This window comes from Zalophus californianus, chromosome 2 (assembly GCF_009762305.2).
Source record: "Zalophus californianus isolate mZalCal1 chromosome 2, mZalCal1.pri.v2, whole genome shotgun sequence".
In the NCBI taxonomy this organism is placed as follows: domain Eukaryota; kingdom Metazoa; phylum Chordata; class Mammalia; order Carnivora; family Otariidae; genus Zalophus; species Zalophus californianus.
In genome coordinates, this window is record NC_045596.1 from 82,329,520 (window position 1) to 82,473,698 (window position 144,179).

Genomic DNA, 144,179 nt, shown 5'->3' on the forward strand with positions numbered 1-144,179 from the left:
CTAGTTTGTAGCCATTAAACACAGCGGTTGTCTAGCATTTGAAATGTGGTGAATCTGAACTGAGATAGCTTGTAAGTGTAAAATGCACACGAAATTTCAAAGACTTCCTTTGAAACAAAAGAATGTATTTCTTTTGTAGTTTTTAAAAACTATATTTTGTGTATATATATGTTAAAATAATTAATTTTTCTGTTTCCTTCTAGTTTTTGATGTGACTACCAGGAAAATTTAAATTACATACGTGGCTCACATATTTCTATTGAATAGCTTGGCTTAGACTTTAGAAAAATTGTCATAGGATTGTGCGTCTAGTGACATTACTTGCTTAGGTGTCAGTGAATATGTAAGCTTTAATAATTTTATTAGCCCAAAACATTCTAATCATGTGTCTCCAAATATGTACCTATTAAATTCTTTTTTAAAAAATTTTTCTCATGAAGCTAAGATGTTGAAAAAAATAGCTTGCTCTTAAGTTTTTGGTGACTGAATGACTTCTTGTTAACATAATGACAATTTTTGGTAATTCCAGGCGAGGTTGGTAGGCCATCTAATTTTTCAAGTCTAGGGAAAGCAGCTTCCCTCATGGAAATGGCTTTGAACTAACGTCAGAAGACCTGGGTTAAAGCCAAAGCTTTCTTGTCCACTTACAAAGGGTCTGCATGTTCTCCAGTAATAAATTATCTTGCTGGGAGCCAACAATGTGTTTCCATATCTATAAGAAGGGGAAAATTAGCAATAGGGGTCCAACTTATCCACAAGGTTGTTGTGGAAAATGGAATCATAATTTCAGTAAAATCTTTTGTAAACTGTTATTACATATATAAGGTGTGATTTTGTTACCTTTTAATATATGGGCAGGAGAAGTATATGTATATTTGTTTTGTTTGGTAAAGCTCTTACAGAGCCTAAACTGAGATTAACATTTACTCTCTGCCCCAGCTTCCAGCTAGAGATAATGACCTTCACTACTTCTGTTTTCAGCTCTTCTGGGGCTCATCGCTACAATTGTAAATAATAAACTTACATCCTTTTCTGTAAGTAGTGGCTAATTGACCCTGTGCTATTGAGTAAAAGAGAATTTAGTTCAGGAACACTACCTCCCAAGTTAAATAACCTGTATCACTCTTCAATGCTTTTATTGCTTTCCTTTTTAACCTTAAATAATATAATTAAACCTCTTCTTTTTTTCCATTAACTTCGACAGTGTCTCCTTCTCCTTGTGTGAAATACAGGCATTATTGTCCCTCCTGCATCTCTCACCTCTCCACCTTCCCTTATCCCGTAACTTCTTTCAACTCCGCCATTATTTTGGATCTTTTAAGTTCGGGTTCAACCTTAAATTCTGTCTACTGAATAATTCCAAAATTGAGAACCTATGAACATATCTTACATTATTATGATTAGATAAAGTGTATTCACAGCAGAATCCAGGAGTGAGGCTTGCTTTACCTCAAAGGTTCTTTGTGCCATTTTGTGGAGGCTTCCTCCTTGTGGACTTAAAAGTCATACTTGGAGAGAGCAAGCAGTATGCTCTTCTATTCCAACAGGCAGTTTATGTAGCAGGTGATCATTAAGTACAAGATCCACTTAAGTCAATGGAGCTTGCACTTTCATGGGAATTTTTGCCTACGTGACACTTCGCAATGTCTTCTAGAGAATAGTGGAAACCTGCCTCCCAATGTCCATAATAGGAAAGTACAGATTATAATTGGTTATTATTGTTGTCCGTCACCTTGGGATAAAAGAAGCAGGCAGATTACTTCTAAGGACAGATTCAGTGACCTGTAGACCTTGACCCTGAATTAATTAATTTTTAAAAATCTAACCTTCTTAAAACAGAGTAGAGGGAGTTATCAAAAATTGTGTGCCTTTGAAACAATTAAAGAGAGAGACGCAGGTGAGTGGAGTTTGAGAATCCAGTGGGGGTGATAGTTGATTATTAATTGAGTAGCAAATAAAGGGATTTTTTAAGAAATATTTAGACTAATGTTTGTATACTATGGGTGTGAATCTTTTATTGCTTTAGTAAAATACCTTATTCATTAATTGGGCTCAGCAGGGAGGGGACTCCTTCTTGATCTTTCGCCAAAACTACCCCCTAAAATAGACCAACACACTAAGAGTAGGAAATATAATTCTGTGTCATTAAATTGTTTCTCTTGAAGGTTGCTATTCTAAACATCCAAATCGCATATATTCTTTTGGGAATAATCTTGACTGTGTGTTTTCCCTTCCTGCACTAAGAAAAAAAGTCAAAAAGCAAAATTAAAAAAAAAAAAAAGAAATCACTGGTTTCATCTTCCCTTAACTGTTTCTTCCCTATAACATACTATTTGGCTGAAATACTTTTAGAGTTTCCTCAATACCTATAGAAAAAGAGGCAAAACTTTTCCAGGGTACGGCTTCTGTTTATGCTCCAACCTTGTATAACTACTTACTTGTCTGTATTAGTTCTCTGTTACATTTAATTTTTGTTGTTGATGTTTTGAGGTTGTTGTTCATGTTCGGTTTATAGGGTAGGTATTGTGTTAAATGATTTGCACCCATTCTTTTACTAAATCCTCTCAAAACCTTAATATCTCCATTTTAGAATTGAGAGACTAACCCGTGGAAGCTAGACTTGTGCTCACGTCTAACTCAGAGCTCATCATTCATTCAGCCCCTGCGCGCCGCACCCACCATACGCCGCTTGGAGAACAAAGCAGTGTCACGTACCACTACATGTTATGCTCCTGTCCTCACTTCACCTGGCCCGCCCGTAGTAGCAGCAGGTCAGGAAAAGCCCTCCCCTTCAAGCTTCAAATCTTCTCTTGGCCAGACAATACATCCTTAGAGGGAATTATCACCTAGAATATCTTTTCATCACTCCTGTGCCTAAAATAATACTTTGGACTGGTAGGTGGTAAATGAAACAAAACAAAACACTTTATTGATGATAATAATAATAATAACTATTAGCATTTGGTATTAATAGCAGATTTCAATTTCTGTTCCCTTCCCACACACATTCCTTAAAGCTTCAACCTTTGAAATCTTCCCACACTTCTCTATCCAGACAGTTTGACTTCAGAGCCATACTTCACACTCTGAACCTCCTCAGAGTGGGAAGCACAGCTATCAGAACTGTTCTTCTTTTGAAATAAAAATTCACACCAATTCTAGGGAGTGGGCCAGATCCCAATAACAAGATGGAGCTGAGACTGAGCACATTTTCTTGGATGCCAGAGTTTCATCTGATACTTTACTGAACCGTAAGTCTTAGGTAATAGAGGCGTTAATTAAAAACCGCCTCTTGTAGCACATGAATGACAAACAATCGTACAGCCCTCGGCAAGTAAGTGGGCTTTACTGCAAAGTCAGAGAAAACCTCAGCTGGGCCTCCTCTAATCTATCAGATCATCTAAGCTCTTTGAGATAACTAAATGGCATTGCAACGGGAGCAGCAGGGTTGTGGCTGACAGTTTTTATTTTAAGTGCTTTCATTTGCTTTAGTTTTAGTTCCAAGCAAAATACTCTAAATCCTGCACAGTGCTTACACTTAAAATTTAAATGCAGCGTTATTATATGGCACTGCAACACTGGCAAAAGATAGCCCTTACTCTGCCAATATATTGCCAGCACACCAAAAAAGCTCCTCCCTTATCAGAGCGTATGTGCGTGCTCTCTCTCTCTCTCTTTCTTTCTCTGTCTCTCTCTGTCTCTCTCTCTCACTCACACACACACACACACACACCTGATCCTAGAGGAGGTTAATAAAGACCTGACCCTAAATTTGTGTGTACAAGTAAGGTTTTGTACCTTAAAGCATTGCAAGCATTATCTTGTTTAAGTGTGCTTGAATTGACATGGTCCAGACCTACATTTGGTCAACAAAATAAACGTGTTCCAGAAATCAAACAAATCCGTATTTAAAAAAAAAAAAATTCTCAAATTACTCATCCTTTTTGCCATTTTCCTCATTATCAAAACACAGCCCTAAAACAAGTGATAGTCAAAATATCTAATCATAGATGTGGCATGGGGCACTGACTTATAAGAACAGATGGCCTCACTTTTGCCAGACATTATCCTATCGGGAGCTGGATCCTAGAGAGATCTGAGGTCCCAGGGGAGGGACCAGAGCTGCTGTGGGGGCTCTTGGGGGGAGAGTAAGCTTAGGATAGCAGCTATTAATCAATGATACTGAAACATTTCAATATTTTAACAGCTTATCAGATAAATGTTAACATTGCTAAAAGCTCATTTATATTAATAGGTAATCCTAGACTCATGATGCTTAGAAATAGAGAAGGTTCTAATCTAGTGGTAGACTAGAAGGGTTTAGAAATTCTCACGGGTGTTGGAAAGGGATCTCGGTCTTGCCAATTAACTTTGAATATAAATATGAGTAGTTCTAACCCTGGTTGTCACTAGAAAAATCAAGGAGGGAAAAAGTTATTATATCTTGCATCCCCGTGCATCATAATCTCATTTAATTATCTCAGTAGCCCTGTAGGACTATATTATTTTACTAGGACTACTGTAATAGAGTACCACAGACTGAGTGGCTTCAGTGAGAGAAATTTACTTCTTCACAATTCTGGAGGGAAGAAATGCAAAATTAAGGTGTCAACAGGGCTGGTTTCATTCTGATACTTCTTTCCTTGGCTTATAAAAGGCTGTCTTCTCCCTGTGTCTTCACACGGTTTTCCCTGTATGTGTGTTGTCCCCTAATTCCCTCTTCTTAAGGACACCGGTCATATTGGACTAGGGTCCTTCTTAATGACATCATCACTGTGTCACTTTAAAGACCCTATCCCTAAACACAGGCACAATCTGAGGTTATTGGGTTAGGACTTCAACATATAAATTTGGGGAGCACAATTCAGTGCATAACAGAAATTTAATAATATAACCCCTCCTTGTAGAAAAATATTTATATAGTCAGTACATTACTTACCTCAACTCATCTTGTCAGGGACGGTAACTGAGACCTGGTGTCTGCTCCTGTCGCCTGTACCTGCTAACCTGTAGCTATGATGCACAAGTGCTTCTCTCTCTATGTTGTTGGCCAGACTGGTGTCCATATCAACAATGCCTGCTGGAAGCTCCATTGCCTGGAACATGGCATCCCGCCCGATGGCCACATGCCAAGTGAGAAGACCACTGGGGGAGGAGATGACTCCTTCAACACCTGCTTCAGTGAGATGGGTCCTGGCAGGCATGTGCCCAGGACAGTGTTTGTAGACCTGGACCCCACGGTCATGGATGAAGTTCGCACTGGAACCTACTGCCAGCTATTCCACCCTGAGCAGCTCGTCACAGGCCAGGAAGATGCTGCCAACAATTATGTCCAAGGGCATGACACCATTGGCAAGATTGATCACATCTTGGACTAAATTCAGAAACTGGCCAGCCAGTTCACAGGTGTTCAGGGCATCTTGGTTTTCCACAGCTTTGGAGGGTGAACTGGTTCTGGGTTCACCTCCCTGCTGATGGAACTCTCTATTGATTATGGCAAGAAGTCCAAGCTGGAGTTCTCCATTTACCCAAGGTCCCCCCTCCCCTCCAGGTCTCTACAGCTGTAGCTGAGCCCTGTGGCTCCTCCCCACCAGTCACATCACCCTGGAGCACTCTGATGGTCACTTCATGATAGACAAAAGCCTGTCTATGACATCTGTTGTAGAAACCTTGATACTGAGTGCCCCAACTACACTAATCTGCTACATTAGCCAGATTGTGTCTTCCATCAGTGCTTTCCTCAGATTTGCCGGAGCCCTGAATTTGATCTGACAGAATCCCAGACCCACCTGCCCTCCTAGCCCCACATCCACTTCCCTCTGGCCACCTATGCCCTGGTCATCTCTGCTGAGAAAGCCTACCATCAACAGTTCTCTGTAGCAGAGATCACAATATGTGCTTTGAGCCAGACAACCAGATGGTGAAATGTGGCCAGGGTAAATACATGGCTTGCTACCTGTTGTACCGTGGCTACGTGGGTCCTGAAGATGTTAATGCTGCCATTGCCACCATTAAGACCAAGCATCCCTTTATGGACTGGTACCCCACTGACTTCAAAGTTGGTATTAATTACCAGCCTCCCACTGTAGTACCTGGTGGAGACCTGACCAAACTACAATGAGCTGTGTGCATGCTGAGCAGTACCACAGCCATTGCTGAGTCTTGGGCTCACCTGGACCACAAATTTGACCTGATGTATGTATGCGAAGTGTGTTTTCACACGTACACCCACGTGTACGTGGGTGAGAGCATAGAGGAAGGAGTTTTCTTTTTTCTTTTTTAGAAGGGGGAGGAGCAGAGGGAGAAGGAGAGAAGGTTAAATAGGCTCCCCAATGAGCGTGGAGCCTGACGTGGGGCTTGATCTCATGACCCTAAGAACGTGACCTGAGCTGAAATCAAAAAGTTGGATGTTTAACCGACTGAGCCACCCAGATGCCCTGGAAGGTGAGTTTTCTGAGGCCTGTGAGGACAAAGCTGCCCTGCAGAAGGGTTGTGAGGAGGTTGGTGTGGATTCTGTTGAGGAATACGGTGAAGAAGAGAGAGAGGAACACTAATTAACATTCCTTTCAGCCCTGGATCATGTTAGACTTAAAACTTTAGCTTCAACAGTAGCTGACAGGCGTTAAAGCTTTCTGGTTAGATTGTCTTCACTTTTAACTGTGATCATGTCTTATTTTTCCATGTGTACTCATAGAATTTTTTCAACATGTCTCAAAGTAAAGGTTTAAGAAAGAAAAAAATATTAAAAAGTTTATAAAATCTTTTTAGAAGTCAATTTTATTAAGCCTTATTTTATACCTAAAATAATTCCTATTTTAAGTGTACAGCTTGAGTTTGGGCAAATAGGTACACCTTCTAACCCACGCCATGATCAAACTACAGAAATTTCTATCATCTCAAAAAAATTGCCTGTGCTTATTCCCTGGCACACCACTCCCCTTTATCCCTGGCTCAAGACAGACGCTGGTCTGATTTCCTTTCTAGTGTTTCACAGAAATGGAGTCATAAAGTATGAACACCACTATCCCTGGCTTCTTTTTTACCACATGATGCATAATGTTTTTGAGATTCATCCATTTTTTGGGTGTATCAGCAGTCTGTTCCATTTGACTGCTGCATGGTAATCCATTGTATGACTCTACCACAATTTGTTTATTGTCTATAGTTTTGGCTATTATGAAAAGAGCTAAAATGAACCTTTGGTTATAGGTCTTTGTATAGCCAGGACATGTGTTTTCATTTCTCTTGGGTAAATACATAAAAGTGGAATAGTGTGTCATATGAGAAGTATGCATTTAACTTTTGAAACTTTTTTTTTTTCAAGAAGAATCTGCTACATTGTTTTCCAAATGGTGTATTATTTTACATTCCCACTAGCAGTATATGAGAGTTCTAGTTCTTCCATATTCCCTCCAATACCTGGTATTATTGGCCTTAATAATTTTAGCCTTTCCTGTGGCTATGTAGTGGTATCTCATTGGAATTTTAAATTTGCGTTTTCTTGGTGACTAAATGATATTGAGTTTCTTTCCATGTGCTTATTGGAAAATCGTATATCTTCTTTTGTGAATTGTCTTTTTAAATATTTTTCCTGCTTTTAGTGGATTGACTTATTTTTAAGTTTTTTGAGTTCCTTACATATTCTAGATATAAGCCATTTATCAGACGTGTAATTCCAATATTTTCTTCTATTCTTTAGCTTGCATTTTCAGTTTATTAGTGCTTATTTCAAGAGCAGAATTTTTAGTTTTGATAAAGTTCAACTTATTTTGCTTTGAGTTTTGCCCTTTGGTGTCCTATTTAGGGAATCTTTACCGACTCTATAGAAAGCAAAAGTTATAGATGTGGATTTAATGTTTAAATTTATGAGACATTTTAAGTTGGTATGTGTGTAGTATGAGGTAAGTGTTGACCTTAGTTTTTTATGCACATGAGTAAACTATTGTTCCAGAACCATTCCTTTCTCCATTGAATTAATATGGCACCCTTGTCAAAAATCATTTGATATATATGCGTGTGTCTATAGGGAAATATCACATATTTACTTATTTCTGCAATATCTATTTTGTTCTTTTAATTAAATTCTATTCTTAGGTCAGTACAAACTGTTTTGATTACCGTGGCTTTACAGTAAGCCTTCCAATCCAGGAGTATAAGTAGCCCAAGTTTATTCTTAAAAAAAAAAAAAAAAAAGATTTAGCAATTCTAAGTTCATTTTATTTTCATATGAACTTTTGAATTACCATCAATTTCTATAAAAAATGAAAACTGGATTTCGAATGGAATTTTGATAAATTCGTCGATCAATTTAAATAGAGATGACATCTTAATATTGAATAGTTTAATCTATGATCTGGTGTTCTTTAATTTCTCTCAGAAGTTTAACAGTTTTAAATGTATAAGGAGTGCACATATTTTGTAAAATTTATCCCTAAGAACTTTATATTTGTTGTAAAGGGTATATTTTTTCAACTTTCTTTTTTTTGTTACTAAATAAATCAGTTGATTCTGTTTATTAATCTTACATTCCATAAGCATCACAAATCCATTTATTAATCCTAGGAGTTTTTTTGTGGGTTTCATAGGATTTATGCAGATTTTGTCATCTCTCTTTCCAGTCTATATATGTTTTTATTTCTAGCATTATTACATTGGCTAAGACCTAACCCCCACACCCCTCCTGCCCAGAACAATGTTGAATAGAAGTGATAAGAGAGAATATGTTTAGTTTCTAATGTTAGAGAAAAGCATTTATTTTCACCACTTGTATGAGTTAGCTGTAGGTTTTCATAAATGTGCTTTATCAGATTAAATTCTCTTTTAATCCTAATTTGATGAGATATTTTATGATAAGTGAACACTGAATTTTATCAAATGCTTTTTCTGTATCTATTGAGGTAAGCATATGGGTTTTTTTTCCTTTATTCTGCTAATATGTTGAATTACAATGACTGATTTTCAAATGTCAGATAACCTTGGATTCCCAGGATAAATTTCACTTAATATTTTTTATATTGCTGAATTTTGGTTGCTAATATTTAGTTAATAGTTTGGGTTATTTTTGGTATTTATATTCATGAGGGCTATTGACCCGTAGGATTTTGTTTTGTTTTGTTTTTTTTCCTTATTGTAATGTCTTTGGCTGGTTTTGTTATCAGGATAATACTAGCCTGTTGGAATTAGCTGTGAAGTATCCATTCTTTTTATCATTTATGAATCCCTCTTTATCAAGTGATTTTTCTCATGATTATAGTTCACAGTTTACTTCTTTGGGGGCATCTATATCATTTTATTTTTTAAATTTTATTAATTTTATTTATTTATTTATATTATATTCAGTTAGCCAGTGTATAGTACATCCTTAGTTTTTGATGTAGTGTTCAGTGATTCATTAGTTACATATAACACCTAGTGCTCATCTCAACCGTTGCCTTCCTTAATACCCATCACCCTGTTACCCCCTCCCCCCATCCCTCTGAAACCCTCCGTTTTTTTCCCGGGGTCCATAGTCTCTCATGGTTCGTCTCCCTCTCTGATTTCTCCTCCTTCAGATTTCCCTCCCTTCCCCTATGGTCCTCCGTGCTATTGTTTATGTTCCACATATGAGTGAAACCGTATGATAATTGTTTTTCTCTGCTTGGCTTAATTCACTTAGCATAATGCCCTCCAGTTCCATCCATGTCGATGCAAATGGTGGGTATTCATCCTTTCTGATAGCTGAATAATATTCCATTGTATATATGGACCACATCTTCTTTATCCGTTCATCTGTTGAAGGGTATCTCGGCTCCTTCCACAGTTTGGCTATTGTGGATATTGCTGCTATGAACATTGGGGTGCATGTGCCCCTTCTTTTCACTACATCTGTATCTTTGGGGCAAATACCTAGTAGAGCAATTGCTGGGTCATAGGGGAGCTCTATTTTTAACATCTTGAGGAAATTTCATATTGTTTTCCAGAGTGGCTGTACCAGCCTGCATTCCCACCAACAGTGTAAGAGGGTTCCCCTTTCTCCACATCCTCACCAACATTTGTTGTTTCCTGATTTGTTAATTTTTGCCATTCTAATTGGTGTAAGGTGGTATTTTATTGTGGTTTTGATTTGTATTTCCCTGATGGCTAGTGATGTTGAGCATCCTTTCATGTGTCTGTTGGCCATTTGTATGTCTTCTTTGGAGAAGTGTCTGTTCATGTCTTCTGACCATTTTTTTTGACCAGGTTACTTGTTTTTCGAGTGTTGAGTTTGGGAAGTTCTTTATAGATCTTGGATATCAGCCCTTTATCTGTAACGTCATTTGCAAACATCTTCTCCCATTCTGTGGGCATCTATATCATTTTAGATTGGATGATGACTATTTGGAACTTTATGTTGTTGATGTGTTGCTTTGCTGTATTCTGTTGTCTTTATCAAAGATTGTCAGACCTTGTCCTGGGAGGCCTTTAAATATGTTGGGATTTTTCATTTTTTCAGGGTTTGTTTTTAGGCTGTGCTAGGGTTTATCTAGAGTCACCTTTACTCTATGGGTATTTTAGCACGACTCCTAAAGTGTGACTCTTATGGGATCATCAATCAAGGTGATCAATGAGGATTTTCCAATATAGCTTGTCAGACCCTGAATGTCTTTCTGCCCTGTATGATGTCTAGGAATTTTCAGCATACAGCTCTTTTTTTGCCTGGTTTCATGAAGTTTTACCCTAAGTGTATGCACAGTTTAATATCCCATTATCAACAGATAGAAAGTCACCTATATGCAGATTTTTGGAAGTCTTTATTGTAGCTCCTTCCTGTCTGGTACGCTGCTCCACGAGTTCCAGCTATCGTAGTCCCCTTGCTCCAATCTATGTCTCCTCAACCCAGTGTGATTCTCAGGTTCTACTTAGTGGTCCTCCTTTATGCAACTGGTCTGAAATGTGTCAAAATCAGGACTTCATACGGCTCACAATTTTGTTTCTCTCTTCTCACAGATCATGGTCCAGTTCTGCCTTTTGTTCATTGTCTGAAACAGTTGTTTAGTTTTTTAATTGTTTATAGGGGGATGCTAAATCTGGTCCCTGTTTTTAACTATGGCCAGGAGTATAATGCTTTCACCCCTTTTTTTAGATAAATAAACTTAGATTAGAAAGACTAAGTAGTATAGTGATGAGGAACAAGGATTTGGGATTTAGGTTGGAATCTAAATTTTTACTGTTTAAGTAGTTGTACAACCTGGGTAAGTTATGTAACTTTCTGTCTTGGCTTCCTATCTTTAAAATGGATATGCTTATGTTTATGCTTATGATGATAACAACAATAAGAAAAAAGTAATATAATATTAGAAATTATTTCTTACCATTATTGTGACAATTAACTGAGATGATGAATATGAAGTGTTTAACATAATGCCTGGCATGTAGTGAATGTTGGATATGGTGTTAGGCAACTAATGATATTGTCCATGATCACTTCAGTAGAATTCTGACTTCAAGTTCAGGAATGTAATATTGGTGGACATGATAGATGTTTTTGCGTTATTTATCAAAACTGTTTTTCTTTTAAAAAGTACCCAGACAGGAAAATATATTCAGGTCCACCCACAGGACAAATCGCCTTGAAGCAAGGACAAAGTATACTCGTTTAATGAAACATGAGAAATCTAGTTTGTGTTGGTGGGGAAATTTTTAAGGAAAGATCTGTGGATAATCCATCATAAATTTTTAGCTCAGGATAACTATTATTTAATTAACCACAATGATGGATAACTTGAATATAGGTAATAATTAACAGTTTCATAGTTTTGAGACTAGTGTCATCCAAAACATAACTTTTAAAGGACATATCCAGTTTTCTTTTTAGAACCCCACAAAATCTTGAATAATCACGAGTAAGGCTCAACAGAGAAAAATCAGGGAAAGCTAGCACGTTCATCGTTGAAGGTTCGTCCATGTCCTAAGTTGATCCTCATGATGGCAGGTAGACAAGAAATAAGACACAGATTTGTCAGATGTGTAATGGAATATTTCAGCTCAGCAAGGGGAATTTAGAAGTCTTTCTCTGCTGGCTGATCACAGCCACTGTGTCGGCCAACAACATCTGCTTATTCTCAGAAGACAACAGTGCCAGTTAATTAGCTCTTGTTTATGTTTTGACTATTGATAGACTTAAATTATATTCATATTGCCATGCAGAATAAATACATAAAAAGGTTTAGCTTTGGTCTAAATACAGCCTTTCTATTGCTACAGTGACATTTGAACTGAATATCAGAATAAAGATATTAGAATAAGTCAGGCATAAAAATACATCACCTAAATCAGATAATTAAGAAAAATCTGATTAATGATAATTTTGGATTGAAAACAAAATACCCTACTTCAACAGAAGTTTTAAGCTGATTTATAAAAATGTAGACATTATCTACGAAAGAGATTGGTGCTACAAAACGCCACTAATATCTCCGCCAAGTCTTCAATCCTCTTTTCACTTTGACTGTTTTAAAGATTTAATGCGATATTTGTTAGTATAAAGCATATTCTTTATGGAAAATTCTTGAACTAGAACGAATTTCATTCTTTTATGACCATTAAAGAGCTTTCCCTCTTCTGATCCTTTTAAACTCTCCTCGAATAATACTTATGAAAAGTCATGTAAATGTTTTTTCTACAAGCCAGAATAACATATCACTTGTAGTAATTTGAACTGCAGAAAAGTTTGTTTCTTTGCAATACATTCTGTGTAACAAGGCTTCTGTTGAGGAGCTCAGTACAGCATTCTAGGGGTATTGGAATATTTTCCTTCTGGAGACAAATGCTCCATGGTTGGCCTCCTCCAGCCTTTGCTATTCCCATTTAAAGACTTGTAGGTCGGAGTTGATCATAGGCAAAGCATCTTTCAAGGGAAGTGTATGTATTGGATATCCTTGCTTTTTTCTCTGCCTTCTTGCTTGCTTTTTTTCTGTCCCCATATCCCCCATCTCTTTTCTCAAAAAAACACAGAGACACCATTCAGTAATATAGATATGCTTGCTTGGGTGTCCTTGATTAGAAATAGTCCAGATATCAGGAAGCTAAAACCAAGATGATTATTTATATAATTCTTAAAGCTGGAAGTTTTGAAATACACTGCAAAAAAAGACATTTTAAAAAGCAGTTTTAAATATGCCATTCTGTCTTCACTACACTCCACTCACATCACTAAGATAATTCAGCATTGAAAGCAGTTTAAGCAATATAGGTAATCATGAAGTTAAAGAGCTGTCTGCCACTGAGGCTTTAGTTCCAAGGCCTTCCATAGAACTTTAACCAACATGACATTTTGATCCATTGTGTCCAAGAAGTGGTCAAAGTTGATCAGTCAGCTTTCAACAGAAGAATTTGCTCCTGATGGAGTGGCAGCTATAATCGTACGGCATTTTTAGGAAAGTGATACACTGAGAAGTAATATCATAATTATGTATTTATGAAGTGTTGGTTTCTACAAACTGGAGATTTGATGATGATTGCTAGAACAAATCATTGCATTTCTAAAAAAATGCACAGACGCTGTCAACCAAATGGATTATGAAAAATCTCAATCCTGTTATCATCTTAATGAATGCAGTAGAGAGTGTCATAAATGCCCTTACATCCTTGTCACATAGTGTGAATTACAAATAGAAAGACCAGAGAAATGGTAAACTGACTTCCCTTTCATGGAGTCTGATTTGTGAATCCTTTGTTCCTTTCTCACTTATTACAGATGCCTTTCATTAGTGAGCTCTCATATTCAGATAATCAGCCCCCAAATATTCATAATTATGGGAAGACAATACCATTGCCATTTTCACAGTCACATTATGATATTTTTAGTGAGTGGGATATAGTAATTATTTATTAAAAGTAACACATGAAAATATGAATAAAATATCTTTATGTACAAAGAGGCATGGCATGATTTCTAATTCACCTAATATTTAATAATACACTTGCAAATTGTCCCTGCATTAACATAGTACAAAACAATAAATACAAACATCAGGTCATATAAGAATACCAAGAAAATAGGAAAGTCTCCATGGACAGGAACTGTTGGCTCTGGAAACTTTAAACTCAAAGGAACATCATGTCGTCATGAACCCACCTGCCTGGGCTGTCAGGTTAACTGCTCACAAATGTCCTTCCTAAAACTCGATCTCCTAAGGATGTTCTTAAAAAATGTAGTAATGTGCTTTTTCACGTCCCAAATGATAGGAGAGGCCCAGGCTTCTTTTGGATTCTGTGGAATTATTGCATGTCATCTGAACATCACTTTATTGGGACAGGCGACTGGCACAGACTGGAGAGCAGGACTGGGAGTCGGGACTGAGTCCACAAATCGGATCTCCCTTCCTATCCCTGGAGCATAGAAGCTGAAGATTAAGCCTGTGGGGGGGGAAAAAAAGTTCAGATTCTAAGAAAGTGAAGAAGTAGAGATGCTGGAGGGGCCATTTTTGTTCAGAAATGTTAGTAACCTGCTGATTTTTTCCACCCAGTAGAATCACTTGGCCATTTCACAAGCACTTCAAACTCAACACGTCCGAAAGGAAAACACACTACAGCGGCCCCACCCCACCCCCATCCGTGGTTTTGTTTCTCCTGATTTCAGCTACTTGCAGTCAACCTTGGACCGGAAGCAGATGATCCTCATTCTGACCTATTGATCAGAAGGTCAGTAGTAGTCCAAGGCTATGTCACGACACCTACCTCAGTCACCTTCATCTCATCAAGCAGGCATTTTATCACCTCACATCATCATAAGAAAGGTGACTACAGTACAATAACATATTTGGAGAGGGAGAAAAACCGCATTCACGTAACTTTTATTATAGTTTATTTTTATAACTGTTCTATTTTGGTATTAGTTATTGTTGTTAATCTCTTACTGTGCCTTATTTGTAAATTAAACCTTATCATAGGTATGTATGTACTGGAAAAATCATAGTATGTACAGGGTTTAGTACTATCCATGGTTTCAGGCATCCACTGGGGGTCTTGGAACATGGGTACTGCCTGCCAAACCTGTTCCTTCTCATCGCACAATTCTAATCGTTGCTGTAACCTCCATGGTCCACCCAGGCGCTCATGCTGGAAATGTGGACATAGCTATACTCCTAATCTTCCTCATTCCCCAATGCCCACATTCAATCAGTCGTGACCTCTGGAGAAGTTTACCTTCCAGACATTTCTCTCTTCCATTCTGCCTCTTCATCTCCACCCCCACTGTACCTGTAGAAGTGGTGAAGCACTTGTGCTTTGCTTAGGGAATATCGCAACAATTTTTTTTTAACTTCTCCGTTCTTACTCTTCTTGAATTAATCTTTATTAAACACTCAGTGATGTGTTTTCAGCACAAATCTTATCATATTCCTCTTCTGATTAAAGTCCTTAACTCTACCCTATCATTAATGGGACACAGTTCAAGGTCTGTTGATTGGGGTGATAATGTGAATAATGAAGACATTTATTGGCAACTTTTATGCTTTGTTGCTGTGTGCTTATCAGGGGGAAGTACGAACAGACAACTCTCTACTTCTCCTTCACAAGAAGGAGAGAAGGAGAGCCAGGGCTTTGTTTTATGACTTTGGGGTTTTCTTCTTTGCAGTGCAGAAACAACTTTCTCTGTTGGCCCCACAAGAAGCAGGAGATGGAGGCTTCTGTGCCTAAGTGGAAAAGGGGAAGTGGCCTGACCTGACAGGGTTAGATGTTGTCCTGCTGTTGATGGCAGGACTGGCGGTTCCCAAGAATCTGGGTGGGGTGGGCTCTGGTACCAGGGGTGGAGACCTGCACCCTGCTCTTTTATGGAATGGTTGGTGGAGGCGGGAACTTTGGTAAGGATGGTTAGTCATACTTCTGCTTCACGAGGGGGAAAGCCGGACCCTGGCTGCCATGGTGGGGAGTGGTCTGGAGAGCAGGGAGTGGCCACAGGATCCATGTCAAGTTTAGTCTATGGAAAGGATCATAGAACAGAGTATTTCTGATGTCCTCCCAGAGTATCTGCAACTGACAGATGGTCCGGTTTATGCTAGGGCATGGCGTAGCTCTAGAGGGAGCACAATGATCATGCAGAACAGACCCTCTCTCAAATTTGGAACTGATTTCCTGGATATTTTACATCCAAGGTTGCAGGACCGGGTGTCTCCCAAAATGAGTAAATGTCTGCATGACATTAATGAAGGAGGACAGAATCTCATTTTATTCTACTTAGAAAAAGTATTTTATTCTCGTTTTCTGCAGTCCTTGATGATTTACCGTGGAAAACAAGACCTCCCATGATCTTGTGCCCTCTACTGCTTCAGTCCCATTTTCTAGCCTTTCTGACATTGAACTATATCGTCTAGGCCAGTGCATCTCAAACTATGAATGGTGAGGACTAGATTTTTTTAAATTTCTCATCAGCTGCAAAATGATATTTAAAAAAATACAATAACGTGAATAGAATGTTGCAACAATATCAGATTGCTATGATTTTTAAAGGCTTATATTCAGTTTCTATACCTAATCTCACCGTAGAACAGTATTAACAGTTCACTGACCTAGCAGCAGATGTGCATAGCACAGCCCTAGGCCAACCAGTTGTTTCTGATTTCTTTCATATACATGCAGTTTCTTATCCTATAAGTCTCAGCTCAAATGCCATCTTTTCTAAGCAATTAGCCATTAAATTCAAGGTACCATGTCTAACTTTACATACCACTATCTTATTATTTACCATATTAAAGTAAAATTATCTTCCTTATGTGTATTTCTCTTCACTTCTATAAGCCCTTTGAGGACAGCAACATGTCATGTCCCTTTTTATACCTGGTCTCATACTTGGCAAAGAGCAGGACCTCTGTCACTTTTTGTTCAACTGACCCAGACTCTTTTGTAGGTGAGTTCCCAGGTGAAGTCAAGAGTTTGTAGCACCATCTAGGTAAACACCTGGATTTAGGTGAGTAGGCTAATGCTCATGATTAATACTATATTAATACTATATTGATTATTTTTTTCAAGGATCAGCAAGTGATATGGGAACGTTTTCATCAGAGTATACTCCACGTTGATCATCTTTTATCAAGAGATGGAATTTGCTTCTTTAATGACTTTTTTCATTAGTTGGAAGTTTCAATTTGAATGTACCAATATCAGTATTTGCTTCCCTTCCAATGTTATAATCTCTCTAAATTTAGTGTGTTGTCTTCAATAATGACAATGCATGACTTTATGGTTACCGAATGTCTCACAACCCTAAAATTTTATAAATTTATGATGTTTATAAAGAATAAATGATCATTTTTGTAATAAAGTATCATAATAGATTCTTTAACACTGACAACACTTTATAAGCAAAGAAGCAAAATGGTCTTGAAAGAAAAGATCTTTCTGTCGTAAGTTTTACAGATGTGGAGCCCAGTGCAAAGCATTATTAAGAATTTAGTTTAGGGCCATAACTAGGATGAGAAAATAGATCTCTTCCATGATGTTTTCTTTTTTTAGCCCCTGCTATTTTGTCTTAAAATGTAAGAAAAATAATTGAAAAACATGTTAAACTCTTCTGGAAGTTCACAAAAATGCTTTTATCATGGTACCATTGAGAAATGACAGAAGTTGAGCAAATTGTATCTGGGAGAAAACTGAAAATGGGTAACATTCCATACTTCTGAGGGTCTGTGGCATGAGATTTTCATATAAGCCACTGGTCTGTTCAGACTGTTGGTTCTTGATCTGAAACTCCCTTTGCTTTTTTTTTTTTAAGCTTTTATTTAATTATTTCAGAGAGAGAGAGAGAAAGGGAGAGAGAGAGAGAGAGAGAGAGAAAGCACAAGCAGGATGAAGCAAAAGAGGTAGCAGCAGGCTCCCTGCAGAGCAGGGAGCCCGATGCGATGCGGGACTCGAGCCCAGGACCCTGGGATCATGACCTGAGCCAAAGGCAGATGCTTAACTGACTGAGCCACCCAAGCACCCCCTCCCTTTGCTTCTTCAACTGTCAGGAGGCTTGGAACAGAATGGAGAGAGAGCCTGGTGGTGAGGGAGCAAGCAGGTTACAGTAGCTCTCTCCTTTCCTATAGCACAGAATGGGTTGTGGAACAATCAAATGCTTTCTGTTCAGTTTTAAAATTGTCCCCTCCCCCATTTAACATATACCTTGGATGTGTTTGCATGTAATTAAAAATTGTCTTGAGAATTACTTTTGCTAAGTTATATAATGTCAGTGATAGGATGAAGCATAATTTACTTGAAATTTCCATACCATTAGACATGTAAATTGTTTCTAAATGTTAGCTAGTATTCTTTGTATATTAACCTTTAATCACACTTCAAATAATGTCCTTATGAAAGTTTCCTAAAAGTGAAGTTACTAGGTGACAAATGTGAATATTTTAAGTCCTTTGGTGAAAATACTACCAAACTGTTCTTCAGAAAGATTAATCTAATTTATACTTTAAAATGCAGCATAGGATATTATTTGCTTCACCAGTATGACTTAAAAATTAGGAAAAAAATGTTTAAGTAAATTGAAGGTTGATAATTTTTTTGGTCTTAATTCACATTTTTTTGTTATTATAGTAACTCTTCTGTAATTTTATATTACCATTTCTATTTCCTCCTCTATGAATTGCCTGTTTCTGGCCTTTGTTCATTTTTCTGCTTCCTAATATGTATAAATGTCTTTGATATATTTAAGATATTAGTGAAGTGGTCTCATATTTATGCCAAACATTTTCTCAATTTGTTTTTTGTTTCATAATTTTCTTTATGATAATTTTTTTATATTTGGACATTTTAAGTCATGACATAATAGAATTCCTATCTTTTCCACTGAATTTCCTTACATTGTTTACATTTAAAAAAATTTTTAATCAGTTACTTAATAAAACATACATATTTTTCTTTTACTCTTTCTTTTTTTTTGTACTTAGTTCTTTATGCATCTTTCCCCATATAGACATTATTAGCTAATGTCCCCACCTCCACACTCATTATGGACCAATTTGTTCATTTATTGGCATCAATAAAAAAAATGTACTTTGCCTGCTCCACACTTTAGCATAGAAAGTCTGTCTTTGTGACAGCAAATCAATTCCTTTAGCTATGTTATCCTTACCACCCCTTGTCATAAGAGAATTAATCTCAGAAGAAAATAACAGCACATTTACATGATAAATGAGCACAAATATATATAGAAATGCATATCACTAATATATTTCTAATCTTTGATTCTGGTGGCCTTCAAAACTTAACATGAATTATTTTCGCATTAATAGCTATTTTGAAGGTGATACCAGCTAATAGTTGGGACCAAGGTGAATTATACAGGGAAAGTTTAAGCTAAAATAATCCTTTTCTTATTCTTAAAAATTATGATCCTTAAATGGAGCAATGCATCTGCAGTGAAAGGATAATATTTTTTGAAACCCTTATCAATCTTCCTCTTGTTGGTATAAAAGTCTCAGAGATTTTAGAATCTGTTTGAATTGATGCATCAGTACCAATCATGTTTACATAACTTTTAATTTTTTCTCTAATTATTATCTTATTTCTTATATGTGATTTCATGTTTCCACTAGGCAAAGCTTTGCAGAGGGCAAGGATCATAGATTATAAGTATTTTGGAAGTCTTGTCTGCCCTACCAAATCACATTAAATATAATGCTCTGCACAAAATAGAGGATCAATATATGAAGCACCAAGCATTAAACTATTCTGGAATTGGATTTTGAGATGAAAATTTTTAACACTGTGAACTTTCCATATTAGTGTTCGCTGTTGCATACAGCTCCAGACTTCTCAACTTCTCTTCCCAAATCTTCTAGTTCTGATGACTATATTCCTATTTATTCTGAATCTCTGAGTTGATATCTGATTTCTCATTAATAACCTAGAAAGTCTACTCATTGCTTACTACTTTCAAAGTATAATGATTGCCAAGGGAAATATACTGAAAAAAGTACATTGTTACGTAATTCCAAAATTACACAGAAGAGCAACAAAAACTACTTATTTGTGCAAATTAAAAGACATGAAATTAAAGGCTAGGCATATTTTTTAAAGTACAAAAAATGGAAAGGAATGGGAACTGGACAGTAATGATCTCTGTATATTTTTTCTTTCTGACTGAAAAGAAGACTTTGTCTTCCTCCAAACTGGATGATTAGTCACTAAGAGTTAAGCATTTTGATAATTTAGAAAGCATCTTTTGACTAGCCACAAGGTTGCCGAGAAACTATAGCGGGTATGCAAGAAAGCTTTCCATGTCCTAGGTAGGTTTGGACCACCTGTCTCAACAAACTTGTTAAATTTCTCAACTTCTCAAACTTTGCATCTAAAAGTGTCCATAGCAAAAGGATAGGCAGACTCTCAGATTCCTCTCATTCTAATCCACCCCTGATGGCTAGAAAGGGCTAGGGTTGTGATCCTGGTGCTCACGTCTGGATGCCACTGCTCCATCTCCATCTCCGTCTCCTGCTACTGGCCAGAGAAGCATGGCGGGCATCATTTACTCAACAAGCACTCTCTACGCATCTGTAACAACACTGTATTAGTGGTTGGGTAGTAGGCATAGGGAGTGGACAAAACAATAATGTTCCTCCCTCTGGATACTACCCAGAGTGCCTACCAGTGTGGTCAGGTCAATTCTGGGCACATACATATTGATTTGGTTTTTTGCTTTTTTTTTTTTTTTACTCTTAGTTGCCAAAGGGTAAGTTCTTCTGCAGGTTCTAAAAAGCATCAAACACTAATTGTGAGGGCACTTAATCAATGCTTCTTGAGAAAACTACATTAAAATCAGAAGAAGACCTCCTTACCCAATTCTAGGAAAGCAAAAGACAATCCCATGCTAAACCGAGAGGGTTAATTCCACAACGCAAGATCCTGGCTTGAGCTGTTTTACTGAAGTAAAAAAAAAATATATCTGCATTGCACTGACTCCTGGTCAAAGCAGAGGACATGCAGAATAACAGTGTTGCTCGTAACGATAGTTTTGGGAGATTTCAATTATTTATTGATTCATAATTGCTGTAATGAGATTGTTCATTTGCATCTGTTCTCATAGAGACACTGGCCGCCTCTGTCCCTCAGCTAGTTATACAGCAACATTATGGCCCTGTGACCCGCTGGGTATAAGAAACCCTAGCTGAGACTACCTTTTTGGATCACCTTGTTTGAGGTGCTGTGTGTACACTCCACGGTTCCTGCATCCACAGAGAAAGTATATCCTGGTATAGTCTTTACAGAGGGAGGACAGATGGCCCTGCTACCCGCCTTCTCAGAACCCCTTGCCCTGAACCAGCCTTTGGCTGTGATGCACATCCTTACTTCAGTGCAGCTGCTGTATCATATCTTTTTCCTGCAGTGAACTGAAAATTTGCAAGCATTGTCATTCTGGGTCCTCCGTTAGCAATAGAACCCTGTCTAGCCACCACGGTTAGTGTGTATATACTGACCGAGGTAAAGGCAAACTGCATTTATATGAAAACGTTACCAATAGGCAGAGTAAACTGTGTCATTTCTGAGGTGGGCAAGGCAACTGGAAGAATCTTCTACAGCCCCCAACATACGCATTTCTCTGGCAAGTCTTCTTAGAGTTTGTTTTTAGACAAATAGACAATGATGGCTTCCCTGACAAACTTTTCAGCTTATAAAAGTCTGTTGAAATAATCTAAGCTGCAGCACTCTAACAAAGCAGATACTAATGAGCATCTCAGTGAATGAAATTAAAAAAAAAAAACTTACATATTTATTGCCCAGGTGTGGGGAGGATTCATCAAGCTGTCAGTTCTTAGATTTTCCTTGTGCAGAGTGCTCACCTACAAACAGAAGATACGTTTTGATCTATAAGCTCAGAGAGTAAATAAGGATGAAAATAAAGTTTCTTGGCTTGTTTTTTATTTTTCCAGGGAAGTCCAATTTCCCTGCAAGAATGTCATTAGAGCCACAACTTGTCTCTTGGTATTGCTTGGAAATTGTTCAGCAAGATTTATGAGCTTTTTTCCACCATCATCTGTTTTCACCCTAAAGGAGCAATGCTAACTAACTCCCTGAGAGTGGGGTGTGTGTGTGTGTGTGTGTGTGTGTGTGTGTATGTGTGTGTGTGTGTGTTAACAAGAGAGGCACCCTAGGGAATGAGGTATAGATTTTTGCTTTTTCCCAGAACCTAAGCAAAACTGTATGTTTAAACTGCCATTTTATCAGGAAGCCATTCTAAGTTCCTCTGTTTAAATAATTGAGTGAGCGCTTTGTGAAAGTGAATTTAGAGGCCAACATGAACATTTTGGTGATATACAGAGCAGCACAAGGGATATTACTCAAAATAACATGTTATTCCATCAGCCAATACAAATATTGCCCTAGGCTGATGGGAAGCTGAAGATCCCAAGTGTTTTTATAAGCCCCTGAATCCATGATCAACACATTTCACACTACCTGTGTCTTTCAGGTAGATTCAAATATCAACATCAGTCATATTATCCTAAAGCAGTATGGGGCAAAGTTTCTGGCTTTGAGAATAAATGTCACTGTTTTGCTCCAGCTTTTATCTGTGATTTAGAAACCTGTTTCTGGGAACTCTGTTGATGTCACCTGTCACCAGGACTATCATGGGTGATAATAAATAGTGCCAGAGACCAATGAGGAGAACAAATCTGGGACGCCCTAAAGAACCCCTTAGCACTGTGCTCTGAGAGATGCCAGGGACAGAGTGACAGTCCTCCCAGCCGCCTTCCAGAACAACTTTTTGCTCACTATCATTATTTTGCAGAAAGCACAGCACTTCCTGGAATCCACGGCTATGAAGTATAGGAATGAGAAGTGAAAAAAAATAGACACTTATTGAACCCCTACTGTTTGTCGGAGTCCTCTAAAGCAAATCATACGAAAATCATTCCGATTCTTAGTATCTCCTTCCAAGTGCTGTCTAATTGGGAATAGAAAATATGAGAAAGATTCAATCACAATATGAATCCAATAAGTTATAATAATGACGCCTATATTAAAAGCAAATGAAACTCATACCTAGAAAAAAACAACTGGAAAGAAATACACCAATGCCAATAATGATCGCATTGTGTTGGATTTCATGAGTAATTTTTAATTCTTTTTTATTCTCTAGTTTTCCCTATTCTTTATTATGCATAGTGTGGTCTAATATTAAAATGGCAGTACAAGCTATGAAGAGATATTACAGGACAGGGATACATGTTGATTTGCCAAATGAAAAAATAAGTTCAGAAAAGGGAAAGACCATGTACACCGAAGACAGTCAGGGAAGCTTTGGTGGAAATGTAGGGAATGGCCAAACATTGAAGGGCTGAGAAGACAGAGGCTGATCTGTGTATAACTTTCTAAATCTTTTGATCTTTTTGTTCATCTTCACACTGCACATTTCTTTTGTTATTTGTGAAAATAAATAAGCAAAAAAGTGACTTTACACTTAATAATTACCATAACATACTAATTAGTATTGGCATACTAATAATATACTAATAATGTATAATTACCATAATGGTGAAGTGGTGGAGGGGAAGAAGAGACAAAAGGGACAAAGGCACCATCTCCTCCTTCAAAAGAGCTTGAGTTCAGCAAGGAAGACAGGGGTCAGAGATGAATGTTGTCTGGAGAATATGAGTTAGTAAGTGGTTCACAGACTGAACAAGGGAAAAGGCCTTTGTAGACATGCTAAAGTGTTTGAACTTCATCTTAGGTAATACAAACTTACCAGTTTTCTAAGCAGAGGAATATTATAATGAATTCAGATCTGCTTTTTCTTCTTCCAAATGGTTCAAAATCAAGTAGTGCTTTAAAACTAAATTCAAAGATACTATGCTTTGTTTCTTCTGTGAAGTTATGTATTATTTAATTAATTTAAGCAATTTTTCTTCATAATTCTTATAGTCTTTGATATTAAAAATAAGGCAACGTATATTCACTTTCTGAGATGTGCGTTAAGTGGGAATCGTGTTTAAAATGCAACATTGTCACATATATGTTTTTCAGTCAATCATGGTGATGTTCAACTGAGCAAGATTTCTTACTAAAGTTGAGTGGGATCTTGTATGTTCTCATAAAGGACTCCTCGATCTACCATGTTTGGTGCTTATTTGTTTCTGAAAGCAGATTCCTATTGTACTCCAACAACCTTTTTCCTTTACATTAAAGAAAACTCCTAATTTAAATAATCAAATTTTAAACATTTATGGGTTACATTTTCAGCAGAAGAACCCACTTGAGAGAGAACATACATGAAGAAAGCAAGGAATGTGCATGGATAAATACCATGGCCTAATCAGAGGAAACTTTGGAGTAAGGAACTGTCTTATTAGGAGAAAATGATCAGAACAATAACCATGGCTCTTGGAGGCTTCTGGAAACCCAGACACTTTAGCATCCACTGGCATTTCCCCTGAAGGTGGATTGCTGCAGAGCTCTGTTTCCTTGGAAACATGATTTATTGACCTCCAAAATGGCACAATTTATTCTGAGATACAATACCAGAGCTTATAAATTAAAATACTGACCAATCCAATCAGTTCTTATGGCCACTGAATCTCAAATTTCATTTTGTTACCACTTAGGCACATTAACACTGCATTTCTTAGGCCATAAGCAAGTAACATAAAATGTAACAGTCATCAATTCTGAGTGATGGGTAGTCTGATATTTGTTCTATCAAATTCTTTTCTGTATTGCTAAAAATTTTTATGGAGGAGATAGTGGAAAATTGAGCTAAGCCTGTGTTTTTATATCAAACTTACTCATTTCAGATTTTATTCTCGTTATATTTTAGGAAAAATGTCATGGTTGTGCAAAATATGCTTAGGTAGAATAATTGTAACAATGTAACTTCTGTTGAGTGTAGTAGCACAGTTTTATTTAAAAAAGCATATTTGAATACATTTAAAAGGAAGTGAGAGAGATTTGTTGATGAGAGTTTCAGGAAACAGACTTTAGTAAAAATTGTAGTATAAACAACATTTGGAGATCATTATGTTTTAGATTATTAATTCTAAGCTATTGAAAACTACTCTGAATGAGCAATTTCAGTTTTGCCCTATCACCAAATATCTTCCATAGTGATCAGCTAGGTTGACCATTGAGAGATTATCTCATTAAAAGAGGTATGATTCCTAAGTTGAGGTTGGTAGAAATAAAAAGAACAGAGAATAGATTTTATTATTTTCCTGATGGTATTTCCTCCTTAGCCCTGTGACCTGAAAATGTACTTATGATGAAAAGGAATCTTGGAGAATTAAGGGTCTTCTTAACTATCCCCCATAGTCTACTTCACTTGTTACCCCAGTGACTACGGGAGTGGGAGAAACCAGTTTATGTAGAATTTTCCCTGGGCCTTAAAGAAGACTCAGATATTAAATTTGCAACCAGGAAGCAAGGTTCTCTGGAAATTTCCCACTCCGAGTGTCAAATCAGGTGTCAGTTGTCATTTCCCTGGTAGACATGGGGAGTAGGGCAGGTGGTCTTAATCCCAGGCCTCTCCTCACAAGGATAACCAGGGGCTCATACACGGAGCCGGGGGCTCCCATAGCTCAGAGAGCCTGGGGGCTGCAGAGTGTTTTGTTAAATCCCCACCAGAGTAAGGAGAATGCATGAAATTATTGTGACGCTGACTTGCAAGCCACAGGCAGATTCTGAGAACTTTTCTTGGCAAATAGTATGGTCACATTCAGGATCCTTATTTAACACTAGTTCACATGTAGGCTGCTCTTCCCTGACCCCGTAAAATAGGCTTGACAATTTAGTCAAGACTGATGAATAATCGGGGGAATCCTGTGAGTGGTTTACAATTATCCTAATGAATGAATTTTACTCCTTTGCCCATTCAGATAGTTACCTCCAAGAGAACTGTGTGGGAATAAAGGGAATGTGTGCATCAAAGAGAAGAAGAGATACAAGAATGAAGAAGGTCTCTTCATAAGGGAAAATGACTCTCATGAGGGGCCTGGGCACATCTCTGCAGATTCTGGGTACCCTCAGCTTTCAAGGCTTCTGCCTGCATGTTGTAGTTTGTTCTCGTTAGAATTTCCCACCTGAAGTTGGGACCACATTCAGCCTTTGATAGCTTGCTCTTGAATTGGGACAATATTGATTGCTTTTTGTTTGACAGAAGTGTTTTTTGCTACATATGTACAGTGGAGCTTATTATTCAAGAGCTCTCACCTGACATACTGTCTGTATTCTGTGACTATTTTGTATAGGTAAAATGGGGGGCTGAATATCGTAAATGTATTCATGTAACTTGGTATTTAAATTAGATCCACATGGATTGTTTTGTAGAGCGAATTATTTTTTATGTATCTGTTTTGTAATATTGAGGTTTTAAAGAAACTTTGGTCTACTCAAAACAAGAAAAAATCTGTGCTTTTTCATTTTTAAAAGCTGCTTAGCATCTCATTTTTCATTACTCTTGATGCAGATATAATTCATACAAATCACACCTATGTTTTGAAAAACTTATACATTTCAAATCCAATTTAAAAACATAAGAAATTGGAAAAAAGAAATGTAAATTTTATCAAGGGGAGATTGTGTTTTCTCCTCATTGGGAAGCTCAATTAAAATTATATGAAATGATACAAAGTAGGATTTGCATTTTACCTGATGAATCCTGGTTCCAGTTGACTATAGATAGCCGTTACCAAAAATGAAACAAAGCAACAGCAATAATAAAAACCATGTAGTACATTTAGTGTTCTTTCTGCTACTACCACAGAGTAGAACATGTCTTGAGTTACCACCCCTTCTTTGGAACATATTCATATTATAAAAAGCAACCTCTAGAAATACAATAGTCCAATGATCTTACCAAAAATAATATTTCTAGGACTCATCTTTTCCGTATAGGAGAATTTTGCATTGTGGGGGAGTTACTAATTGTCTTTTTCTAAAGAAATTATGCTTTTTGGTTGTGTTTCACCTGGACAAAATCCAAGTTAGAATTTGAAATAACCATTTTCAGCTAATCCACAATCTGGGAGCTTACCAGACTCGTGAGAAATTGTCTTAACAGTGAGAAGCTTCACACTCTCTTTATCGGACTGAGGTCTGTTTGGAACAGAAAACATAAGTCAATACCACCGTAATTAGCATTGTCTGTCTGTGAAAGAAATTATACATGAAATAAACAGAAGATACGCAAGCATATATATATTTTTATGTGTGTCTATGGCAAAACCTGTGTCTCTTTACATGCAGATATGTATATACTTTCATAGCACTTTCTACTTCTAGAATCCAGCCAATAAATCCCTGTCACACTGTTAAGCAATGATAGATAAATCAAACACAAAAATGGGTCATGTGAAACACTGCTTACAAGGTTCATATCGCACAGGTCTCCAGTCCTGAATTATGAAAGGGAAGACAGAGGGATGTTTCCAAGCCTTCCGGGCTAATGTTGAGTTCTGGGGATATCCTTTTTCATGAGGGCCTAGATACTGCAGTAAAGTGTCTGAGCTGTCCATTCGAACCAGGAATTCCCACCTATCCTTTCTCAGATTCTAAACAGTTTCAAACCCAGATTACTTTCCCTGGACACCTCAAGAGACACTATTTCTAACAAAGAAGGACAGATGACCTAAGGATATTATTTTTAAAGTCCACTATTTGATGAACATACAAAAAACAGCTACATAAAGGCAGGCTGCAAATTCGGGTCAACAAAGAAATCTTAACTACAAAACTTGTTTTTGACATGAAAACAATTGTTTCTTTATAGAACCTTGATTGTAACAGCTGGCTGGATTGGTAATAACTGTTTTTTTTTTGTTTTGTTTTAATAAGGTCGAAATAGAATAACCATCTACTGCTAAGATAAAGCCACCTTAGAGCTGTCTCAAGATGCAGGCAAGATTATTCCCTAACTGTGATAAACATACTGAAAATTTCACTGGGAAAACTGTTTTAAAACTCTAGATATGTTTTCTATGAGATTTTTCCTTATAGTCATTTATATTCGTTCTTCTGTCTTTGCATTTCATCTTTATTTTTATTTATTTATTTTAGAGAAAGAGAGAGAGAGAGAGAGAGAGAGAGAGAGAGCACAAGCAAGGGTAGGGGCAGAGGGAGAGGGGGAGAGAGAATCCCAAGCAGACTCCCTGTTGAGCGTGGAGCCCACAGGGCTTATCTCTCAACCCTGACACCATGACCTGAGCTGAAGTCAAGAGTTGGACGCTTAACTGACTGAGCCACCCAGGCACCCCTGCATTTCACCTTTTGATTTCCCATTTTACTACCTTATCCAAGCTTAAGAATAATCTTTCTTTTTAGTTGTTGGAATTTCTCTGTTGATTCAGAGAGTACTGACAAACAGCCAAACCCTGCTTCTTGTGCTTTTTACACAAATTCTTTAAAAAAATAAACCCAAAAAAGTGTAAATAGAAGATTAATTTTTTTCCCCTATATAAATGGGGGTCAGAGCTTCTGGAAAAAAAATGATGAGGCTACTTACTGGTCATTTCCATTTTCCGGTGTGCCTAGGAGAGGAGAGAACAGTTATTAAAGCTGTGAGAAGCTTGGTTATAAAAACAAACAAACAAAACAACCCCAAGACCCCTGCTACTTTCTGTGCAGAGATGTTTATAAACCCATTTTGTAACTTTTTTAGCTCCCCTGCAGCCCCACTGACCTTTTTATCAGATATGGTTCCTATTATTCCTCAGGTATGACTGATACACTCATGGGATAGTCCTAAGTAGGCCAACTCTGCTGAATTTAGTTCTGGACTAATTTTAATCTTATAGTTTCATATCACTATGTGAAACTACTATCCATTATCACACATCCCACAGACACCACAAAATGTCTCAGTTTATTTCAGTATCTCTGAAAAAAATTTTCCTCAAAGTATCGAATTACCTTTTTATACCAGCGAATTGAATTTTTGGCTCTCCTTTATACACTGCTCTTTCTGGAGACACAAATCACTGTATTTGTGGTGAACAACAATGTAGACATTATTTCTAATTGCATTTGGAGCCCACTGATTCGGCCTCTCAAAAGTGCTCTGCAAAATGTCACTGAGGCTACTAACTGTAACTAACGTTTTGTTCGTTTTGCTGGGCTGCTCCACCAGGGTCTGGTAGAAGACATTTGGGGTGTAGAGGGAGAATTCAGAATGTTTCATTTCGCACAAACCCTTGGACCTTAGGGAGGATATGTTGGTGGTCAAACCTTGCATCATTAATCTGTGGCACATCAGGCAAACTAATGTAATTGCTTGGGGTCCCCCTGTTTTGTTCCCAATTTTGCTGTGGTTTTTCTTCCATTGCTACTCAACTTTTGTCTCTTGGATTGCCTTTCACCTTTAATGTAGCCCTTGTCATTGGGATGTGCCCTTGAAATATAATTACCTGGCGGTGATCATCGTTGTTTTATAAAGAGTTTGATTTCCACTAATATTTTGGCTACTTCTATTTCCGTCACCTTGGCAAAGACAAGCCATCATGACTCTTAATCCCTAGGACTTAACTCATGGCGCCATATGTTGCTCACCAACTCGATCTAACTTTGTCTTCCCAACATCAGTAGGATTTTAGCAGCATTTTTTATTCTTATTTTAAGTGTTATGTGTGATATCACTCGTGATGCTCATAACCCTGTTTCAGAATGAGTTGATACTTTTTTGCGTGCTTGTTTTAATATTTTTCCTTAGAATACTGCAATACGGGTTCATTAGCAAATAGACGCATGCCAACAGACAATCTTCTGCATATATGCTGCTCGTCCTTGGGTTAAAGCTCAGACCACGGTCAACATTATCTAGATAAGCTTAATTTCATACCAAAATCTCTGATTCATGTTGTCTTCCACAAAGCAGAGAGGGTTTACAAGTTTTCTGAACTTGATGAAGTCTCACCCACATACTTGAAGAGAGATTAACTGTGGGTGTCTAATGGTGCTAATTTAATAACAATTCTGTAAAATTCTGCTTGGAAAGCAAAGTTAACAATAGCCACATAGATTTGGCTAATTGTATAATTGCTGAACTTTGTTATAAAGTATTATATGCCTCCACAATAACTCTCCATAGCAGTAGGGATTTTATATATTTTTCCCTGAATGATCGAATTCATCCAATTCATCTTCTTTAATAGAAAATGTCAACTTTTCAAATAACTTATTTGCAAATCTTCTTATGCAAAGCAGTCTTTCAGTACAGGATATTTTTAAAAATGGATTTAGCTCATTAATTTTTTTTAACCTATCCTACATACTCAACACCCACAGGCTTCACCTTGGAATGGTCGATTTCCCATAAAAGATAGTATTGGTGGTTTAGAAACTTAGAGAAATTAAACTGATTTATAAAATTGCTATTTCCCCTCTGGAAATTGACTAAGGAAACATATTTCAGACATTATTAAGAAGTTTATTCACTAACTCCCAAAGGGAAAGGCATTTATTTGTTTTCTGCTTATTTTCCAATAAGAGCTAAAATGAACACTACTGGTTTTTTGTGTAACTTTGCCTTGTACTGTCACGCTCCTGCCCTGAACTTTGTGCCATGAATGGTCAGGGATTGGCCATAGGAACAGCATCCCTTAGTATCTTGGGGGCGCACTGTTCATGGGGTAAAGAAGAGTGTGGCTTGCATATCTTCTAAAATTAATCAATTTTGGGGCATCTGGGTGGTGCAGTCTGTTAAGCGTCCAACTCTTGATTTAGGCTCAAGTCGTGACCTTAGGGTCGTGAGAACAAGCCCTATGACAGGCTCCACACACACGCAGAGTCTGCTTGAGATTCTCTCTCCCTCTGCCCCTCCCGCTCATGCTCTCTCTCTCTCTCAAATAAATAAATAAATATATAAAAAATAAAGATAAAAATAATCAATTTTTACTTCTTAATAGGATATGAGACTTAGGTGGTATTCTTGTTAGTGAAATATTTAGAATTGAAGTGAGGAAAGGGAAGGTTCTATTTTATTGGAAATTTAAAAATTTATTTTGACAAGCATCTAGTAAGGTTCTGCTATATATTATGCACAATGCAATGCGAACACTATGTGGTTTGTGAGTTGGAGGGCTTGCCTGATGTTATGGACTGTTTCTGTCCTCCTAAAATTCATCTGTTAAATCTTAATGCCCAATAGGATGATATTAGGAGATGGAACATTTGGAAGGTCATTAAGTCATGAGAGTGGAGTCCTCACGAATGGGATTCGTGCCCTTATAAAAGGGACCCCAGGGAGCTCTCCTGTCCCCTTTGCCACGTGAAGACACGGTGAGAGCGTGGCTGTGTAGAAAGCAGGAAGAGTGCCCTCGTCCGACATCAGATGTGAGGCCGCCTTGATTGGACTTCTCAGCCTCCAGAACCATGAGAAATGTTTGTCGTTGAAGCCACCCTGTCCGTGGAATTTTTGGTGATAGCAACCCCAATAGAACAAAGACCCATCTTGCGGGGACAGCGGGCACATAGAGAAGTAACTCTACGATCATGTGATGAATAATATCACAAAATTCTGTGCAATTAGAAGAAAAAACTCTATTCTTCTTAAGGAGATGGTGTGTTATAGAGAGATACTCTCAGTTGCTGTGTGAGCTAGATCTTTCATGGATAGATTGGAGATTGGGTATGTTATAAAAGTTAAGTGGTGAGCAAGGTGTTCTAGGCGAGGGAATAGCACCGATGAAGGCATGGGGCCGTGACACTACGGTACACAACCAGGGCTCAGGTCTGGAATAGAAAGATAGGTCAATGTTTAAGACAAGGGAGGGGAATGCCGAGCTACGGAAACTGAAGGTGGTTCGAGAGGAGCTCAAGTATCTGGGATGGAAAAAAGACTGAATGAAGACTTTAGGAAATCTGAATAAGGTAGGGATTTAACTAATAACAACGCATCCATATGGCTAATTAATTGTGACAGATAGAGCAATACTACTCTAAGATATTAATAATAAGGGAAACAGGGTGGTGTATGGGAACTCTCTAACTAGCCTTGTCACTTTTCTGTAAATCTCAGTCTATTTTAAAATAAAAAAAATTTAAAAAAGAATAAAAATATAATGCCATTATGGAAACCATAAATACTTAAGAGGAGGGAGAAGATGAAACCGCAAAAAGAAAAAAAAAGAAAAACAGAGTGAGGATGTAAAAGAGAGCAGTGCGATTAATTAATTAAGTTAATTAATTAATTAATTTTAGTTTCAGGAGTAGAATTTAGAGAGTCGTCACTTCCATACATCATCCGATGCTCATCACAAGCATGCCCTCCTTCATCCCTGTCACCCATTTCACCCATCCCCCCTCCAGCATCTCTCAGTTTGTTCTCTATAGTTGAGAGCAGCAGTGCTATTTTAAAGAAAAGAGGAAAGACTTCAAACGCCACTGGAGAGATTAAGGAGGATAAGAAAGAACGGTCAAGCTAAAAGCCCACCAAAAATCGCACTCCTGTTCAATCCTGAGGAGCTGAATCAATTAGCGGAACACACAGCCACGGAAGACACCTTCCTTGGAAGGAAGCTGTACCTCCCAGGAGGGCTGACGTCATAGAATGCTCTTCCTGAGATTGTGGGCCCCTCAACTAAAGTCTTAGCAACGCTTTTGTCTATTCTCTGTCACATGGAAGTGGAAAAATTCTTCACTGCAGTTAAGGTGTGTCGTTTTATGCCTCCGTTATACCATAGTCCCCTGACCACTCACAGAACGGGGGTTATTTCATTAAAAAGAATCTGTCCATATTTGATAGTATCTGCCACTAGCAGGTAATCCTCACCCCTTACATTCATCAGCATTCAGTGGGTTTCTTTGCCCCTTCTCCTCTATTTCTGTGATCAAGCAATAGGGCATTTTATTTCCTTCTGTAATCCTCCTTTCCCCTTGAGTTTAAATTCAAGTTTAGATTGAACATATGTTCACCTTTCAGAAAACAAAATGAAACAAAACCCTGTTACCTACCTGGGTCTGTCTTCCAGCACATTCGATACAAACCCACAAGAACAAATGCAGAAAGTGTCACTACAATCAAAGCAATCACCACTGGCAAAATAATACCTAAAAAGTATTGAAGACACTGTCAATTAGAGTGGCTATTGACTTTAACTGTAAAGAGTTTACAGAGCAAAGGCACGCATGCATCCTCCCTTCTTCAAACATCACTCTATTAAACAGACTATATTTTCAGCAAAGAAGATTTATCTGATTCAGAGGTTTTACTCTAGTTGTCATTTCTGACGTATCCACTTGATGTCAGTCTTGCAGCCTTTTGAAATAAAGTTCCAAATGTAAGGGAGCCGATTTTCTCACCTTCTTAGAGACTGGAAAAGTGGGGAGATGGAAGACTGGAGAATCAGAAGATGTCCTCTAGACTATGGTCTGACCCACATTCACACATTATATCCCTTACTACTTCATAAAAAGGTTACTGGAATATCTATCTATCTATCATCTATCCCATACTGGAACTGCTCTAGTCGTGATATTGGCTTCCTAAAAAACTCAGAAATTCTCAATTTCTAAGGAAATGAATGGATTTTTTCTATTCAGTCGTAGAATACACACATATGGTATATGGTATATGATATATATGTTTTTGCTAAAATGGAGCGTTTCTTTCAAGGCCATTTTTAACATAAAGTTCTGTGAAGGTGAATAATTCGTTTTTAAGGAGCTCTCTGCCTGTGCACTTATGGCTTATCTTTCCATAATAATATCTTAAAACTAGAAAAGGTATAAAATAGCATAAGTGGACATAAATGGATATCAGAGTGGATACGATTTTTTAAAAATGAGCACACGGTTCAAGAAAGACGTATGTGTGTTCGTGCACATACATTTAAAGGAGTGGAGTTGTGACAGTAAATCGGGGTGAGTTTTTATTCAGAGGAGGGTCTTGCTGTTTTGGTTTGGTTTTAACATCTGTCTTCTTTTGTGACAATCACTGTCCAGGTTAAAGCAACAGTGATGAAAAGACGAAGCTGTCATGGCCGTACGAGCGGAGATGTGGGGGCCGTAGTTATTATTTAGCGCTGTCTTCTCATCTGCTTGCATATGTCCACCTCGTATTTATCCAATTTTCTATAGGATGGTTTATACTTCCAAAGTTATAGTTAAATATTTGTTTCATATTAGACCTTGAGCGAGATGATGAATGCCTCCCAAAATGAAGATGCCATGAATTAACAGGTCAATAAATGCAATGTTGACTTGTTGAATGGAATGGCTTTACCTAAACCGAGATAATCTTTTATCATTGACTTCATATACATTCACCTTATTCTTCATTTCTAGGAAAATGAGTGGAGTTTTTTCTATTCAGACCTAGAACACACATATATGTTACATGATATATACATGTTTTTGCTAAAATGGAGTATTTCTTTAAAGGCCATTTTTAACATAAGGTAAAGTTCTGTGTAGGTGAACAATTCATTTTTACGGAGCTCTCTGCATGCTCTTTGGCTTATCTGGGACTAGTCTTATCAATTCACCCTGACCCTTGGTGGTAGTTGCTTAGGACTAGGGTAAGAAAAAAATCCCAAAGGTGTGCCCGTTAAAATCAGATGCAATAGCAGGAAATTCTCAAAGCAGACGAAAATTAGGTAGGATTATAATGAAACCGCAGGTTTAGTAAAGTTGATAAAAGGCTGTCAATAATCGAATCCTCTCTGTTATCAGGCACATTCAAACATTTTGCGTATTTGTTGCCACGAATGAAGATACATCTGTTACTCACTGGAGTAAGAGGGGCTGGCTGAAGAAGAGCTTGCATTTTTTGCATCCTCAGTACCTATTATTTTAAGAAAGAAAAACAGTAAGTCACCTTTGGTTAATGTGTGCCAATCCTCACAATCCTCTCCCCCACCCCCATTTAAGCAAGCCTTTGTGATCTCTAGGTATGATGCTTCAAGTGGAAAAAAAGCTCTCTCATTCTGAGAGAACTCTGTTTTGTAAATCAAGACTGGTAGGGAGTTAATGTATACAGTTTGAGGAATTTGGACAAACGCCTATACCTGTGAAACTATCACCACAATCAAGGTAATAGACATATCTATCACTTTCAAAGTTTCCTTGTGTCCCTATTTTACCACAGATGTGCAGTTTTGTTTTGTATTTCAATTATAGCTCAATAAAGCTGTTAAAAAAAAAAGATTTGTAGGGTTTTCTTGGTGAGAAGGGGTCAAGGAAAGCACATGTCCATTCATGCACACAGAAGTCATACCTTGAAACTGGGAGCTGTTTCCTGGCGTTGTAACTGAGATTGAGGGTAATGTACTGGGGTTAGAAGGTGACGCCTCTGGATGTAGAGGGTTAACTGTAGGGAAATCACAGATCCAGTCAGACGAGGGTGTTAATTCTTACTGAATCTCTTTGCAGATTTTAATAGTTTGCATTTCTGAGGACCTGTGAAACTGTTTATTGTGGAATCATAGGATACACACAATCGTACACTAAATCATAAGTTCCTTTATTTCTCCGGTAGAGATGATTAAATTTGGAATCACAAAACCTGGGTAATCAGTATCACATCTTGAAATACTGGCCAAGAAAGCTGAAGTTACGTCTCTTATCCTAGGCTGCAGTCTGTATCACCCGCTGCATGACATTCTTGTGGGACGCAAATCTATTCAACAGCAGTAGTCACATTTCAGATATTACAACTTCGGGGGATAGAGATTTTTTTTTTTTCCAACACACAACTTAAAATAGATATAAATGCGCAGGACTTCAGATTTTATCCTGTTTCTTAGAAAAGATTGCAACTGAGGTTTTGGTTAAAAGGACTGGGGAAGATATCAAGGAAGATTCCTTCATTTTCACCCTTAAACCTCAGTCGTTGTTTACATGTATGTGCCTTCTCTATAATAACTGCATTTCCACCACTGTTTCATGCTCTTCTTCCAAAGAAATTGTTAATTTTAAGTTATTATGATTATTATTTTTTATTATTATTAGTTTACTTAAGTCAACATCTGCCATCTTCCACCAGAAGGCCTGAAACAAAAGTCATAAATAAAAATGCATTATTCAACATCCACTAATCTCAACAAGTTGCAAGGAAATACCAATATGTAAATGCTTTATAAGCTTGGAGTATTTATTCTTGTGAATTTGGGACAAAACACCGTTTGTATTTAGAATGATTTTGAAAAAGAATTATTTTTCAAAGGATGTAGTTTAAAGTGATCTCCTTTGATCACACCTGTTTGCCTTGTCTCACCGCTGAAGTTTAAGTTCCTGCGGTGTGAAGGCCGTAACTCCACATGGAGCTCTACCTGTAGTGGGTGTGCAGTGAAATGGAGCTAGCTGCTTGGCTGAAGCAAGAGGCATCTTTCATACTTATGGCCCCCTGTGGAGTATTGAGGATGTATATAATTGCATCAGAGAAATTGATATTGCCTATGATTGCCTTGGATCTTTCCCTCTGCCACCCACAGCCCAGCACGCAGTGCATGATCATGCCTTTTTGACATCTGTGGGGGAAGAATAACGTTTAGAGTCTGTACCGTTCTTGCCATGCAAGAAATCTGTGGGATGCCCATAAGAACAAAGAAAAATGTCAGCCTAGTGCACTAAATGGGCAAAAAAAAGAAATATTAAATGAAAGAGTGGGAACTAGCTGAAACCTTGGTACTTTCAGCTGCTTTTTCCTGCATCAAGTGTTTTAGTGAGAACATTGCTCTTTTGATTGTGTTGGTAGAGAACAAGATGGCTGATTAAATTACCTGGGATTTCCCAAGGGTTAATTTTAAAGACTCCATATCCGATCTTACTACCATCTCATAGAAAAGCTAAGTGGTTACAATTCTGAATATAACATATGTGGTTTAGATAAAACTCCAAACTTTCCTACTTAACACATGTTGATTGTCCAGTGCCAACTGTTATTACTAATGATCCATGGGGGTTGGCAATAGAGTTAACCCTTCTTGAAAGAAGAATTTATTGGCTCCTTGGACAAAGCCTTTAAAAGTTTTGTTTTTCTTTTAACTGCAACCTTCAATTAATAAGTCATTTCTGGGGGTGCCTGGGTGGCTCAGTTGGTTGAGCATCTGACTCTTGATTTCGGCTCAGATTGTGATCTTATGGGTCGTGGGATCAAGCCCCGAGTTGGGCTCAGCGCTCAGCAGTGAGTCTGCTTCAGATTCTCTCTCCCTCTCTCTTTGCCGTTCCCCCACTCATGCTCTTATTCTCTCTCTCTCTCAAATAAATAAATATTTTAAAAAAAAATTTTTTTAAAGATTTTATTTATTTATTTGAGAGAGACAATGAGAGAGAGAGAGAGCACGAGAGGGAAGAGGGTCAGAGGGAGAAGCAGACACCCTGCCGAGCAGGGAGCCCGATGCGGGACTCCATCCCATGACTCCAGGATCATGACCTGAGCTGAAGGCAGTCGCTTAACCAACTGAGCCACCCTGGCGCCCCTAAAAAATCATTTCTGAATCTGTCACACCTACACACACACACACACACACACACACACACACACGCATACACACTCACACACTTTACCTCTATTATGTGTGATGCCTTCTGGTATTTTGTTTTCTATTATCTTTTATTTAATTTTTCCAATATTGGCCATGACCCACTTTTGGAAATTAACTCACAATTTGAGAAACCCTATTAGTATGCTCATATCAGTGAAATTATTATTCTTGGCTTAATTCATAAATTGTGGCCCTAATGGAATTCTTTCTGTGACGAAGACAGAAGGATCCATGATGTGTTCAGAGCTGATGATCTCTGTGGATTTTGTTGAGACTCTATTATGCTACATTACTACTAAAACAGCATTGGCAGAGGAGGTACAGGAGAAGTATAGTGGAGTAGTTAACAGCATGATTCTGAAGTCAGAGTAAGCGGGTTCAAATCAGACTATAGAACTTGTTTCCTATAAAATGCTGGGCAAGTCACTTAACCTCTTTGTGCTTGAGTTTCCACATGTACAAGTGGTGATTTTAATAGTTCTGTATCATAGTGTTGTAAAGTCAAATGGATAAAATTAAATTTAAATGGCTTAGAAAAGTACTTGATACTAATATATTTATATTACATTATTTTATATTTTATTATTATATTATTTTATAATCTTTTTATTATATTGTGATTAGGCCTCTAAAGAGTTGTACTTTTCAACTAAAGTCAACTTGTCCCATTTTTTTCCAAAAATTCTTAACGTAAAAATAAATGCAATAGACTATTCTGACACCTCCGTGTTTTTGGATGCTCCTTTTCTCTAACCAGGAATTGGAATAACTGGAGTATATAGCACTCTTACATGACATAGATTTACTGTGGGACCCTGACTTTTGGTGATTATAGTGATTATTTAATTGCAGATATGTTGTGTCATTTTTTAAAGATTTTATTTATTTATTTATTTGTCAGAGAGAGAGAGAGAGAGAGAGAGAGCACAAGCAGGGGGAGCAGCAGAGGGAGAGGCAGAAGCAGGCTTCCCGGTGAACAAGGAGCCCAACATGGGCCTTGATCCCAGGAACCCGGGATCATGACCTGAGCTGAAAGCAGACATTTAACCAACTAAGCCATCCAGGCTCCCCTGTTGTGTCATAATTTAAACCCAGTTTGCAAGCCAGGAAACTCCAACTACGGCAGTGTAACTGACCAAGCTTTCTCACCTGCTTTCTGAAATTCATCATTGTGTTCTTGCTGATGCCATGCCTCCCCCAGGCTTCCCCCAGCCAATGACTGAGCCTAACAAAGATATGAAAGCAGGTTTATTCTTGGAGCCAGAAACTCGTCTGAGGAGATACTCAGGCTAGAGGAGTCCCTGTTGCCCTCTTAGAAGAGGGTATATAAGATACATAGATATTAATGGGAGAAAAGTGTGATTGGCAGTAGAGAATAAGACATTCTATATGAAAAAGAAAATAAAACTATATATTCTATTTTTATTTCTTGTATGTTGCCTACACTTCTTTCTAATATTTGGACACTTAAAGTTAAGTACCTGAGGGGCTAAACTCAATTGAATTGAAAGATTTTTCCCATCACTGGGACTTGTGTTTAATTGCAATTTGATGGATTCATGTCTCATTTTTAAAAATGACTTTTCAGCATTTGACACAATAAATCATTCACTCTTCCTTAACACCTTTTCTTCACATGGCTACCAGTAGGAGCACAGCTTATGGCTTATTCTTCTTGGTCTCTGGCTGGTTCCCCTTTCTTTCTCTGACTCACAATCTTAGAGGGTCCTGAGGCTTACTACTTTGTCTTCATCTCTAACTACACTAATTTCTTTGATGATCTCATTCACTTTCAAGGCTTAAATACAACATCAATCTCAATGATCCCCGAATTTATATTTCCAGCCCAGATCTCATTCTTAAACTCCAGATGCATAAAGCCACATACTTACTCAGCAAATAATAAACATCTTAAATTCAACATGTCCAAACTTGAACTTCTGCTTTATCTGCAGGTTTTCCATCTGGCAATCATTCCTTCCAATCTTTTAGGCCAAAGACCTCATAGCTATTTTGCCTCATCTTTTACATCCTACCCCACATGCAGGATCAGCAGGAATATCTATTGGCTTCACCTCCGAAATATATAGAGATTTCATGCAACCTACCCTGTGACTACCCTGGTCCAAGCTAATATCATCTCTCTCCTGGAAAATTTCCAAAGTATTTTTGCTTCATCTGACAGGCTCTCCTTAGCTCTCAGATTTATATTTATAAAATATGACTCAGATCATGTCACTGCTTTGCTCAAGACACACAATATTTCCCCATTCCACTTATGGAAAAAGCCAAAGTCCTTGCGATAACCCTCCAAAGCCTAGGCAATCTGCCTGGCAAATATCCTGCCCTGCTTACTCAGTGCAGGCACTGAAACACACAGGATCTCTCCTCAAGCCTGGGTGCTCTTCTTTCACAGATTGGTTTGCTCACTTCCTCGTACTTACTCAAATCATTTTAGGAAAGCTTACCTTGACCACTTTTTCCAGTCCTGCAAACTGGTCGCCACCTTTCTTCCCCTCCTAAGCCCTTCTTCCTACACTGCTGTGCATTCTTTCTTTCTCATCACATTGACCATCTTCTAACTAAGACCCTTGAGGGCAAGGATAATATTTTCCTCACTGATGTTTCCCAAATGTTAGAACAGTGTCTGGAAGTAGGGTCTGTAAATCTTTGCTCTATGGATAAACAAACTTTTTGGCAGAAGTGACTACTGTTAAAGATGAAATGAATTAATGGGCACACCTTTTGTATCTTCATATTTGGACTGGTACAGGTTTAAGATCATTGTAACATTAATATTTTCATTCATTCTACAATAAGAAAAAAGTGAACACCTACTCCGGTTCAACAGGAGATATTGAAAGAAATAGAGTGGAATACAAAAGGTAGTTATTGCATTTAAGGAGCTTATATCCTTGCAGGGGAGGTGAGAAGCACAGCCCAAAGTGGATAGATGTAAAACAAGAAATAAAGAATAAGACAAAACAATATGTCAGGGGTCAAACTAAGAGAGCCTCTGTTATTGCCCATTAAATTTTACTTATGAGCTAACTCTTAATAAAAAGGATCCGAGTAGCTGAAGCAATGACATATACCATAAGATGAATACAATAGAAATAGGAAATCAGAACCAATGCAAATGGATGAAATAAACAGGTTCCTTCTAAGAATTAATACCAAACATTAATACAGTTTCTGGTGTTCCTGTAAGAATTGACTCTGAGCATCCTGACACTCAGAAAAAGAAGCACAGTGTACTCTAGGTTTTCATTATCAGAGAAAAAGTGGTTTCTTCTATAAGTAAGTGGCATATAAGTGGTGGGGACAATAAATGCTAGGAGTATGGTTGGTACCATTCTCTGTTTTGGGAGGGGAATATGCCGATACGATCCCTGAAGTCTGTTCTAGCATTAACATTTTGGATTCTTCTCAAGGTTCTTTTCAGTCCAGATTTTGTCATAGTTAGAATGTATTTTCACCTATAATGGTATTCCCTGTCTACTTAATGGGCAAAATATCAAAAGGGAAGTTCTCTGTTCTCATAAGACCTTACCTTTCTGACCTTGGTGTACTATTTTTTTTAAAGATTTTATTTATTTATTTGAGAGAGAGAGAGTAAGCGCACAAGTGGGGCGTGGGGACAGAGGGAGAGAGATAAGCCGAATCTCCACCGATGCAGGGCTCCATTCCAGGACCCTGAGATCATGACTTGAGCCAAAGGCAGACGTTTCACTGACTAAGCTACCCAAGGTGCCCCAATCTCGGTGTACTCTTAAAGCAATGCAAAAAAAAAAAAAAGTTTTACCTCAAATTTCTTTCACTTTGCACCATCAATGTGACTAACCTTGGGTAACAGAATCTTCTAACTCATTGATAACTGTGAATGGAGATTTATTTACTTTACATAACTTTGTAGAATTATATGTTGAAGAAGGATATATTTTTTGTTAGTTGAATATAAATAGTTATTAATTTCCAGAAAGTTGTATACAATATAAAAAGAATGAATGAGGCACTGTGTTAATCATCTTATTCTGAAATATTTTTAATCTTGTGCTTTAAACATGAGAGATACTATGGCTTGGAACTAAGACATAAACCAAGTAGGACTCAAAAGTCCTTCTTTTCCCTTTTTATCACACCAGGTAACCAACAGGTTTTAAGTGAGTTAAGTTCATCTTACTTGTTAACGGCATCATTATCAATGAAATCAATGAAATTTTTCCTCAGCATTCTAAAGGTTTAGGATGTTCTTACCCTTCCCCTAACATAGAAAAGTCATCTTACCTTAAATTCACAATTTGAAAAATATGACCTGAAAACACTGAAAAGCTTTATAATATGTAACTGTGTTATGCTTTCTGAGAATATGAAGGTAAGCATTTCAAAATATGGACATTAAAATATTGAATAGGATTTTCTTTTCAAACCCTTTTGGGATCCCATGTGTTGGGCACTGTTCTAAGTGTTTTACAAATATTAATTCATTCAATTATTGCATTGTAAATATTTGCATTTTACAAAGTGGAAACTGAAGCCCAGGGAGATGAAGTGATTTGCCCAAAGTCACACAGCACGTAGATGGCAGAGTCAGGATTTGCATGCAGGCTCTCGAGTCTGTGTTGTCAAACATGACTCTGTGCTGCCTGCTGCTGCACTTCGGCAGGAATGAGTTACAAGTTCATGCCTCTTATTCTGTTACATAAAATATAGTCTATTTCAATTTAGACCCCAATCAAGACAAACTTCTTTCCATCGAGACAAACTAAACACCTCCTTCCTTCAACAGGCCAAATCGGACCATGCAGATACATACAAGAAGACAGAGAGAATTATTCCTAATAGCTAATCAGTTGAGACTGTGAGTTCTTGTGACCTTCCCTGTAGACTAGAGAAACACAAGAACTTCTTGGAGACTCCACAGATTTCTGAACTAGAGGAGAAACCACTTAGCTATTCGCAGATTTATATAATTTCTTAAGTGGAAGTTTATGGTAGACCCTATCACATCAGTATTGACATCTTCCATTAGTGAGTCCTTTTATTCTCAACTAATCTTTAAAACATTATAAAATTTCCAAGTTAAAAAAATAATAAGCCTCTAGATACTGCTTTGCTATAGGTATATTTCTAGCTTGAGTGGATTCTACCTGAACAGTTGTGTCAAGATTCTGTTATTCAAAGTTAGAAAACTCAGATAAGTAACCTTCTGCATAGAAGGATTGATGATTCACATTATATAAATTCCTAGAGGTCAGCAACCAATTTTCAAGCATTACACAGAGTGTTGAGCACAGTGAATATGCCCAGGTGGAGCATTCTCCTTTCCAAAGGCCAGTGGTCAGGTTTGGTAGGACTTGTAATGTCTGTTCCGGCTTCTAATTTTCCATCAAAATTAATGTCTACAATGCAATTGAGGTTGTGAAACACAGTTAAAAAAGTAAAGGAGATGGGTACAAGAAGACCGTTCTCAAGTTGTGCTGATCACTGTGGGAATGTGGTTGCAGTGATTAATTGTATGCGTCAACTTGACTTGGCCTTAGGGTTCCCAGATATTTGGCCGAGCATTAGTCCAGATATGTCTATGAGTGTATTTTTTGGATGATATTAACATGTGAATCAATAGACTGAATAAAGCAGATTGCCCTCCAATGCAGATGGCTCTATCCAGTCAATGGAAGACCTGAATAGAATTAACAGGCTGAATCCCCCTCAGTAGGAAATAAGAAGTAAAGAATGAACTCTCCTGCCTCACTGCTTTGAGCTAGGACATTGGTCTCTCCTTGCATTTGGACTCAAACTGAAATACTGGCCTCTTTCTGGGTCTCGAGGCTGCTGGCTGTCAGTCTGGAACATACACCATTGGCTCTCTTGGTTCTCGGGCCTTGGACTGGAACTACACAATTCGCTCTCCTGGGTCTCTAGGCTTCCAGCCTCCTGGCTGCAGATCTTGGGACTTCTCAGCTTTCAAAATGCATGAGCTAATTCCTTACAATAAATCTTTATACATAGATATATATAGTTTCTCTGGAGAACCCTGAGTAATATAGTTGTATTTTCCAGAAAATTGAAGGCAAATGGTTTATTTCTTTCCCAATACACTGAGGCATGTTGGTCCCCTTCTCTTCAAATCTAAGGTCTCTTTTCAAAGAAATCGAGAGTTTCATTTTCAAGGACACATTATTAGCTCTGCTTGTCTGTGGAAAAAATGATAAGGCTAAAGAAAAGTGAATTCCATCGTTGCTTAAAATTGTTGTGATGGCCATATGATTCCTGCATCTATCTCTAGGGGATAAATAGCCCTGCATGACTTTTTCTTTCAAGTTCCTCATTAGCTCTGAACTCAGAGCTAGAAAAATGAGTAGGCAGAATAATCTGGAAGCTACAAAGTCACTTTTTTCATGAACATTTTCCTCATTTTCCTTAAACTGCTTTTCTAAATCTGATGTATAACACAGCCACAGCTAAATGGAGAAAAAAAAAAAAATCTCTCCTTTCTCCAGTCTTAACCTAAGGTTAAGAGGTTTGAAGTTTGTCTATGACACATCATTGTGGACCTGTATGGCTACAAGAGGTATTACAGTTTTTTTGTTTGTTTGTTTCTTTGTTTTACCATGCTGACTAGTCTTCTTGGTAACCCTTAATGGCAGGCTCCAGGTATCACTCATAACTCTCAGCTAGTGTTAGACATATGGAACAGAAGAACTATTTCTTAAATGCCTGGGTTAGTGGTGGTTGGTTGAATATACGGTTCTGTGAATTTAGTATAGTATCATACAAAATTTCTGGTCTTACCATATATGTTACAGTCGGTAGGTGAGGTTTGACTTTCCCACATACTTCAAACACTGAGCATGAACTCTTCATGCTTGGCGTTGTTAAACACAATGCTCCCCCTCATACTACCTTTCCTCTATTGAATGGACTGAATGGCCATGTCTTCAGACTTGGATCGATCATTTCCCTATTACTATGACTATCTTTCTTCATTATATCTATGTACAATTTCTTATAATTGATGCTTTATGTACTGTTGCCTTACTTATTTTGAATTCCCAAAAAAGTTTTATGTAAAAACGACCATCAATTTCTATACCCTTAATAATACTTTCTGAAGTCAGTGGTAAAACATACTTTTTCCAAGAAAATGAAAGCTGGGTGCATAATATGAAAGAAAATGCCAAATGTGAGAATGACATATGATCTAATCAAAGGCTAAATGCATATTAGCTTATATTTATAAAAAGGAAGCAGTAATAGTAATAATTTTGCAGGCTAGAATTCTACCTCAACTTCCACCTAAAAAAAAAAAATGTTGATTATTTCAAGATGCCTATTCTTGATCATATGGGAGACTTTCACAAATTTGATATTTGAACATCTTTGATAACAAACAAATGACTGAACAAACAAATGATTACAATTGTCAACAGATGTGTAATGAATACCTTGTCGTTACACTTTTTTTTTTTTTTTTTTGAGTGAGTCTGGATTTAGTCTTTACACATAACATATATCCCTGAAGTTAAGACTGACTTTTCTCATAGTTTATAAAATAAGTCTCACTTCTTTTTAATCCACTGTTCAAATCAATGATGTGTTTATTGTCTGTTTTAGGGGAACTAGTTTCTATAACTCAAAATTTAAATAGCATAAATGGGCTTTTTATTGTAGTTAAAAATCAACTATAATTAAAGCTGGCATTTTGTAAATTCATTTCTTAAAGGATGCTTCAATCCCTCCTTTTAAGGAGCTGATGATTTTGGCAGCTTCTCAATTCTCTTCCATCTGTAACTTCTCCTGGATGACCAGTCCATGAAGCAGAAGGTAAGGACTTCTCCAGAACAGTGCAAACCATCAGCCAATGCAAAGCTGTCCTGTTTGCTTGGATGCATTGTTTTTATGTTTTATTTTGCTGTGTTTTTCCCAGTGCTTTTTCTAGTGCATTTCTAGACTATGTAAATGGAAATAAGAATGAAAAAAATACAGTGATGAGGTGAAATAAAGAGGATTAATATCAAAATAACTTTTTATTCATGAGATATATTGTATAGAAGATAAATAATTAAAAGTTAACAGAATAATCATTTCAGTTTTGAGTTCCTTGAACACCTGATGGGGAAGGTAGACTGTGATGATCATTTAGTACATTTGCTGTGAAAACCGAGTCGGTCATAATCTTCATGGCTTTATTTTTCTGACTTTTTAAAGTTATGTGATCTTCTAAGTTTATTTCACATGTTTCTCATTCTTATATATACCAAAAGTGACCAAGATTGAGAACCTAAGAGATTTGTCATTTATAAAAGTAAGAGGTAAGATGTAGGAAGATAAAAGTCTCCCAAGTAATTAACGATTTCAAAACAACAGAAAGATTCAATGGTACCATCTTACCCCGCCCGACAATCTTTTGCAATTCCTATCGTGCCACCTATCACCCTCAATTTATTCAGTTTAAAATTTAGGATAACAAAACACAAGCAATTCCTCGAGTGATAATATTTTAGGCCGTTAACTGTGGCTTACAACAACAACTCTCGGGCTGCCAGGATCAGGCTGCGTTGGGAAACACAGAAAAGACAGTCACGGACACGGACACACTACACTTTTGGGAGAGGGTAGGCCAACCGCAGAAACAGACCAAGAACAGTGGGTTCTGGGCAGAGGACACTTCCACAGGCTTCATGAATTTACCAGGGCTGGTTCCACTCACTCTCACCACAGAGCATTCAGGCACATCTTATCTTCTGGTCTGTATTTTTTTTTTAATGCAAGTTCTCCTAAACATTTTAGTTGCCATGTAATGTTTTCCCTTGTACTATTTTCCCCTGCTCTCACACTGATCTCCTTTATCTCATTTTGGGGATTTTACTCATGAATATTCTCAGAGAGAAGAAAATTAACTTACCTGGTGCTTCGGTTGTTTTGATTGAGCTCTGATTCTCAGCTTTAGAGGAAAGAAAACAAAAGAAAATCACTAAAAGTAAATATTGAATATAAGATCTAATTTCACAATTGGTACGGGTGGTAAATGGATATAGATTCTACTTCATTTCTAATTCACTTTTCTTCAAATCATAAAATCATACGGGCTTCATGGTTAGAAAAACTTTAGAGCATAGGTCAGCCAATTTTTTTCTTAAAGGGCCAAATAATAAATAATTTAGGCTTTGTGGGTCTTAAGTCTCTCTTGTAACTATTCAGTTTTGCCATTGTACTGTGAATGCAGCCATACACATAATACCTAAAGAGTCAGTATAGCTCTATTCCAAAGAAACTTTACTTAGAAAAATAGGTGGGATGCTAGACTGGGCCTGTGGGCCATAGTTTGTTGAATCCTGGTTTAGAGCATCTGGTCCAAATTTATATCCTCAATAAACCAGGATATCGCAGACAACTACAGATCTTTTGGAAGGGGCTTCATGAGTGGCACCGCCATGTGTTGTATTCCCACTAAGATATGACACATCTCTTGACTTGAGAAAGTTTCAGGAAGGTTCAGACAGATATCTCTCAAACTTAGGGAATTCCTTTAAAGTAAATATAGTTCAGATGACCTTTCTACAATAAAATTACTTGAGAAAATTATAATCAAACATCACTTTAACAACTTTGCGTATATGCACCATGAACAAAATCTGTCATGTGAAAAACACAGAAAATGATTTTAAAACAAAGAGAAACCCATTAATGATAGTTTAAAATACTCATTTGCTGGTGCACCTGAGTGGTTCAGTTAGGGTTAAGCATCCAGCTCTTGTTTTGGCTCAGGTCATGATCTCAGAGTAGTGAGATAGAGCGCCGGGTTGGGTTCCACGCTGCTTAAGAGTCTCTCTCTCCCTTTGCCCCTCTGTCCCTGCACTCTCTCTCTCTCTCAAAAAAAGAAAAAAAAAAAAAATCCATGCATCCTTTGTGTGTTCACTTGACTGTCTATCAGCATCTGAAATTTAACATGCTTAAAACAGAACTCCTGACTGGTATCCTTAAATCTGCTTCTTCCCGTGCTTTCTTGGTTCAATGCATGGTACCATTGTCCCCCAACTGCACAAGCCAAAAAATAGTGGCCTTTCTTGATGCTCCTTTTTTTCCCACCCCTATGAGCTCTAGCTTCAAAATATATTCCAAATATACTCACTATTTAATTGGCTACTGTTCATCCAGCATCCCTCTCTTTCCCTGCAGTAGCCACCTAGAAAAATCTATTTAAATTTAAACTTTGCTGCTCTAATGGCTCCCTATTCCTCTTACTATGGCTGGTAAGTCTTTCCACCACATGGCCCCTGCCTTGCTCCTCAATTTGTTTCCAGCCATTCAGCCCCATTTCACCCTGATCGGTAGGTAACATCATGGGGCTCTTCCTGTCTCAGGCTTCTCTGCCTGCTCTTCCCAATGTCTTGGTGGTCTCTCAGGCTACACTCTGGCTTCCTTCTACCTTTTGTGACTCTGCTCAGATTCACCACTTAGAGAGGTTTCTCCAACCACCTCACCTAAAGTGGTCTCCTTATTTGTCTCTTCAAACTAGGCTACCATGTGGTTTCATTTGCTCAACAGTACTTTTATTACTACAGTGACATTTATTTAAAATTTTTTAACTGTGATTATTGTCAGTGGAATGTAACTCCATGAGGGCAGAGATTTGTTTTATTCAGAGCCGTGATTCCTACCACCCGGTCTCTAGTAAAAAGGTGGAAAGAATGAGTGAGAATAGAAAATAAAAGTAATAATAAGATAAATTATGCTTACCTGAATTCAATTTTTAAGGAAAGAGAATGATTTATTTAAAATTGCTAGCTGGATAATGACAGCTACCATTTTTAAAGGGAACTCTATAATCAGTTCCATATATTATTTGCTGATGTCTGCAAGGGAGACACCATTCCCATTCTGCAGATCTACAAATATTACCTGAGAAAAGTGAAACTCCTTTCTCAAGATGGGGACAATGACTATAAATCAGGTCTGGCCACTCTAATGTCCATCTTCTTCTCCTAAAAAAGACAGCTTTTCTGTCCAATAAACTACTCTGCATGGAAAGCCTATGTAATTAATTTCTATTTTGATAACTAGTTAAAATACTTTTGAACATGGCATAATGCTGGATTTGGAAGATGCACTTAAAATATTTATCAGCTGCTAGAGTATTAGGATACAAAGAAAATCAAAACCCTTTGTTCCTCTTGCTATTAATATCAGGTCATAAACTTTCTTGCTGATAGACCTCATTAAGAGTGAAAAAATTTTAAACTTATATCAGACAAAATCTTCTGACTATTCTTTATTTGAGTTTTTTTAATCAGCCTTCAGAAATGCATAATAATTTTATTTATTTTATTTTTTATTGTTATGTTAATCACCATACATTACATCATTAGTTTTTGATGTAGTGTTCCATGATTCATTGTTTGTGCATAACACCCAGTGCTCCACGCAGAACATGCCCTCTTTAATACCCATCACCAGGCTAGCCCATCCCCCCACCCCCTCCCCTCTAGAACCCTCAGTTTGTTTTTCAGAGTCCATCATCTCTCACGGTTCGTCTCCCCCTCCGATTTACTCCCCTTCATTCTTCCCCTCCTGCTATCTTTTTCTTTTTTTTTTTCTTAACAGATATTGTATGATTTGTTTCAGAGGTATGCATAATAATTTTAGAGGGACATGTCACTTAAAGAAAAATAACTATGCCTAAGGCTGAATCTTAAAAAAAAAATTTTTTTTCAAAACCCTTGTATTGAGTGTACTAAGAAATCCGGACTTCTATATGTTAATGTATATATTGTTATTCTGAGGGCAAAATTCTGCTCAAATCTTAAATATTTAATCGAAACTAGAATATATGCCTTTTTTTTGGGTCTGAAATCAAAGAGATACTATTTTGAAGACAATAAAATGTTTTCATATGGCACTTCAAATTTAAACTCAATTCTGTCAGTATAAAAGCTTAATAAAGATGAATGCTATGGAACATGGTTTAAGTGTGAATTAATGAAATGTGAAGACAATTGCAATTATTCCTGAGTTTTACTTGTAACTTTCATAATGCACAGGTTTTGAGAAAAGTCCAAGCTCTGATCTATAGCAAAGTGAGGAAAGTCAGATGGCAAATGAGTGTAGTGCATTCTGTTAAGCTATTCTCAGACTTAGATATTTAGTAAAGACCAAAACCTTAGTCACGGTGGTTGGCAACTTAAAATCTGTGTGTCCAGTTTGATTCTGTAATATGAGATGGAAGTCTTATGAAATGCAAATGAACTTCTGAATTTCTAAACTTTCATCCACACTAATCCAAAGCTAAACTTCACTCAATTAGTTTTTAAAACAGAAAGCTTAAACAGCAATACAACAAATAACTTTGACAAATAGGGTTTATTTAAAGGATCTTACAGAGGATATTGTGCTTATAGCTATGTATGCTTATATAACTGTAAATAGTTATCTGTAGAACATATTAACAGGCAACGAGAAAGAATATATATGGCCATCCCCATATATATTCCATATATAATTCTTTACTGATTTGCCTAAAAAGAATTTCCTATGACCAGTTCATGTTTTCCTTATTATTCACTTATACACGGCATTGGCCCTCGTTATAACTGCTATAAAACAGTTGACCCTTGAACCACACAGGTTTGAAATGTGTGGTTCCACTTACACATAGATTTTTTTCAATACAGTATAGTACTATGAAGGTATTTTCTCTTCCTTATGATTTCCTTAATAATATTTTCTTTTCTCTAGCTTACTTTATTGTAAGGATACAGTATGTGATGCATATGACACACAAAGCAAATTAATTAACTGTTTAAATTACTTGTAAGGTCAACAGAAGCCTATTAGTAATTAACTTTTTGGGAAATCAAAAGTTCTACGTGGATTTTCTACTGCTCAGGGGGTCAGCACCACTAACATCCATGTTGGTCAAGGGTCAACTTGTATTTCTGGTTTGGCTAAACCTTGACTTGTGTGTGGCTAAGACTGCGTTAACCTGAGAATTCCTCTTGTATCTGCCAACATGAAATGATACAAATGAATTAAATATCATGTAAGAAATGTTCTAAGTTCCCAAATAAGTGGCATAGGTAAATGGTGCAATTTACAAAAGAAATAACGAGGCTGAGCGATCTGGTAATTTACTGTTTTCCAAAGGCTGAGATGCATAACATTTTTATGAGAGCTTCCATATGGCAGTACTGGAAAGTGACTTGAAATAAGATTGAAACATTCAATGAGAACGTTACTTGCTTTTCAGCCTTCTTTCAGTTTATTTGGTTATTTCAATGAGGAACTTTCAAAATTACAATCTAATGCAAATGTGTCGTTAATATCTAACGTGCTTATCTTGATTTATTTTTTAAACAAGAATGAGCAAGCCTCAAACTAAGTGCCTTTGGCAAGCAACAAAATCTAGCTGCAATTTAAATATATTTTGTTTCTATTGGTGATTTTATAGCTCCTGTTGATGCCTAGTGAAACAGATTTTTCATTTATGATGGTTGTCTTTTCAAGCAAATTTAAGAATAGCAAGTGCATCAGTTTTAAAAAAAAAAGCACTAAATAAATAATAGTGCCAATGGTTTACGTATCTCGTGACACTCATTAACTTGTGGGAAATACTGAGGCAAAATCTTGTAGAGGCCCTTTATGGATGCGTAGAATTGGAAGAAGCAGTTGGAGGAAAGAAGATGGGAAGCAAGAATAGGATCGTGCAAACGAGGGGGGCAGGATGAGAGAAGCCAGAGTCGTGAATAAGTCTGGCCTGCTGGGCGACAGCAAGAGAATCACCTTTCTTAGAATCACAGGCTTATGCTCAGGGAGACAGCCAGCCAGCCAATTTGCGTTATAATTATTGAACACTTAACTTGTCAAGCATATGATACATCCAATTAAAAGCAAGTTGTTTTCTACTACCTTTAGATACTTTATGTAAAAGAGTTGTAATGAGAAGTGTGGTGTAGTGAAGAGTTTATACGGGGCTCGGGGCAGGAAAAACAGTGTTTGAATAACATCCTTTTAGTTTAACCCTAGTCAAGTCCTTTAGTCTTTCTGAACCTGTTTCCTTGTTTGTGAAACTGCTGTCATAGATACCAACTTTGCCTGGCTTGTGTAAGGATTGTTATTAATAAAATAATAGCTAACATTTGTTGTGTTTACTTGCCAGATACTGTTCTAAGCTTTATATTTTATCTCTTTTGCTCCTCGCAAGAATCCCATGAGGTTGTAATCTTATAGCTATTTTACAGATGAAGAAACTGAGGCACAGAGAAGTTAAGTAGCTTACCAAAGGCCACAGTACAAATGAATGGTTGTGCAATTATTTCAACCTAAGCAATCTCGCTTCAGAATCATGCTTCATAGTCAATAAGCCAACTTCCTCTTGGCGTGATTGAAGTACCTAATTTTTATTTTAAGAAAAGTGTGTGCCTTAAAAAGTAAGGCTTAGGCATAAGCTGTTCTCATGTTCAGCCACCAGTATATCTAAAATGTCTATTTAGGGGCGCTTGAGTGGTTCAGTCAGGTAAGTATCTGCCTTCGGCTCAGGTCATGATCCCAGGGTCCTGGGATCGAGTCCCGCGGTATGCTCCCTGCTTCTCCCTCTGCCTGTCCCTCCCCGTGCTTGTGCTCTCTCTCTCTCTCTGACAAATAAATAAATAAAATCTTTAAAAAATAAAAAAAATTAAAATAAAATGTCTATTTGGTTATTGTACAATTATCTATGTTTTTCATATAAAAATACATTCCATATTGAACTAGAATAAATTATACAAGAAGGATATATGTTTGGTAAACTAGTTACTATATACAAGTGTTATTAACTCTTACCTAATGACCTACTGATGAACTTACACGTGTTATTCATTTCCACTTGACAAAAGCCAGACTTTCCCTTCAGATTTTAAGTCAGTAACATTGTATATGCTGAGGTAGCAAAAAAATCTGTCTGGGCAAAATCCTTAGAAGTATTTCTACCAAGTCCTTCTTCAGTCGAGTAATGTATTGGCATAGTGCCCATCTCAATGTGCCTTCTACCTATCATCTTATTCCACTTTCTTTCCTGGTGAGGAGTTCACCAGAGAGAGAAAGAGCCGTCGTCCTCCCTTTCTGCCCATCTCTTAGCACGTGCAGCACACCAGCTTTGAAATCTGGTTACAGATACCTGAATCACTAAATTACTAGAAGAAAAGCACCCATTTTGCTTTCTCCTCTCCATCTTTCTATTCCTTTTTTCTTCTCTCCTCAGAAACCAACAGGATGTGCCAGCGTGGGAAATGAACAGAAAGAGTCAGAGAGGACACCACATTTTCAAGCCCTCAGCAAAGATAGGGAACTCAGGAAGAGGGCAAGTTTTGTACTTGTACAACAGCGCTTTACACGTGATCCCTCCACAGGGTAGCTGTTGGAGAGCAGGGACTCCTGTGACTGACATTTCCTTCAAATCCCTGCTCTGTACAGACAGAAGAAGAGACGCAGAAGGGAAGTCCATGTGAGGACACAGAGAAAAAGACCATGTAAAGACAGGGTCTGAGATTAAGGGGGTGCATCTACAAGCCAAGGAATGCAGAGGATTGCTGGCCATTCCCAGAAGTGAAGAGGTATGCCAGGCACACAGATCCCCTCCAAAAGACTTGTAGTGAATAAACTAATTTATGAATTCATTCAATAGGCCCTCATTTATTTAACTATAAAGTTAGAGCACTAAATTAGTGACAATTTCTATCTTAAAAGTTCTAGAATTCTAAGAATGTGTCTTCTCCTGGAAGAATAAAATAGTTAAATAGGAGAAATACTCAGAAATTTAAGAGAATGGGAAATGAGGGGCACCTGGGTGGCATAGTCAGTTAGGTGTCGGCTCTTGGTTTTGGCTCAGGTCATGATCTCAGGGTCCTGGGATTGAGCCCCAAGTCAGGCTCCATGCTTAGCTCAGAGTCTACTTGAGATTCTCTCTCTCTCCCTCTCCTTCTAATCCTCCCACTCATACTCTCTCTCTAAAATAAATAAATAAATAAATAGATCTCTAAAAAAAAAAAAAGAGAGAGAATTGGAAATGATTAGAGAGAAATGCTTTGAGGACCTGCTTCTTTTTGATCTATACCCTTCCTTTCTAGGGAGTAAAGCAATAAACATCACTAAATCTTCTCTACTCTAAATCAGATCTGCCCTTGAGATGATGTACCCACAATGCTTTTATTTGATAGTCACTATCCATTGCCATGTGTTTAAGGGAGAGATGAAACTTCGGCTGTTCAACCTTTCCCAAGATCGCTTTGTTCTCTTTCCATCTCTCTGTCTTGGCTTCGCTAATTCTGAATGTTTATGTGTGTGATGGGTAGATATGGAAGAGGAACATTGCTCTGCTAACCAGGAATCTGGGCTAGCTTCTGGTTTCACCAGGCCTAAATGGAAATGTGTACCAAGTCATTGTATCAAGTGGATTCCATACTAAGCAGGATGCTCCTTGAGGAACCAGAGAGATCTGGGGAGGAATGGCTACCCAAAAATAGCAGTTTTATAACAAAATATCTAAAGGACTTAGTATAGAACTGGTTAATCAAATGGCAAGGACAAAGGGTAGCAGGAAATACCCTTATTTTATTATCTTGTTTTCCGGGGTGCCTTAATTTTCAAGAAATGGCTTTGTGGGCGTATTTAAAAAAAAACTACTTAGAAGAAAGCCACTTCAAACCGTGTTTAGAAGCTAAATAAATACAATAGTCCCCAGAACAGAGATGTAGCACGCATTTTACTACATAAAGTAAAATTACGAGTCTTAATTGATTCATGGGTATGACCACACACTTCTGTAAAAGTGCTAATTTTAATAAACCACGGTCACTGAATGACATTCCTAATCAGTCACTTAGTGAGTGGGTATTCGTGCAGAATTCAAATTATTTGAGTTTAACCTTCAACTGCTATGCATTTTGCAGATGCCTATTTACTTTTACTTTGTTTATATGAGGGACAATCATGGTATGAAATGGATGGGGTTTTGGTCTGCTAAAGGTGCCTTTCAGACATATTTTGCCTACAAAATATTCTACTTATCAGAAGCCAAAACATTCCCACAGGGAAATGTCCTACATCTGAAGGGGAAATGACCCTGCTCTTCAAAGTCCTCTATTTGGTGATCTTCTCATTAAATAAAATCAATATTTTACAGTTATGGAATGAAATTAGTCTCCTTCTATGTAACCTTCTCTAGGTTTTGCTAAAGAGAATTACAATAGGGGCACCTGGGTGGCTCAGTCAGTTGAGCGACTGCCTTCGGCTCAGGTCATGATCCTGGAGTCCCGGGATTGAGTCCCGCATCGGGCTCCCTGCTCAGCGGGGAGTCTGCTTCTCCCTCTGACCCTCCCCCCCTCTCATGCTCGCTCTCTCTCTCTCATTCTCTCAAATAAATAAATAAAATCTTTAAAAAAAAGAGAGAATTACAATAAAATATGGGAAAATGGATGTTCCATGAGTGTCTCTAGACAAAAGTAGGCCTGGCACATCCACAGTTCCCACCTGCCATCTCCTTCTACCTTAAAGGTCTCCCAAGAAGAGACTTGGGGACTGTAAGTCATCTATAGCTTCTTCTTATTAAGGACTATGGATATGCCAAGAATGCCTCTATTGTTTATAATGGATGGTATATGATAAGGCTGTTACGGCAGATGACTAGCCTTTCTAGTCAGGATATATTTTGACTAAAAGTACTGATTAGTTCATATCCCTGAGACCAGGATTTAGGAAGTGCTTGTAGTGATGATTTGGTTGGAGCTAGAAAGTTGTCTGAGCTCAGGGGAGCTCTAGGTCCCACTACTCTCTCTGTCTCTCATCAATAACGTCATTTCTCGCATGGGTTCTCTTCATCTCCCCACATTTTTTCTCCCCATTCTTCCCATCAATTTTACTTCCTCATAACATCTGCTTGCTCGTGCCACAGGTATGCCCAGGAGTCACCATGGCTATCTCAGACTCACTCTACTGAAACCTTGCTGCTTCAAGATTCACAGCTAATCACCCTTTTGTTTGTTTGGGTTTCCTAGTTCAGATTACACAGAAAGGAAATTTGATTGGTCTAGCTTAATATTCTCTTTCCTTTTGTTTTTAAACCAAGCTTTATAAAGAAATTCACAACAAAATTTACTCATTTTAAGTATACAAGTCAATAATTTTCAGTAAATTTATGGAGTTGTGCAACCATCACTATAAGCCAGTTTCAGAACATTTTCAACACAAAAAACTCCAGTGGGACTTTCTGCCTCCAGCTTTAGACAACTACTTATGTGGTTTCTGTCCCTATTAGAATGTTCATTCTGGATATTTCATATAAATGGAATGATAGAATATGTCATGTTTTGTCAAAGGCTTCTTTCACTGAGCATAATGGTTTTGGGGTTCATAGTGTTATAACCCGTATCACTAATTTGTTCCTTTAAATTGCTGAGTAGTAGTCCATTGTATGGATATCCTATGTTTTAGAATATTCCAAATCCATTTCAAATGGAAAATCCAATGGAATATTCCATCTCACCAGTTCATGGGCATTTGGATTGTTCCCAGTGTGACTATTATGAATAATGTTACTTTGAATATTATTTCAAAAACCCCTGTCTTGATTACTATAGCTTTAGAGTAAGTTTTGAAGTTGACTTATGCAAGTCCTCCAGCTTTGTTCTCCCTTGACAAAACTGCTTTGGCTATTCTAGGTCTTTTTCATTCCCATGTATTATTTAAGATAAGCTTATCAATTTCTAATGATTTGCTGTGATTCTGTGATTCTGATACAGATTGAGTTTAATATATTAATCAATTATTTATCAACTTGGGGAGAATTGCTATCTTAAAATATTGAGTCTTTCAATCCATGAATATGTAGTGTCTCTCCATTTATTGAGATATTTAATGTCTCACAGAAATATTATTTAGTTCAGTTTGCAAATCTTTACTTCCACTGTTAATATATTCCTAAATATTTTATTCTTTCTGATACTTTTGTAATCATCACTATTTCCTTAATTTTATTTTTAGATTGTCATTGTTAACATACAGAAATATGATTTATTTTTGTATATCTTATAGCTTGTGATAGGAAATACTCTATTAGTTCTAGTAGTTTTATTGTGGATTTTTTGATTTTCCACATAAAGATGTAGTTTGCTAGGAAAAACTGTTCTGTTTTTTTCCTTTCCAATCTGCATGAATGGATCTATCTACCTACCTACCTCTCATCACCTTATTGTACTATCTTGTTATAATTTTGAAGAGAAGTGGTGAGAATGGACATCTTTGCTGTGTTCAAGATCTTAAGAGGAGGAAAGCATGAAATATTTAACTATCTAGTATGATGTTTGCCATAAGTTTTTCATAGATGTCCTTTTCAATTTGAGTAAGTTACATTTTCTTTCTAGTTTATTGAGATTTCTAATTAAAAGTGGGTGTTAAATTTTGTCAAATGCTTTTTCTGCATCTACTGATTCTACTAATATAGGGCATTGCTGTCCTTGATTTTCATTTATTAAAGCAGTCATACATTCCTGGATAAATTTCACTAATTTATTTTTTCTATCCCTTCTTATATGTTGCCAAAGTTAGTTTGGTAAAGATAGTTGCATCAGTGTTCATGAAGGATATTGGTCTATGGTTATCTTTACTTGCTTTTTCTTTTCATTCTTTTCTAGCTTTGGTACCAGGATAATGCTGGTCTCAAATAATGACTTGTGCAGTGTTCCCTCCTCCTCTTCCTGAAAGGGTTTGAGAAGAATTGGGGTATCATTTGTTTTGAAAATATATAGAAAATACATAGAATTCACAATTGAAGCTATCCTGCTGGAAATTTTCTTCATGGGACCATTTAAAATTTCAAATGCAATGTAATATCTTTAAATGTTTTTGTATCTTTTCAGATTACCTATCTTCCTGAGTCAGTTTTAGCAATTTGTTTCTCTCTCAGAATTTTCCCATTTCATCAAAGTTTTCTAATTTGTCACCAGGCTCACTTTTTGTGTCAGGTGATATCACAGATTACTGCTTGGCCCTAATCTCTCCTGGCACCCACCTATTTGTGGTTATGGAGGAATAAAGTTTCATGGTACAAAGCTATGTTGCCAAATGGTTGTCCCATTTGGTAGTGACTAGAGAGGACACGTTGGGCACAGTTCTTCGGTAGCTATGGGCTAGAAAACATTCCGAGTTTAATGCTATCCACCACACAAGTTAAATATTTCAGCATAAATTTTTATACTTACTTTTATGTTGGGAACTTTGTAATGTTGAAGAAGCATTTGAAAGTGGAATCTTTGTCACTGTTGTATTTGTGATGGTGAACTCAGTCTTTGTGACATCACTGGTTGTGGTTTCTAATTATGTAAAAACAATAAGCAGCCATCAGGGGTGTAACCAATAAATAGATAGTCTTATTAGTATTAATATTAACATCCAGTTATGACTTGAATATTAGTTACTGAAAGTCTTCTGATCAAGTTTTAGAAATCCAGCATTTTGGTATTTACCTTTTGGTGATCCGGTTAATTATATTGAGAGAACAGAGTCATATTAGACCCTTTTATATGTCTGCTATAGTTTATCTCACTTGAGCAGACAGTAATCTTATTAATTAAGTAATAATTGTGATCATAATTTTATGTATAAGATTCAGAAAAGTTAATTTCCCCATTGTCACATAACTTGTAATAGGAGAGAGCCAGGATCTGAATCCAAGCCTTTCTGATGCAAAAGTTAATCACTCAGCTACTCTAGAAAGGGGGTGGTAAGGAAGTGGTACTGGTTGAAGATGGTACCATGGTTCCCATGCGGTCTGGGAAGGAATTTTCAGGTGGGGAGAATAGACAGCAGGAAAGGGATAATAGGAATTCCATAAAATAAACTTTTAATTATACTTAGTTCATTTTTTGGAGGGGGGGAAGGACAATTAACAACAAAGAAAAGATAACCTGAGATTTCGAAAATAACATTGGAATAAGATTATTTGAAACAATTTATATTTGCACAGATATTATAAAAACAAAATGATTAATGCCTTTCAGTCTTTTCAAAGTCTAATATGGATAATATTGGTTAGTGAAGAAAAGACAGGCATGCTGGTTAGTGCACGCTTAATGTTAGCTACATATGATGCTGGCTGGAGATGGGAGGAAGTCAGTTTAATAGATTTCTGTCACACAGTAGACGGAAAGACTGAATTGCTGGTGTTTTCCAGAAGTGCCAATCAGCTTCCATTCTCTGGCAGCAAGCATCTATACTTTGTAACGCAAATTCTTAGTGCAGTTAAGAGACTGATGTCAGAGAAACTGTTAGTTTGCAAGAAGACCTCAGAGACAGTGGGTAAATATGTTTTTACACAAAAAGCCTTCAGGAATTGGTATGGCAGCAAAATATAAACATAAGTTCAAATATAGGCTATAGCATTAACACCGCATATGAGAAAGAGTTGAAATGGGCAAAACTTTGGAGGCATCTTGAAGTACTAAATTGAGAGAGAAATAATTGAGAAAATAAAGAAATATTTTATTGTAGCAGACGTTGATGTTTGTGATAACATGAAAGTACAAAAGATTACCCAAAAGGCAGAAACTCAACACTTGAGGATGAAGGGACGTGTGGGGGTAAAGATTTTGCTTCTCACCAGATCTCCAACATATTCTTGGAAAACATTAGAATAGGACTTCCTGTTTAGAAATTTTTGGTGGAGAATTCTTCTGCTGAGTTAAAATAGAAAACCATGAAAAAGCTATCCTGATGGCCTAAAGGAGTCCCTAGCATGAGGCAGTCTTGGACTCAACAGTCTTGGACACAGAAAAGAGAATTTATATTTATATTTAAGAAAGATGTGGGAAACTGGCAGATTAGAAAAATACAAAGAAGAGAGCCGAATAGTGGAATAGCTGGGGATATATTGCCAAAGAGTTTGCTTCGAGAATTGTCTATTATTGATGTGGAATATACTTCACAAATGACTGTAGAAGGGGAGCCCACACTCAACTCAGGACAGGTTGTCAATTACAGTGTCCTGGAGGCAATGGAAGGAATCTTGAATGCTTTAAAGGTAACCAAAATATTTTTAAATACACATGCATGGTGGACCTAAAACAAACAAAAGGGAAGATGTGGAGACAAATGCTGCCATAGCCATAAATTTTGAAATTTTACAGAGTATAGTCTTTTCAACAAAAGGTGTTAGGACAACTGGATGATTATACACACACACACAAAATGAAGCTGGACATCTAACTCACACCATATACAAAAATTAAAGACTTAAATAGAAAAGCTAAAACTATAAAATTCTTAGAAGAGACCATTGGCATAAATCTTTGTGACCTTGAGTTGAGCAATGGTTTCTTAGATTTGACCCCACTGACTGAAGGAAACCAGAATACGTCACCCTGAAATATGCCTCTTTGACATAAAAATTATTTTGAAATGCAGCCAATAGAGAGGCAGCCAATACAGAAAAAGCTTTTCTGCTTAAGGGCAGGATATAAATTCTCCTTTTACTGGAGATAGGCTCTTTATCAGCCTGGAGAAGACACTAGGGGAATCTGCAAACAAACCTTATTCCATTAGTTTCCTTCCAGATATTTACCTTCCATTTGTTTGTCACCCTTGGAAGCCTAAACTACTTTCTTTTGTCTGGTCATTTTTCTACAAACTTACTGTTCTTTGTTCTAGATGCTATATAAGGCAAAATTCTAAACCATTGCTTTGAGTTACTCTGTTTCAGGTTTCTCCTATGCTGTGCACTGCCCATGTTAAAGGCTGTTTTTTGTTAATCTGTCTTCCGGTTAATGTCCCATCTGAAAACCTAAAATGAGTAGAGGTAAAGTTCTACCTTCTCTACATGAAAGAAAAAATATAGATAAATTTTCCTTCATCAAAATTAGAGATTATAGTGCTTCAAAAGATACCACCAATAAAATGGAAAGACAGCATACAGAGTGGGAGAAAATATTTACAAATTATCTATCCAATAAGGCTCTAGTCTCCAAAATATATTTAAAAAAAATACTTACAACTCAACAATAACAGACAACCCAATTTTTATAAAAATGGAAAGAATTAAATAGACAGTTTTCCAAAGAAGATATACAATTGTCAACAAGTCCATGAAAAGATGCTTGCCATCATAAGTCATTAGTGAAAAGTAAATCAAAACCACAATGAGATGCTACTTCACATACACTAAAATGGCTATGATGAAAAAGACAGACAGCAACAAGTAGGGATTAGAAAATGGACAATTAATGCCCTCCTACTTTTCTGATAGGAATGTAAAATAATACAGCTGCTCAGGAAATCAGTTCCTCAAAAAGTTAGAGTTTCTATGTGCCTCAGCAATTCCACTTTAAAATACATATCGCAAGAGAAATGAAAAGACATGGCCACATAAAAACTTGTATAAGAAAGTTCATAGCAGCATTATTTATAACAGCTGAAAAGTAGAAACAACTGAAATGTCCATCAACTAATAAATAAATAAATAAATAAATAAATAAATAAATAAATAAAGTGGCATATCCATACCATGAAATACTATTCACTCATAAAAAACAAATGAACTACAGATAAATGCTAGAGCATGGATCAACCTGAGAACATGATGATATGTGAAAGTCAGACACAAAAGATTATATACAATATGATTCTACTTATGTGATTTTTTATATGGAATTTCTAAAATAGGCAAAGGGATAGAGAGTAGGTTAGTTTTCTCTGGCGGGGGGGAAGGAGGAAATAGGAAGTGATTAGTAACAGATATAGGGTTTCTTTTTGGAGTGATGAAAATGTTCCAGAATTAGATAGTGGTGATGGTTGCACAATATTGTAAATATACTGAAAACCACTGAATTGTCCACTTCATAAAAGTGACTATGATGGTATATGAATTATATATATGAAAGAAAAATGATGCAAATGATCATTACTCACCTTCACCTTTAACTGTTGCTGTTAACGAAGAATGCGTTGGCTGCAAAGATGTACTTGAGAGTTTCTTACTGGTTGTTCCTAGTTTGATAAGATAGATGACATTATTATTAATCACAATTTCATCTCATCTGTCAAGGGATAAATAAATGTCAGTCAAATCTGGAGGTAAACTAGAATCCCTCTGCAGTGGTACTGTCAACTTTTGCCTATCTTTAATTTTTTTGTTTCCTATCTCCTTTTGTCTAAAGTAAGGAATGTAAGTACTGAATGCTTGGGTGACCCAGTGAAAACACACACAACACACACACACACACACACACACACACACACACACATTATTTTTCTATGGTAAGCCCCAAAAGCAAATTTTCACTGCAGATTGTTACTTGGATATCTTAAGACATGCAAAAAATATATATTTCAAAACATATGATTTAAAATTATGCTATTTTCCTAGAGAGAAAAATAACTTGGTCAATAAGACCTTTTATACCCCCAGAATTACATTTTATTTTGTTGATTTGATTATGACACTGGAACTTCCAAAATTACATAATTATAAAGGAGCTTGCAAATTCCTGTAATTAATTTGTTCATTTATGAAACATTCATTGAGTTCCTACTCTGTGCAAGACACTTTTCTAGACCCTTGAGGGCAGTATCAAACTTTTAGTCATCTTTTTAATCTGAGTAGTATCAAGGATCATTCTTGGCATATGGTAGGCATGTAACAAATGTTGTTTTAGATAAGCTGGCACTCATACAAGAACATGGGGACCAAGTAAAGGACAAAGATTTGCTTTAGGTAGTGAATACGACTTACCAATTTGATAGCCATACTAGTCAACATTCCCCTCTTAAAACACTTTAGTAGGATATCCTTTTGTGATTAGGGCATAGGTTCTATTTTTACTGTGTGACATATATAAAATCCTGGGTTCTTAAAGGTATGCATACTGTATTGGGGGAGGAACAATTTGGCTCTGCACAGTTTACTGCTTTAAAACCCATCCAGAGGAAAGTTTTCAAGGCTAAGCTGGATGGAGCTGTATATCAGGAAAAACTAAGGAATCACAAGGAAAGCAAGACCTTTGGAGGGTCACTGAAGACAAATGTCTCCAAGCAGGTGGTGGAGGTTTTCTCTTCTGCTCCTCTGTCCTCACTGCTTATTAGAGGACATAGGTTATTACAAAAATGGAAAGAGGCTGTTAACAAGCAGATTATGGGAATTACAATGTGGAGAGTGCTGAAGCACTTAAGACTTTCTCAAACCCAATATGTGATTATATTTTAAAAGAAGGGACCACCAAAGACATGTTATTCCTAAAAGCTAGTTTTGAGATTTTGCATTGCCCACTCACAGGGATGCCATCTTTTTTTCTTTTTCTTTCTTTCTTTCTTTCTTTCTTTCTTTCTTTCTTTCTTTCTTTCTTTCTTTCTTTCTTTCTTTCTTTCTTTCTTTCTTTCTTTCTTTCTTTCTTTCTTTCTTTCTTTCTTTCTTTCTCTTTCTTTCCTTCCTTCCTTCCTTCCTTCCTTCCTTCCTTCCTTCCTTCTTTCTTTCTTTCTTTCTTTTTCTTTCTTTCTTTTTCTTTCTTTCTTTCTTTCTTTCTTTCTTTCTTTCTTTCTTTCTTTCTTTCTTTCTTTCTTTCTTTCTTTCTTTCTTTCTTTCTTTCTTTCTTTCTTTCTTTCTTTTTTTTTAGAGAGAGAGCACACGCAAGCTGGGGGGAAGGCAGAGGGGGAGGAAGAGAGAGAATCCCAATCCCAATCTCCATGCTCAGTGCAGAGCCCAACGTATGCTCAATCTCATGACCCTGAGATCATGACCTGAGCCCACTCAAGAGTTAGATCCTTAACTGACTGAGCCACCCAGAATGCCATCTTAAGGTGAAGATGTAATGATATAAATGAAGTGTCTCTTCCAGCTAGACATGGTGAATTTGTTTTCACTTCAGCACTACCCTTGGCATTCTTGGTACCAATAACAGGCTGAATTGAATTTTTACAACTACCTTGTTTCATATGTTTCACTGGGATATGTCTCCTATTTCACTTGAAAATTCAAGAATAAGGATGACTACAGGAAATAATCAGGACAGATATAACAATAATCATGAATATAAAAAGTATCAAGTGTGTGCAGTTCTTGAGTTTCTGAAGCCCTTGAATATTTTCTTTTATAGCTATCCTGACTTCATGTTTGATAGAAGGAAGATGTGTAACAAATTTGAACTTTGGTCCAAGCATTCAGCCCAAATCTATTTGGCTTCAGTTTCATCCTTGATCTTTGGAAAACTGAAGGGCTAAATGGCTATCCATTTCTGGTATTCCTGAGCTAGTGTGTGAACAGTGATCTTGTAATCATGCCCATGATCATTGTATCTAATCAATGTAACGATATCTATAGCAGAAACAGATTACAATTGATTTTAGATTTATTGTTAATGTATGAATATTCACTCTCAAATATGGATAAGCATTCTACATATAACTTATAATAAAATTCTTATGTGCTAAATATGTTGAAATTCTGAAGTATAAATGCATCCTTATTGCAAAAGTAAAATGTTGCACTAACTAATGAGGATTGTGATTTCTGTTAATTTTATGTGCAAAACAATGATTAAGGACTTATTCTAGTTAATAAAAGAAATAGATTGAATTTAACATGAACAATAAGAGAATGCTATGGCCACATATATTTAGGGATATTATATAATTTTGTGTCAACAGATGTTTATAAAAGATTAAATCATTAAAATATCATAATTGTATTCTGTAAAATTTTTAGTAAACTCTCATCCATAACATTTTCCAAAATAATCTTTTGGAACTGTGTTTAATTCCATTTAGGGCAACAGGGTTTCAAAAAAAATGTCTAATTTATAAACATTTTATATCTCGTGAGTATGAACTAAAAGCAAAATGCCAACTTTATCATTTCAAAATTCCATGAAAAGGAAAAACCAGAGAATCTTGTACAAAGATATCCCAGGTAAGTCATTTTCAATTCAAACTCAATAAGGCATATAAAGACAGTGAAAAAAAAGAAGAAAGATATGGGGGAAAATATGGTACCCAAACCTATTTTCCCACAAATATTATGAGAGAACTTACAAGACTGCCCTTTAAAAGTCCTTTCTTTTCAATTTTGTCTTAGTCAGTTTCTAGAGACGATGTGCATTGTAAACATGACCATAACTGGCACCTTTTACGGAAGAGGTGGCCAAAAACACTGGGCTCCTCTACTGACCTCAGTTGAAACTGAACATCTGGGCGCCTGGGTGGCTCTGTTGGTTAAGCGACTGCCTTCAGCTCAGGTCATGATCCTGGAGTCCCGGGATCAAGTCCCACATCGGGCTCCCTGCTCAGCAGGGAGTCTGCTTCTTCCTCTGACCCTCTTCCCTCTCATGCTCTCTATCTTTCATTCTCTCTCTCTCAAATAAATAAATAAAATCTTTAAAAAAAGAAAAAAGAAACTGAACATCTATTTAGTATCAGAATTGTGAAAGATCAGTGCTGACTAATTCAGCTAATTAAAAAATGTTTGACTATTAAATGCTTTAAAAATCAAGCTGATTAATAATTATGTTTTAAGAATGAAATTTCAGGTTTATTTTTCTTAGAAGTTCATCTCACGATGATGACATGCAGTGTCTGCCAAGTGTTGATGTTAACTCTGGCCTTTGGCCTTTGAACAAAATGGGCAGTGCACTTGATCCGTAGCTAGGAAGATATCAGGTCCCCATCTGTCTAATTGGGTAAACCTCTGAAAGCAAACCCTACTCCAAGCAAAGCTCTCAGTGACCTCTGCCACTGTTGCTACATCACTACAAGAGGAGTTCCCACCTCAGTAGCACATTTTCCACTTTTCTGATGATGGAATTTCTGCCATTGTCAAAAGAAATGCTTTAGAGAGACATAAGCACTATTAACTCAAGTATCTTTTGACCTTTAAACAAGAACATCTGGTTGGAAAGCCTTAAAAGAAAAATAAAGCTGTTTCCCTTCCAAGCTGGGCAGGTAAGATGCATTCTCGGTATCAGAAATGACAATTCTGCCTGAATTCCTTCACTGAACGCTCCATCTCTTCCTTTCATGATCACTTACCATAATGGTTAGAGTCTGCGTTATTTGGACATTGTTATTCACCACAGATCACTGTGGTCAGGGCTAGGAATCATCTCACTGAGAAAGCATAAGTCCCAAGGATTAATGTAAAAATTGCAAAACTTCAACCCTTTGGGTCAACATTCAATATCAGCACCTACCTTCTCTTTATTGGTTCTTTTGGGGTGATGTTTTTGATTACCAAAGTAACATGCTTTTACCAAATGAGTGCAATTTTATGCCGAGAATTCAGATGGTAACTCACAGAGAGAATGACAGAGAGAGAGAGAGACAGAGGGAAGCAGCAAATACTTATACTTTGTAAAAGTGGGAGCATGCCTCTCTGCTTAAACCCTGAAAACATAGGGTTGAAATAATTTTAAAAATAAAATAAAGGGCAGGCAGTCTCCCTTCTGCTGTCCTGCCCGCGGCTCTCTTACAGTGTATTCAATAAACTTCTATCTCTTAAAATAAAATAAAATATAAAAGAAGAGAAAAGAAAAGAAAGGAAAGAAGAGAAAAGAAAAAAATATACAGAGCAGGAGTTGGCTGGAGGCTCTATGGTCCCCAGCTTTTTTGACTGTGTCATTTGGAGTTTCCCTTGATTGGCGATATAGGTCATACCACATTCTGGGAACAAAATCGCCTGTGCTGCCTTCTTTGTGTAAAGCTTTCTCCCAGTTTGGTACAGAAATTCTAGGAGAATTGGTTTGGTTTCATCTTAGAATTGCACATTTCAGAAATAGTGGACTATATTCATCAGACCCTTTTTCTTTGAGAATCACCACCCCGGTTAAGTCTCGTGAACCAGCCCTCATTGGTCCTCTACATTTTACTTGAACTTGGTCTTAGAATGAAAATTCAACGAGGAGTAAGTGGAGAGGCGAGGAAGAGAGCAGGAGGAATTTCAATTATCTTCTCGTTAGGATATATGATTTTCAGGTCTTCCAGTGACCTTAGCATTCTAACCAGAGTCTGCCCATAAGCAACAAACAAGTAATTCTCTATTTCTCTCTCCATTGAGTATAGAACCTGAATGATATGCCTCATTTTATGTGTGTGGCAGGATGGACAATGCCGGATGCATTAGATTGATAACCTCTTGGGTTTTTAATTAAATGACCCCAATGGTTCATTTTACTCTTCATGGATGGTAAGAATACCTAGAACCATGAAACATGATGCAGTTGCCACTCAGTCCAGTAAACAATAATGATGACATTGCTACCGAACCTTACAAATTTAATCTATTATCAGCCCAATATAACTAACAAGATCAGTGTGTTATTAATACAGTGTCACCTTGTTAACAGTGCTGCTTAAGTGGACGATTGGTATATTTAGAAACATATTTTTATGACTAAGGAAATGGTAATTTTTTTATTCTCTAAAAATAAACTTTGTGTTTTTAATGTTCACAATAGGATTATTCTCAAACAGGAAATGATCCAAAGGGATATCATCAAAGGAGCCCACTGTGATCTCAGGGTTCTGTATTCAACCCAAAATAACATATAAGTTTCAAAATAGTGAAATAGCACAGACCTTCATAATAATAGATATAAGATCTCAAATTATTTTTCAGTGATTAAATTATATAGATGCTACTAATTTTATCTGTTAAAGTTAGAGCAAATTTCATTAAGAGTTAATCCTACCTATAGATGTTCCAATTGTCGATTCCATAACAAGATTTGACATTGTGGTTGGTTTCGGTGCAGATGTTTTTGTTGGAGAAATTGTTGCTGTTGGTAATACATGAGTGGTTATACTGTTAACACCTGCAAAAAGGAAACTGTGTTAAAGTAGCTGCATTAAAGTTTACACTTATTTTGCCAAATAACAGACTAGTATACTTAAGCAAAGTAAACTGTATGTATACTTCTGCTATGCCAGTAAGTAAGGCATGGATTTGAAATTATTTTTCTAATTGTAATAAATTCAGCCTTCAGTTCAGTATTCATTCACTAACTCCATCTGCTTCTCACCAATGGCATGGATTTTCAAGATAGCTGGCAGGAGCAGTCTATAGCTCTGAAACAAAATGCTATCTGACAAAACTAGTGAGAAATGCATGTACAAATTTGAAATTTAACAATATTTTTAAGCCAACTTAATGAACATTGTCAGATGAAATAATTAAATGGACGTTCTCTGGGCAGTGTATGTTTTACTAAATATTTTCATAGCACATTGAAATTATTAAGTAGTAAAATGTCAGTATTAGTACATCTCTTCCTGATATAAAGCATTTCTCCCTACTTTCTCTCTCTATTATATATTCCAAAGGAAGACAATAAATTTTATTTTTTTGTTTTTTTAAGAAAGACGATAAATCTTAAAGAAATTCAACATTGCAACATACCTAAATTTTTGGCAATGGAACCATCATAAATCTGCATTTTCAAATGATTTATTTCTCTAAACTGTAACAATCAAAGGCACCAAAATGAAGGTGATACATCGTTATGTACATTACATGTTTATTTTTAATAATACTTCTTTGGCAATAGAAAGTCAATATTTAATAAGAATTCTTAAAATTCCCATTGAAATGTTATTATTTTTTCAAAGTGAAGTATGTAGGACTTAATTCTCAGTGATTTATGGAAATATTTGTTTCACATAATATTACTGAATTTATTAGTGTTTATAGAATCCTTTTAATCCTGCATTTGTTGGTCTTGTCTCTATACACTCGCTGTTGTATTGAAGATCAGAAAATAACAAACAAACGTGTACAAAGGACTTAGACAAAGTATTCCTGTCCATGGAAGGCATTGCTTTCGTGTTGTTACTTCGTCTGTATATAGTATATATAGTATATAGCACATTAGTTAAGGGGATGAACTTTGGGTGACAAAGACTTATGTTTCGATCCCAGTCAAACTGGGTATGTCATTACAGTAAATACATGTCATTAGTACGACTTTTCCAAATTTAAATTTTATCCAAAATTTTCCTCTTTGAATCTGGAAAAACCAATAATCTTGCACATCAGCGAAAAGCAATATTTCAGATGTCAGGAGATAGAGCGTACTTCCTGTTTCAGTTTATAGACTTGAGGTGCTTGGAAGTGTTAGCACTTAGCACTGACTTTGTTTATAGACAGTACACGGAAATCACTTGATGTATTCAGCACATATAGATGTTTCACCACCTTCAGGAATGACAGAAGTGCCTTTTCACAGGCTTTACAGAAATCAAGTCAAAAGCTTTTTTCACCTCTGGATACACTTCACACCCTTGCTCTCACCCCCCCTCCCCACCCCCCTGCAGGGAGAAGGAACACAGCAAGCATGCATGATGTTATCTGTTCTGTATTAGTCACTTTGTTATCCTTATTTTTCTTTGCATCCTAGACTCACTGATTTCTACGATTAAACTGATGTTGAAGAAAGTAATTCAAAGAAGCACATACCACTTTGCCTGGAAAATTCACCTATAAATAACTTAAATGATCCCTATCTGTCGACTTGCTAAATAGTAACAACCTCAATTTCTGGGTATAATCAACATCTCCGGAGACTTTTTTTTTCTTCTTTCCTCCATTTCTCCCTTCCTTTTTTCCTTTTTCTCTTCCACAAATACTTACTGGGCAACTGATGTGAAAGGCATGATTAGATCTAATGAAAGACTCTGTATTGTACTACATGGTATCACCTGTGAGTAACTCTCAATCTGGTAAGGAACATGATGCCTATACACAATAAATGAGGAAGGATATTCTGTATGGGGTGTGTAGATTAGTGTTTTTCAAACTGCAGGTTATGTTACAAATAAAGAGTAATTAAGATCTACTTAGTAGATTGCAGTTAGAACTTTTGCCAAATGAAAAAGAAAAGAAACATTAGAAGGACATTGCAAATAATGAGGGGATGTATTGTTTCATGAAGTTCATGTGCACTTGTATGTGTGTATGTGTTTTTGAATAAAACATGCATCAGTGCAAAATATGTTTCCTATTGTGATTCCAGTTAAAAATTTGAAAGCTACTGGACAAGAAATTGGGCAAGAGTTTACAAGATAAAGGATGACCACCCTGATGGCATGAGCAAGGGCTCCTTTATGAGAGAATTGACATAGGAGCTAGAGTTTGAAGAGTAGGTAGCATGTCCACAAGGCTAGAGGAAGGAGCACAGTCAAAGGTCTGGAGGGGAAGTGAGAGGTAATTGAAAGAATTGCAAACAGTTGTGTTTGGCTGGATTGCTCTATGCTATGAAAGGACACAGTGGGCCTTGTCTGGCACGATACTGGAGGCTAGATCGTAAAGGAGCTTGAACACCAAACGTGGGACTTGGGACTCTACTAACAAGTCAGTGAGGAGCCCTGGAAAGTGACCAACTAGAAATTCTACTGTAGGAAGAACAATGGGGAAATGGGTGGGACGGGACAATGAGAGGACACCAGCTGAACTGAACGGCAAGTCCCCATTTTTATGTTAACCAATGTCTCTGACCTACTGAAGTCATCATGGGTGATCAGTGAGTTTACATCCATAAAATGACTTGCGGCCAACTACAAGTAGGCACATTTTTAATTTTTTTTTTATTTTTTAAAGATTTTATTTATTTATTTGAGAAAGAGAGAATGAGTAAGGGGGAGGAGCAGAGGGAGAGAGAAGCAGACTCCTCACCTAGCAGGGAGGGAGCCCAAGGCAGGGCTTGATCGCAGGACCCTAAGATTATAACATGAGCCGGAAGCAGACGCTTAATCGGCTGAGCCACCCAGGTGAAGTAGGCACATTTTTAACTGCTGTGTGGTAAGATTGAGATGTACTGCAAGGCTTTTCCTCACCAGACTGCAACACATTTGGCCACCGATTTCCCTGAGTAAAATCTCAAGCCAGTAGCGCTCATTAACATCTCCATTATTAGTTCTTCAGATTGTCCAACAGAGAGAATTCCCTCCTTTGGCAAGGACTGACAAACCACCCCTGAAAATACTGAGTATCACTGTGTGCCAGGCTCCATGTAAGCACTTTCTGTGGATTAGCTCCTTTAATCCTAAAAAGACACCATGATGCCCATACTCATATGATCACCATTGTACAGATGAGGACACTGGGGCTCAAAAAAGATAAGCAAATTGCCCACATTATGCAGTGGGAAGGAACACAGTTGGAATTTTAATCCAGGCCCCTTTGAATCCAGAGAAGATACTCTTCACCGCCACAGATCTTGCTGTGGGAAGCTGGTTCCATACAAAGCCACATACTCTTGCTTTGCCTGCTCTCTGTCTTTGACAGGGTATGATACTAAAGGGGTAGAAGTGACTAACTAGATGCACAGATGTTCTGCCCTCACATACCTAGGATGAGGAAACAGACAAAATACCTCACTGAGTTTTTTTCTTAAAAAAATACTATCATTTAGTCATATATATATTATATACATACACATATAAAATGTGTCCAACCGTAAACATCCGTAAAATGTTTAGACTTAAAGCTTTGAAAGCAATTTCCAATCTACTACACCTATTTATAAAAATAGAGATTTACTCAGTTGGAAAACTCTGCAAATAGAAACATTCTCTTACAATACGGTGGGAAAGAATTATTCTAACTACCACTGTTGAAGTTTTTATTGACTGTGATGCAAGTAACCACCAGTTATGTTCTTACAGCATTTTCTATAAATTTCTTTTAGCTCTAATTTGATCTCATAATAAACTATTGAGGAAAATGGCTTATTCTGAAGTAGTTTCTCCTCACAAGACATATGAGGTAGCATCTCACTTTTCTTTATCTCCAAAGTAATTCAAGATAAATTTAACAAGGAGACCTGTGTTTCACATCTTTGCTTATGCCCAACCAGATAGTGCTCTTCTTAGGATGGTGTAAGAAAAACAGATGGTATTTTGTACTGATTCCAACCTATACCCATACACCAGCTGAGAGAGTGCAAGAGATACTACGACACTCAGTTTCCTATGCTTCAAAAGGATGAAGCAGGATTGGGATTAAAAAAAAATAACTATTTTAATTACAGAAATCATGAAAACTTTGAAAATTCAGCTTATGGCCGAAAAACCAACTATCATATTTTCTCCTCTTTTCAAATGATTAGGTCATCTCCTCCAATCTTCTTAGACATGCTTTGTAATTACGTTTCTAAGTAACTCACAAGTGGTCTCTAAAAGTTAGTTTCATCCATCCTCATAATGAGAAGCTATCTCTCCAATTATCTTTTTCCCTACCAAGTCTACGTTTAAGGTCCACTGGAAAACCACTACTAGAGAAGATAGATCTTGGTTTCTCTAGATCAATACAAATATTGAATGGCAGTAACTTAGAATTATAAAACTTGAGACCTCAAAAGAACTTTAAAAAATATCCCACTGTAATAGAATCCCTACATTTTATAGCTTAGAAAAAGTATGAGTTTAAGGTAGTTTCAAAAGATCATAACCCAATTACTAAAAAAGGGGCTTTAATTCCTAAATAAGCACTCTATATTATGTAATATAGAAAAATCTTTTTTTTTCCCCAATTCTATTTGGGCATGTGGAATACACTTCTGACAGAGACAATGAAGTTTCCCTTTGAACGATAGGAATAAATATTTACTTTGTGAGTTTTAACCATAAACAAAATTTCAGAAGAAAGTTTTAAGCTCTTTAGGGAAATAAAAAGAGTGATTTCTTTAGAAATATATAGAGTATATACAAAATGCTAATTACTAAATGGTCTTACAACCCTCAAAGTACCATTATTAGGTAATAACTTCAAAACCTAGATCAACTAATCTATGGACTTAAAGGCAAAGTAGGTAATTTTATATTTCAATAGCTTATAATGTATTATTCTCACTAATTCATGTTGTCTTTATACAACGCCACCTCCTACACATTCCCACTTCCTCAAGCTTTTAAAAACTATATAGATTTTATATTGAAATAAAATAATTGTCAATTGTTCTGTTATCGTTTGAGGATGCTTATATCCTATGCGTCACAGTTTATAATGAACATAGATCCACTTACATTTGCATGTGGTGGTAATGTATAAATTGGGGTGATATAAATGGTGAGAGGGCCTTTTCTTCATAGCAGTTTGTCAGTAATTGCTAGTATTACAATCTTGTTCAACTGATACCCTATTATCTTCTTTGTTAATAAATAATCTTCAGTGAAGTTTAAGTTGAAAATTTCAATTTTTCCTCACTCATCAAAATTATACATATTAAAATATATTGAAAAAATATAAAAATACAATAAACTAAAATTGATATAAAAGTAAAATATATTTATATATGAATATAATGAAACAAACACATAAACAAATACTATACAGTACCACTTGCTATATTCCCATCAAAACAGCACCTTCACAAAAGACAAGACACCAACTCTTTTTGATTACCAGTGTCTCATCAACACGACCTTCCACTAACAGTGATCTTTCTCCTTTAACATAACAAAATTCACTTTGGTTTATTGCCAACCAAATTAAATACAGTTAATTTTTTATCAATTAAAAAAATAGCAATTATTATGTGATGATGTGTCTTTGATGATTTCTTCTATTTGCACTGACCCCAAAATTTCATAATATCTTATTTTAAATGTATAAGTAGCTCACTAACCAATGAACTATTTTACCTCAATAAACATTTATTAAGCATCTATTTCTTTTTTTTAAGATTTTATTTATTTATTTATTTATTTATTTATTTATTTATTTATTTATTTAAGAGAGTGTGCACACATGCAGGGGGGAGCAGCAGGCTGAGCAGAGAGGGAGAAGCAGACTTCCCGCTGAGCCGGGAGACTGACAGGGGGCTTGATCCCAGGACCCTGGGATCATGACCTGAGTTGAAGGCAGACGCTTAACTGACTGAGCCACCCAAGCACCCAAGCATTGGTTTCATTAGGAGCTAAGCAAAAATAGAAAACCGTATTTTCCCCAGAGGAACTTAAAGTTTATTTTGATCCTCAAGCTATGCATATGTGAAACAACCATAAGATAATGCCAAGGGGCCATATAAAAATGGTGCTCATTAATACTGTGCATAGCTGGTTCTATACAATGTTAAGTGAAGTCAAAGTAAGGTGATGTGTCAGGAATAATCAGAATTACTTTCTCAGGGGAAGAGATTTCAAGAGGAATCAGATAACTGAACACATCAAGGAAAAAAGTTTCATGAGAGAAAAGAAAGAAAGGATATTCAGATAGAAGAAGAAAGTCAACAGTGCCAAGTAAAACAGAGGCCATATAACATGAGGCCTGAAAGGGGCATTGATGATACTAGATACTTACAAGCAGAATCTTTTGGGAGAGGAAGATAGGAAAATCCCATTTTCAATGAAAACATTGAGCTGGTGGCAACTCTTAAAAAAAGGATTTTAAATCGGAAGTACATTTTCAATTAAGACTCACAAAATACTGTAGCAAGCACACAAGTTTTGAAAATGCTTACATTTCCTAGGTGGAATGAATTTGGGAGATAAGGAAGAAGAAAATGTCATCTCTCACAGTGAGGAAAATAATCAGATAAGAGGGAGAAAGCTGTGCCTGCAAGAGGAATCTCCTCAGGTTGCCAGCCATCTGTGAGATGGGGAAGGAGTGCCAAGCCTGGCAGGCTCCGAGTGGGGGGGACAGGTGTCTCAGCCACCTGGCCCCTCTGGGGAGAACAGGAAGGCAGGATCACACTGGGGAGTTTCTTAAACAGAAAACAACAATATCTGCAAAATGGACCTGAGAATTCAAGGTTTTTGGCTCACAAGTGGATGGAAGTGTACAAGGCAAATTTCCTCCACTCGCCCAGATATCAGGCTTGAAATGACGGGGCAGTGCAGTCATTTCCTTCACAAAAATAACTGTGATTTTATTTTAAAATCATATTCCATAATAAGGAGATATTTGAGATTGTGGACTCTATTATAAGTGGACTTTGGGTTTTAGGAGCTTCAACTTCTCGAGGCATAAAAAGACAACAATTGTATTTAATATTTATAGGGGTGGGAGTAGGAAGGAAAAGGAACAACGTGGCCATACTCTCGGATTTTAAACCGTTGTCCCACCGTGCCTCCCTCGGGGCCGTGCCCTCCGCCCAGAGAGGAACTGTGGTTTGGCAGCTCACACACATCTTCCAAGGAAACGAGATGCTTAGGCTTCACACATTCTTGTAGGTACCAACAGACTTCACAAGCAAGTCTCTTGGGCTCATCTCATGACTTCAGGAAGGGCATGAATTTGCGGGCCCCTCTCAGTCCCGGGAGGAACAGCACTGCCCTGTTCCTTCTCTGGGCTCCACGGAGGGGCAGTGATTATAAAGGAGAGCGCAGTCCTAGTCTCTCTCTAATGGCACCTCCAGCTTTCCTCTGGACTTGAGATCTTGGGTCTTAACTCTAGGCTCTCCTGAGGGGTTTCTTCAGAAGGGAAGGTCTCACTAGACCCTGTCGACCAGCAGATCACATTCGTTTAGAATTGTAACTTATACCCATGAAATGACATGACAGGAGATGGAAACAAGACCAGACCTGGCCTTTCTGACATTAGCTAACTGCAATGTGGCGTGAGTCACTCTACTACCTCTCTGGGTCTCAGTTTCCTCTCTATAAAAAGTGTCTGTTGAACAACTTCACTTCAACAATAAAATTGTATTACCTCTAAGATGAAGTTACAATGTAAATATCCATTATGGTAAATCATAAAGTATAAGTTGCATTTCTATATACCAGGTGGAAACTTGTACTTTAGCAGTCATACACAATGGCTTTATGGAGTCATTAATTTGCTACCAGGGAGAAATCTGAGCCCAAAAGGGAATTCTGTATTTCACGGGACAACAATGACTACATTCATTTGCAGTCTGATAATGTTACCTGGACTAAATGTACTGCCCTTTAAGGTGTTGGTCTACCCAGAACTAGAGGGAAATGTGAAAGACAAACTTTGAAATAGGTATTGGGAACACTTTGTTTCGGAATTTTCTTTGCAACATAGAAGAGCAAGTGTAAGAAGAAATATTTTGTGTAGGTGAATTAATTCTTACATGAATGGAACCCATAGCAAATAATGTAGTCAACTCCCTCTCACCAATGTGTGTGTGTGTGTGTGCGCGCACGTGTTCATGTCTATATTCAATTAGTGACAAACGTGTTTCTAAAAATAGTCTACAGTATTGCATTTGAAGCCAGAAAATGACATTTGGCTAACTTTGAGATATCTTATTAATCATATCGTCTACTTTAACTTTTGTGTTCTCTAAATGTAAAGAGAAACTCTCTGGCTGATTTAAAATGCTCTTTAGTTAGCTGAAAAGACTGTACTTTTGGTTATAAAGGGGTATAATAAAATGATAAAAGAACTATTTCTCTTTTCTGAAAAGTCCATCTTTTCTTGCCCTGAAGAGAGTTGCTTGAAGGGACAAAAAAACTTCAAAATATTTTTTTAAAGATTTTAATTATTTATTTCAGAGAGAGAGAAAGAAAGAAAGAGAGCACAAGCATGAGCTGGGGGGAGGGGCAGAGGGAGAAGCAGACTCCCCCCTGAGCAGGGAGCCTGATGGGACACTCATCCCAGGACCCTGGGATCATGACCTGAGCCGAAGGCAGATGCCTAACTGACTGAACCACACAAGCATCCGAGGACAAAAGAACTTTAAATGATAGATATCCCAAGGACACAAACTCATATAACAATTACTTCCAATTACATCAGTCGATTTTAACAGTTTTGTGAAACAGTTGAACAGACACAACTGTTATCTACACTTTATAGATGAAGAAACTGAGGTCCTGGTAAGTGATTGTGACTTGTCAAGATGCAGAGTTAGAAGGTGTTAGAGCCTTCTTTAAATTCAGATGTTCTAATCCCTGTTTCACGTTCTTTTCCTCAATATTGGCTAGAGTCTCGGAACTGTAAGATCGTGCTTGCAGTTGCAGTATTGTTATGCCATTACTTTAGTACTTTAATGACTTTAGAGTACCATTTTTTTTCTCATATTATTGCCGATTGTTTTGAAAATAAGTGTAACTAATTAAGGTATGTAAAATATTAGAAGTAAAAAAAAAACTGTGATCATCTGTAGTATTTCATCTTTTTGGCTGACCAACCACTTCATCCATCAGAGATTATTAAATAAATCAAATCAAAACAAAATCTCTTAGCTCAGAGTTTTATCTTACCTTGTCCATGATTAGAACATTAGTGTGAAACAATTTTACTACAAAATTAAAAAGGAAGAAAGTCAACTTTTATTGTAATATCAAATCACACAGAAAATTTATGAATGGCTTTTGAAGGTATGAGTTTTTTAGTGTCTTTTTCACTTTATTTATTACTTGTCCTGGATTTAGGGCAATGTTGTAAAAAGATATGTTTCTTTTCTTGTTTAGAGGTAAAGCCACAGTGTTATGGTAAATATATTACTGTTTGGTCTCAGCAAAAATCACTCATTACCTTGGTCACATCAAAAAACTATTTTGCCCTCTTAATTTTATTTGTATCAAATTATTTTTAACATATATATCCAGTATCCCTTGTGAAAGTAAGAAAAAGACACTAAACAAAGGAAAATAATCTCTTAGCAAGGTTATGAAGCAAGGCACAGTGTAGTACTGGGAGTCACAACAGCAGGGTTCTGGGGCCACGTTGTCCAATCCAGGCCCCACGATTGACCAGCTATGTGACTTTCTGCAAATTGCTTCACCTCTTTAGCCTTGGTTTTCAGTATTTTGGAAGCCTACCCTATATGGTTTCTGTACGGATCAAACCATTGATACACCTCAAAAGGTGAGAGGTGCAGTTAATTACCTGGGTTACACTTGAATTTATCCTGATTAAAAACTCAATGAAATGAAGCACCTTTTAGAGTTCTACCATCAGGTCAAATAAATTATGTTTCTAACTTATACTACCCCTAAATATTTGATTAACTGCTTACAGGGCCATGTCCCACATAGTCAGCAGGTTTGAGCTTAGAAAAGTCTGAAAAACCTAAAGCTCCTCCCTAAATCATAACCGAATTTTCCCAATTATGTCCTAACTTTGACAACCACTTTGCCAAATTTTATAAAATATTTTTTCATTATTCTCATTTTCTATTCTCCTTATACCATTTCTTTCAAGAAAGTGATTATGGTAGCAGAACAGAAAGCTTGCAGGATAGAAAAAAAGAAAACTGGGAAGTTGGTTTCATGTAGTAGAAGAAAGAGGTTTTTCATGCTGTGGTCCTTAGGCACATGGCTGTTGCCAAGCTGTGGGCATGGTGCTGTTGGGATCTGCAGAGTTTCTAGCAGGGATCACTAAGTCTGTATTCACACCTGAGCACTGGGTGACATATGCAAGTGTTGAATCACTATATTGTGTACCCAAAACTTACATAACACTGCATGATAACTACACTGGAATTAAGATAAAATAAAAGTTTTAAAAAATCTGTATTCACACTAATTATTGTCTGTGTATTGAAAAAGATGAATCACACATATATGCTACTATTTTAAAATATATATGGTTTATATTATTAATAAAATACAAATTTTAAATACTTGCTTAGTATATAGCAGCATTCTGTTTCCTCAATTAGCAGGTGCAAATAATATCCTACTGGGAAGGGGTTTGCAACTTTTCCAAGTAAATGAAGTATTTCTCTTCAAAAAGTTTGAGGACCACTTCTTTGTGGATCTAAGTATATCAATAACAGCACAATTTTGTTAATTTGGCTGAAGGCAGCATATAGCATCACAAAACAGCCAGAATTTGACATCTTGTCTTATCCCTTGCAATACAAAGTTAGGGACACTCTTCAAACACCCATGACTCATACTTTTTAATTAGAAACAAAGAAGCAAAGACCAACAGAGCAGGGGATTTAGAGCCTTTTCGGTTCTAGCATATGCCAATTCTGAGTGCTAGGACAAAAACATATCTTTTCTTCCTCTGAATCTGTTTCCCCATAGTTTCTCCACATTAGAGATGGAAAAACTGCTCTGAATCACACGCCCAGTAGGAGCCCATCATGTATTTATACAAGAACAGGAAAGTAGTCAAAATGTCTACTTTCCGATTTCAGAGTCTAGCTTTTATATGGTATATTTTCCAAATTAAAAATATTTTGAACATTCCATTAGGACGTCATCAAAGGAGTCACTTGTGGTGGGTTAATTAAATCTAACACATTTAAAAATAACTCTGCATGTTGTGGGACAGATGCAGCCTTTGGAAAAAGAAGGAGCCTACACTGAACACTGCAACAGATTTTTGTATTTAATAGTAGGCAACAGACACGTTTCCAGAATATGCTCTCAAAGCCTGGTTGGGAAGTTTCTGCTCTGCTGACAGCAGGAGAAAAAAAAAATCCATATATAAAGTAAAGGAGAACAAGAAGTAAATTGTATACTTTTACTTCTCAATTAACTCAAATTTACCTCATTATTTAAAAGTAGTACCCCATTGCATTATGTTGTCTAATTTTAACCAGAATAATGAACTACTCCAAGATCCTTTCTAAAATGCAAAGACAAAAACTAGGATGGACAACTTGCTCTTAGCTAAAAACAAATAGTCAGGTATACCCTCACCAGAGGTAATTTTGGAAATTCAAAAGGATATTCGGAACTATAATAGATATGAGAGAAAGGTTTGGAGAGAACTGAATGGCTCTGCCCCCCAAAATGGACTCAGTATTTCACCCCTAACAGCGAGACAAGGACATAGGGAAAAAGGAGAGAGAAAAGGCCAAGAAAGAAGGTCAAGTGTCCAAAGGACTTTTCAGACCGAGGATACTTAGACTCACTCTCCTAAATTAACATCACTCTTACGTAAAACCTGGCCTTTCAGTAATATCAGCCACTACACACAAAGTCTGCAATTACCCACCAAGACTTTAGTTAAGTGGCTCTTTCAGGGGATTCATGAAAGAAAGGGGAGCGGCTCTTTGGTTGTTGCCGGAGTGGAGTTAAAGAGAAGGTCACAAGAAACCAAATGGAGTACCTGATTTGAGGGACGCAGGAAGGAGGAAAGAAAGGTGAACTTAATCCTCCCCCTGCCATGAAGGATTTGCAGAAGTGTGGGGCTTGGGCTTGTACCCAGAGCAGAGAATAAGTCGAATCTGAACATGGTTTTATGTTAAGGGTGGTGACATCCAGGTGACACCTGAGTTGTAGAAAATGATTTCCTTATTTTATTAAACGCTGTTTACTAGACTGAGAATCAGATTTGCTAAGTCATGATTATGACAATGCATTTACTGAGAAGAGGATAATCATAAATTTGTTCTATAGAAAAATCATTCCAGAGTGGGTTATAAATTGTTTGCTTCACAAATATGGAAGGGGAGATTATCAGAACAAATCGACTCTACAGAACAAGGATATCAATGCAGCATCAATAATTACTTAAATCTGAGATATCAGCAGTGTTGAGAATAGAGTACTTTCTAAGTGTGAAGGCTATCATTAGATCACAGTTGACATTTACCTGTACAGTTTTTTTTTTCTGGTTTTGATGACAAATTCATGCCAGAACAATTAAATTTACTATCCTGACAAAGTAACAGAGATATTAATAAGGGAAACCAATAGACGTAGTCTCATATTATTATCAATATATAATTGGTTTCTTTTATTGAGAATGCCTAAGAAACATGGTGCTCTGTAAGAACATGGTTATTAGTTTAGAATCATTATGTAAAATATATCAGAACGATAAATTTTCAAGTAATTCTAGTAAATAGAATTAACATTTATCTGTGTATCTTCAACTACTAGTACAGTACTTGATAACAGGCCCTTATTAAATGTTAATTAAATGACAAATGTAAGTAAATTTTTCCTGAAGAGCCACAATTTTTCAAAATACTGCAATTATTCTATCATTTTAAATAGAATTACCACTGGCTAAAACTAGAAAGTAAGAAATTTGGGTTGAATTTATAGTGAACATATGACTCATTGTTGAAACTTCATATTGAAATAAATTTTCTCTGTTTAATGGTAAATCATTATTCTTTACACTTTATTACCAGTTATAAACATATCTTTGCTCTTGTGTGACCTCAGTAGTGTTGAATAGTGGATAAATTTGGATTTATGATATTTTTCCTAACATAGGGTCACTTCAAAATCTGGGAATAATTTGTGGGGCATTTTCTGTGTTCTTGGCATTTTTCTTACCTCCAGGGAGACTTCTGTAACATTTGAAAGCATTATTCTTCATATTCTCCTGGTGACAAAGGTTGAGGTAAAATGTATTTGCTAAGTTCTGAAGAGTCACTTACCAACTATCAAAGTGTCCTCAGAATACTTGTTCATTTTAACAACCTACTAGCAAGGAAAAAAGAGCTGGCAAAGAAAATGCCAAAGTTGTCTAGAGCTGCCTCCTGACGTTTAATCTCCAGGAGAGTGTGTCCAAAATTTCATCCGCTCTTGTACCACTTTTGTGAGTTTCTTCATATGCTTACTCTAGCCTTTATGTATCATTTACTCTATTAGGTCCTTACTCTTTTTCTTAAAAGTCAGATCACTTTTAAAAATTTAATTCAGTTTTTAAAAAGAAATATTATAATGATACCACAAAAGAAGAGTAAGATCTCTGGTCATTAAAGTAACCAGAAAAATAAAAATCTATAAAAAATGTCATATTCCATATAGATACCATTAACTATGGTGGTCCCATGCTTGATCCTGCGCAGTCTGTGTTGAAAAGTGAAATTAGTGAGTGTTAGGCCATAACAAGGACATAAGATCACCAAACATACACTGAAATAACCAAAAGTGTAATAGAGATTTGAGTCCAAGTTATTTAATTCCCTGACATTTATCCCCCAAATTATCTCAAGCACTACCAGCTATACTCATTATATGCCCTGGAAATACTGTTTTAGGTGAAAGCCTCTTAAGACCACCTAATTAGTCATTAAGTGCCTTGTAATGCACCAAATTATAGCTTTTCCAAAATATAGCAGAAAGTTAGCTCTAATTATTTTCTGTCCTTCACTTTTCTCATACTAGCAAACATTGTTCCCATCTTCTTTTAAGAACCAAAGTCAAATGAGCTTAAAGCCCAGCATTGTTTTAGGGACTGATAATATAGGTAGAAAGTAAAGGCTGAGTAGGCGATTGATTAATAATCATTTAATGTCTTAAATACCATAAACCTACATAGAGGCCTAGAGCAATCAAGTTAGGCTTGAGGAAAGCTTCTGATTTTTGCCTCATATGACATTGTCATCAAAAACTAGACATACTATAAGGCAGTAAACAATAGAATTAATTTATGAAAAAAATTAGCACAGCATTTCAAATGAATCTGAACTTTACATTAAAAAAAAAATAATCCAAATCAAGTTTTTAAAGGATAGTATGTTGAACTGAATTTTTGACATTTTGGATAATAATAAGGAAATTGACAATATAAAAATAATTAGGTAAGTTATTGTTTATTTATAAGATAAAGTTAAGGTGCAATAAATATAAAGTGAAAAACAAAAGAGTATAAAGATAAGCACATCAGGAAAAGATGTAAAGCCAAAGGAAACTCCAAGTAAAAAAGAATGAATTAATATAATATTTTATCTTAAATTCGTACTTGCAAATGGAACTGTAGTGATAGATGATGTTATATAACTAAGAAGTAACAACTGCTATTTTGCTCAATAGTGGTTAGATTCTTATTACGACATTAATTCAGTTTTAATCTCTGTGTTTTAAACAAGTAGGAGCAAAGTTGTCAAAGAAGAGGAACTAATGTAAGTAAAGATGGAAATTGGATTCCAGTAGGAGAAGAAAAAGGAGTTGGAATGATTTACTGTTTAATCTGAGAAAAAAATTTCTGAAACTATATTTAATCCTTTCCAAATTTGCTTCTGTAATATCATTTGCATCTCCAACCTAATTTCCTAATATGTGAATGAAAGTGAAAAGAATTTCACCTTAAAATTTTTGATGTTTCACTAGATAAAAAAAATTATTAATTATTTTACCAATATTCAGAGATATAAATGGAGAAATATAGTTCATTCACAGAGATTCTCATGTAAGTACATCAAGAAATGTAAATGATAACTAAGCCAAATTCATTAATAAAATATATTTGCAAGGAAAATAACATTATAACTTCCATTAATTACAGTGTATAACTTTTAAATTATTTATGTTGGGGGGCGCCTAGGTGGCTCAGTTGGTTAAGTGTCTGCCTTTGGCTCAGGTCATGATCTTGGGGTCCTGGGATCGAGCCCTGGGTCCAGCTCTCTGCTCAGCGAGAAGTCTGTTTCTCCCTCTCCTTCTGTGTGCTCTCTCTGTCTCTCAATTAAATAAATAAATCTTTTAAAAAATAAATTATCTTTGTTGGACTATAGAAAAAACTATGTTGCTTATAAAATTTATTATTATAATTATTTCAGTATTACAAACAAGGTGATAAAGCACTATTCTTGTTCTATCTGCACCCGTTTTTCAACAGTAAATTAAAGCTCTGAATTTTAAGACTGTAATAGGCAAGACATATAATCCTAAAGATGTTTTCGGCTTTATGGAGCAAGTAAATAATCTATCAATTAAATAAGTTCAGTCAGTATTAATTAAACGTGTCCTGTGGATATAGCTTGAGAGAAAATAATTTAACTTGAAATCTAGAAAAATTCCCTTGATACAAGGTATTCTTTCTGATCTGAATATCAATCAAAGTTGTATCAAAAACTTGAATGTATTACAAGTTTGAATGATGGCACTTATATTAGCCATACATTGCTGTGCAATAAACCATCCCTAAACACATGTCTGACAACAGTTGTTTATTATCTCTCACAATTTTTGCAGGGAAGTAACTTGAGAGCAGCTTTGAGCAATTCTGACTTTGGATCTCTTACAAGATAGCAGTCTTTACAGATTGCAGCTGGGGCAGCAATCAGCTCAGGGTGTGATGGGTCTGGAAGATCCATTTATGAGGTGGCTCATTCATATTGCTGGCAAGTTGGTGCTGGCTGTCAGTTCTACTCCAATGGGCCTCTCCACAGGGTTGCCTGATTGTTCTCACAGTGCGAAGGCTGGCTTCCCCCAGAGAAAGCAATCTGAGAGACTGAGGTAGAAGCCATAATGTCTTTTACTGCCTAGGCCTTGGAAATCACACAACATCCCTTTCACTGTATTCTATGCGTCACATAAGTCAGCTCTAATTAAGTGTGAGAATGTTCCACCCAAATGCTTGAATACCAAGAAGCAAGGTTCACTGGAGGCCATCTTGGAAACTGGCTACCACAATACTTACAATTTGTTGGATTACTTTTGAGCACAGAAATTATTAGATATTAAAAAATGAATTTCTGTATTTTAGGGAAAAAAAAACTTCTAGGTTTTATTTATAAACTGAATCTACCCACTCAACTTTCCCATTGTCTCCCAACAGATAAGCTGGTTTATTTGTATCTCTTAAATATGGTATTTTTATTTCCTACTCTGTAGTTTTGCTCATATTTTTCTCTTTTTTAGAAAATTTAATAAAAATCTTGGAGAACATGGATAATTTTTTTCTTCAAAGTTCAGCTGAAGTTGTACCATCTGCATGAAGCCTTATTTATTAGTTCTGTCTACAATGACTATCTTCTCCTTAGAATTTCTATATATACTATTCTTTTCTTTTTTTTTAAGATTTTATTTATTTATTTGACAGAGAGAGACATAGCGAGAGAGAGAACACAAGCAGGGGGAGTGGGAGAAGGAGAAGCAGGCTTCCCACGGAGCAGGGAGCCCCACGCGGGGCTCGATCCCAGGACCCTGGGATCATAACCTGAGCCGAAGGCAGACGCTTAACGACTGAGCCACCCAGGTGCCCCTAAATACTATTCTTAAACCACACAATTAAATATTTAATGAGTACTTTTCATCACTTAACAGACAATAACTGAATGCCTACTATGTACTAGGACTATACTAAGTAATGGCATAAAATTAATGATTTATTTCCCTTACCAATCCAAAGAATTTACTTATATATCTTATATTCATGATACTAATACTTAATATATTAGCTCTGTAAGTGTATTTTTCAAATTGGTAAATGTAAGTTTTTTTTTAAAGTCCCCAAATATACATTTTGTATGCAGAAAATGTTTTATAGAAGTTAATTTGGTTTGGGAAGTATATATTCAACTATTATCTGATTTATCTACTGATTTATCTACTTATTATAAGCAAATTTAGCAATCATTTTAGAGAAATTTTAACATTTAGTCCTATTTATATATTTGGTTAAATTCCCTTAAATATGTAAAACTCTATTAATAAATTGAAAATATTTAACATATACCAGTTTGCCTGTCTTTTAGGATTTTGTAGAGATCAAGTACATAAAAGTACTTTGTAAACCCTAATTAATGCATAAATATGGCATTATTGTTATTAAATCAGAAGGTCAGATGTGCTTCTGTATTAAAACGATTCAATAGTAAACAAAGCACTTGACTTTGTTCATACGTATTTTTTTATTTGAGAGAGAGGGTGAGCCAGAGCACAAGTGGGGGGAGGGGCATAGGGAGAGGGAGCAGACTCCCTGCTGAGCAAGGAACCCAGTGGGGGTTCTCTATCCCAGGATCCTGGGATCATGACCTGAGCCAAAGGCAGACACTTGCTTAACCAACTGATCCACCCAGACGCCCCTGCTCATAAATACTTTTAATAAATGTTTTATCATTTCTTAGAATGTCTACAAATGTTTTTAAATAGTGCTTTCTTACCCTGAATTAGATGGAGATTGGAGAAAGTTGAATTTAAATGAAGATAAAGACCTCAGGAGGATTAAACATTATTCCAATGCATGAAAGCCTGTCTTGAACACAAGAAGCATAGCAAGCAAGCTTTGATTTGGACTTCACAAGACAGGTTCCAGCCTCAAAGAGGACATGTCTAAGATCAGAGATCTTGAGATGCATTGCTAGGCATGAGTTCTCAGGCCATCGTTTAGTCTAGTAGAGCAAGACTTACAAACCAATGAATGCATATCAAATTAAAGAGGATGAGTGCCTAGGAGTGCTAAAATAATTTTAGGTAGTGACATCTGACAGAAAGCTAGCTCAATACAAGGGGACAAACCTGAGCAGGGGCAAGTCCTACAGGGAAAGCTTCTGACCCTAAATAAGTAAGGGTGAATGACAACCTAAAATTCAAGAGAAAAACAGAATGGGATTGAGAGGAAAATGATAACATCTAAATTAAAGTTTAAAAGTATACAGTGTCCAAAAACAAGCATACAGTGTCTTCCCTATTCTTAAGAGATTTGTACTAGAGATGGGGTGGGGTGGGTGGGGTGGAGAGGGGATGATGGAGAATCCACAAATATTGTATGAATAATGACAATAGAGATTTATTTACTAAAAATAGATTGATCTTGTCATCAAACGCTTCAGAGGGCTGCATTTCTCTCCATAGCTTTTTTTTTCTTGGTATTTTTAAAAGTTTTCTGATTAAATATATTCAGCTTCTGTTATTTACTAATCTCTCTTAAAACCTTAAGGAGTCTTATCATCTACCTAATAAGACAGCTTATTTCCTTTTTAATAGATCCCAGATTTAATATTAAGTTTCTTAAGCTCAAGCTCTATATTTTATTCATTCTTCCCAATTTTTGTTATAATCATAAAAGGGTAACGTAGATGGAAAAGTACAAAAATATAAATATACATATCATGAATACATATTAGCTAGAACCTGGTGTAATTATGACCCAGATTAAGAAATAGAGTATCTCCAGCACTGCAGAAACTTCTAGAGAATATTCTATGAGTCATATCTCTCTCCCACTGTTCTAAAGGTAATTTGTAGCTAACCTGATTTATGGTAATCATTTCTAACCTTTCTTTATAGGTTTGCTGTCTATTTGTACATTTGAATATGATAGAATTTAAATTTGTTCTTAGCTTTACATAAATTTCAATATATTGTGGTATTTTTGTTTTGTTCAATATCATATTTTAAGATTTTTTATTTTATTGATTATAGCTATGGTATGTTCATTGTTGTTGCTGAGTATGGTTTATTGAATGAATAAACCATAATTTACTTATTAATTTTGTAATTCAGACATTTGAGCTGTCACTAATTTTTCTCTATCATAAAAATGTGCTGCTATGAGCATACTTATATTTCTTTTTTCAAAAATGAAGTACCTATTTAAGACTACCAATTGTTTTTGTTTTTGTTTTGGGATTGGGTTGTTTTAATTTTCCTTACTGATTTGTAGTTTTTTCTATATATTCTAGATGCATCTTTTTTTGGTCAGTTATATCCATGTCAAATAACTTGTCTCATTTTGTGGCTGTCTTTTCATTTTTGCTGTTATTTCTTTTGATAAACAGAATAATTTATTCTAATGCAACAGAATGTATGTCTTTCATTTGTCGTTAGTGTTGTGTATTTTCCTAGAATAAAGTTACACAGATATTCTCCTATGTTTTCTTCTTAAAGTTTTAAAGTTTAAATTCTACATTTACATCAGTATGTAATTCATCTGGATTTGGCTTTTGTGTATGGTGTTACATGGGAATGGATTTTAATTTTGCCCCAGTGTCTATCTGATAGTCCCAGCAGCATTAATTAAAAAGGCCAATCCTTTCCCACTGCTCCATTGTACCATCTTTGTTCTGTATCAAAGAGCCATATATTTGTAGGTCTGTTTAAGTCCTCTCAATTTTATCCACTGACTTATGTGGCATCAATGCACCATTGCTTGATACTTCTACCATGCACCAATTTGACAGTTTTAATTACTATATCTTTATGACGAGGGACTTGATAACTGTTGGGACAAGTTCTCCTTTTTTGTTTTTCTTCTTTAAGAATGACTTTCAAGATTTTCTTTTTCTTTAAAGATTTTATTTATTTATCTGAGAGAGAGAGAATGAGAGAGAGAACACGAGAGGAGAGAGGGTCAGAGGCAGAAGCAGACTCCCCGCTGAGCAGGGAGCCCGATGTGGGACTCGATCCTGGGACTCCAGGATCATGACCTGAGCCAAAGGCAGTTGCTTAACCGACTGAGCCACCCAGGCGACCACTTTCAAGATTTTCTTGACTTTATGCATTTCCATATAAAACTTATAATCGGCTTCTTATATTCCACAACAAAATTTATTAGGATTTTAACTGGAATTATATTGAATCTCTAGGTCTATTTGGAGAAAATTAACATCATTTAAAGGGTGGGTGGCCCAATCAATGAACATAGTTTATTTTTCTAACTTTTAAGGTTTTCTTTAATCTTTAATTTCATTCAATACATTTTATTCTTCTTCTTTTAAGAATCATGCCTATCCTAAAAAAAAGAATCATGCATATCTTTTATTAGAATTATTTATAGGTACTTGGTGTTCTTTTTTTGATGTTTTTTAGAAATTGTATTTTGCTAAATTTTCTTTCTCAAAGAGCTGTTGCACAGATAGAAATACAATTAATTTATATAAATTCTATGTCAAGAAATCTTAGGTCTTTAATTCTAATAATTTATCAGTAAATTCTTGCAGATTTTCTACTTACGCAATCATACCGTATCATGTCCAAATACTAAGTTTTTATTTTTTCCTTTTCCAATTATTGTAATATTTATTCTTCTTGTTTTACAGTACTAGGTAGCATATCTGGTACAATGTTTTATAAAAGTACATTACTGGGGGCCCCTGAGTGGCTCATTTGGTTAAGCCTCCGACTCTTAATTTCAGCTCAGGTCATGATCTCAGGGTTGTGAGACAGAGCCCACATCAGGCTTTACATTTAGCACAGAGTCTGCTTGAGATTCTCTCTCTCCATCTGCCCTTCCCCACCACCACTTGCACTCTCTAAATAAATATATAAAATCTTTAAAAAAAAGTAATATTACTGGACAAGGTTGTCTTGTTGTCATTCTCAGAGGGAAAGCTAACAATTCTCCACTATGCATGGTGATTGCTGTAGTTTTTGAAGTTATTCTGTCAGATTAAGAAAATCCCTTATAGTCTTGTTCCCTAAATGTTTTTTATGAAGAATAATATTGAATTGTTACAAGAGATTTTTTTGGCATTTTTCAGATGATTATATGTTGTTCTTATTCTGTCAGTCTAGTGAATTAAGTTGATTGATTTCTAGTTATTGGGGTTTTGTTTTGTTTGTTTTGTTCATGTGTTTTAAGGAACCTCTATGCCTGATGTGGGGCTCAAACTCACAATCACGAGATCAGGAGCCACAAACTCCACTATAGGAGTCAGCCAGGTACACTGATTGATTTCCTGGTTTTAAACCAACTTCACATTGCTAATGTAATCCCAACTTGGATGTTAAGTAACTCTTTAATGTTTTGTTGGATTTTAAATCTTTTTTCATAATGAGGTTGGCCAACAGTATTCCTCTCTTATAATATTCCTCTCAGGTTTTGATTTTAGCCATTTGCTAGCCTCATAAAATAGATTGGGGAGCAAAGTTTCTATTTTTAGTCTCTGGAAGAGTTTGTGTAAAACTAGATTTATTTATTATTTGAATGTTAATGTAATTTTCTGGTGACACCAACTGGGCTAAGATTTTTCTTGGTGAAGGATTATTAAGTGCCAATTCAATCCTTTAATTCATTTAATTCATCCTACCAAATTTTGTATTTCTTCTTTTTTTTAATTATATACTTTATTTTATTTTATTTATTTTTTCTTTTTCTTTTTTCAATTAATTTTATTTTATTATGTTATGTTAATCACCATACAATACATCATTAGTTTTTGATGTAGTGTTCCATGATTCATTGTTTGCGTATAACACCCAGTGCTCCATTCAGTACATGCCCTCTTCAATACCCATCACCAAGCTAACCCATCCCCCCACCCCCTCCACTCTAGAACCCTCAGTTTGTTTCTCAGAATCCATAGCCTCTCATAGTTTGTCTCCCCCTCTGATTTCCCCCCCTTCATTTTTCCCTTCCTACTATCTTCTTCTTCTTCTTTTTTTAAACATATAATGTATTATTTGTTTCAGAGGTGCAGGTCTGTGATTCATCAGTCTTACACAATTCACAGTGCTCACCAGAGCACACACACTCCCCAATGTCCATCACCCAGCCCCCCATCCCTCCCACCCCACTCCATGCCAACAACCCTCAGTTTGTTTCCTGAGATTAAGAGTCTCTTATGGTTTGTCTCCCTCTCTGGTTTCATCTTGTTTCATTTTTTCCTACCTTCCTCTATGATCTTCTCTCTTGTTTCTCAGACTCCTCATATCAGTGAGATCATATGATTCTTGTCTTTCTCTGATTGACTTATTTCGCTTAGCATAATACTCTCTAGTTCTATCCACATCGTTGCAAATTGTAAGATTTCATGTTTTTTGATGGCTGCATTACATCCTATTATATATATATACCAAATCTTCTTTATCCATTCATCTGTTGATGGACATCTTGGCTCTTTCCATAGTTTGGCTTTTGTGGACACTGCTGCTATAAACATTGGAGTGCACCTACCCCTTCAGATCACTACATTTGTATCTTTGGGGTAAATACCCAGTAGTGCAATTGCTGGGGCATAGGGTAGCTCTATTTTCAACTTTTTGAGGAAACTCTATACTGTTTTTCCAGAGTGGCTACACCAGCTCGCATTCCCACCAACAGTGTAGGAGGGTTCCCCTTTCTCCACATCCTCACCAACATCTGTCATTTCCTGACTTGCTAATGTTAGCCATTCTGACTGGTGTGAGGTGGTATCGCATTGGGGTTTTGATTTGTATTTTCCTGATGCTGAGGGATGTTGAGCACTTTTTCATGTGTCTGTTGGTCATTTGGATGTCTTCTTTGCAGAAATGTCTGTTCATGTCTTCTGCCCATTTCTTGATTGGATTATTTGGTTTTGGGTGTTGAGTTTGATAAGTTCTTTATAGATTTTGGATACTAGCCCTTTATCTGATATGTCATTTGCAAATATCTTCTCCCATTCTGTCAGTTGTCTTTTGGTTTTGTTGACTGTTTCCTTTGCTGTGCAAAAGCTTTTTATCTTGATGAAGACCCAATAGTTCATTTTTGCCCTTGCTGCCCTTGCCTTTGGCGATGTGTCTAGGAAGAAGTTGCTGTGGCTGAGGCCAAAGAGGTTGCTGCTTGTGTTCTCCTCAAGGATTTTGATGGATTCCTGTCTCACATTTAGGTCTTTCATCCATTTTGAGTCTATTTTTGTGTGAGGTGTAAGAAAACGGTCCAGTTTCATTCTTCTGCATGTGGATGTTCAATTTTCCCAACACTGTTCGTTGAAGAGACCGTCTTTTTTCCATTGGACATTCTTTCTTGAGTTGTTGAAGATTAGTTGACCATACAGTTGAGGGTCCATTTCTGGGCTCTCTATTCCATTCCATTGATCTATGTGTCTGTTTTTATGCCAGTACCATACTGTCTTGATGTTTACAGCTTTGTAATATGGCTTGAAGTTCGGAATTGTGATGTCACCAGCTTTGCTTTTCTTTTTCAACATTCCTCTGGCTATTTGGGGTCTTTTCTGGTTCCATACAAATTTTAGGATTATTTGTTCCATTTCTTTGAAAAAAGTTGATGGTATTTTGATAGGGACTGCATTAGATGGGTAGATTGCTCTAGGTAGCACTGATATTTTCACAATATTTGTTCTTCCAATCCATGAGAATGGACTGTTTTTCCATTTCTTTGTCTTTGTCGTCCTCAATTTCTTTCAAGAGTATTCTATAGTTTTCTGAGTATAGATTCTTTGCGTCTTTGGTTAGATATATCTAACAAAATATCTAACCAGATATATATAACCTATACCTATATAGGTATCTTATGGTTTTGGGTGCAGTTGTAAATGGCATCAACTCCTTAATTTCTCTTTCTTCTGTCTTGTTGGTGGTGTATAGAAATGCCACTGATTTCTGTGCATTGATTTTATATCCTGCCACTTTACTGAATTCCTGTGTGAGTTCTAGCAGTTTTGGGGTGGAGTCTTTGGGTTTTCCACATAAAGTATCATATCATCTGCAAAGAGTGAGAGTTTGACTTCTTTGCTGATTCGGATGCCTTTTATTTCTTTTTGTTGTCTGATTGTTGAGGTTAGGACTTCTAGTACTATGTTGAATAACAGTGGTGATAGTCGACATCCCTGCTGTGTTCCTGAACTTAGGGGGAAAGCTGTCAGTTTTTCCCCATTGAGAATGATATTCACTGTGGCTTTTATGATATTGAGGTATGTACCCTCTATCCCTACACTCTGAAGGGTTTTAATCAAGAAAGGATGATGTATTTTGTCAAATGCTTTTTCTGCATCTATTGAGAGGATCATATGGTTCTTGTTCTTTCTTTTATTAATGAATCACATTGATTGATTTGTGGATGTTGAACCAACTGTGCAGCCCAGGAATAAATCCAACTTGGTCGTGGTGAATAATCCTTTTAATGTACTGTTGGATCCTATTGGTTAGTATTTTGGTGAGAATTTTTGCATCCATGTTCATCAGGGATATTGGTCCATAGTTCTCCTTTTTGATGGGGTCTTTGTCTGGTTTTGGGATCAAGGTAATGCTGGCCTCATAAAATAAGTTTGGAAGTTTTCCTTCCATTTCTAGTTTTTGGAACAGTTTCAGAAGAATAGGTATTAATTTTTCTTTAAATGTTTGGTAGAATTCCCCTGGGAAGCCATCTGGCCCTGGGCTCTTGTTTGTTGGGAGATTTTTGAATACTGCTTCAATTTCCTTACTGGTTATGGGTTTGTTCAGGTTTTCTATTTCTTCCTGGTTCAGTTTTGGTAGTTTATACATCTCTAGGAATGCATCCGTTTCTTCCAGATTATCCAATTTGCTGGCATATAGTTGCTCATAATATGTTCTTATAATTATTTGCATTTCTTTGGTGTTGGTTGTGATCTCTCCTCTTTCATTCATGATTTTGTTTTGGGTCACTTCTCTTTTCTTTTGATAAGTCTGGCCAGGGATTTATCAATCTTATTAATTCTCTCAAAGAACTAGCTCTTAGTTTCGTTGATCTGTTCTACTGTTCTTTGGGTTTCTATTTCATTGATTTCTGTTCTGATCTTTATTATTTCTCTTCTCCTGCTGGGTTTAGGCTTTATTTGCTGTTCTTTCTCCAGCCCCTTCAGGTGTAGGGTTAGGTTGTGTATCTGAGACTTTTCTTGTTTCTTGAGAAAGGTTTGTATTGTATATACTTTCCTCTTAGGACCACCATTGCTGCATCCCAAAGATTCTGAACTGTTGTGTTTTCATTTTCATTTGTTTCCATGAATTTAATTCTTCTTTAATTTCCTGGTTGACCCATTCATTCTTGAGTAGGATGCTCTTTAGCCTCCATGTATTTGAGTTCTTTCTGACTTTCCTCTTGTAATTGAGTTCTAGTTTCAAAGCATTGTGGTCTGAAAATATGCAGGGAATGATCCCAATCTTTTGGTACCGGTTGAGACCTGATTTGTGACCTAGGGTGTGATCTGTTCTGGAGAATATTCCATGGGCACTACAGAAGAATGTGTATTCTCTTGCTTTGGGATGCAATGTTCTGAATATATCTGTGAAGTCCATTTGGTCCAGTGTTTCATTTAAAGTCTTTATTTCCTTGTTGATCTTTTGCTTAGATGATCTGTCCATTTCAGTGGGGTGAGGGTGTTAAAGTTCCCCACTATTATTGTATTGTTGTTGATATGTTTCTTTGCTTTTGTTATTAATTGGCTTATATAATTGGCTGCTCTCATGTTAGGGGCATAGATATTTAAAATTGTTAGATCTTCTTGTTGGATAGACTCTTTAAGTAGGATACAGTGTCCTTCCTCATCTCTTATTACAGTCTTTTCTTTAAATTCTAATTTGTCTGATATAAGGATTGCCACCCCAGGTTTTTTTGATGTCCATTAGCATGGTGGATGGTTTTCCACCCCTTCACTTTAAATCTGGAGGAGTCTTTGGTTCTAAAAGGAGTCTCTTGCAGGCAGCATATTGATGGGTCTTGTTTTTTTATCCAATATGATAGCCTGTGTCTTTTGATTGGGACATTTAGCCCATTTACATTCAGGGGCACTATTGAAAGATATGAAATTAGTGCCATTGTATTGCCTATAAGGTGACTGTTAGCGTATATTATCTCTATTCCTTTCTGGTCTATGTTACTTTTTGGTTCTCTCTTTACTTAGAGGACCCCTTTCAATATTTCTTGTAAGGCTGGTTTCATGTTTGCAAATTCTTTTAATTTTTGTTTGTCCTGGAAGTTTTTTTTTATCTCTCCTTCTATTTTCAATGACAGTCTAGCTGGATATAGTAGTTTTGGCTGCATATTCTTCTCATTTAGTGCTCTGAATATATCATGCCAGTCCTTTCTGGCCTGCCAGGTCTCGGTGGATAGTCTGCTGCCAATCTAATGTTTCTACCATTGTAGGTTACAGACCTCTTGTTCTGAGCTGCTTTCAGGATTTTCTCTTTGTCTCTGAGTCTTGTAGGTTTTACTATTAGATGTCAGGGGGTTGACCTATTTTTATTGATTTTGAGGGGGGTTCTCTGTGCCTCCTGGATTTTGATGCCTGTTTCCTTCCCCAAATTAGGTAAGTTCTCTGCTATAATTTGCTCCAATATACCTTCTGCCCCTCTCTCTCTTTCTTCTTCTTCTGGGATCCCAATTATTCTAATATTGTTTCATCTTATGGTATCACTTATCTCTCGAATTCTGCCCTTGTGATCCAGTAGTTGTTTATCTCTCTTTTTCTCAGCTTCTTTATTCTCCATCATTTGGTCTTCTATATCCCTAATTCTCTCTTCTGCCTCATTTATCCTAGCAGTTAGAGCCTCCATTTTTAATTGCACCTCATTAATAGCCTTTTTGATTTCAACTTGGTTAGATTTTAGTTCTTTTATTTCTCCAGAAAGGGATTCTCTAGTATCGTTCATGCTTTTATCAAGCCCAGCTATTATCTTTATAACGTCATTCTGAATTCTAGTTCTGACATCTTACTAATGTCTGTATTGATTAGGTTCCTGGCAGTCGGTACTGCCTCTTGTTCTTTTTTTTTGAGGTGAGTTTTTCCATCTGGTTATTTTGTCCAGAGGAGAATAGATGAATGAGAGAACAAAATGCTAACAGGGTAACAATGACCCCAGAAAAATATACACTGAACAAATCAGAAGAGACCCAAAACTGGTGGGAAAAGAAAGGGAAAGAAAAAAAAAGAAAGATTATGATCAGGCTGGTGAATAGATAAGAGCCACACACTAGATTTTGGGCGTATTTTGGTCTGTTAGAAGAAACTGCCTCCCAAAATTTTAAAGAAAGTAAAACTTATATATGTACAAAAATAAGGGTAAAATAAAAATGAAGGGATGGAATATGACTGTAAAGATGAAAATTATATTGATGAATGAAAATTATAAAAGATTTTATAAAAGGAATTGATAGATAAGAAGTTGGTTGAAAAAAGAAAGATGAAAAATTAAAAAAAAAGGGGGGAGAGAATGTGATCAGGCAGGAGACTAGAACTGAGCCATACACTAGAGATTTAGGGTATATTTTGGTCTGTTGGAAGAAACTGTATCCCAAAATTTTAAAAAGAGAAAAACATATATATACAAAAAATAAAGTTAACTAAAATTAAAGGATAGAATATGACTCTAAAAATGAAAATTAAAAAAGATTTTAAAAGGGGATTGATAGATTGATAAGATGTTGGTTGAAAAAGGGAAAAAGAAAAGTTTAAAAAAATAGAAAAAGAAAAAATAAAGAAAATTAAAAAAAATTGACTTTGAAAGACTCAAGAATCATGGGGAAAAGAAGCCATGAATTCTATGTGCTGTACTCTCCTTTCTCTGGAGTTTTGCAGTTCTCATTGATCGGTAAACCTGTTCTTGCTGATCTTCTGGGGGAGGGGCATGTTGCAGTGCCTGAGGCAGAATTGCACCACCCTTGCCAGGGGCCAGGCTAGGTAATCTGCTCAGGAGAAGAGGCCCAAAAGCGTACCTTTGAAGAACCCATGAAAATGCACCACTCTACAGGCTCTGAGCACAACTTATGGTGCCAGGTCAAGTAATAACTCATTCAACTTTCTCACTCCTTCCTCACTCTGTTCCCAACATAGAGTGGTCAGAAAGCAGCTGGAGAGGGGACAGTGAAGCAGAAAAACAGAGACACTATGAAGAACCCACTCTGTAGAATTCCATCCCACACTGACATGTGCTATAGAAGAGAATTTTCAATTATTATTTTGGATTGCATATTCTAATTTTGAATTGATATACACTGCAAACTTAGTTGTCTATAGAAAATTGTTCCCTTCTTAAGAGTGACCAAAAAAGCCGTGGGACTTCAATATTTTCATCATAGGCAGGAAGTTTATGCTCACCAGATAAATTGTAGAGATAGTGGGAAACAAAAATAGAGTAGAATTTTAATCACATTTTATGATTTGTAGCTTCTAAATTCTTTAACTCATTTTCTAAGTTTTATGCTTTTTTAAGACTATGAAATAAGAGTAGTAATCCATGCCAAGTTAATTATTTATAGCTATATTTCAATAAAAGCATTCTTAGCCATGAAAAATGAAAACAAATGGTGACTGGTGTATGTCTTTAAAATTCTGAGATTGAGCTAGAAAGCCTAATCAATTGTAGGAAATTGCCCCAGAACCCTGTCCTTTCAAAATCCATTGCATCAACACAAACATGGTGATATGTTTGCAAATTATACACTTAATGTTTATATGGAATCCTATAAATTCTATGAAATAGATGAAGGAGTTAACCCCAATGCCCAGAGGTTGGACAGAGAGGTGAATGAGAGATTCAAGAACGGTATAAGTGCACAAATATTTGTAGGAGAGAGAACATTGCACAATTTAAAGAGGTATGTATTCCTCAGGTTTAACTGAATAATGCTGTGAGGGAATATGAGGTCCAGAGTTACCAGAAAACCTGAAAATAAGATTGTCAGTTTCCTCCTTTGTTGCTGTTTTGTGAAATTTTGTCATTTTTAAATATTTTCCTGTTGTCATAAAACACTATGTGGCCAAACACACACCTGCACTTGCAGATTATGTCAGAGGATGCTAGTCTGTGAACTCTGGAAGAAAGCCTGTTTGATTCTTCCTGTAACTTATCCCAATTTATTAAGTAATGGCAGGTGATAAATCAGTTGACAAATTTCAACTTGTCATTTTCTAATACTGGACGTTTTCCTGCATATCTAGCACAGATTCATAACATCACAGTTTCTCAATCTCTTTTCAAGCTTACAAGATATTTATTAACATTGGTCATTTAATTATCCATACCTTCTCAAGCTCCTCTGGCTCTAACACTTCTCTAGGAACCGGAAATATTTGTGTTTGGATTATTGAACACATCCTGACACCACTTGAAACTTTGATGGGAATATTATAGCAGTTTCTCTAATCAAACTATTATTCAAGGTGGTTAATATTGAGCAGCAATGGGACAGGCTCATGGTCTTTCAGTGTTAATAAAAACAGGAAGAAGATTAATAGTAGAATGGAAAATAATCAATAGGATTTTATAATGAGTAGGGAATCTCCTTACAATGGGATGGTACCTATATGTCTATGGAGATTTTAGCGCTTCAGCCAATATTTTGTCTTGGCCAAATCTAGTTTCTATTATACTAAGCTAGTACAAGCAAAAAAAAAAAAAAGTTGCACTGAATTAATACCAAAATTCTCTCTGAAAACACTTGACCTTAGCACTTTTCTTTAAAGGTATTTAAAGGTAAACATCTCTGGTCATTTTGTGGGTATGGGGCAATAAAAAGAGTTCAGATGACTAGTCAGGAAATTGGTCTAGTCCAGGATTTCTCAAAATGTATGTCCATGTACCAGTATATAAAAATTATTTGTAGTAATTGCTGGAAGCCTAGCTGTTTGGATTTTACTGGAAGATCACAGCGGTGAGCCCTAGGAAAATCTATTTTTAACAGACACCTTAAGTGATTCTTATGAGTAATAAATGTTAAGACCTACTGATCTCAGTAACAGCGTGTGTGTGTCCTTGGGTTCTTCTCTGACAATGAACCCAGTAACAGCAGTTTGTACAATCCCCTAGGCAGCAGCAAGGATTAAATGAGATAATTGACCAATAAAGTACTTTGAAAAATGTGTAGTATTTTGCAAATGGAATGGATGAACCAGCAAGAGATTTAATGAGAAGAAGAAAGAACCTGGGGCACCTGGGTGGCTCTGTCGGTTAAAGCCTCTGACTCTTGGCTTCGGCTCAGTTCATGATCTCAGGGTCACAGGTTCAAGCCCCGAGTTGGGCTGGGCCCTCAGTACAGAGTCTGCTTGAGATTCTTTCCCTCTGCCCCCGCTTCTCTATCTCTCTCTCAAATAAGTAAATAAAATCTTTTTAAAAAAAGAAGAAGAAAGAACCCTACTGAATACCAGGTTTATAAAAGTACTGGAAGTCCTATGGGGAGCCCTCCTCCTGAATTATTAGAGTTTTGTTACATATCTTTCTCCCTCCCCTTCTCATTCTTGATATTTCTCCATTCCAACCATCTCTGAAAGGCTTCCTCTCTTTCTCCCTGCTTGTGGTACCTTCTCAGACTCCTTTAATCCCATCTTTACTCTCAATCTTTTCCTGGATGTCAGTGAATTTCTCTTTCTCTCTCTCTGTCTTTTTTTTTTAAAATCCCTCCCACCATCACATGTCTCCAAATTATATACAAATAATACCACATGGAAAATGGAAAAAGGTGTCTTTTGTTGATATGTACTCTGAGAAATGTCTCTCATGGCAGAGAACTGACACTTTACATGAGAATCAGATACTTTCTTACAGCCCTATCTGAAAATTCCCAAAGGAAACAAACATTAGGCAATAGAGTTGAGCATCTGGATCCAAAACGAACAAATCTAGGAATAACAGGGTGAAAGTGAAGCAAGATAACTTGAGGCAAAATATACAGAAATTGCTCGTTACAGAGAGATCATACAGCTATAGATCTGGAGGAAAACTTCCATATCATTTAGTCAAACTGCACTCCTATTATTGATGGAGAAATTAAAGACTTGAGAGGTTAAAACATTTGCTTTAAGCAAACTCTTTAAGCAAGCTTGTGGCCCCAGGTAACTAAGACCAAGGGCTTGTGGTCCCTGGTTCCTAAGACCAAGGGCTCTTGGCTTAGCCAACAGTATACTCCACCATTGCACAGGGCTGGCTTATGACACCAGTCAGAGCTCAGTGAAAAAAAAAAGTTGTTAAATTGCCAAATATATGCATATAGCTAAAGTAGACTTTATGTAATATACAAGTAAATGGCGTATACATTGTAGGTGTTTTGTGTCTTTATTTGGCAAAGTAAAAACCTGTTAATTCCCCATCAACTGTCCAAAGGGCATTTGATTATTTACTGATCAATGAAAATTTTAAAACCTGGGAATAACTGAATTATCTAATGCCTTTGCTTCTGGACAGGATTAAAATAAAGTCAATTACCAACATAGTGAATAAAGTGAATGAAGACCTCAGAGTTAGAGCGGTAAAACCTGTAATCAATGCATCTTTACAACTGCATTTTCATAACTGCATTTGGTAGGGATGAGGAATAGTGTGATCTAAGTGTTTCAGAATTACTCAATGAATGATACATAGAATTACAGGATACCATTGTTTTTCTCGTGAGCAAGAAATAGGAATGACTCAACACCTGCATTCTGATAGTCACACCATTCCTATGTGATTTGAACAGTCAGTATAAACCAAATGTGGGCATTTTCTGCTATTTATACAACAATAATGTCAATTTCATAAAGCAAAGCAAATCAGTTCAGCCAACTGAGAGAATATCCCAAAATGACCCTCACAACTTCTCCACTGTACAGGCCAAGGATAAAAATAAATATGGTCCTCAAGTTACTGAAAACAAATCCAGGAATATCTTGTACATTTTCAACTCTGCTGACTTTTGAAGAAATACATACAGTTCTCCAAATTAAAGCAAGAGCTAGTAAGTAAGCATCACCTATGTGTCCAAAGATAGGTCTTGGGGAAAAAAAAAACCCAGATCAATTGGACATTGTCTTCATTCCCAATAGATGTACATTCAGTTAGATTGTAAATGGACTCTAGTAACAGGTTTTTAAATGGTTGGTGGCATTGTCATTTTTCTTTCTTCTACTTGGCAAATCTATAGAGTTGTAAACTTCAATTAATATGAAACTTGTACTCAACAAATGAGGCTGTCGGGAAAAGAAAGAAGAAAAGAAAAATAATAAGAAGCTTATGGATTCACATAATTTCATTATCTTAATCCCCAAATTGCAATTACTATTAATAGATCTTTAATTAGTTAATTCTATGCATTTAAAATGGCGGGTCTCATTTTTTAAAACCGGATTCGCAGGGAGAGAGAGTTGAGGGATGTCTCATTGTAGGAGAGAGGAGTAGTCACAATGGCCATGAGCTGGCAAGTGCAGGAGTGGCCTCTGTGCCCCAGGGACAGTATCTAAGAGCTCAGCATTTATGTCTTCACACTTGCCGAATGCCCTAGGAGGACCATTTCACAATTCATACCACAAAAAAAAAAATTTCTTTTCCCATTTCAGTTAAAAACAAGCTCAATGTGTGATACAAATGGTTTTCTGTATTTTATGTGTGTGGTTTTTTAATAACTCAAGCACTATTTCAACACATGGCTCCTTGAATGTGTAACAGCCATAGAAAAACATATAAAGGTATTATAGCCAAAAGAGCAAGGGTAGAATGGCAGATACAGACCCAGCCAATAAGGAAAAATTCTCAAATTTATGAAATGTCTTCCTACTTATCCCTTGATTCTGTGAGTTAAATGTTAGCTTGCCTATTAATAACTAATATTTAAATAGTAATTTATGACTTACAGAGCACTTAAAATAGGTTTTCTGATTTTCATGTAACTCTAATACTGTGTCAACAAATATCGTTTTTCTCATATTTAGAGAAAGAAAAGGAGGCTAGGAAGTATTTAGTATCTTGGTCATTTTCAGCATACTAAGAAGTTAGACCCAAACTTGGTTCTCAATTGAAGTCAAGGTTCCTTCCACTAACGTATTCCACCTCTCAGATCAAGTGGTGTTTGAAGACAGGTAATAACATGTGAGGATGTTGACAATTCTCAGACTACAAAGTTAGAATCCTCGTTAAAAACAAACATAATTTTATTTATGAATTTCAGTGATTAGTGAGTTAAATAACCTACAAATCTGAAAGACACTTTAGAGAATACAGTCTGTATACATCAAATGGTGCCTGTATATATTGTGATTAAAAATATAACTTGGCAATCACCTTTCTAGTATCTCATACCCATTCTTCCATGAAAAATTTTCATGTGTTGGTTTTTCACTTTGTGAGAATTAACATTATAATTATTTAAATATTTGCTGATTTTGCATTAGAATCAATTTGGAAATAAGGCAGTTTATCTAAGGAATGGGAATTAATAAACTATATGACTCTGATTTCCCAAACTCAGCAAACCTTATGAAGTTCTCACATGCACAACACTGTGTTGGGTGCTTTGTGTACCTCTCTTCACGTGACCTCCCTAACACTCCTACGAGGTAGGCCCTGCACGCATCCTATTTTACAGCTGAGAAAGCTGAAGGTGAAGTAACTTATGCAAGTTCACAAAGAGAGTGAGTGGCAGAGCTGAAATTTGAACCCAGACAGTCCGGCTCCAAAAGAATTATAAATGTGACACTAAGTGATTAATTCACTAATAGTTATTTCCTCAGCTTCTTTTCTCCTCCTCCAAGTCCCATATTAGCTGCACTCACATTTATATTACAGCCAAGCACATTTTTTTTTCAACTAAATTAACAAGGGGTTGGTAGGCAAATGCCTACAACTCCTTTCAATGCATCCTCTACTAATTAACTGAATCAAGCGTATGAAGAGGATCATTATCACTAAGCAGAAACTCATCTGTGGCACTTAAGTTTGTGGTTTAAAGGTGTGGAAGATGTTAAGAGAGGCAGCAGTGGCTTCTGAATTACTCAAGTGACAAGTCTCTATCCTTCCTCTCTTCTATTCGAAAAACTCAACTTGCTACAATTTCACCACGCTGGAAGGCAGCAAACTATAAGGAAGATTTTGAAGAACAATATCCTCTGGTTTGGTTTTAAGCCACATCACTCTAGTATAATTTTATAGCCTCATTTCCTAATGATTAAAATGGGAATCATAAAGTCAGCCTTAAATGTTGTGATGGAAGGAATCTGTGTAAAGGGCCAGGCAAAATGAATGGTAGATGTCAGGAGATGTTGTGATGACACTCACCTGGGTTAACTTGGACCCAATCCAACTGAGTCTGGGTTTTGACACAACTACTTTGGGTTCAAGCCAGAACATGACTGAATAGACAGATGTAAAAGCAGTTCATATTTCAGATGAGCAGCACACCAAGAATAAAATCAATGACTTCAACATTCTGGCTACTAACCTCACAATATAATTCATTACTGACTCTATACAAATAGGCAAATGATTGCCTTAGAAGAGGGCCTGCCTAGAATATTGTTGAACGTATTCAACAAAAGGTTGATAAAACTTTTCATTTCATTTGTTTTGAAGAGGAAGAAAGGAAGTGAATAATAATTGGAATATCAGGGAAATGGTAGCAATCTATATATACCACAATCTTGATATACACTCTCATTCAAACCAAAAAGTTCTTATCAAGAAAAATAATAAATCCTGGATTTCCCCAGAAAGCAGAGCCTGAGACAAAGGCTTGTGTGCAGACAGTTTGTAAAGGAGCGTGAAGTCTGGGAAAGGCATAGAGGACTACAGCAGTGAAATGGAGCAGGAACAGAGGAGGAAAGCACTCATTCACTGGCTCCATCCCCCCTTTCGACAAGAGTGGTCTCAGAGAGGACTACTGCCCCTGCTCTTCCGGCTCAGACATACAACTCTGCCAACTGGCGTTCTGCAGGTGACACATGCCTTGGTATCAGAATAACAGCAGACAGGAAAGCTAAAGATCTATATTCACTCAAGGCAAGGTGCTGTCAGGCTACGCAAGTGCGTAGCAGGTTGCCATAGCAACGGCCGGAGTAAACACTGCCAGCCAGGGTATAGGGAAGGACACAACAGGTGTTTAATACTTGTACAGGGACTGCTTCTATTTAGAGACTAGTTATGGTGATCTCCGCTGATATTTCTACAAGACACAAAACTTCTATTTACGTTTAGAAAACGATTTTTCTTTTCTTTTCTTTTTTTTAAAAACGATTTTTCTTATGGTTGTCCCAAATTTGGGAACCATATAGTGGCCTTTCTAGATGTAACTGTAATTGATATCACTGTTTTTTCACGTCGATGCTGATGTGGTGTCTGCAACAGTATAAAAAGGATCTTGTTTGCTAACTGAAAGAGTTTCTTTTAACACCCAACAGGCATTATTATCCTAGCCTGATAGAGCTATAATGACCCACAGGAATTCAGTAACAGGAAAGGAGGCCCTTACTAACAGGAATTGAATGTCCTTTAGAGTACATTCCTGCTTTGACATTCAGTGTTTAGAAATGTGCATCTCAAATTGTTCTCAAAGATGAAGAGGAAGTTGGAAAGTGATGACTAAAAAAAACCGCATAGAAGTTACTTGAATTAGATAATTATTCACAAGTTAAAATATTTACCTGAAGCTTGAAATATACCTTCATCAATGAAAAGGAAAGGACAGGCAATGATCCAGTAAAATAAAAGCTTTCTGAAACCCTCAAATGTGCATCATCATTTTCCCTCAATTATCTGAATAATTACAATTAGCAAGATAAAATCACCAGAGAACTTACTGGTGACAACTGATATGAGTCTCTTGAAAATAGGAATTCTAGAATGATCACTTCTACTTTTAAGCAGAGACTATTAAAAAAAAATGAGTCGTGGAAAAAAATGAATGTTAAACAAATGGTTTGGGGACTAAATACTTTCCCATTGGATTTGTTTGCATATTGGTTCATTCTTCCCACAACAGATCACTCATTTTAGGTAAGAATTTCTGATAGTGATGAAGCTAAACAGAATAAGTAAAATGATCTGCTCTAGAGCAACTCATATGTGATCAAAAATAACACATGCATTAATGATGTGCGGTATTTATTTAACTTTCTTAAACTTCCCTTTTTGTGAACTTTGTTTTTTAAAAAAGCCGTTTTGTATTTTTAAGAAGTTGGTTGAGAATAAGTTTTCTCCTTGAATATTTCTAACTATAAGAAGATATTACATAAAGTATTTTATACCCCGAAAGGAAAGGTAGAGCCAGTTCTTTTTAGATATTCTTCCTCCCAAGGATTATAGTCAGAGTAGTTTATTTCTCCAGATTTGTTGTCAATTACTGTCACCTGGTACTAGATTGTCCATCTATCCCTATCACCTTCTCTCCTGGCTAGACTTTGGGAATTGGCTTACCTTTGATAAGAAGCCGCTTTGCTTATATTTTGTGCCCATTTTCATAGCCAGGGACCAAAGTAATCCACTTGTATCCATGTTCTATGCTATGAGTCATACATGTTCATAGTCTTTTCACAAGGGCAAGACAGTAAACTGGTAAGTGATTGTCATTGTAAGAAATTAAAAATGAAAAAAATGAAGGCAACTGTATCATTCCTTTAAGTGTTCACTCAGCTATGTGTCCTTATTATAACAGTTTAGAACTGTTACTGGACAGGGGTGCCTGGATGGCTCAGTCAGTTAAACGTCTGCCTTTGGCTCAGATCATGGTCCCAGGGTCCTGGGATCAAGTCCTGCATTGGGTTCCTTGCTCAGTGGGGTGCCTGCTTCTCCCTCTGCCTGCCACTCCCCCTGCTTGTGCTCTCTCTCTGCCAAATAAATAAATATAAATAAAATCTTAAAAAAAAAGAACTGTTACTGGACAAACTACATATGATAATATATATGTCCCCTACTTTCAAGGTGCTTATAGTCTCGTAGAGGAAATAAGATATGCCTACAAATAATTTTGATAGAATCAAAAAAACAAGTGCCACAAGAGAGTTAGAAATACGAGCATCTAGGCGAGAAATAAATTGTTTTTCTATGTTATTAATTCTACAATAAGCAGGACTAAGAACTCCTGGGATTCAAGAGTAAAGAACACTCACCCCCTCATCCAGCTGCAGGGGCATTCCAACTACCCATGGATTTTAATTTACCCTGAACATCTCTATTTAAATATCTTATTAGGATTTCAAACTCACCATGTCCAAAGTCAAATACATCATTTTCTCCTTAAACTGTCTCCACCTATCTCTCCCTCCCTCGGTTCCCAAACCATTTCCCAACTCCTAGTATTCAGATACTCCTTTGTACATCACAGTCACGTTCTCCCTCATTGCCAGTCAAGAATATGTCAAATCACCAACTTTCTACTTCCTTTAAGCACTTCCCCAGATCCTTCTTTTTATTTTATTGATAGACTTTCAGACTTGCAATAGCATTTGCACTATTTTCTTTATCTTGTGTCTCTCTTGACTACAGTAGTCTAATTTATTTCCTGCTGACAGATTAATCTTCCCAATTTGTAGCTCCAATCATAACTCCCACACTCAAACACATTTAGAGGCTCGAAACTAATTAACTATTCAATTTTAACTATTGACTATTAACTAGTCAGTATCTCTCATCCTGGTAGTCAACATATATCTGGAGGCTCTATTTCCAACCTTATTTTCCAAAACTTACCTATGTCTAATCTGTGACCTCCTTACATGTGTACACTAGAATATTCTGATGTTTTCATGTTCCTATGCAAGAAACTCCATTGATCTGAAACCTCCTGTTTTTCAAATTTCAAAGTTTATCATAATTTCCACTTTTATATGAATTTTTTACTGATGCCCCACAGCCAAAACGAAGCTCCGGACCATTCTTTATTTACCACTTAGAACTTACAATACAATCAAAATTAGTTGACTCCTCTTTTCTCCCCCATTTCAAGGGCCATGGTTGAGTCTTACTGATCTCTGTAAATCTATAGCATTTAGCATAATGTCTGTCTTACAGTCTGTTTGATCCATTTTTTTTCCCATGAAACTGAATGTTCAATCACTAACAAAATGAATTTCTCCAAGCAATGATTCTTCAGATACCAATGAAATGATGTTTGCTCCTGTTTGCAAATGCCTAACACAGTTTAATCTTTCCTAAATTAATATCAAGTTCAAAAAGCAAATGGCACTGGAAGAGTACATTGTTTCCTGGCCCTCCTTTCTCTTAGAATCCCTTTTCATTTAACTTCTCTTGGTTCTGACAGTCAAAGGCTCATCCATCTAGGCTTAAAAGCCAAAAGGGGTTTAAAAGCCACAGGAGGGGGCTGTTCAGTTTTAAATACAATTTAGAAAACCTTGGAAAAGAATGACAGTTCTTTTTCAGGAATCTTCCCTAGTATTTCAACAGAACAGCTTCACAAATGGGAAATGGTAAAATATTATACCACCAACCAAGTAATAGAAAGTCACTTGCTGCTGTGTAGAAAGATTCACTTGATTTTCACAAGGAGCACAAAAACTACATTGTATGTAGTTAAATCTGAGACTGACAAAAATGTCAGAAGGAAAAAGAAAAGTATTCCATTTCTCTAAAAGATCATTATTTAGGAATAAATTACTATGCAAAGAAGCATGGATCTTCTTGACAACTTGTGAATTTAAGGCCGATGAAATGCCTCCCTCCTCATCCCTAATAATCCTCTGCTGATGAAATATGGTAAGCATTCTAAGTTTGGGGAACGTACAAAGCTTTGAAATCAATGTGTTTCCGGTACAGGGGATTAAGGAAAGAACTTAATAAATCAGCTTAGGAAATGCTTCATTTCCTGTGCCCTATCTGGGAAGGGAAACATAAAACAGGCAGAACCAGGTACAACAAAATCATACACCTGGATGGACAATCTCTTCCAGTTCCTTCTAGGCACCACTCAGGTGGTCAGTTTATGCTCTTGAGCTAGAGCTTCCTTTTCCAAGGCAAATGGAGTAGTTTTTACAGACACTTTCCTTAAGTTAACAAATAGGGTTGTTGGCAGAGGTTGAAGAAGATAGTCATTATGTAATTATTATCTCTGCTCAAAAGAGAAATTATCCTACTTGGGTTAATAGTTCATTAGAAAGAAGACACCATTAATGGGCTGGGCTCATTTCTGGTTAGGTAAAAGAAGTTGGTATTTTCCCCAAATGATCATAATAGAAAAGCCTGCCAGGTCATCTCTGGGTTGTCCTCCACTTTCCATCTTCCTTATGGCTAGGTCTTGCAGGCTGATTCTATTGATCTTACTCTGTTTTGCTTTCAGAAAGACACATAATCCATTCAGAGTTTAACAATGCTGGGAAAATAGTGTACTCGGTGGTGCTTACAGACCTGGAGTGGTGAGCAGCCTAACCCAGACTTTCAATTTTATATTGACCTGACACCTGTTTGTGAGTAGTGTTCTTCACGGCATCGGGATTTCCCATGCATACTGAAGAGTTACTTATAAGCTTATGCACTGATTTCTGGGGCCCTTCATAACTACTCTTTATTTTAAAAAATCAGATGCTAGGTAACACTTCTAAGTTAGATTTTCTGGCCTTGATACCTGCTGCAACTTAACTCTGGAAATGCCAAGATGCATGATAAGCAATCATATGTGATTTTGGAGTTTTTGGGAATTTGTCCTAAATTTACATATGTATTTTGGGAAATTAATGATAAATATCATTGAAGGAGTGTGCATAATTCTTCCTACACTATTATTCTAAATTAGAATTTTTGTAGGCAGCAAACTTTTGAAAAAAGCACATGCAAAATAAAATTAGGACTGATTGTTTTTCAGGGCTCCTCTGAATCAGTATTTCCCAACTGTGTTCTTTTATGATAGTTTGTACTGTGGTTTTCACACTTATTAAATCTGTCTTGTATTAGAATTACGTATTTGTTTTTCCCAACAGTACATTTACCACTCTTGGTAAGGACAATGTCTTAATCATTTATGTATTCCTTGCACTGTTGAGTACATAGTAGGATCCTCATAAATATTCATTAAATGCAATTGCTTACAGGGAATCCCTCAGAAAAGGGCTAACACAGTCACATGTAATAATTTCTTGCAACTGGTCATTAATATAGCCAGGGCTTATAGTGATTCATATACATCCCTTATCTGAGTTTCTGAAATTGCAGTCAGTGGGTAGGATTCTTATGTCTATAAATTTCCGAAATGTTGTGCAAAATGTTGTGCGTACATGTGTAGATCTGTGCTTATTTCCAGAACAAATATTATTAACATGAATCAAATGACTCTCCTCTTTACCCACCCTGCCCCCTTGAGATATTAATATTCACTTCCCCAGGCAGCTTGGTCCAGCCTCTCAATATATCAGAGCTAAAAGATATTTGGGACAAATATAGGCCAGCATCTGCAATGCAGTATTTCTGATTACAGCCTTTCACCCATGCTTGACAATCTTGTTATTTCTAGACTTAACGCCTGAGAGGAGCACATTTTTGAGAAAGAGTACATTTGTAACCAGCATTTTATCCCCAGATTTTTATTCTCCCAAAATGCTCTCGTGTATTCTGAGTACCTTTATGGTGCCATCAAATACACCGCAAGGCCACTGCGCCAGCAAACATTTCCTTTCAGTGAAAACAACAAACATCTTCTCCATGGAGCCTTCCCCACGGACTCCCTGCCAACACCCACACACTCGACTCAGCAAATGAATTGCTGTATCCAAGTTTCGGGGGAAGGTCCCTGAAGGTAAACTGAGGCTAACAGCTCCCCCCACCACCCAGTGATTTCGGATCCACACCATCAGAGGAATAAGAGAAAATGGTACCTGTGTTGTTTTCACTGCTACAAAGACTGGACAGAAGAAGACAAAGGATGGTCACTTGAAGGAGTTCCATGGTGCTCGTGGACCGTCTCAGTGGTGCTTCTCTCCAGAGTCCCGCAGAGATAACTCCCTCCCAGCCTGGCAGGGCCTTATTAGCAAATGGAAAAGGTGTGCTGAATGTGAGCAGTCACTGCCCATTCCCACTGATTTTGGGGGCTCTGATAAAGAACGGGAGGAAATACACTCACTCCCTTTGGGAGTTCAGCAGAGAGGAGATTTATTGTTTCAGTCCCTTACAGGAACTTTTTTTTCTCTTCCTCTGGCAGCCACTTGTGTTTTTGTTACTACATTATTTTGTTCTTCTTCAACAAAAAGGTCAGGGCGGGTTCTGAACAGAAACAGATCTTTCTTGAGAATGGATCATACAGCTTTCTAACTTTTGTTTTGAAAGTGTGTTTCGGAGTGGTTATAGAAAGGGCCTGATTAACTAGAGGCTTGCTTTGGACAAAGAGGCTTTAATCGCCTGAGGGTTAAAGTTTGGAGCAAAATCCACAAGGAATCAACTCTTCTTCTTTCTTTCCAACTGGAAAGCCAGATTAGCGAAGACCACCTTCTGGAGATAAGTGCAAAACCCTATTAAATAGGTCCTGTTCTGCTCTCGAGTGTGCAAAAGACTACTTAGGGATGTCCAGGGATGTTTTCAGGATATTTCTAACAGAATTAAGCAACGATGTGACCGTTCACTGCTCATTCCTGGTTTTTCTTGGTGGAATTTGATGAAGAGAAAAGAAAAATTTGTTACACAAGTATCCCCCCTTTTGGACGTTTGTATTACAGCGAGTTGTTGTAGAGGCAGCATGCACCCTGAGCAGCCAGAGTGGCCCCGCCAAGCTCTTACCCCTGGACCACACTCAGCACCCCAGCATCAAGCCACTGCAGCTTTGAACTGTATCCTGGGAGCATCAGGGCTTTATCTCCATTGATCTTGTGCATCCATTCGCATGATTGTATCCTAAGGTATGAGGAAAGCCTAAGAAAGGTTATTTTGGGGGAGGGGGTTAGGAATGCTTAAAAATTTCTCCATGTAAATTAATAATTGCTCCTTCACTTTACACCATTTCCACTCAGGGGCATTTTCATAAGAATGCTCCACTTGCAGATAGTGAGGAGGGAAGCCCCCCCCCGCTCCCCGCCACACCACTGCCCTGCAGGGATACTCTTCTCTAAGAAATATGATTGAAATGGCACTGGGGTAGAATGGTCTCCCAACAAGTCAGTGAGGTCGGGAGAGACAGATTTTTCAGACCAGAACTCCAACCAAGAAAGACCTTGGGTAGATTAGGGGTCTCTTTGATGTTCCTAGCAATTAAGACATGGGTGATAGCCCAGCCACCATCTCCATGTGTGCCGAGTAACTTAACACTTTTCCTTAGCCACGTCTAATGTCAGCCAATGATCCTTTTATATACTTTTATCCATGAAGCCTCATGGGCAAACAAGTGTCAGTGGATCAGTATAGATCCATCTGCTTCACCATGAAAACTATTCCAAAAGTATACTTTTCTACCTGGTTACAAGGAAGACACACATTTCACTGCCGCACTGTGCTGAGGAGAACTCATTACAAAAGTGGTTAGAGCAAGTCAACTGATCAAAATATCCCAAACACTAGCTTGCTTCTTCCTAAATTATACCAAGTCTTAGAAGAGCCTCCATGTTTATATTTTGTGCATAAACAAACTGGATTTTACCCTCTCTTCTAATTAATTTTCTAAGACCGTCTTTGGACTTGTTACTTTATTTGGCATATCCTGGATAGTATAAAGATAGTAATGTATGTGACTAGTTGTCACATTCACTTACCAGAAATAAATTGAGGTGTGGCCACAAATTCACAGCGGAGCACTCACATTACCTCACTTCCTGCTCCTTGCTCTGCTCTAACTGTGGAGTTCTCGGCACACAGTGTCATCACTGATTTTGACCATGCTTGTTGCTATGCTGGTTCCAAGAGCATTTTGACTTCTCAGCCCTAACAGCTAGGCATTTCCATGAAAAAGACTAGATACCTATTTCAAAAATGCTTGATAATAGAATATGATGTCTATTTAAAAGACAGGACCTGTAGATGAAAAAAACTAAAACTAAAACATAAACTAAGAAAATTCATTTTTGACAGTATAGAGGTTTGTCAAAAAGTTAAAAATAGAAATACTCTATGATCCAGCAATTGTATTATTAGGGATTTACTCAAAAGATACAAAAATACTGATTTGAAGGGATACATGCACCCCAATGTTTATAGCAGTATTATCTAAAACAGCCAAATTATGGAAAGAGCCCAAATGTCCATGAACTGATGAATGGATAAAGAATAGGTGGTATACACACACACACACACACACACACACACACACACACACACACACACACACACAAGGAATATTACTCAACCATAATAAAGAATGAACTCTTGCCATTTGCATTGACATGTATGGAGCTAGGGTGTATAATGCTAACCAAAATAAGTCAGAGAAAGACAAATACCATATGATTTCACTCATATGTGGAATTTAAGAAACACAACAAATGATCATAGGGGGGAAAAAGAAAGAGGAAAACCACGAGAAAAACTCTTAACTATAAGAGAACAAACTGATGGTTACCAGAGGGGAGGCAGGTGGGGGAATGAGTTAAATAAGTGAGGATTTAAGGAGGGCACTTGTTATAATGAGCACTGGGTGTGTTAAGTAAGTGTTGAATCACTAAATTGTACACCTGAAACTAATATTACACTGTATGTTAATGAACTTGAATTTAAATAAAAACTAAAAAAGAAGAAAGAAAAAATAAAATCGTTTTTTTAAGAGAGAGTTTTAGAGAGAGAGAGAGCATGCACAAGCCAGGGGAAGGGCAGAGGGAGAGAGAGAGAGAGAGGATTTTAAGCAGACACCCTGCTGAGCATACAGCCAAACTCGGGGCTCAATCTCACAACCCTGAGATCATGACCAGAGCTGAAATCAAGAGTTGGACGCTCAACCAACTGAACTACCCAGGTACCTGAAGAAAATCATTTTTAAACGGCTTAGGCAAAAATAGAAAAAAAAAGGGGGGGGGAATAAGAGTAATATGGTGGGTCAGTTTTGTTAACAGATCAGAAGGTATTTTTAAAGTAAAATAATTCAGTAAGATGATGGTGATTGCCAGAAGAGACAGATCATTTTCATAAAATAAGAAGTATATGTATATACATCGATACATTTATATACTTAGATATATATGCAGATATGTATACGTGTAAGAGGGATTAGATACAGGCAAATTGAACATATAGTACATGTGAGGAGTAGGATGTATTACTTAGTAAGTGGTTTTTGACAAGTTGTTAATCATTACAAAAATAAAGTTAGGTCCCTATTTTGCCTCAAACACCAAAATAAAACTTTTCTATGTTAAAAATTAAATGTGCCCAACAAAAGCAAGATTCTAGAAGAGAACATAGGTGATTATTTGCATATAGCTGGGTTGCTGAGGACATTTTATGCATGACATAAAAAGCAGAGCATATAAAAGGAAGACTTGATCTGTTCCTTTCAGGTGAGGAACACGATGGACTGGGATGCCCATTCTCACTGTTGTTCGACGTAGTACTGGAAGTCCTGGCCTCAGCAATCAGACAACAACAAGAAATAAAAGGCATCTGAATTGGCAAAGAAGAAGTCAAACTTTCACTCTTCACAGATGATGTGATACTTTATGTGGAAAACCTAAAAGACTCCACCCCAAAATTGCTAGAACTCATACAGCAATTCAACAACGTGGCAGGATACAAATTCAATACACAGAAATTAGTTGCATTTCTATACACTAATAATGTGATTGTAGAAAGAGAATTTAAGGAATCGATCCCATTTACAATTGCACCAAAAACCGTAAGATACCAGGAATAAACCTACCAAAGAGATATAAGATCTGTACTCTAAAAACTACAGAACACTTATGAAAGAAATTGAGGAAGACACAAAGCGATGGAAAAAAATTCCATGCTCATGGATTGGAAGAATGAACATTGTTAAAATGTCTATCCTGCCCAGAGCAATCTACACATTCAATGCAATCCTTATCAAAATACTATCAACATTTTTCACAGAGTTGTAACAAACAATCCTAAAATTTGTATGGAATCAGAAAAGACCTCAAATAGCCAGGGGAATGTTGAAAAAGAAAACCAAAGCTGGGGGCATCATAATAACTGGCTTCAAGCTATATTACAAAGCTGTGATCATCAAGACAGCATGGTACTGGCACAAAAATAGACACAGATCAATGGAACAGAATAGAGAACCCAGAAATGTACCTCCAAATCTGTGGTCAACTAATCTTCAACAGAGCAGGAAAGCATATCCAATGGAAAAAAGACAGTCTCTTCAATAAATGGTGCTGGGAAAATTGGACAGCCACATACAGAAGAATGAAACTGCACCATTCTCTTATACCATACACAAAGATAAACTCAAAATGGATGAAAGACCTAAATGTGAGACAGGAATCCATCAAAATTCTGGAGGAAAAAAACAGTCAGCAACCTCTTCGACCTCAGCCACAGCAACTTCTTGCTAGACACATCTCCAAAGGCAAGGGAAACAAAAGCAAAAATGAACTATTGGGACTTCATCAAGATAAAAAGCTGCACGGCAAAGGAAATAGTCAACAAAACTAAAAGGCAACCTATGGAGTGGGAGAAGATATTTGCAAATGACATACCAGGTAAAGGGGTGGTATCCAAGATCTATAAAGAACTTATCAAACTCAAGACCCAAAAAACAAATAATCCAGTCAAGAAATAGGGAAAAGACATGAACAGACACTTTTCCAAAGAAGACTTACAAATGGCCAATAGACACATGAAGAAATGCTTCACATCACTTGCCATCAGGGAAATACAAATCAAAGCCACAATGAGATACCACCTTAGACCAGTTAGAATGGTTAAACTTAACAAGACAGGGAACAACAAGTGTTGGCAAGGATGTAGAGAAAGGGGAACCCTCCTACACATTGGTGGGAATGCAAGCTAGTACAGTCACTCGGGAAAACAGTATGGAGGTTCCTCAAGAGGTTAAAAATAGAGCTACCCTATGACCCAGCAATTGCACTACTAGGTATTTACCTCAAAGATACAGATATAGTGAAAAGAAGGGGCTCCTGCACCCCAATGTTCATAATAGCAATGTCCCCAGTAGCCAAACTGTGGAAGGAGCCAAGATGTCTTCAGGGGAAGGGAGGAAAAACTGAATGGAAGAAATCAGAGACTCTTGACTCTGGGAAACAAACTGAGGGTTGCAGAAAGGGAGGTGCGTTGGGGGATAGGGTAATTGGGTGATGGACATTAAGAAGGGCACATGATGTGATAAGCACTGGGTGTTATACACAACTAATGAATCATCAAAAACTAATGATGTACTATGTGTTGGCTAATTGAATTTAAAAAAATTAAAATATTTTTGGCTCAACAACACACCCTAAGATGAAAAGGCAAATAAAAAACTTGTAAAAAAGAATACAAAGTAAAGATTTGATATCCTTAAAATGTAAAGACCTCTCGCTAATCAACAATAAGCCAATGACTCTGTAACTGAAAGATAGACAAAAGAACATCACAAAAGAAAAAATAAAAGGCCAACAAAATGGAAAAATATATTCATGTTACTTGAAGTCAAAGAAATGGATTTTCAAGAATTGAGATAATACATTTGCCTATCAAATATAATTGGTTATATTTTCTGGCAATACCCAATTTTGATGAATGCTCAAAGAAAGTTACTGTCTTATTTCTGGGGTATGATCTTTCTGGGGTGTGACTTGGCAATATACATCAAAACTCTTAAAAAAGCACTCTCTTTGAACTTGTAATTATATGTTTAAGAATTTATTTTAAAAATGAAGATGCTCATTAAAGTTCATCATATTACAAACATTTTCAATAACATTAATTATTGGGAAATAAGATGGGATATTATTCTTCTGCAAAATAGTATTAGAAACTTTTTTTTAAACATGGATGTATGTTCATGGTATTTTGTTGCAGATGAGAGAGAGAGAGAAAATGTCAGCAGTGGCTTATCTCTTGTTAGTGAATTACAGGTAGTTTTTAGCTTATATTTGTGTTTTTAAAAGATTTTCTAGAGTGAATGTATATATTTCTATCTTTAAACAAATAAACAACACCTTTATTTTACTTGATATATTTTGTTTGATTTTATATAAACATTTTGTATTCCAACCTACTGGAATGCTTGAATATTTTTTAAAGATTTTTATTTATTTATTGAGAGAGAGAGAGAGAGAGCATGAGCACGGAGGAAGGCCAGAGGGGGAGGGAGAAGCAGAGTCCCCGCTGAGCAGGGAGCCCGATGTGGGACTTGATCCCGAGATCCTGAGATCATGACCTGAGCAGAACGCAGATGCTCAACAAACTGAGCCACCCAGGAGCCCCTTGAATTTTTAGGAAATGTGTGATTTAAGAGCACTTTAATGAAAGAAAACAGGTGAAGAGAACTAAACCACCCTAACCTGAGAGACGAAAAGATGTTTTTGCTTTTATTTTTACACAATATGTCTTCTGCATTCCTTGTCTAATCTGAAAGATAAGCTCTTGTGAGGTTCTGCAAGAGCCATCTCAGAATTCTTTTGAAGCGCATATCAAGGCTGGTCATTGCCATCTTTGACACTGAAGAAATTGTATAATGAAGGCTCCAATACCAATGAGTTTATGTTAACTCCTGTGGTGCTGAGAAAATTTATTCAACTGGCACCATTATTAAGCCCCCAAACTAAACTTCCTTCTAATACTTGCCTTCTTTCTCTCTGCCAGTTTGTCACTGAATAAAATCATCTAAAATGGAAGGAATGTCCAAAAGTGATCTCATGAACTGGCAAAGAACATGAGTCCTGGGTTTAAATCCTGACTCCCTCCCTTAATGATATGTGTCTTGACTGAGTTACTTTTTGTGCTTTGGTTTTACCAGGGGGGAAAGGGGGATAATCACTATGGCAACTATGAATGTTTTTCAGAGAATTAGGTGAGAGTTCAGAAAGTCCTAAAAGTATATATTGAAACAAACAAGCAAACAATTAAACTAACCTTAAACTTCTAGAACGTTTAGGCTAAAAGTAATTCAGTGATATATTTTCAGGTTCTTAGTATTTTACATAAACCATCTCATTCTAGAGTGATTAACCAATTTCCTAAGAAATGGTGCAAATCCCAAAATATTGTTGTGATCAGATTAAATAGATTTCTAACTCCTATTTTCAGGGATTCATTCCATGCTCCACTTTAAGGTATTTTAAATATCAAGTGTTTTCTTCGATGGAGATAGAAAGTAACAGCTTATTTTTATTACTTGCTTATCTGAAATGGGAATCATGGAATCTTCTGAAGGTATTGGGATCAGAGCTGAAGACAGACAGATATCTAGGGCCCATGATACTGGAAATATAAAGTCTCTTAACTGACTGAGCCACCCAGGTGCCCAGATAGGGATCAATCTCTTAAGGCTTTTGATACATAAAGACATGAATAAAAGCACAATAGTTCAGAGATGAGATATACAAAAAGTTACTTTAATACAGATTCTTACCTAATATCATTTGTCAGGAATCCCCTTGACAAATGACAAATGAGCCTTCATATCAACAGTTGAAATGATTGGAAGCCATTACTCTGTGAGGCAGCCCATTCTTCTGTTCATCCATTCTTCTTTTTAAAAAATTTAATCACCTTTTCTTTATCCTCATCTGCTTTAAGAAGCTCTGGAAATCACTGTCATAAGTTGATTTTTTTATGTACAAAACTGAGTTGAAGACTATTTTTTCCATTAAGTATGTCGATCATATTAATAAGGAAATGAGATTTTTCTAAGAACTTTTTGGGAATAAAATGGAATATAATTCATTTGATTATGCCTGATGAATCATAGGTATGATGACATCCTTAACATTCTGGAACATGTAAATGAACTCAGAAATAAACAGGCAAGTATAAAATTCTTCGATAGTTTACTTCACTTTACATTTAGCTCAGCTGTTGCCATACACCTCATGACCAGGATTTCTGCTCAGATGTCTCATTTTTGGTGTGCCAGAAATAATAGTATCTTAGGGAAATATTCTTTTCTTATGTCAAAGGCACCTATAGTGTGCAGTATGTACCAGGGAGTTTTCACAGGTATGTTCATACAAAGATGTGACATGTAAGTGAAATGCATCTAAGTGCCTTCATTTTTCATTTTATAAACGATCCATCTAGCTTTACTAATTTACCTGTTTAGACTTTACTCCTTTTTTTCTCACCCGTTTTAGTTTTACAAATCCTTTTTTGTATTGTTCGTCTTGGTAGCCAGTTAGTAATACTCAAAGGGATCTTTCACAGGACCAGATCTGAACCAGTTTAAAAGCATGATGAAGTGATTTATTTACTTCTCTTTTCTAAACTTCCAGACAAATGGAGGTTAAAGTTAATTATCTAAAAACTGTGGGCTTCCCCCCCACTCTCTTTTTCCAAATAAAGAAAGCCAACTGTAGGCACAGCTTTTGGGTATTCATAGAAACCTATAAACTTAAAAGTTAGAAATGGAGTGTCTGTACTGGCTCATTCCTCTTAATAAACCACTTTCTAAACATAACTTAGCTAAAGAGTTACCTTACTAATGACTTCTGGACTATACCTCAGGGATTTAAAAATCCTGTTGCTTGCTCTTTGTATTTCATTCTTAATCTTCTTTGGTCATTCCCTTCCAGGATTCTGACATTTAACAGAGTGTATGCTCTTTAGAAGAGACTCTACCTAGATGTATTCTAGTTTGGTTTTCCCCTGGATGCTGTATCTCAGATCAACATTCTGCTAACCTGGGGAGAGATTTCCCAGATTATGATGTTCTACATCTTCCTATCCTGACTCTTGTTAAAACTGGCTGAAATCAGTAGCCAAGACTTTTACTGCTTACTGAATGCCGAACTTTTTGGATTAGGTAGGTTCATGTGGCTTGTTCCGGCCAGAGGATATATGCAGAATAACATGTGTTACTTCCAGGACAATGCATAAAAGAGAACGTATGAATCTTCTATGCTTTATATTTCACTTCCATGGCAACCTTTGAGACCATGGATTCCTACGGTGCAGTCTGGATCTCTGAGTGACTGTATGGAGCAGAGCCCTCTACCTCCAAACCACAGATCTGCTCTGAATTTGTTTCAGCAACACACAAACATTTACTGTATTAAGCCACTGAGATTACTTCAAGTTTGTTTGGTTACCAAAGCCTACTGTGACCAGTGAAGGATCCTATTTATTACATTCTCTTGAGAATCTTGATTTGATAGAATTAAGATCAAACTAGTCATACTTTGCAGACGTCATCAGCCTCCCATACTAGATAGTAAACTCCTCAATGGCAGAGCATTTGTCTTGGTCATCTACCCCCATAGTTTAGCAGAGTTCCTGACACAAAATTATTAAATTTTATGTCAACTATGTTGATCCCTCAGCTCTGATCTTAAACTTTTAGGAAGGTCTTATATTGAATCCTAGTTTCTTTCCTGCATTTACCTACTCCATTTTTCCTTCAGCAATAAAATACAATGGAAGTTTTATTGTTCCAGTTGAAGGCTCATTATTAGCCTAGGAGGTAGGTGGGGAGAAAGGAGGTCCAGACAGTTTTTTAGAGATTAGGTAGGTTTCCTCATTTTACTGAGAAAAGTTAGTATGTCAAGAAGACATTGGCTTTGGGGGCAAATAACCTTAGCGTAGCCATTTTCTCTATGTTGACTAAGGGCAAGTTAATAAAGCCCACTAATCCTTAATGGAGAAAAATGGTGAAAAAAATAATTTTCTTGAGGAGCTATTGAAATAATACATGATGTCATATATGTAAATTACCTGAAGCAGTTGACACTCCTCCCATTCCAGTTCTGTTAGAATGGAAGTAACTAGAAGCACTAGAATGGAAGTAACTTTTTCTTTGAGTCTTAGTTTACTCATCCATAAAATGACAGTGACAGTTCTTATTTCTGAAACTATCAAGCTGAAAGCTTTGTTTCAAAAATTAAAGATGATTTCAATAAAATGATTCTAATACTCATTAGTTTCTATATAAAAATAAGATACTGTCTTTTCAGTTTTCTGAAAATTAAGAATATGTTTCATAAAGCAATGCAAATAGTTTTAGGAACAGGGTGTTAATAATTAAGAACATGGCCATTATTAAATGCCTTGCCTTGCCAGAATGCAAATAATTTTAGCAAAATGCAAGTGGTCTTTGCACCAAACTTCTCAAAATAAATCATTTCCATTTCATCACCAAATAGAATTGTTTAAAAATGTTTTCAACTTCATTAAACTAGCATTGACTTAGTATTTTCTCATCCTGTACAGCTAAACATAAAAATATCTTGGATTGACAACAAAGCTGGGACCCAATTCAACCCATCCTTCCAATTCCAGACTTTGGTCAGAGGAAATGACATAGTAATGGCTTTCACAAGCAGCTGAGTGCTGTATCTGAGCACATTTCCAACCATAGAATTCAAATTTCCTGCTTTAGGAGGTTTTAGATTCTGATATCCTGTACTGGTTTGACCCTATGGCACTGGCAGTTTTGCCCACAAATATCCATGAATCTTAATACCAAAATTAATTAAAATTAATTAATATCAAAAAATTAATATCAAAAGCTCTATGGAGCTTTTCAAAAACATGTGTTTAAGGGGCGCCTGGGTGGCACATTCAGTTAAGCATCCCACTCTTGGTTTCAGCTCAGGTCATGATCTCAGGGTCCTGGGATTGAGCCCCATATTGGGCTCCGTGTGCTCAGCTCAGGGTCTGCTTGCGATTCTCTCTCCTCTCCCTCTGCCTCTCCCACTCATGCTCTCTCTCTCTTTAAAAATAAAATAAAATAAAAACCCATATATATTTAAAAAAAAAAAAAAAAAGTAGTAAAATTTCTATTTAGGAAGTCCAGGGTAGGGACCAGGCATACATATGATAAAAAATACATATATTGGTGATTCTGATGGTTACCCTCAGTTAATAATTATTAACTTAGATCATTATTAAAAAAGATTTTTTTTAAATGTGTGTTTGCTACTGTTTAAAAGGAAGCAGCTGAATTTTCTGATCCTCGCTCTTGGCATTCATTCCAAAGTCTTACTTTAAGATTCTGTAAGTGTTTCTAATTGACTCCTCTCAAGCCTTCTCAACATCAGTATAATGCAGTTTTAAAAAGCAGCAACAATATTGCAGAAGCTCACTTCTACAGAATGTTTACTCCTTTGAATTAAAACATAAATTCCATTTATATTGTCGAACTCACAGCTAATTAAACTTGGCTTGATCTTTTCAAGTGGCAATGACTCCAGCCTATGGGAAGATATAATTAGTTTTTATGATTTTGAGTCCTTAAATCCCAAACATTCCAAACTGCCTTGACTAATCCTTCATGAATCCCATCCTGAATCTCATTATATTTGCATCCTGACTTGTAAAACAAGAATAAAATACCTCCAAATTTTGAGGTTATGGTTATATTCCAAGTGGTTTCAGATTTTTTTCCTTTCTATTTGGCCAAAGTGTATTTTGTGAACACTCAAATTTGAGACATGGTGACCAAGGTGTAATTCCATTAGAATGTCATTCTGTCTCATCTGTTTAATTATATACCATGTTTTATTTCATGCTATCCCAAGTGGAGTTCTCCTTGAAAAAAGCAAAACATGCTGATCCATAAGGCAAGTGTTTCAGATAGTTAGCAGTAATTATGTTCTATTTAAATTAATAAATTAGCATTTGTGTTTTCTATACAACCAGTGTCTTTTGGATATGACTAGTTTAATTTCATTCTCCAAATCTGACAAATTTGAATTTCTGGCTCTAGGAAACCAAAAACCAGATGCTGATCCATTGTGACCCAACCAAGTCATGCCTCTGTGAAGCCCTGCCTGTCACTGGAAAATATCTCTATTTTTATTGTTGTTGTTGCTTCTGTCACACAAAAAAATAAATAAATAAAATCTGAATTTCATTATCCACTGTATTTTATAGAACATATTGCTTTCTTCTTTTTTCTTTTTTCATTTTCCTCAAATAACTTTTAAAGCTTCAAGAATGGCTCACCAAGCCTTAAATTTAATTGAAATTTGATTTAATGAAATTAAAGGAAAAAGTTCACATTTTTCTTTAAAATTTCTTTCTTGTTTTTACAAACTCTGATGGCAGTTATTTTGTTTCTTTAAGTACCATTCCATTAAAACTCTGATTTTTTAAAAATCATTTATTTCTTAAGAAAAATGGTTTTCGTTTTGTACTCTTGTTAACATCTAAAACACTTTTGGTGGAACTTCACTGCACGTTGTGGGGAAGTATAAAGAATAAACACAACATTCTCACAGTATCATAGCCCTATGTAAGGGATAACCATTGCTTGCATTACAATCAAGGGCTTCATCCAGAAATTTTTCTTTGCAGTCTTCTTCTGCACTCCAAAATAAGAAGATCCTAGAAATTTCATAACTAATACTTGTCTTGAAGTGAGTAGCTCTGAATCTCCAAAACTGATTTGATTTTTTAAAATAATTTATGTCAAAAATAAATAAAATAATTTATGCCAAATTTCACAGCAGGCTAGGCACAATTGATCTTAATGGCTACTTTGTCTCACTTGCTGTCCTGATGGTTTGCTTTCTCTTGAGTGTAATTTTTGGAAGACATTTATAGTTTACTGAGAAATCAAGGAAAGGGGAAAGTTGTAAGTGATTTAGAAAGATAGCTCACAATCATTGAAAATAGCAAGACTTATCCACACCAATTGCTTATCCCAATTCCCAATGTTAACTTCTGAAAAATATCTTAATTCAGTATTTTAAAATGTTTAAATGGATTACAAGACCAAAAATATAGCAGAAAAAAAACAAAAACAAGAAAGAAGTTTTAGATGTGGAAAGACAAAAAAAAAAAAAAAGAAAATACAATGCTTATATATTAGAGGTAGCTATTGGCTTTAACCCAATTTGGTGTTGACCCAAGTAATAGCCATCAAGAGTCCTGGTTTGTCAACCTGAGCTTGGAAATTCTGTAGCACAATGCTTCTCTAAGTGTGGTGGTGCACTGTAAGCATAAAAATCACCAGGAGTGCTTGTTAAAAAAGAAAGAGCATACATTTTGTCTGGACTAGATAGTCAAAATCTCTAAAGTTAAGACCCTAAAAATTGTATTATTGAGAGGCTCACATATGTAATTCTTTTGCATGCTAAAGTTTTGGAAACACAGCTGTATTTTTGTGCGTGTGTTCATTTGTTTATTTGTTTTCTCCAGGGTTTACTAAGTGTTCCCATATCAGATATTCTGGATCAGCTCCAAAATAATGGAGTCCATCAATACTCAGGATGCAGCCTTGCCCTACACATGTCCTCTCTAGCTCATTAGTAAGTATAGGAATGTTGTTGAGGACTGAAGCAAAAGGGAATGCTTCCATTTACTTAAATGCTGACTTAGTGATTTTATGTGATAGAGAAAATAAAGCCCCATTCACTACAGATTCAAACATTTCACTAAGCTTAGACTTGCATTACAGTAAAATATGTGTTTGGGGAAATTTGTTCATAGGTAGACCTGAGGCTGAGTTGAGTAGTTGTCTTACAGAAGGAAGTTATTTGCTTGATTATTACAGTGATCTGAGACTCTTGAGGTGCAAGGACCATATAGAGAGCAGAAACACTGACATTAGGAAGATATCATTGGAGATAGGAGAAGAGCTCAAAGCCTACTGAAACTTTGTGTTTTCTATTTTTTAGACATGTGCTTATTATGGTGGCTATCATTTTGTACACAGAAGACAAACTCAACTTAACCTCCACAAAAGAAATAGTAGAGCTTGTCCCTTTTGTTGATTTTCTTCATAAAGAAAATATGAAAAATAGAAGCACTTGCTACATCAAACATAAATTCACTTTCCCCTCGATGTTTCAGGAGACAAGAGATTTAGAAGATAAAATATGAGGCTCTGGGCTAATGGCCCTTTAAAAGACCATGCAGAGCCTCTATTCTGCAGGAGGCCAGGTTTCCTTTCCCCCTACCATTCTCCCCTAGTCCTTATTCTGCAAGAAAAACAGACTGATGGATGAGACTTCCACCAGACACAGATCTGGGGGCAGAAGGAGATTTACTACAAAGCTAATGGAATTTGTGCTTCAGAGAGTTTTACTTGCATATGCTAATTTCAAGGTCATCTGGGTGGGACTTACGAATGCTTTCATGTAGTTATATGTTTTTGCTGTAAAACTTGGAAAAGGAAGATGTTTTAACTGTAATCAGTTTAGACTATTGTCTTTCTGTCCATTATCTCCCTTCCTCCCCTTCTGGATATTATTGGAATGGATACTATGGGGATATAGATGATAAGGAGAATTTGAGTTGGGAATTTAGTTAAGATTTGGTGGTATATATTTTTTCTGGCTTACAGTCAGTTCTATGTACCATGAAGTTATGGCGGTCTGTTCCGGTGCACTAGTGGCTTTTAAGAATGTCTTTGCTGTCACTGCATTTATTGGCCTCGTGTTATGTATGAATGGGCAAGGCCTGTTGTCTGACTATAATTTGAAGGCGTTTATGGCTCTTTGCACTAAAACTCTGTGGATTGTGGAAGCAAAACAATGTTTGAAATATATAGAGTTGGATGCCAGGTTGTGGATACTGTTTCTAATCATCAGATTATATGTTCAAATGTGGTTCCCTTTGTTCTCTTCTGTAAGGAAAACACTTACCAGATATCATGTATTCAAGTATAAGTGCAAAGTAATTTTTTTGATAGGAATCATGAGAAATAGAATTTATCAAGTTGCCTGTATTTACCAGATTAATATAACAAAAAGCAAGTATATGTATATGTGCAGTCATATGTTTAAGAACTTCAACTATAAGTAATCTAAAACAAATTTTGTTCAACCCCATTAGAAACTAATTATCTTTCTCTTCTCCCTACAAAAAAATGGTTTTACAAAGTTTTTGTTATATGAAAAATTAATCAAATATCATAAAACCAAACATGTAGAAAACAAGTATTAAAGGATTGCATTGTATTGTGACATTTGTGATATTGGTCAGCTTTTAAAATATGTAATTTGCTGTTCTTTTTTCTCTTATTCCAAATGAATAATTACTTTCCAACCTTCTATCTTTTCTTTAAAATAACCATCACACTTTATAAGCCTCAGGCCCTATAAAGTCTTTTTCTTATCCTTCTTGGGGGAGCTAAATGGAAGATATGAAAAGGTCTAAAATTCAGCTAAAAACTAATGTGGTTCTCAAAAAAAAAATGTCTCTAAAACTGTATAGGGTAGCATGGAACCGTACCAAGTCTCTCTCTTTCAGTCTCTCATTGTCTCATTTTCCATCTCTCTCTCCTCCTACCTCCTAACACACATACACACAACACACACACAGAGAGGCTGTCTAGATTTTTCATACATCAGAGAACAGAACAGATATTCTCTACATTCAACATTGTAATTTGCATAGATCACTAAGCCTCAGTGAGAGAATTCTACAGTAACTCTGTTTGCCTGTCTCCACAAAAGGCCAAATAATAATTCCCCTCTATTGACCTCAAATGTACTTGGAAAGTTTACCGTCCTCAAACCTCTATGTCTTTAAAGGATGTTTATCTGCCCTGCTAGAACTCATACAGGAATTCAGTCAAGTGGCAGGATATAAAATGAATGCACAGAAATCAGTGGCATTCCTATACACCAACAACAAGACAGAAAAAAGAGAAATTAAGGAGTCGATCCCATTTACAATTGCACCCACAACCATAAGATACCTAGGAATAAATCTAACCAAAGAGGCAAAGAATCTGTACTCAGAAAACTAGATACTCATGTAAGAAATTGAGGAAGGCACAAAGAAATGGAAAAACGTTCCATGCTTATGGATTGGAAGAACAAATGTTGTGAAAATGTCTATGCTACCTAGAAATCTACACATTTAATGCAATCCCTATCAAAATACCACCATCTTTTTTCAAAGAAATGGAACAAATAATCCTAAAATTTGTATGGAACCAGAAAAGACCCTGAATAGCCAGAGGAATGTTGAAAAAAAAAAGCAAAGCTGGTGGCCTCACAATTCCAGACTTCAAGCTCTACTACAAAGCTGTAATCATCAAGACAGTATGGTACTGGCACAAAAACAGAAACATAGATCAATGGAACAGAATAGAGAGCCCAGAAATGGACCCTCAACTCTATGGTTAATTAATCTTCGACAAAGCAGGAAAGAATGTCCAATGGAAAAAATTACAGTCTCTTCAACAAATGGTGTTAGGAAAATTAGACAGCCACATGCAGAAGAATGAAACTGGACCGTTTCCTTACACCACCCACAAAAAATAGACTCAAAATGGATGAAAGACCTCAATGTGAGACAGAAATCCATCAAAATCCTTGAGGAGAACACAAGCAGCAACCTCTTCGACCTCAGCCGCAGCAACTTCTTCCTAGACACATTGCCCTTTGGCGGGGTGCAAGGGGAGCAAGAGCAAAAATGAACTATTGGGACTTCATCAAGATAAAAAGCTTTTGCACAGCAAAGAAAATAGTCAACAAAACCAAAAGACAACTGACAGAATAGGAGAAGATATTTGCAAATGACATATCAGATAAAGGGCTAGTATCCAAAGTCTATAAAGAACTTATCAAACTCCATACCCAAAGAACAAATAATCCAGTCAAGAAATGGGCAGAAGACATGAACAGACATTTCTGTAAAGAAGACATCCAAATGGCCAATAGACACATGAAAAAGTGCTCAACATTGCTTGGCATCAGGGAAATACAAATCAAAACCCCAATGCAATACCACCTCACACCAGTCAGAATGGCTAACATTAACAAGTCAGGAAATGACAGATATTGGCAAGGATGCAGAGAAAGGGGAACCCTCCTGTTGGTGGGAATGCAAGCTGGTGCAGCCACTCTGGAAAATAGTATGGAGGTTCCTCAAAAAGTTGAAAATAGAGCTACCCTACGACCCAGCAATTGCACTACTGGGTATTTACCCCAAAGATACAAATGTAGTAATCTGAAGGGGTACGTGCACCCCAATATTTATAGTAGTAATGTCCACAATAGCCAACTATGGAAAGAGCCTAGATGTCCATCAACAGATGAATGGATAAAGAAGAGTGGTGTATACACACACACACACACACACACACACACACACACACACACACACACACACAATGGAATATTATGCAGCCATCAAAAGAAATCTTGCCATTTGCAATGATGTGGATGGAACCAGAGGGTATTATGCTAAGCAAAATAAGTGAATCAGAGAAAGACAAGTATATGATCTCACTGATATGAGGAATTTGAGAAACCAGACAGAGGATCATAGTGGAATGGAGGGAAAAGTAAAGCAAGATGAAATCAGAGAGGGAGACAAACCATAAGAGACTCAATCTCAGGAAACAAACGGAGGGTTGCTGGATTGGAGGGGAGTGGGAGGGATGGAGTGGCTGGGTGATGAACATTGGGGAGGGTATGTACTAGGGTGAGTGCTGTGAATTGTGTCAGACTGATGAATCACAGACCTGTACCCCTGAAACAAATAATAAATTATATGTTAATTAAAAAAAAGAAGTACAAAAAAAGAAGGAAAAGTATTTAATTAATAATATTTAATTACTTATTGTATTAGTTTGCTTAAGCTGCCACAAATACCACAGACTCAAATAACAGATACTTATTTCTCATAGTTCCCGAGGCTGGAAGTCCAAGATCCAAGTGTTGGTTGATTTGATTCCCAGTGAGGACTCTCTTCCTGGCTTGCAGAGGACCTCCTTCTCATTGTGTCCTCACATGATGGGACAGAAAGAGTGAGCTCTCTGATGTCTCTTTTTCTAAGGGCACTAATTTCATCATGAGGGCCCAACTTTGTCACCTCATCTAAACCTAATTACCTTCCAAAAGCCCCATCTCCAAATACCATCACATTGGAGTTTAGGGCTTCCACATATGAATTTTGAGGGGACACAATTCAGTCTGTAATACTTAGTTAATTAAAAAATGGAAACATAATTATAAATATTTAACTTTTAAAATGATCACTTATAGTTGTGATGAGAATTATAAGAGAAATGGAAATTATGCAATGGAAATATGCAAATTAACTCAATTCTAGACTTCCAGGGAAGATGGCACAGAAGGAGGATCCTAGGCTCACCTCATCCCCCGGATACACCTAGTTGTCACCCACATCAGTGTAAATAACCCAGAAAATGACCTGAAGAATGACAGGAAAAACTCTCTGCAGGTAAACGTAGAGAAGAGAATAGGAAGGGTAGAAACACAGTTGGTTCAGGAGCTAAATGGACCCTCAGGACTGTCTGCAAGAGGGAGGAACCCTGGCATAGAAAGGCGAGAGGAACAGACCCCACACCAAGCACCCCAAGCATGAGGAACCCATTATGGGAAGATGAATCTCCATAATATTTGGCTTTGAATACCAGAGGGACCTAACTTTGCAAGTTCTTACAATGAGTGGGGCTTAAAGCCTGAAACTTTAAAAATCAGCAGGCATGGATCTGGGAGAGCTGGAAGGTGAGAAGAAACTGAGTCCATGCCCTTAAAGAGATAGCATAACAAACAACCTTGCTGAGTTATAGCATGGAAACAGTAGTTTGAAAAATGCCTGGAGTATACAGGAAGATTTATTTACTAATCTCAGAGTGTGTGCTAGAGGAGCAGGAATCTTTAAGAGACTTCTTCAGGAACAAAGGAGTTGGTAGGCACTATTTCCCTCCCTCACCCCCAGGCTAGATACATGGACACCTGTGGGAACCAGTGCAGCAGAAATCAGTATAGCTCAAACACTCTCCATCTAGCTTGCTAATAGCACCCCTACCCCCACGCTCTTCTTCGGACAAGTCCTCTCCATCCTGGTCTCAGCAGGAGTTTTCCCAGGCAGCTGCAGGTCCCTTCCCACACCCTCCGCAGGAGTCCATCTAAGTGATACCACAAGTGTGGCAGTGTGCAAGTGCCCCCCCCCATAAGGGTCAGCACCACTCCAAAGTGACTCCTGCCTGGGGAGAGGGGAAAATAACTCCACACACCAGTTCAACTGGGGCCACAGCAGCGGGCTGGGGGGCAGATATCCGGTCTGACTTGCAGACCCCCCCCCCATCAAGGAAAGCTTCTCAGGGGACAACACAGGGAAAGCACCCTGCAGTTTGGTGCTATTGCAGCTCTAGCAAATTCCTGGTCTGATTCAACTCAAGCCCAAGGCAGCCACAGACTGGCCCGCTAACAACACAGGGACAAAACCCTGCCCACAACAGGCAAGGAGAGCCATTGTAGATGACTGGCCTAAAGGCAAATGCAGCTCAGTCACAATAAGGTGCACACAACACACATAAGAGACACCTAGGAAATGCCAGGATCTGGTGAACAGGGGACACTGCAATGCAGGACAGTACAGAACCTCCACTTTCTAAGGCCACTACTTTCAAGAGCAGGAGATGTAGCTGACTTTCCCACACATAGAAACAGACACAGAAAGGCAAAGTGAGGAGACAGAGGAATATGTCCCAAGTGAAAGAACAGGACAAATTCAAAGCAAGAGAAAATAATGAAACAGAGATTAGTAATACACTTGATAGAGAATTTAAAGTAATGGTCATAAAGATATTCACTGAACTGGGGAAAAGAATGGAGGACCTCACTGAGACCCTCAACAAAGAGACAGGAAACATAAGAAACAATCAGAGACGAAGAACTCAATAATGAAATTAAAAATAATCTAGAGGGAATAAATAGTAGACTACAGGAAGCAGGAGAACAGATCAGTCACCTGTAAGGATAGAGTAATGGAAAGCAATCAAGCTGAACAAGAGAGAGAAAAAGAATAATTAAAAAATGAAAATAGACTTAGGGAACTCAGCGACACCATCAAGCGTAATAACATTCACGTTATAGGGATCCCAGAAGGAGAAAAGGGAGAAGTGGGGACAGAAAATTTATTTGAAGAAATGACAGCTGAAAACTTCTGTGAAGCTGAGGAAGGAAACAGATATCTGGGATCCAGGAGGCACAGAGAGTCCCCCAACAAAATCAAACTGAGGAGGTCCATGCCAAGACACATAGTAATTAAAATGGTAAAAAGGAACGATAAAGAGAGAATTTTAAACACATCAAGAGAAAAGAAAACAGTGACATACAAGGGAAACCCCATAAGTTTATCATCTGATTTTTCAGCAGAAATTTTGCAGGCCAGAGGGAGTGGAATGATATATTCAAAGGGCTGAAAGAAAAAAAAGCAAAAACAATCTCCCCCTCAAAAAAACCCTACAACCAAGAATACTCTACCCAGCCAGGAGAGCTGAAAAGTTTCTCTGACAAACAAAAATTCAAGGAATTTATGATCACTAGACCCAGACCTACAAGAAATATTAAAGGGGACTCTGAATGGAAAGGAAAGACCACAAACAGGAGTAAGAAAAGTGAGAAGCCTACAAGCAATAAAACTTAAGTATATCTATAAAATCCAGTCAAGGGATTCATAAGTTAAAAAGGATGTAAACTATGGTACCGTATATGCAGTGGGGAGGAGTACAACATTAATGCTTTCAGAATGGGGTCAAACTTAAGTTACCATCAACTTAATATAGACTGCTAGATGCTTAAGATGCTATACATAAATTTAACAATAACCACAAATCAAAAACTGGTCATAGATACTCAAAAAAATAAGAAAGGAATCCAAGTACATCATCAAAGCCAGCAAACCATAAGAGAAGAGAGCAAGAGAAGAAAGGAACAGAGAAGAACTACAAAAACGATCACAAAACAAGTAAAAAAATGGCAATAAGTCCATACCTATCAATAACTACTTTGAATGTTAATGGAAGAAACACACCAATCAAAAGACATAGAGTGATGGAATGAATTAAAAAGCAAGACCCATTTATAAGCTGCCTACAAGAAATTCATTTCAAATTTAAAGACACATGCAGATTGACCAGGATGAGATGGAAAAGCATTTATTACGCAAATAAAAGTGAAAAGAAAGCAATATTTCTATCTAACAAAATAGACTTTAAAACAAAGACAGTAACAAGATACAAAGAAGAACCCTACCGAATAACAAAGGGGACAATCCAACAAGAGTACATAACAATTGTAAATATATAGGTAGCCAACATGGGAGCACCGCAATACAAAAAGCAGCTAATAACAAACATAAAGGAAGTAATTGATAGTAATACAATAATACTAGGGAACTTCAACACCATGTACAATTAGGCCACACAACAGGTCTCAACAAATTCACAAAGACTGAAGTCATACCATACATCTTTTCTAACCACAATGCTATGAAACTAGAAATCAACCACAAGAAAAAATCTGAAAAGAACACAAATACATAGGCACCAAAATGTCTCTGAAAAGTCAAATGAGATGAGAACTGATAAATATTATTTGGGTTTAGGACCATGGAAGTCACTCATGGCTATACTGGGGGCCAGCTGAATATAAAGTTAGGGTTAGGGTTAGTTTGAAAACCACATTTCAGGGTTAACAGGATGTAAAGAAGAGACTCAGTATACAGACAACCATTTCAAGATTTGTAAAGAGTTGAAGAGGCAGGAATAAATTTGAGAAGCCATAAGGCTGTATCAGCCATAAATACTGTGACTCATGTTCCTTTGTCCATACCTGCCTCTCAGATCCTTGGCCTCAGTGGAGGCTAACCAACTCTGTTTGACCAACACAGGTTCCTCATCTGGGTTCGATCAGTCACTCGTCCTGGGAGCACTAGACTCTTCCTCATGGCTTCTCTATGCAGCCAAGCTGACCAGTTGCACCATTGGATTTTCTGGCTTCTCTTATCACTTCTGAACTTGGATGAATTCTAAACACACTAATAGAGTCCAGTGTGGACTCTGGCATCCAAGAGTACCAGACTGCCAAGACTCAAAAGAACAGAGAAGTTAACCCCTAGAGGGCCACACATTGCCCAGTTGAAAATAAGAGCTAGAAGGGACTTAGGCAAATCAGTTCCCTCACTTTTCTTTATCCCCTGGACTATTAGGGACACATTTTCTTCTTGTCGCCTGTCCAGACATAGCGCAAGTGTCAAGTGATCGTATCTGCTGAGCAATCTGCTCTATATACACTTTAGAGCTTATAATGAAGGGGTGGCTATTCGCATCTCATTTTATGTTGCTTTATGTATTAACTTGCCTCACTAATTTTTCTTCTCAAATACAGCATCATCAGTACTTGAATTTTTGTATCAGGCTCTCAAGTTTATAATAAACCCGAGCTAATAAAGGTAAAGGGTCCAGGAGAGTTGTTTTTTTTTTTTTTTTTTTTTGCATTGTTTTGTTTTAGATGGGGGAAGACCTGAGCATATTTTATACTGGAGAGAGAAGGATCTTCTCAGGAAGAAAATGTTGAAGATGCAGGAGAAAGGGAAAATCATCACTGGGGTGTAGTTTTCAAGTTAGGAGGCAGAATGGGCTCCATAGGATGGATGGAAGGGGAAACTAAGTTTTGTTGAGCTCTATGTGTCAGGCTCTCTCCTCAATGATGGGATATATTATTATTATTATTATTATTATTATTATTATTATTATTCCTCACAACATCTGCTGAAGTAATTCTTATCATTGTCCTCATAGTTCAGATGAAAAAAAAACTGAGGCTTACAACTCAGGAATTTTCCCAAGTCACACAGAATTTAAGTGGAGGAGACAGAATTGTATTTCAAGCATCTATTTCCAGAGCCACTATTCTCACTCAGTGTATTTTACTACTTATCTTTCATTGGAAGAGGATCATTTCCCCCATTGTGATTAGAAGAAAGGGAGAGTTTGGCACAGATATGATGCTGTGGTGGAAAGGTGAGGGAGTTCCCGTCAGATTGCTCCAAATTTCCCAGTGGCCTGAGCCACAGTTAAGAGCAAGTGGAAAAAGGTATGTCGGGGATTTGACAAGAGTATGGAGAATTATAAATCATTTCATCTGTAGCCTAGGTAACTGCAATAACCTCCAACTTACTCATACTGCTTCTACACTCATTGTTTCCAGTCTGTTCTCAACACAGCCACAGACTTGTTCTGTTAAACTCAAGTCAGATCATACCACTCTGCTCAAGCCCACCCATGACTTCCCATCTGGCTCAGGGGAAGAGACAATTCTTTTTTTTTTTTTTTAAAAAGATTTTATTTATTTATTTGAGAGAGAGAGAGTGAGAGATAGCACGAGAGGGAAGAGGGTCAGCGGGAGAAGCAGACTCCCTGCTGAGCAGGGAGCCCGATGCGGGACTCGATCCCGGGACTCCAGGATCATGACCTGAGCCGAAGGCAGTCGCTTAACCAACTGAGCCACCCAGGCGCCCAAGAGACAATTCTTATTAGACATGTAAGGCCCTACACCATTCAATTCTATCTCTACCTGTCTCCTCACTGGGATATTCCGCTTCTCCCTCCCTTGTTCACTCAGCTCCAGCCTTCCATGAAAACACCAGTCATGATCCCAGTGCAGGACCTTTGCACCTACTGCTTCTTCTACCCAGCATTCTCTTTATTCAGACATCTGCATGGCTAGTATCTTTCAGAATTTGCTCAAAACTTGCCTTTCAGAATCTTTCTTGACTATACTAAGGTCTCAACTCCCTGCTAACAGTTCTTATCCCCAGCCCTTCTTTGCTGTTTTCTTCTTAGTACTTATAATTAATATAATTATAATTATATACTTAAAAAATTTTTGTCTTGTTTATTGTATGTTTTTCTCACTAAAATGTACAGGTCTACAAGAGCAGAGCTTTTTACCTGCTTTTTCATTACTGTATCCCTAACAGCTAGCATCGTGCCTGGCTCACAGATGCTTAATAAACATTTGTTGAATGATTGAACTGTTGTAGAGAGTGAGAGAATCAGGCGCTTAGTAAAATGTACTAAGATATCTCTAGGCAATTCGCCTAGGGCACTAGGTGAATTTTAGATAGATTAGAATTAAAGACAAATTTTAGGGGCTTGGTAAAATTCAGATGGGAGTTATTATTAGATATAAGATCATTTTTTTCAATTAAATGTTTAATTAACTTATTTATTTTTTATGTCTACGAGATGCTGAAGTTCAAACCTTAAGCTGTCCATCTGTTTTTTTCATCTAGGAAAAACTTGTATTTGTTGGTAGGTTTGTGAATTTGCAGCTCAGATACTCTATCCAGTAAGTGTTTCAATCTGAAGGGTCACAGACCAGGCTTGGAGTTCTGGTATGTTAGTTAGCACATTCCCATCTAATTTTCCACTCCCAAGAAATGGAAAAAATTGTGTCATTAAGTGATAAGAACCTTCCTAATGGTGACAAACAAGTCTTCTAGGGCAGTATGCAGACTTAGATCTAGCCGGAATGGAGAAGACAGGAGATAAGGAGTCATTGTAATGAGAATTAAAAGAAGATACCATGATCTTCATCTGATTAATGGCACTTCCTCACAAACAGCTGGTTTTTCAAATTTGCTGGGCACCAGAAACCAGGAGGTGTTTGCTAAATGCCAACTCCTGAGTCCAACTCAGGATCTAATGGGTAAGCCCCTCTAAGGCTGTGCCCTAGAATCTTAATGTTTAGTGAACACCACAGCTGGTTTTATTGTAAGTTGTCTATAAACCAAACATGAACAAACATTGTTATAGAACATAGCCTATAATGATAATAAAAAAAAAAATAGCTTCTAAGTTATCAAGTTGGTGAAAGTGAGACACTAAAGCTCCTGCATTTTCCTACAGGAGGAAGTTTACGCTCACATTCAATCTTTTTCCTTTTACTTTAAACAAATGTATAATACCATTGCCTGATTATTCATTTTAAATTTCTATAATTGAATCAAAACAGCAATTAGAAGAAAGATGTCTGCTAGAGCCAGGGAAGCTGAAGTGTGATAATAAGAACTAACAGAGGAGAGTCTGTCAGGGAATTAGGAAAACAAGAGCTATTTCCGAAAGCACTTAAGAGCGCAGAAAGAATTGCAGCTTAGGACCTCCTTAGGTAGGGGTATGCAGATCTCAGTGGTTCCCGAGTGTATCACTGCATTACAGACTAATAATGTCCCTGAGTTAATAATGAAAGATTCAGTCGTTTTTAGTGTTCTCAGTTTAAGACTTCAAGGAGGTGTAATAAGTCTTACCAAAAGTTAAATGCACAAAAATAATATTAAATATAGATTAGAGTAAATCTCATGTATTTGGAAAATTAAAAGAAGCAGAAAAGCTTATTCCCCAGATAAATGAGATAACTATTTTCCATGTGGATCGTGGTGAAATAATGTCTTTAGTTTGGACCTAGGGCTGGCCTGGAAAGGGAAGTGGTCTGATGGGTGGTGTCTTAGTTTGTATTCAAGGTGCCAGAAACTAGGGAAGATGAGTGCCTGAGAGAGCACAGGGCAGTGAGAGTCAGAGAGGAGAGACACGCCAGTGTGCACTAGAGCTTTGTAACTCCAAGGGCCACCCCCCGGACCAGCAGCTGCAACATCACCCGGGAGCGTGTTAGAAGTACAGACTCTCAGATCCCACTCCAGACCTCCTGAGTCAGAACCTGAAGTTTGACAAGATTCCTGGGTACCTTATGCTAGAAAAGTGTTATATTAGTGAAAGCTGGGATTTCAATGTCAAAGGATGTAGTTGATGATGAAAATCTGAGAGTTCAGAGTTCAGTATCACATGGAAACTGGGAAATCAAAAGCAAGTTCAAATTATATAAAAATGCAAAGAATAACTTAGGGGTATCCTTTTGGCTCTTAAAGAGAAGGCATGGGGGATCAAAATTGTAAGTGGGACAGATATCTTGCCCATATTTATGTTAAAAATCTTACAGCTCCCTCTCAAATTTTCTCTAAAGTGTTTTTACTGTAACATAATAGAAATATTTAAAAATGCACACATATTTTAAAATGCACAAAAATTTAAAACCATTTTAATTAGGGAAAATTTATATGCACTAAAATCCATGATAACCTTTGACAAGTGTGTAACCCAGGCAATTACCCCTCTTGTCAGGATATACAACACACTCATCACCCCAAAATAATTTTCATCCACATAGGCAACTACTAGTACACACACCCAAACCTTACGTACTTTTTTTTGTGTCTGGATCCTTCCCCTTAGCATAATGTTTGTTTTTTTTTTCAAAGTATTTTTTATTATGAAAAATTGTAAACATGAAGAAATATACAGAGAACACCCATGTACCTAACACACTTAGATTTTTTTATTGTTATGTTATGCTAATCACCATACATTACAACATTAGTTTTTGATGTAGTATTCCATGATTCATTGTTTGCATATAACACTCAGTGCTCCATGCAGAGCGTGCCCTCTTTGAGAGTTACATTGAGAGCTACTTACATTGTTGCACATATAAGTAGTTTGTTACTTTTTCCTAATAAATAGTATTCCTCATATGAATATACCACATTTGTTTATCCATTCTCCTATTGATGGACATTTTTTTCTAGTTTTTTGCTATTATGAATAAAGAACCTATAAAAAGTATACAAGGCATTTGTGGGCAATGTTTCATTTCTCTTGAGTAAATAACTTGGTGTGAAGTTGCTGTTAGGTTTCTAAGAAACGGCAAGTTGTACAAAGTGGTTGTACCATATTATGTCCTCACTAGCAATATATGAAAATTCTAATCACTTCACATCCTTGCCAACATTTAGTGGTGTCATTAGTCTTTTTAATTTTAGCCATGTGAAGTGGCTGTGGCTATGAAACTGTGTCTCACTGGGGTTTTAATGTGCACTTCCCTGTTGATAAATGATGTTGAGCACTTTTTGTGTGTGTCCTTTTTTCTCATCTGTCTTCTTTTGTGTCGATCTGTTGGGGTCTGTGGCAGATGTTTGTTTTTTCTTCCCCAAATAATAATAACAAAAATAACCACAACAGTATGGGAGCATAACATATGTTTATCATATAATGCCTTCAGGACGTTCCTGTCATCAGGTAGTGAGGTGTATGTCACCTCATCTTAGAGATGGGTGAAGCTTAGTGACTGCCTTGGCCTATAGAATATGGTGGAAGTGTCGCTATATGACTTCAGAGGCCGGATTATGAAAGGCTGTATGCTTAAATCTCCAAGGATATTCTCTCTTGAAAGCCAGCCATCATGCAGTTTGAAAACCCAAGTCACTGTGTTGAGAGGTCCATGTGGATGGGTAAACAACACCAACCTGCATCATGAGAGTGCATCATCTTGGAAATGGATCCTTTAGTCCCATTTGAATTCCATTACTAAGCAGAAAAGAGATAAGCTGTCTGCCCTGAGCTTTACCCAGGTTACAGATTCATGAGCAAAATATATGGTTGTTGTACTGAGCCACTTAGCTGTGGGATGGTTTGTTAGGCAGAATTAAAACAAATTTTAGTTGCTACACAGTACGAATTAAAACATTTGACATAGGCTTGGGGTTGAATGGTGAAAGAAAAGCAAATGATATTAGTAAAATCCCGAGGACCTCAAGCAGAAGCTTAAGAGAATCTAGCAGCCTGTCAGTGATGGTTTAAAGTAATGTGCAGAAAACATTATTGGAACCTAAAGAAAAGGGAATCTTTGTAATGTACTGGTGAGATGTGTGGCAATACTAGCCTCTAAAGTACATGGGAAATAGGAAATTTGCCAAATTTACCAAATGAACTCCGTGATCAGTTTATCAGGGGTCAACAAACTTTTTCTTAGAGGGTCAGATAGTAAATATTTTAGGCTTTCAGGATACATGGTCTCTGTCACAACTACTGAACTATGCCATTGTTGTGTGAAAACAGCCATAGAAAATACACAAATAAATGTGCATGGCTGTGTTACAATAAAACTTTATTTACAAGAATAGATGCCATTTCATCAGGCACAGTCTGCTGACCCCTCCTCATACAGCTCAAGAGATGACCAGGTAGAATATTGAAAGATTCATCTTATGTATTCTTGTTGTCTATGATAAAATATGAGAGGAGAGAAATGAGTTAAAGAATGAACGGCTACACATAAAGGAGCCAGAACTTCTGGATTTCAAAATAAAACTGTTCCTCACTCTCAGCCTCTCCAATGGCAAAAGATTCTCATAGTAAGAAAAAAATTTCAGAGCAAAGATCAAATCCCAGGCAGTACTTTAAGATCCATTGCTAAGATCTCAGGAAGATTTAAAGAGATGCTTCACAGAATCTTTTAAATAGGGGGAAACAACAACAAAAACGTATGAAGCCGTGAGCTCTGGAGAACCATTTTCAGGGAGCAGTTACTTGGCCCTAATCGAGAAAGTGGCAACGCACATCTGGCTAGATTTCCAAACTGCTGTTGACCAGCCATTGCCGTGCATCTCACATCTTTCTTCCCTTTGAATGTCTTAGCATTGATTCCATTATTCTTTGCCTCTTCCACCAATATATGTGGGATATGTGGGAGGCATATAATTTGTATCTTTTGTTCACAGATCTTTGTATTGAAAGAAATCATATGTAAGAAGTTAAAACAAATTTGCTTTATCTTCACCAGTATCTCATTCAGATGACAAGATCTTGGACTTGTAATTGAGCTCAACGATGCAATGCATGAGGTATTTGAAGGTTTTTTTGAAGATGGTGAGTTATTTTAGTAGTTAAAGGGATATAAGTAATTTGTGGATAGAGTGTGGGCCGTGGTAGTTTTAAAAGGTAGTCCCCAAATTCTTTGACACTTCTTTCATTAAGTGACAGTTTCTATAGCCCCTTCCATTGAATCTAGGCTCTGTGACTGTTAGACCAATCTGCTATGGCAGCCTCATAAGAAGGGGCCTTACCAAGAGATGAAGAGTTCTCACAGCTTGTGCAGAACTTCTCACCTTGTGTGGGAAGGTCTTTCCCTGTTTCAGACTCAACGTGTACAACTTTGTTCTGCTTAATTGTGTCATACAGCACCTGGCTAATCCCACTGCTGTATCTGTCCACTATGGGGAGGAGATAGGGCCCTTCTGATGCAACACATAAAGGGTGTGGGCAGGCTAATCACCCTACATTGGCTGTAGGGGGGACCCACTAGCAAGGGGTTATAGATAACCATTACTGAAGCAAGCTCTGTCTCTTCTCTCTTTGAGTGCTTGATTGTGTTGTGTTTTTCTTGGCAACTCTGATACCAAGATGCAGTGGGCAGAAGTGTTCAGACCTCCACTCCCGACAATAGACAACAGATGCCATTTGCTCCACAGTGCCAACTTTTGAGCCTAGACCTTAATAACCTACAGCTTCCACTTTCTCTTGGGATGTGTATTCTTGGAACCCAACCACTCTGCTATGAGGAAGCCAAGCAGACACATGGACAGGACATGTGCAATGTGTTATGGACAATAGCCCCTGATTAGGTACCTAATCTCCATCTAGGCACAATTCCATACATTTAAATGAACAATGCTTTAGATGATTCCAACCTCCAGGCAAGGAGTTACCATCCGTCTTCACGACATCTGAGTTATTGCTGTGTAAAGCAGATATATGCTGTCCCCTCTGAGCCTTGCTCAAATTGAAGATTTGTGAGCCAATAAATTATAGTCTTCGTTTTAAGTCATTAAGTTTGGTATGGCTCATTGTTCAGTGATAGACAACTGGAATAGTTCTTTGCTCATTTTTAATTGGATTGCTTTTTTTTTTTAACAAATCAGTTTGTAAGCAACCTTCATAGTCAGGATATAAGGCTTTGTCAGCTATATGTATTGAAAATATTTTTTTTCTCAGCCTGTGACTTCCCTTTTCCTTTTTAAAATGATTAGTCTGGTCAGCAGATACTTTTAATTTTGATGTGGTACAATTTATTATTTCTTTCTTTTATGGTTAATGCTTTCTTTGTCATCTTGAATGAAGTAGTAGCTACTCCGAGTTTATGAAGTGTTTTTTTTCCCCCCAGGAAGCTTAATGATTTTAGCTTTTACATTTGAGGTCTAAGATCCATCTGAATTACGTGTATGGAGGCAGGAGGATGAGGAAAATGTTTAAATTTTCTATATGTTAGCCAGTTGTTCCACCATAATTCACTAAAAGAAATTTTCCTTCTGCAATTGAATTACCTTGGCACTTTTGTTAAAAATCAATTAACTCTTCTGTTCCACAGATCACTTTGCTTTTATGCTAGCATGACTAATGTGGCCTCATAGAAAGTCTTGAAATCAGATAGTAAAGTTCTTCCAATTTGTTTTTATTTATTTATTTATTTATTTATTTGACAGAGAGAGAGAGAGAGAGCACAAGCAGAGGGAGGAGAAGCAGGTTCTCCACTGATCAGGGAGCTCAACGTGGGGGCCCAATCCCAAGACCCTGAGATCACGACCTGAGCCAAAGGCAGATGCTTGACAGACTGAGCCACCCAGGTGTCCCCCAACTTGGTTCTTACTAAAAATTATTTTGTCCATCCAAGATCATTTGTATTTTAACCTCTTTATATTAGAATTTGTAACTAAACTGATGTATTTAACTTTGTGAAAAATTATTCAGTGTTTTGGTTATGTGATAAAAATATTTAGATAAAACAAATTCATTCTATTGGAATTTGAAATTGATAAAAAAATCTTGGAATTCTTAAAAAATAATAAAATAAAATAAAATCAGTTGTTGAATTTCTAAAAAAGGGCCTATTGGAATGTTGGTTGACATCGAGTTGCATCTTAAAATCGATGGAGGGAATTATTATCTTAATAGTAGTTTTCTATTCCATGACCATGGTTTATTGCTCCATTTTTTCAGATTTTTATTCTCATGAATGTTTTATAGTTTTCAATGTACAGTGGTTTAACATCTTTTGTTAAATGTAATCCAGAGTACTTTATATTTTTTATGTTACTTTAAATGGATTTTTAAATTTTCCTTTCCAATTTATTGCCTCCAGCATAAAAAAAATGGCTGATTTTTCTATATTGACTTTGTATCCTATGACCTTAATAAAATTATTTCTGAGTTCTATGAGCCTGTTTTTTAGATTTCTTAAGATTTTCTATGTGAATAATTATGGCATCTGATGATAAAGAGAGTTTCAATTCTTCCTTCTTAAGTTTATGGGTATTATTCTTTATCTTACCTTAATATGTTGGTTGGAACTGCCAAGACAGTATTGAAAGGATATGGCAAAAGGAGGTCTCACTTCTCTTTTTCTAGACCTTAGAGGGGAAACATTCATTATTTTACTACTAAATATGATGGGCTGAGGTATTTTTGTAGGTGCTCTGTATTAGACTGAGGAAATTCCCTTTGATTCCAGGTTTGATAAATATGTTTTAAATTTCATCCAATGTTTTCACTGCATTTATCGAGATATATTTTTCTTCTTTATTCTCTTAATATGGTGAATTACATTGGCTGATTTTTTACTTTTAAATCAAGCTTGCATTCCTGGAAGAAGTCCTACTAACTCATAATTAATTATTCCTTTTATATATTACTGAATTATTTTTGCTACTATTAAAAATTTTGGTCACTATGTTCAGGAGGGATAAGGGATTCTAGATTTTCTAGTGTCTGTCACGTTTTGGTAACAGAGCTAAGCGTGCTTCATAAAACAAGTTTGGATATGTTCCTTCCTCCTGTATGTTTTTAAAGAGTTTGTAGAAGATTGACATTATTTCTTCATTAAATATTTGGTAGGAAACATCAGTGAAACCATCTGGATCTGAAATTTTATTTATGAGAAGATTCTTGAAAATAAGCTTAATCTCTTTAATAGATACATAAAGCTATTTACCTTTTCTATTTTTTAAAATCTGTCTTGAAGACTTGTGTCTTTTGAAAAATTGTTCATTTTTCTAGGTTGTCAAATTTATTGACCTAAGTTGTTCGTAATATTCCTTTATTATCTGTTTACTGTCTGAAGGACTTATAGAGAATACCTTTCTTTCATTATTGCTATTAGTAATTTGTGTTTTCTTCCCCCTCCCCGCCACCCCGTCTCAACCAATCCTGCTAGTGTTTTTTCAATTCTATTGATCTTCTCAAAGAGCCAATTATCATCTTTGTTAATCTTCTCTACTGTTTGTCTATTTTACATTTCATTTTTTTCCTGTTTTCTTTTTTGTCCTTTATTTTGGCTTGATTTCCTCTTCATTTTGTCACTTCTTAAGATGGACACTTATAATACTGATTTTAAGCTTTTCTCATTTTCTAAAGATATACCCTAGATATATTGATGTAGTGTATTTTATCATCTGATTAACAATATTTTCAGAACCTTTTGTGATTCTTCTTTGATCCCTGGGTTATTTAAAAGTATGTTGTTTAACTTCAAAATACTTGGGGTGAGGTTAGATATCTTATATTACTGAATTTTAGTAACATTGTTACCAATTTTTAGTTTAATTTTGCTCTGTTCAGAGAATATTCTGAATGATTTCATTATTTTGAAATGTATTGACATTTGTTTTATGGCCCAGCACATGATTTAATTTAGTGAACATTCTATGTCCATGCAAAAATAATGTGTGTTCTGCAGTTTTTGGGTGAAGTGTTCTATAAATGTTAGTAAGTTCAAAGTAGTTGATAATGTTATAAAAATCTTTTGTATCATTTTAGATATTTTTTTCTTGTCTATCAACTGATAAGAGTTGAATACTAAAATCTCTATGATTGTGGGTTAATCTATATTTTTCTCTTAAGTCAGCTTTTCATTCTATCATTATGCAATACCTTTATTTATGATGCTTTTTCTCTTGAAATGATTTTATCCAGTATTAATATAGCCATGTCAGCTTTTGTATACTTACTGTTTGCACAATATATCTTTTTTTACCTTTTTATTTTCAATATCTGTAGATTTTAAATTTAAAATGAACCTCTTGCAAACATATTTTAGTTAGGTTCCCCCCCTTTTTATATTTTCTTGAAAATTTCAATAATCCAGAAAACAAATACTTTCATAAATACTTTATCAACGGGGAAACTGAGATGGAGAAAATTTAGAAGTTTGACTAACTCAAACAATAATACTCTAGCTTCTAATACAGTGCTATTTGAATGAGATAACTAAAACAATTTGATTTATCAAAAGTGATTTTGTCCTAAAACAGTAAACATAGCAGAGGTTAATGAAAAATGCTTTATGACTTATTATCAGCCTTCTCTATTTGGCTTCAACTATAATTCTATCACAGCAAGGTAACAATTACACCTAACCTCAACCTCTCTTTTGATCTCCAACTTATATTTATAATATCTTTTTGGATATTCCTATTTAGATATGTCATAGGCATCACAAGTAAATAATTCTACTTTTTTATCTCATTTTGTCCATAAAATCTATGAGGTTTTTTCCTTATTCTGAATAAATAAATCAGCAACCTCCATCCACCAAAGTCTTCTTTGTTTCTTATTTAGTCCTTCTTTCTAATTAGTCACCAATGTTTTTTCCTTCTACTTAAGATAGTTCTTGCACCAATTTCTGCTTTTTCAAAGCATTAGATCTTATCTTCTTGGTCGTAAAGTATTTTGCAAGGGTGTTGTAATTGGTCTCCTACTTCAGGCACATTCTCCTTCAAAAATCAGAGTGATAACCAGTTTAACTAAATCTATAAATTTTTTGCAGCTCTGACTAAAAAAAAAAAAAAAGTTCACACTCTCAACCCTCCCTTGTTTGCATGATAATGACTCTTTATGTTTGGCAAAAATCAGTTATTTTCACCATTCTCCAAACTTGCCATGGCATCTATCACACATGGCATTTTCACGCATTTACTCTCACTGACTAGGATATTCTCTCTGATTTCTTCCTGGCCATGAACTCCTATATCTATCTATCTATCTATCTATCTATCTATCTATCTATCTATCTATCTATCGATTGATCTAGTCTATTTATCCATCTAACATCTATCCATCTAATCATCTATCTAATTACCTAGCTAGCTAGCCAGCCACGTATCTATCTAAATGTCTATTCTTTGAATCTAAATACAAATGTGACTCCCTTGTCAAGCCTGGCCTAACCGGTTCCTCAGCCCCATGCAGTTAGTTTCTTCCTCCTCACTATTCTCTGTTCTCCGTTTTTACATCATAGATGTTTTAGTTTCTTCTTCCATCATTATTTTACCTTATTTTAATATAACAATCTTTGGCATATGCTTGAAATATTGCATATCAGATGTGTTAATAACTATTACCATAATTATAATATAAGACAAAGGTTACTTTTATATATATATATTCATATGATATCCGGTGTATTTATTCATCAATAAGAGGGTCAAAAGGGTTAGACCATGCAGTGATTAATTTTATTGTTTGCACTGACTTGTAAATCTAGAATACTTTTTTTTTTTGAGTGAATTTATATCCACACCATGCCGAAAAAAATCATGTGCCAGAAAGAAGTAATCTACTAGGTATTTCACAGTAATTTGTATTCATTTCATCTTTATATTGTAAATACCTTTTTTGAAGTTTCCAAATACACTGTGGATTATTTGACAGAAGAAATCACCAGTTTTGTTCATCTTTGTCTTATTTATCCTTCAGCACATTGACTAGCACATAGTAGGCTTTCAACAATAGATAGATACAGATTTTTTAAAAGCTTGTGATTATGGAAACTGACTGAAAAGACTGTATGATGTAAAACTATAAACGGATAATGAGTTTCTTTTAATAGTTTATTTTAGAGATGGGCCACTGAGTTGCATAAACATGGTAGAATAAAGGAGCTTGGGAAATAAGACAGATCTATGCAAAGAATCTCATTAAATGTTTAATCAAAATTTCATGATCTGTGTAGGGAATTGAACAGACTCCCTGAGAAGTCATAAAATTAATTTGAAAGGGAATTAAAAATGGAGACTCGTAGTGCTGTGTAAGTGATTTTGTGTCTTATAAAGCTCCCTAAATGTGTTTATGAGCTGAGCATCCTGTCCCAAGCTCATGAAATAGGAAACAATGCATCAGTCTTGGCATCTCTTGGTATTTGAGATGCTTGGAATTATTATCTCATACTATTGGCTGTCTCAAAGGAAACAACACAGAAGTGTATGTTTGGGTCACACTTCACTTTTCCAGGAGACTGAAAATTTCAATCACTATCTACCCAGATGCAAATTTCGTGTTCTTTTTCTTTGATCACAAAGAGTTCCTTCTTCTTGTCCTGGGTCCACTGTAATGAGCAGTGTGGGAAGGTGTGATCCCAAGAGTATTTCAGCCTTTGCTCCACATTTATTCTCTCTTCTGACTCTCAATTTTAATTCCTGGTAGAGATCATTGTGTAAATTTCACTAGTTTGTTTTCTTTCTTTATTATTAGTGAGTAGAAATAATAAAATGCTAAGTAAGATTATAAAAATATAGTGCCTGTATCTCCATGTGTAAATTCTTTAAATTCTACCATTTTGGACTACAGAAAGTATACTATGGAAAAATCTAATGAGTATACACAGAAGACTTACTCCAGAAAATTGGACAAATGACTGTCAATATAAAATAAATGGTTACTATATGTTAAAGTAATAGTGTTTAAATGTTAAAAAGTTGTCATGTTTAAAATTAGTATTCACATAACTAAAACGATTTTTTGCACACATATTTGATAATATAACCAAGATTTCAAAAATTCACATGTGATATAAATGCTAAAGAATAGTTAACTGGCAACAAAATCAGGCCTTTTAAAAATACTTTAAAATTTGACTATGAGATGATGACCGCAGGTTTTCAGGCTTTTTTTCTCTTTAGATGTAAGAGTGTAGTTGAAAACAAAATATGTGTTAATGTTTCAATTAGAATTATATTTAAAGAAGTGCACATTATAAATTGGAATTTACATCCGATGCATATTTCTTAATAAAGAGACAGGTATTTCCACGGACGAATCATTGTGTACTATAGCTTTCTTAGTAGCAAGAAAAAGATGATCATGTTCATGATTACTAATGTACCTTTAGCATT

At 36.6% G+C, this 144,179-nt stretch overlaps 1 protein-coding gene and 1 pseudogene across 3 annotated transcripts; one reads left to right on the forward strand and one right to left on the reverse strand.

Moving 5' to 3' along the window:
* Window positions 1–5,018: 5,018 nt before the first annotated feature.
* Window positions 5,019–6,554, forward strand: LOC113924452 (annotated as a pseudogene).
* Window positions 6,555–13,824: 7,270 nt separating this feature from the next.
* On the reverse strand, window positions 13,825–108,409 carry EMCN (endomucin). 3 transcript variants are annotated; one of them, XM_027598331.1, is made up of 13 exons: window positions 108,185–108,408; window positions 67,109–67,231; window positions 61,344–61,421; window positions 57,644–57,754; window positions 46,321–46,359; window positions 35,144–35,236; window positions 34,658–34,711; window positions 32,881–32,976; window positions 28,436–28,460; window positions 26,969–27,030; window positions 26,584–26,607; window positions 21,709–21,782; window positions 13,825–14,376 (listed from the first exon to the last, which is right to left on the reverse strand). In XM_027598331.1, exons 1-12 carry the CDS (start codon window positions 108,252–108,254, stop codon window positions 21,748–21,750), a joined length of 810 nt encoding a protein of 269 aa, XP_027454132.1. In that variant the 5' UTR covers window positions 108,255–108,408; the 3' UTR covers window positions 13,825–14,376; window positions 21,709–21,747. The 3 variants fall into 3 exon arrangements, with proteins under 3 accessions (XP_027454132.1, XP_027454133.1, XP_027454131.1); XM_027598332.1 differs by lacking the exon at window positions 26,584–26,607 and having other exon boundaries at window positions 108,185–108,404; XM_027598330.1 differs by lacking the exons at window positions 13,825–14,376; window positions 21,709–21,782 and adding an exon at window positions 22,827–22,888 and having other exon boundaries at window positions 108,185–108,409.
* Between the last annotated feature and the right edge of the window lie 35,770 nt (window positions 108,410–144,179).

Bases quoted from the DNA above. Each gene is read 5' to 3' on its own strand.
- EMCN (XM_027598330.1), bottom strand. From the start codon at position 108,254: ATGGAACTCCTTCAAGTGACCATCCTTTGTCTTCTTCTGTCCAGTCTT. The intron at 28,461-32,880 runs GTAGGTAACAGG...CTCCTCTCCTAG, and splicing joins GTGCTGGAAGACAGACCCAG to GCACACCGGAAAATGGAAAT. The intron at 22,889-26,583 runs GTAAAATGCAAA...ATTCCCAATTAG, and splicing joins CTGGAACCAGGATTCATCAG to ACAGCACTTGGAAGGAGATA.